Source organism: Triticum dicoccoides, chromosome 4B (genome assembly GCF_002162155.2).
Source record: "Triticum dicoccoides isolate Atlit2015 ecotype Zavitan chromosome 4B, WEW_v2.0, whole genome shotgun sequence".
NCBI classification, from domain to species: Eukaryota; Viridiplantae; Streptophyta; class Magnoliopsida; order Poales; family Poaceae; genus Triticum; species Triticum dicoccoides.
In genome coordinates, this window is record NC_041387.1 from 116,651,771 (window position 1) to 116,795,949 (window position 144,179).

A 144,179-nucleotide genomic window follows, 5' to 3' on the forward strand; every position below is an offset into this window, starting at 1 on the left:
GGCTAGTTGTGAACCCAAAGTGGCACTAACTTATAGAGACAGGCATATGTGACCCAGCAACGAACGTGTCGGTCACCAGCGAGTGAATCCGGGCTATAGCAACTGGGCTAGCAGGAATCCGGTAAACCGGGCTGTAGCAGGCTAACAGGACTCTGGTAGTCATCGCGTGGCATTTCCCCGTAGGGACAGACACATGATCGAATAAGGACACATGCCGGTCAGCCTAAGTGTTCCGAAGCAGTAGCAAGCTACCAAGGCTCAGTGGATGCACTAGGAGACATTTTCCGGTAAGAGAGGCTACCAAGGATAAGCAACTAGATAGTCAGATCCCACACATACCAAGCATTTCAATCATGCACACAATATGCTCGATATGTGCAAATACAACATGGCATCACAACATGACTCTACAACTCAAGTACTTTATTTAAAGGCTCAGAGAGCCATACATATCATACACACAGGTATGGGTCACACGACCCATCATTCAAGTCATACAAACATACAAGCCAACAACGGAAGTAACATGTCTGAGTACAGACATCTAGAAAATAAAAGAGGCTTGAGGAAGCCTGGCTATCCTACACGGTCTATCGTGTGCTCAAGATCACCACCTGTGCTTCAGCCTACTCGTCTACATCAACGTCTATGAAGAACCCATCAGAAGGGGTTGCAACATCTTCTGTAAAACGTAAATTAAGCAAACATGAGTACAAAGGTACTCACCAAGACTTACATCAGATCGTACATACATTCACATTATCAAGAAGGGATGGTGGGGTTATGGCAGCAAGCCAGCTTTGACTCTTGGCTAAGCTATCTTACGAGACACCAACTTGTAATTGTTTTGCGCACTCGAGTCCACTACACACCACTTCAATACACTACCGAGGATCCACCTCCATCATCCTACGGAAGATCCATCCTCGGCACTCATGCTTATATTGAGGCTTTTAGTAGTATCCTTTTACTTGTGTATGAACTGTATAGGCAACCAAGTAGTCCTTTACCGCGTACGCGGCTATTCGAATAGATGAGGTTAACCGTGCAGGGGTGTACTTCTTCATACACGCTTCCACCACTTATCACCATTTACACGACATGCACTCGACAACCTTCAAGCGGAAGCCCAACGTGGGTGTCGGCCACAACCTACCTAAACACTCAAGTCTCTAGTCCAAGTTTATCGCCTATTCAGGTTCCATCCGCAGGGAGTCTGGCCGAGGTTTCCACATACGGCCTCAAACAATGTGTACAGGGTTCCGAGACACCTAACGGGTGCCCGGCATGCCCGGCCACGTACCTACCGCATCACAGCCCACCCTGAGGGTCAGCGCTGCCCACGGCCTCCAGTATGCTACAAACACCTGAAACTACTTGCAACTCCTGGACAGAGGACTAGGGTGGTTAAGAAGCCGAGAGGGTCCATTGGTTTCGGGCCCAATGCATGTTAGTCCCTGATTCTTAAATCACACATACAGATCTCACTACTTAAGGACTGTTCTAATGAAACAACCCACCATGCAGAAAAGGTCTCCAATATTTTCTCCTTTTCCAGCCCAGAATCCCAACTGGCGGCATTCTCCCTCTTCATGTAAACCTTGTAAAATAAGAGAGAATAGCCATAAGTATTGTGACATAACCTGTAATAACAACCCATAATGCTATAAATATTGATATAAAAGCATGATGCAAAATGGACGTATCAACTCCCCCAAGCTTAGACCTCGCTTGTCCTCAAGAGGAAGCCGATATCGAAGAATATTGTCGGATTTAGGGTTCCGGCAGACCCTTGAGGTTCGAACACTGGGGTGCGCGCGGAGGTTTCACCTTCTACCTACCCGTTCTTCACCGAATCGCTAGGATCTAAACTACGAGAAGAACAACACAAGAGACACAGGATTTATACTGGTTCAGGCCACCATTGTGGTGTAATACCCTACTCTAGTGTGTGGTGTAGTGGATTGCCTCTTGGGCTGATGATGAACAATACAAGGAAGAACAGCCTCGCGAGGGTGTGTTCTTGTGGTCTCTCTCTTTTTGCCGGCCGGGTGGATCGATCCCTCCACCCTGTGGGTGGCTAGTCCTATTTATAGGCGAAGGCCCTGGACCTCTTCCCAAATATTGAGCGGGAAGGGCGCCAACAATTGGCCAATCTGAAGGGGAACATCTAGTACACTTATCCTGACTAAAGTTGGTCCTCGCCTGTCAAAGGCTCTGGTGGTGACGCCGACTTGGGCTCCACGGTGACCTCCATCCTGCCGTTGGACTGGTCTTGGTCTTGTTGCACCGAAATGGACGCCTTTGCTTGATGCTCTCGCCTGCGCTTGCTCCCCTTGCACCAAAGAGGAAAGAAGGACACTGCGCGGGCTGGCGCCCGGCTGGCGCCCTTGGTCGTCATGGCTTGCGTCATGGGCACCTCGCGAGGTACCCCGCCTTGAACTCTCCGCCTCCTCGTGAGCCAGCCTAACGAGGCCGTGCCTGAGGAAGCTTCTTGTCGTCCGCCCCGCGAGGCTTGGCCCCTCGTGAGGGTCTTGAGCTTGTGCTGATGAACATGGGCCGTGCTGGGGCCCCTTTGAGCCACGCCGCAGGCCGCAGGCAGGCAAGTCTGGGGACCCCCGTTCCCAGAACGCCGACAGTAGCCCCTGGGCCCAAGGCGCGCCCGGACTTGGCCAAGTAGAGAGGCGAAAGGGCAAGTGCAAAGCGTGACGGGCCCTAACAGCCTGCGGCCTTGGGCGCCGCATGGCGGTTGATTGGACGTGGGCGGCACTGTTCCCCCACGCCTCCTCATTTGGTGCCAGGCTAGGCGGACTTGCAGTTATACATAACGACTCCCCTTTCCGTTGCTCGTGCGCCCTCTGTCCTTCCTCCTTTCGAACTCCAGCTTCCGCTTCGAAGCCAATCTCGAACCTTTCCTCCCCCCCTTCCGCCGACATGGCTCCGACGAAGAAGGGGAGAGGGAAGGGACCCATGCCTTCGCCTTGCTCGCCGCCGTCGGCGGCCCCCGCCGTGGACCGGTTGATCATAGTCATTCGGGAGGGCTTGAACAAGGTCAGTTTGGCCCTGGCCACCATCTTCAATGAATGCGGGAGGACGACGGCCTGGCCCGCGTCTCGGTTCTCCATTGATAGGATAATCACCGAGGTCCCTTATTTCGTCGATGCCCTGTGGGTGGGGCTAATTCCCCACTTTTTGGATTTCTTCAACGCCATGCTCTCCCATTATCAGATCCACATGATGCATCTGGGTCCTGACTCCATTACTCTTCTGGCGGTCTTCGCCTTCGTTTGCGAGGCTATGGTTGGCATCATCCCATAGGTCGCCCTGTTGCGCCACTTCTTCGCTCTGCACCTCGTCGACCCTGCCCAGTGCTCGGGATGCGCAAGCTTCATCGCTGCACCCGAGACGGCGGCCTTAGGGATTGACTTTGGTCATCCTCCGCCAGCGCCTGGGTTCCGCGAGCGGTGGATGTATGTGGATGTGGGGGTGCCCAGCCCCCTGCTGTCGAAGCCGACCTCGCCTGTTGTCCTCAATTCGGGCTGGGGCCAGGAGACGCTCTCAAGCCCCCAACTCTTCTTCGTCTGGCGTCGCTTCGAGTGCTTGAGATCGCTTGAGGTGATGGCGCCCAAGGTGGTGAAGGAGTTCCTGTTACACCGGGTCGCCCCTCTCCAGCGCCACTCTCGCTGAATGTGGGCCTTCAATGGGCGCGGGGATCGCATGAGGCTCCAGGAAGAGGACCTGACGCCTGAAGCGTTGAGGAAGGTACTCTTGGTTCTGACTGGGGACCCCAACCCTGGCAGCATCCAGCAAGGGGGGGCCTTGCTGTACCTCTGTTCGGGCAGGAGAGACTTCATGAATCAGATGCCCGTTTTCGACGAATGGGGACCGTGCCCCGTCAGCCTCTAGGGGCCTCGCGAGAATCCAGTGACAGTGGCCGCCCTTTCAATTGGTCGAGGCGGTTCTTCCTCAAGTGGCGGAGCAGGGAGGCATGGACCTCCGGGGGCCGAGGGTGCCCCCGCCGAGGCGACAGCACTAGGCAGCGCTCAGGAGGGAGCGGCCCCTGAGGCCCACACTGCTGGGGCTGAGGGCGGCGAGCAGCCGCTTGCCGTGCGTGGGGCCGAGGCCTCCGAGGCCCCAGCTGCTTTCCTTGATGGGGCGACCGGCGACGCGCATCACGCAGACACCCCTGACGCGGGCCACCCTGATGCTTCCTCTTCATCGCAGGCTGACCCCTGCGCCGAACTCTTGGGCCGCTTCTGCATGGACTTTGAGGCCTCCGGAAGAGAAGGGAGGCCCTGGGCGACGATTACCCTTGTCGCCTGCTGAAGCGCGGAAAGTACTTCGCCATCGATGAGTAAGCCTTCTCCCTCCCCAGCTCCAGATTCTTCTGCTTCCCTTCCTGAACCTTGCTCCACAGGGCCCTTCCTCCCGAGCTCACGGAGATGACTGAGGAGCCATCCTCCCAGCTTCCGCCTTCGCCATCGCCTCTTGTCGCTCCGAGCAGTGGAGCCCTTGTGGTGAGGTCGATCGAAGAGACGAATCACCCCGAGGTGCAACGCGGCCCCGCACGCCTCGTGGCCTTCCTTTGCGAGCCTTCCCGGGGCCTAGCCAGCCTGCCGTGGGCTTCTCGTCTGGTCGTGGATCGTGATTGGCTGGGGTACTCCCAGCGCTCTTCACTTAGGGATGGACTGGCCCCAGGCCGGGCTTCTGGCGAGGCGCGCCCGGACGCTTCAAGGGTGCCAGCCCCCAGCCCCCTGCCCGGAGGGGGAGCACTGATCAGTGCCCCCCGGCGCTTGCTTGGGGCGGATGACAGCGTGGAAGACGTACTTGAGCGCGCTCGAGAGCGTCGCGCTCTTCGCCAAGGGTTCCTTCGAAGGGCGGCTGACGCGGTGAGCCTGCTTGGTGAAGAGCTTGCTGATGAAGACGCGCGCCTTGAGGCCGAGGGCCTGCGTTTGGTTACGGAAAGGCGCCTGCTGGAGGCGGCAGTCGCCCTCGTGCGCCGCCAACGCGATCTTGAGGATGACGAGGCCAAGGCGTCGCTGGCGGCCTCTCGGGTGGCCTGTTCCCAGGCTGTCGAGGAGGCCCGGGAAGCTAACCAGCGGCGAGAGGCGACGGAAGAGCGGGCACGGGAACTCCTGGCCCGGTGCCGCTCACTGGAGGAGCAGGTGGAGCTGCACGAGGCGACCCTCGCATCGATGAAGGTGACTTCCGGTGACCCAGCGGAGCTCCAGAAGTGTGAGGAAGCGCTGACGTTGGAGGCTGCCGAACGCGCTCGTGAGTACGAGCGCCTGGAGACAAGGGAGCGCTTGGTGACACGAGAGGAGAACGATGGCACTGCGCGGGAAACGCGTGTCTTGGAGGAGGTCAGACGTCGGGTGGCAATGGCGCGCTCGAACCTCGAGCGCGAGTTCGAGGAGAGGCTGGCGTTGATCCGGACCGAGGCTGAAGGTAGGACCACCGCCTTGAGGACCAAGCTGGAGGAAGCGACGCGGCGGGGTGATGCCTTGCGGGCCGCACTTGAAGTGGCGCAGGAGGAGTCGACTACCTCTTGCGCCGAGGTGCTTCTTCTTCGCCAATGGCTGGACGAGGCTGAGGCCGTTGCGCGCTGGAATGCGGACGAGATACGCCAGCGACGGCTCCTGGAACATGAGCACGCCCCCATGCTCGCCACGCTTCGGGAGAGAGCCAACGCGGCCTTGGGCAACATCTGCGAGGCGGCCGTTGGCGCACCGCATGCAACCAACTACGCCGGCAACCTTCAGTTCTTCACCGACATCGTGATGCAGCTGGAGGCGCGGTCGGTCAGGGCCAACAGGTTGGTGGAGGAAAGGAGCCGCGCCCTGCTCGGGCGCGCCTTCTCCCGTGTCTTCAGCCATCTCCAGAACATGGACCCTCACTTCGACTTTGACGCCGCCATCGCCCCAGTTCCCCAGGCTGTCCGGGGTGACCTGGCGGACTGGGTGGAAGACAATGTGGATGCTCTTGTCAGGGCCTTCGCCTCAGACGATGATGACGCGGTTGTGGCCACCGACGAGGGCGGCGTGGTGAACGGTCCTGACGCCGCCGGCGACAACACAGAAGGCGATGGCGAGGCCAGCGACGCCAGCGACGGTTCGGGTGGTGCTCCTGAGGATGCATTGGGGGATTTATCCGACTGACCGCGCATTGCTCCTGTTTTCCTACCCTGCATGAATAGAACTCAGGCTCTTTGGCCTGCCGATTGTAAGAGCATTTTGGGAGGGGGTGCCCCTCACGTAAAGCTTATGTTCGTCGTACGGCCCACGTGCCCGCGCCAAGTGGTTGGCTAGGTGAAGAACCGGATGGCTAGTTTTACCTTTGTCCCATGTGGGTCCTTAGATAATACGCAGGAGGCTGTGGCATCTCGAATGCCTCTTGATCGAATCCGTAGGATCTGCAGTGAAAAAGCCTCCTGAGAGGATATGGCGGCGGCAGTCTGGGCTGCACGCAAGCTAGGCCAGACCCGGCTCGCGAGGGGCTCACAAGGGGAGGCAGCTGAGGCGAGGTCATAACCGAAACGCGAGAGATTGCTCAAACGAGACTAAGCACCCCTTCCCCGAACACACGCAAATCTCAAATCCGAATCCAATTTAAATCCAGCGGGGGAAAGCAACAACCAAGGGAAAAGCAACGAAGGCAGAACAAGGCCGCGTCCGGCACCTAGTCTAGTCTTGGATGTCTTCTCACCAGCGTGGAGCTAAGTGTTGCCACTGGGTGTGGGAGGGAGCCCCAGGGCTTGAGGCCGGCACCCCTGAGACTTTGGGGCGTGTACAGCCCCACTCATTATTACGTGAGAGTGTCACGGGGCTGCGAGCTTCACAGGCACTGGGCCTTCTTCACAGGTACCGGCCTTGCTTCATATCGCCAGACGAGGGCCCCGCCTTGCGCCACACTCTAGTGCCATCGACGACGACCGGAAACCAGGACGCCGCCGATGGGGTAGAGCGGTCGCCAGCGGTTCCCCTGACGACCATGGGTCCTCCGCCAGGGGCAGGCCCTGAGGCGCCTCCCCAGCGGAGGGCCTACCTCCTGGGAACGCCTTGCTCCGAACGCCGCGGTGGTGATGTCGGATCTTAGCCCCTCCCCTGCAGCCCCCAATGCCCTCCTCCTGAAGGGTAGGAGGCTGCGGGAGCAGGGCAGCTGCTCGTTGCGGCGACCTGCATCTCCTGCGACCCATGATTAGCGTATGCCTGCTCCCGAGGAATTAGCGGTACCCGATAATCGTCGCTTCCAGTGTGGCCGGTGGGGCCGCCCCGGGACTCCTGGAAGAGCTCAGCTTCTAGTGCCTCGTCCCCCCATCTTGGGCTGTGGAGCGAGCCTTGTTCGCCTTCGTGCGGGTGCCCTTGGTCCAACATGCGGGGCACGTACTCTTCGGGGGCCGCCACCCCGAAGGCCATGTCATAGTGCTCCGCGTGCCATGGAGCTCTGCTTGATGTGCCAACCTGGGGGTGGTAATGCAGCGGCCCACTGGTGCCCTGGGTTGTGACGAGTCCTTCTTCGCCAGCGGGGAGCAGAGTCAGCGCAACCGCTGGCCCGGTGCCGACGGCTTCATTGGCACCGGGGTAGCCTTGGAGCCCGCGGGCGCGTGTGGGGCCCCCGCGCGGGCTGCTCTGGGCCTGAGACGGGAGTTGAGTGCAGAAGGGGTGAGCCCCCGAGGCAGCGAAGCCCAGGAGCTCTGCCACCCGCTCTAGCAGCACGTCGCGGCCGCCTTCCATCAGCCTGCACTACAGCAGCTCTCGGGCCACCGTGAGCGCGGCCCTTGAGTTCGCCTGCTCCCGGCGAGTGTACGGTGCCGTGGCCGCGGCGTGGTTGGAGGCTCTTGTTGCCGACCGCGTCTGTCGCGGTGTGAGAGCTGTCGGGGTCTGTCCGCGTCGCCCACGGCCCGCAGCACCCTGCGGACCGCGAGCTGCCTGGGGCGTTGGGTTGCCCTGGGCGAGCGGTTCTGCGCCGGCGGGCTAAGCTGTCCAGGGGGTAGGGTTACCCGCTTGGTCGCTGGACATGGTGATGACGATGTGGCGGGACACAAAGTGGCGGAAGGTGGATCCCGGTGCACCCCTACCTGGCGCGCCAAATGTCAGATTTAGGGTTCCGGCAGACCCTTGAGGTTCGAACACTGGGGTGCACATGGAGGTTTCGCCTTCTACCTACCCGTTCTTCACCGAATCGCTAGGATCTAAACTACAAGAAGAACAACACAAGAGACACAAGATTTATACTGGTTCAGGCCACCATTATGGTGTAATACCCTACTCCAGTGTGTGGTGTAGTGGATTGCCTCTTGGGCTGATGATGAACAATACAAGGAAGAACAGCCTCACGAGGGACTGTTCTTGTGGTCTCTCTCTTTTTGCCGGCCGGGTGGATCGATCCCTCCACCCTGTGGGTGGCTAGTCCTATTTATAGGCGAAGGCCCTAGACCTCTTCCCAAATATTGAGCGGGAAGGGCGCCAACAATTGGCCAATTTGAAGGGGAACATCTAGTACACTTATCCTGACTAAAGTTGGTCCTCGCCTGTCAAAGGCTCTGGTGGTGACGCCGACTTGGGCTCCACGGTGACCTCCATCCTGCCGTTGGACTGGTCTTGGTCTTGTTGCACCGAAATGGATGCCTTTGCTTGATGCTCTCGCCTGCGCTTGCTCCCCTTGCACCAAAGAGGAAAGAAGGACACTACGCGGGCTGGCGCCCGGCTGGCGCCCTTGGTCATCATGGCTTGCGTCATGGGCACCTCGTGAGGTACCCCGCCTTGAACTCTCCGCCTCCTCGTGAGCCAGCCTGACGAGGCCGTGCCTAAGGAAGCTCCTTGTCGTCCATCCCGCGAGGCTTGGCCCCTCGCGTGGGTCTTGAGCTTGTGCTGATGAAGATGGGCCGTGCTGGGCCCCCTTTGAGCCACGCCGCAGGCCGCAGGCAGGCAAGTCTGGGGACCCCCGTTCCCAGAATGCCGACAAATATGTCCACATGTTGAGAGATAGAGGTGTCGATAAAATAAAATACGGACATGAGGGCATCATGATCATTCTTATAACAACAACATATATATATATATATATATATATATATATATTGTCATATGATTTCTTATGCTCAAGTAACAATCTATTCACAATGTCAAGTATGAATCAGAAACTTCATTGAGAACTAACAAACTATAATCTCAGTCATTGAAGCAATTGCAATTTATCATAACATAGGAAAGAGTCAATATAAGAGCTTTTAGCAAGTCCACATACTCAACTATTATTTAGTCTTTCACAATTGCTGACACTCACGCAATACTTATGGTTATGGAGTTTTAGTCGGACACAGAGAAAGATAGGGGCTTATAGTGTTGCCTCCCAACGTTTTACCTCAAGGGTAATGTCAACAATAATAGTTCATGCTAACTTACATCCAATTGGATATATGTACGGATCTTTCCAACACGAGGTGCTTGCCAAAGGATAAAATAAAAAGGGAAAGGTGAAGATCACCTTGACTCTTGCATAATGTAAAAGATAGGCCCTTCGCAGAGGGAAGCAGAGGTTGTCATGTGCTTTTAGGGTTGGATGCACGAAATCTTAATGCAAAAGAACGTCACTTTATATTGCCACTTGTGATATGAACCTTTATTATGCAGTCCATCGCTTTTATTACTTCCATATCACAAGATCATATAAAGCTTATTTTCTCCACACTAATAAGTCATACATATTTAGAGAGCAATTTTTATTGCTTACAACATGACAACTTACTTGAAGGATCTTACTCAATCCATAGGTAGGTATGGTGGACTCTCATGGCAAAACTGAGTTTCAGGATATTTGGAAGCACAAGTAGTATCTCTACTTGGTGCAAGGAATTTGTCTAGCATGAGGGGGAAAAGGCAAGCTCAACATGCTTGAATGATCCATGACAATACACTTTAACTGAAATGTGAGAAAACGTAACCCATTATGTTGTCTTCTTTGTCCAACATCAACTCTTTAGCATGTCATACTTTAATGAGTGCTCACAATCATAAAAGATGTCCAAGATAGTATATTCATATGTGAGAACCTCTCTTTCTTATTACTTCCTATTAATTGCAACGATGACCAAAACTAAGTTTGCCAACTCTCAACAACTTTTATGCCTCATACTCTTTATGTGTGAAGTCATTACTATCCATAAGATCAATACGGTCTCTTATTTCTTTTTACTCTTTTATTCACTCAAGATCATAGCAAGATAGCAAAGCCTTGACTCAACACTAATCTTTATTATATATATAGCTCACGGACTCGATTACATAGAGGGATCATAAAGAAAAACTCAAAACTAATTCATACCAAAACTTTATTCTACTAGATCAAGATATTACCAAAAGGATCGAACTAAGAAAAACGGTAAAGATAGGAGTGTGATGGTGATACGATACCGGGGCACCTCCCCCAAGCTTGGCAGTTGCCAAGGGGAGTGCCCATACCCATGCGATTATGTCCTCAGAGGTGATGAAGGTATTGATGATGATGGTGGATAATCGCACATCGAGCGTAAAATCTCCTCCAATTTGCGGATAATGCCCTTGAGTGCGACGATATGATCCTTCAACAAAATATTTTCCTGTGTGAGATACTTGTTTTGTATGCGAGCTAACTCAATCATCTTGAAAGCTTCAATCTCAGTTGGGGTAAAGAGGTTAGGAAGAGGTTGAAGGATGTTTTCTTCTTCTGCCGCCAGAGCTTGATCCTCCATGGCCTTCTTGTTCCCATCATCCTTGTTGATCTCCCCAGGTTCTTCTCTTTTCAGCTCTATCTTCAATAGCCAAGCATCATTGTCTTCATTGTTGGAGGAGGGTGACGTCATGATGCCTGGCCTTGACAGATCTGACAGAAAACAGCTTGAAACAAAGACAGAGAATATTTGCGTGATACGGTGGTCAAAACCTTCGGGAGATTATATAATGAATTTTTACTGACCAAAAGAAGTATCGTGCAAGAAAACGGAGTCCGGAGAGCACACGAGGTGCCCACGAGGCAGGGGGCGCGCCCAGGATGGTAGGGCGCGCCCTCCACCCTCGTGGATGCCTCGTGTCCTTCCCGGACTACTTCTTATTTTTTATATTTTCTTAAATATTCCAAAATGGAGAAAAATTGCTATTAGAACTGTTTTGGAGTCGGTTTACTTACCGTACCACATACCTATTCCTTTTCGGAGTCTGAAACGTTCTGGAAAGTGTCCCTTATGTATTCCTCCGGGGTTACAGTTTCAATAGCATTGGTTTCAACATTTATATGATTACCTGAGATATCATGTTTGATTCTTTGACCGTTCACCACCTTCGGATTTGTGCCTTCGAAGTTGTTGATTTTTATGACACCGGAACGATAGACCTCCTCGATAACGTAAGGGCCTTCCCGTTTAGAGAGAAGTTTTCCTGCAAAAAATCTTAAATGAGAGTTGAAAAGCAAAACATAATCACCTACGTTAAACTCAAGCTTTTGTATCCTCTTGTCATGCCATCTTTTAAATTTTTCTTTAAATAGTTTGGCATTCTAGTAGGCCTAGGTTCTCCATTCATCAAGTGAGCTATGTCAAATAACCTCTTCTCACCGGCAAGTTTGAAATCATAATTGAGATCTTTAATATCCCAATATGCCTTATGTTCAAGTTTGAGAGGTAAGTGACATGCTTTTCCATAAACCATTTTATACGGAGACATACCCATAGGATTTTTATATGCAGTTCTATAAGCCCATAATGCACCATCAAGTTTCTGGGACCAATTCTTTGTAGATCTATTAACAGTCTTTTGCAAAATTAATTTGAGCTCTCTATTACTCAATTCTACTTGACTACTAGACTGTGGGTGATAAGGAGATGCAGTTCTATGATTAACATCATACTTAGCAAGCATTTTACGAAAGGCACCATGAATAAAATGTGAACCACCATTTGTCATTAAGTATCTAGGGACTCCAAACATTGAAAAAATAACTTCTTTAAGCATCTTAATAGAGGTGTTATGATCAGCACTACTAGTTGGAATAGCTTCTACCCACTTAGTAACGTAATCAACAACAACTAAAATATGTGTATATCCATTAGAGGCAGGAAAAGGTCCCATATAATCAAAGCCCCAAACATCAAATGGTTCAATAACAAGAGAATAGTTCATAGGCATTTCTTGATGTCTACTAATATTACCAATTCTTTGACATTCATCACAAGACAAGACAAACTTATGGGCATCTTTGAAGAGAGTAGGCCAATAAAAACCGGATTGCAATACCTTGTGTGCAGTTCTATCTCCAGCGTGGTGTCCTCCATACGCCTCGGAGTGACACTTGCGTAGGATCTGTTCCTGTTCATGCTCAGGTACACAATGTCTAATAACACCATCTACTCCTTCTTTATAAAGGTGTGGGTCATCCCAGAAGTAATGTCTTAAATCATAGAAAAACTTTTTCTTTTGCTGGTATGTGAAACTAGGTGGTATAAATTTAGCAACAATGTAATTAGCATAATCAGCATACCATCGAGCAGTACAAGAAGCATTTATGAAAGCTAATTGTTCATCAGGGAAGCTATCATCAATAGTTAGTGGGTCATCAAGAACATTCTCTAACCTAGACAAGTTGTCTGCAACGGGGTTCTCAGCTCCCTTTCTATCAATAATATGCAAATCAAATTCTTGTAGCAAGAGAACCCATCTAATAAGTCTAGGTTTAGCATCTTTCTTTTCCATTAGATATTTAATAGCAGCATGATCAGTGTGAATGGTTACTTTAGAATCAACAGTATAAGGTCTGAACTTATCACAAGCAAATACAACTGCTAAGAATTCCTTTTCAGTAGTAGCATAATTTCTTTGGGCAGCGTCTAGAGTTTTACTAGCATATTGAATAACATTTAGTTTCTTATCAACAATTTGTCCTAGAACAGCACCTACAACATAATTACTAGCATCACACATAATTTCAAAGGGTAAATTCCAATCAGGTGGCTGAACAATAGGTGCAGAAATCAAAGCTTTCTTAAGTATTTGAAATGCTTCTACACAGTCATCATCGAAGACAAAAGTAATATCTTTTTGTAATAAATTAGTCAGAGGCCTAGATATTTTAGAAAAGTCCTTAATGAACCTCCTATGAAAACTGGAATGACCAAGGAAACTTCGTATACCTTTAACGTCCTTGGGACACGACATCTTTTCAATTGCATCAACTTTAGCTTTATCAACTTTAATACCTCTTTCAGAAATCTTATGCCCCAAGACAATGCCTTCATTAACCATAAAGTGGCACTTCTCCCAATTCAAAACAAGACTAGTATCTTCGCATCTCTGCAAAACTCGTTCAAGGTTGCTCAAACAATCATCAAAGGAGGATCCATAAACAGAGAAATCATCCATGAATACCTCACAAATCTTTTCACAAAAGTCAGAGAATATAGCCATCATGCATCTCTGAAAGGTAGCAGGTGCATTACATAAACCAAAAGGCATACATCTATAAGCAAAAGTATCGAAAGGGCAAGTAAAAGTAGTCTTTGCTTGATCATCCGCTGACACAGGTATCTGAGGGAAACCAGAGTAACCATCTAGAAAGCAAAAATGTGTATGTTTGGATAGTCTTTCTAGCATTTGGTCAATAAAAGGTAAAGGGTAATGATCTTTTTTAGTAGCTTTATTTAATTTACGGAAATCAATTACCATCCTATAGCCTGTAATAATTCTTTGCGGGATCAATTCATCTTTATCATTAGGAACGACAGTAATACCTCCCTTCTTAGGGACACAATGGACAGGACTTACCCACTGACTATCAACGACGGGATAAATTATACCTACCTCAAGGAGCTTTAGTATTTCCTTTCTTACCACTTCTTTCATCTTAGGATTTAACCATCATTGGTGATCAATAACTAGTTTGGCGTCTTCTTCCAAATTTATTTTGTGTTGGCATAAAGTGGGACTAATTCCCTTAAGATCATCAAGAGCATATCCAATAGCAGCATGGTGCTTCTTCAGAGTTTTCAATAATCTTTCCTCTTCTTGCTCTGAAAGGTTAGCACTAATAATAACAAGATATATCTTCTTTTCATCAAGATAAGCATATTTAAGAGTATCATGTAATGGTTTAATCTCAAACACGGGATCACCCATGGGTGGAGGGGGTTCCCCTAGGATTTTAACAGGCAAGTTGTGTTTCAAAATAGGTCCTTGTTTAAATAATACTTCATCTATCTCCCTTCTTTCATTCATAAACATATCATTTTCATGGTGTAGCAAATATAGTTCTAAAGGATCATTAGGAGGCACAACAATAGAAGCAAGACCAATTATTTCATCCTTACTAGGCAATTATTTATCATGGGGTTGTCTATGGAAGTTAGCAAAATTAAACTCATGAGACATATCCCCTAAGCCAATTGTAACAACATCCTTTTCGCAATCTATCTTAGCATTAACAGTATTCAAGAAGGGTCTACCAAATATAATGGGACAAAAATCATCTTGTGGGGAACCAAGAACAAGAAAATTAGCAGGATATTTAACTTTCCCACACAAGACTTCAACATCTCTAACAATCCTAACTGGTGAAATAGTATCTCTATTGGCAAGCTTAATGTTAACATCAATTTCTTCTATCTCAGCAGGTGCAATATCATGCATAATTTCTTTGTATAAGGAATGAGGTATTGCACTGGCGCTAGCACCCATATCACATAAGCCATGATAACAATGATCTCCTATTTTAACAGAAATAATAGGCATGCCTACAATGGGTCTATGTTTATTGTTAGTATCTAGTCTAGCGATTCTAGCAGCTTCATCACAGAAGTAAATAACATGCCCATCAATATTATCAGCCAAGAGATCTTTAACCATAGCGATACTAGGTTCAACTTTAATTTGCTCAGGAGGTGTATATGTTCTAGTATTACTCTTATGAACCATAGTTGAAGCTTTAGCATGATCCTTTATCCTAACAGGGAAAGGTGGTTTCTCAACATAAGTAGTAGGAACAATAGGATCATTATAAGTGATAATCATTTCTTCAACTGTAACAGGTGCAACTACTTTTACTTCAGTGGGAGGATTATATTTAAACCACTTCTCCTTAGGAAGATCAACATGAGTAGCAAATGATTCACAGAAAGAAGCTACTATCTCAGAGTCAAGTCCATATTTAGTGCTAAATCCACGAAAAGCATCGGTATCCATAAAAGATTTAACACAATCAAACTTAGGTGTCATACCTGACTCCTTACTATTGTCGGAATCCCAATCTTCAGAGTTGCGTTTAATTCTTTCCAATAAATCCCACTTGAACTAAATAGTCTTCATCATATAAGAACCAACACAATAAGTATCGAGCATGGAGCGATTGTTGAGAAAATGCCGAGCATAAATTTTTTGAATAATCATTTCTCTTGAGAGCTCATGATTGGGGCATGAATATAACATTGACTTAAGCCTCCCCCAAGCTTGAGCGATGCTTTCTCCTTCGCGAGGCCAAAAATTATATATATAATTACGATCACGATGAACAAGATGCATAGGTTAAAACTTCTGGTGAAATTCCAATTTCAATCGTTTATAGTCCCAAGATCCCATATCATCACATAGCCTATACCATGTCAATGCATCTCCCTTCAAAGATAGAGGGAAGACCTTCTTATTAACAACATCATCGGGCATACCTGCAAGCTTAAATAATCCACAAACTTCATCCACATAGATAAGGTGTAAATCGGGATGCAAAGTTCCATCTCCTGCAAAGGGATTAGCTAGCGGTTTCTCTACCACACCTGAAGGAATTTCAAAGTAAACATTTTCAGTAGGTTTAGTAGGTTGAGGAGCAACTCTTTGCTCTACTGGTCGGGGTGAAGATACCCCAAACAAGCCCCTCAAAGGATTAGTTTCCATAGTAACAAGTGACAGTAAATTTCAGCACACTATATAAATGTTTCCTTACCAAGTTCCACTTACCAAAGGCGCTTCACTCCCCGGCAACGGCGCCAGAAAAGAGTCTTGATGACCCACAAGTGTAGGGGATCTATCGTAGTCCTTTCGATAAGTAAGAGTGTCGAACCCAACAAGGAGCAGAAGGAAATGACAAGTGGTTTTCAGTAAGGTATTCTCTGCAAGCACTGAAATTGTAGGTAACAGATAGTTTTGTGATAAGATAATTTGTAACGGGTAAAAAGCAATGAAAGTAAATAAGGTGTAGAAAGGTGGCCCAATCCTTTTTGTAGCAAAGGACAAGCCTGGACAAATTCCTATAATAAGAAAAGCGCTCCCGAGGACACATGGGAATTATCGTCAAGCTAGTTTTCATCATGCTCATATGATTCACGTTCGTTACTTTGATAATTTGATATGTGGGTGGACCGGTGCTTCCGTACTGTCCTTTCTTGGACAAGCATCCCACTTATGATTAACCCCTATTACAAGCGTCCGCAACTACAAAAGAAGTATCATGGTAAACCTAACCATAGCATGAAACAAGTGGATTCAAATCAGCCCCTTACGAAGCAACACATGAACTAGGGTTTAAGCTTCTGTCACTCTAGCAACCCATCATCTACTTATTACTTCCCAATGCCTTCCTCTAGGCCCAAATAATGGTGAAGTGTCATGTAGTCGACATTCACATAACACCACTAGAGGAGAGACAACATACATCTCATCAAAATATCGAACAAATACCAAATTCACATGACTACTAATAGCAAGACTTCTCCCATGTCCTCAGGAACAAACGTAACTACTCACAAAGCATATTCATGTTCATAATCTGAGGGGTATTAATATGCATTAAGGATCTGAACATATGATCTTCCACCAAATAAACCAACTAGCATCAACTACAAGGAGTAATCAACACTACTAGCAACCCACAGGTACCAATCTGAGGTTTGGGTACAAAGATTGGATACAAGAGATGAACTAGGGTTTGAGAGGAGATGTTGCTGGTGAATATGTTGATGGAGATTGACCCCCTCCCGATGAGAGGATGGTTGGTGATGATTTCCCCCTCCTGGAGGGAAGTTTCCCCGGCAGAATAGCTCCGCCAAAGCCCTAGATTGGTTCCGCCAAGGTTCCGCCTTGTGGCGGCGGAGTTTTGTCCCATAAGCTTGTTATGATTTTTTCCAGGGTAAAAGACCTCATATAGCAGAAGATGGGCATCGGAGGGCTGCCAGGTGGCCCATGAGGCAGGGGCGCGCCCAGGGGGGTAGGGCGCGCCCCCACCCTCGTGGGTGGTGGGTGGCCCCCCTTAGGTCTTTCTCTCCTTGGATATTTTTTATTAATTCCCAAAATGACTTTCGTGGAGTTTCAAGACTTTTGGAGCTGTGCAGAATAGGTCTCCAATATTTGCTCCTTTTCCAGCCTAGAATCCCAGCTGCCGGCATTCTCCCTCTTCATGTAAACCTTGTAAAATAAGAGAGAATAGCCATAAGTATTGTGACATAACATGTAATAACAACCCATAATGCAATAAATATTGATCTAAAAGCATGATGCAAAATGGACGTATCAACCTCTCATCGATACCTTTACCAAATCGTGTTCAACACATCACTCTCATTACCGACATGATCATTTCACTCTAGTCCATCACCCAGATGAACCAGACCTGACACGACTCTAAGCATAGCAGGCATAGCAAGGTAGGAAACACATACACATGGCTCAATCAACTCCTACACAAGCTAGTGGGTTTCATCTAGTTACTGTGGCAACGACAGGTCATGCAAAGGAAATGGGTTCAACTACCGTAGCACACAGCAGTTTGAAACGGGTTGTCTTAAATGTAGTAAAAGAGAGCAGAAGCGAGAACATGGGTTTGTATCGATATGATCAAATGGTTGGTTGCTTGCCTTGTGGGTCCGTAGGTTGGTATTGCTCCTCGTTTGGATACTCGCGATACTCTTCCGGGGCAGAACCTGCTGCAGAGAGCACCGATATACAATCAACACCAAATAATGTGCAACAATATGATGCATGCATGAGACATGGCAAAATGAGTGTATTGTGCTAATGCAACTATCACCAGATGAGTTTGAGCCATTTTGAACCAAAGGTTCAAATTACAAACCCATATATGATCTTAAATAGTGCTTTGTCATGTTTTGCACTAAACAGCAAGTTAACTTGTTTAATCATGCATGAAACTAGTATAGATGGATACATTGGATTTTTCTGATCACTTTTCATATATAACACTTTGCATTCGGAGTTACAGATTAATTTCTATGAATTTTTGAAGTTTGCACTATTTTCTGAAATTTCCTGAATAAGAATAAATCCAGAAAAAGGAGTTACTGCGTCAGCATTACATCAACAGGTCAATAGGGGCGCCCAGGTCAAACCTGACTAGTAGGACCCACTGGTCAGTGTCTTAGTTAGTTAATTTGTTAATTAGGATTAGATTAAAACTAATCCAAGTTTGACCAGACGGCAGGGCCCACACGTCAGTGACTCAGGGGAGTCAAACACGTGGTCAAACCACACCGACTCGCCGGTGTTTAGCCGCCGGCAACGTCCAGACGCGGCGGAGGCTGTGAGATTAGCCCTCTGGCGACCAAAAGGACGACGGAGACCATCTACGGGTAGCTGGGAGTGAGCCGCGTCGAGTGGTGGTGGTGGTGGATCTCCAGGTTGCCGGAAATAACACCGACGATGAGCTGTGCGACTGCCGGAGTTCGGGTGAGGTCAAACTCGTCAATGTGGGGCTCTTGGAGGCTCAAGGCCAGCTCCTACATGGTCTACGTGACGAGGTGAACTCGTTGGACATGGTGGCGTGGTTGTTAGTTGGCCGGAGCATCATCGGCGACGAGCTCAGGTGGCGGCGCGTGTGGTGCTACTCATTGCAGTCAAAGCAGGGGACGACAGTGAGAACGAGAGGGAGGGAAAGGCACAGAAGCTCACGGCGAAGATGATGAGCTAGGCGGCACGGTTGGGGACGAGATATAGCTGCGTGACGGCGAAGGGGATCTCTGGCTGTGGCGGAGTCGGGCGAGGTTGATGCGGTGGCTTCAGGGTACGCGAGCGCTTGGGGTTCGGCCTGCTCGATGGAGAAGACGACGGCGAAGCTGTTGGACACAGCTGCGCAATGCAAAGACGGCGGTGGCCACATCTACGACAGCGAGGTGGCAACGGCTGTGTCGGCCATGGAGGAGGGGAGCGAGGGAGAGGCGATGTGGGCGAATGGATGTGTCCATGGGGTCGAGGGCGCGACGTGGAGGTCGTCCAGCTTGTCCAGGGCGAAGCGGCAAGCAGGTGGCGCCATGGCGAGCTCGCTCTCGTCGGCGTCACCTCCCTGCCTGCCTGGCGAGGACGAAGCAGCTGGCTGGCATGGGCCAGCATAGTGCTGGGCCGCCAGGTGGGCTGGGTGGTGGGTTGCAGCTAGGTAAGTCCCTTTCCCATTTATTTATGTTTTATTTTATTTTTGTAAGTTTGTGGCATTTCTAAAAATACTTAGACATCTTCAAAAATCACCAAACTGCACATGGCCACTGTTTGGAATATATCCAACATGGAACATTTTAGTTTGGGATTATTTGAGCATTTGAAATATTTTATAGTATTTAAATGCCCAAATTCAAATAACTAATGATTTAATCGAGTGACCTTAGGATGACCTAGAAATTTGTGCACCATTTTTGTCAGAGGTTTAGAACCAAGGCAAAGATGATGAACATTTTAGAAGGGCATTTCAGGTTCATTGAAAATATTTTTAGTAAACCCTAGTTGGTTTCAGGGGTGCTGGGGGTTCTGTCATCCCCATTTCAAGTTTCTGATGAAAGATAAGCATGATGCAAACACTCTAATGCATGAACTAGCTAGGGTGTGACAATGGCGGGAAACGGTGGCGTGTTCATAAAATGCCTCAATTAATGGAAACTTAGCATAGAAGGAACATCGAGATAGCACAAGAAGTAGATGATGATCACATGATCGTTTATCCTAGTTAATTATGCATGTAAGAGTTTACTTTAGTGTGTGGAATGTCATGTGTGTACTAACCACCTATGTAATTGGATGTTTGCCGCGCATTAGACACATCTTGTTTATGTGAAACATTTCTATTCTCTTGGTTCAACACAACTAGTTTATCGGAATGAACTCTGTGCCCTCCATGGCACACATCTTGATCTGGTCGAACCATTTCTGTTGCGTTGCCTAATCAAAAATAGTTCATCCAAGTGAACCGTATGCCGTATATCGCACACACTTTGATCTGGCTGATCGTTTCTTTTTTATTCCCTAATCACAAATAGTTCATCCGAGTGAACCGTATGCTGTATATCGCACACACACCTTCATTTGGCTACCCGTTTATTTTGTTCCTCCTCATCGCAAATAGTTCATTGAACTGAACCGTATGCCCTGCATCGCACACGCAACTAAATCTGAACCGTGTTTGATGCATCCGTCATCGCAAACATTTTCCACCTTTTTGACGGTTTTTTACACCATCGTATGCGATTATTGCATCGCACACAATTTCGTCAAGGGGTCTCTGATCGCAGTGTTGCGTTAGCAGCATCCCGCAGTAGTTTATGGTTCAAAGCAATAGTCTAGTTTTAACATGAGGACTTTAATACTCAATCATATTAACAAGCAACCATGTCTTTCAAAATGTCAACGCTAAAGCAAGTTATCCCTAGCCCATTATGCTCAATCATGGATCCATTCATGAAACACACTCACATATTAGCTACACCCAATGCTCAAGTACGATCATAGTGCCCCTTAGTTGGTGCTTTATAAGAGAAGATGGAGACTCAAATAAAAATAAAAATTGCATAAAGTAATAGAAAGGCCCTTCACAGAGGGAAGTAGGGATTTGTAGAGGTGCCAGAGCTGAAAGCGAAAAGATAGAGATAAAAACATTTTGGGAGGCATGCTTTTCCTGTCAACGAAAACGAATGAGTAGTTCCCAATACTTTTCATGCTAGATATATCATAGGCGGTTCCCAAACAAAAAATAAAGTTTATTCCTTTTTCAACCATACTTTCACTTTCCATGGCTAGCCGTATCCACGGGTGCCTTCCATACCAACACTTTCTAAGGAATTTTTAATTGACAACATAAAGTAAATTCATTTTTCATTTCGGGACTGGGCATCCCTAATACCTTTGCCGTACTCTCGTGCAATCACAAGTGAATAAACACTCATCTTGAGAATAACATATCTAGCGTGGAAATATATTAGCCACCTCCTACCATTTCATGAGCGGTACGAGCACACAAAATAGAAGTTTATTTTGAAAATTAGAGATGACACATACAAATTTGCTTAGAACGGCAATACTGCATATAGGTAGCTATAGTGGACTCGTGTGGCAAAACTGGTTTAAAGGATTTTGGATGCGCAAGTAGTGATCATACTTAGTGCAAAATGAAGGCTAGCAAAAGATTGAGAAGCATCTGACCAAGAAACCAAAAATCTCATAAGTGAGCATTAAGCATAATTAACACCGGATAATGCACAACAAGTAGGATGTAATTTAATTGCATAACTATTGACTTTCGTGCTTGCATAGGGAATCACAAACCTTAACACCAATATTCTTACTAAAGCATAATTACTCATCAACATGACTCACATATCACATCATCATATCTCAAAACTATTAGAAAGAATCAAGTTTATTTTGTCCAATGATCTTCATGAAAGTTTTATTATATCCACCTTGGATATCTATCACTTTGGAACTAGTTTCATATGTTGATTTTGATAAGCTCAAACAAATATAAGTGAAGAACATGAGCATCATATTTCTTTCTCTCAAAATAATTTAAGTGAAGCAAGAGAGAATTTCTTAAAAATTTACTAACTCCCAAATAAATCTAAGTGAAGCATGAGAGATTTCTTAAAAAATACTAAAGCACACCGTGCTAAAAAAAGATATAAGTGAAGCACTAGAGCAATTCCATAGCTCATAAAGATTTAAGTGAAGTATAGAGAGAAATTCTAACAAGTCATAGCATAATTTTGGCTCTCTGAAATAGGTGTGTCCAGCAAGGATTCATGACTTAAAATAAAAAGCAAAACAAGCAAAGACTCATATAATACAAGATGCTCCAAGCAAAACTCATAATATGTGACGAATAAAAATATAGCTCCGAGTAAAATACCAATGGTCGTTAGAAGAAAGAGGGGATGCCACTCGGGCATCCCCAAGGTTAGGCTCTTATTACTCCTCATTCCTTCATCCATCGTAATATCACCCAAAACCTGAAAACTTTAATCACACAAAACTCAACAAAACCTCCGTGAGATCTGTTAGTATAAGAAAACAAGTCATTACTACAAGTATTGTTGCAAATCTTTTCATATTTTATTTTTGCATTATATCTATTGTATTCCAACTTTTCTATGGAAAAAACTCTTCAAAGAAAACCATAGAATCATCAAAACAAGCACACAACGCAAAGAAAACAGAATCTGTCAAAAACAGAATAGTCTATAGCAATCTGGATATTTCGAATACTTATGTAACTCCCAAAATTCTGAAACATTAGGACCACATGAGCAATTTGTATATTAATCTTCTGCAAAAATAATTGGTATTTTATCACACTTCTGTTAAAAACAAAAATTATTTTCATGGGCGCAAAAGTTTCTGTTTTTCAGCAAGATCAAATCAACTATCACCCAACATGATCCCAAAGGCTTTACTTGGCACTAACACTAACTAAAACACAAAAAACACAATCATAACAGTAGCATAATTGTGAAAACACTCAAGAATAGAAAGCAAAAGACAAAAATAAATTTTATTCATTGGGCTGCCTCCAAACATGCGCTATTGTTTTACGCCCCTAACTAGGCATTATCAAATATCTAAGTGTTGTCGTCTTTCTCCTTAATTTCCTTTGGGGTGTTTTTGTCACGAGATTTTGCAAAAACGACGTAAAACACATTATCCATGGAAACCTTAGCACTATCAAGTTGCTTATCATCATAACCCCTTTGATTTCCGGCAACAATCCAAGAATAATGTTGATTAATATCATTGAAAACTTGTTGGATTATATCTAAAACGGGGACTTCCTTTTTAGGATTGTCATCAAAGATTTGATTATCCCCAAGCAAATGCATTAACGCATAATCACTATTATAAAAAAATTCGTCTATCACGGGGTTTTCATGATTCATACCATAAAAATCAAAGATTTCCTTAGCTTCCCATATTATGTAGTCAAATTCATTCATAAGAACAAGAGTAGCCAAATTTTTAGCCTTGGGGTTCGTTATAATGGGTAACTCAAAAAACAATCTTTGTAAGGTAGGATGAGTATGGATAAGTTTATTTTCAAGTTTCAGAACTAGTGCTGAAATAGCTTCTGCATAAGATTTAGTCCTCTTGAGTATAGGAACATCATCAAGACTTCAATTTCCAACGCAATTGAAAAACTCTTGGATACGTTCTTTTCCTATAACATTCCCTTGCCCCAAAACAAAAGTTTTAGCATCCATGAAAGTGCTAGTTATCGACTAGAGGGGGGTGAATAGGCGATTTTTATCTAAGTCTTCAAAACGTGGAAGTTTCGAAGACAAACAATAGAAATGACCCAATTGATATGCAGCGGAAGATAAACTACAACAAGCAAGCCATAGTCAAGTATGCAATAGCGTTAACGTACGAAGACTAATAGCAGCTAGGTAGTAGGATCAGGATGGAAGATAGTATGAAGCCAATCAACAATAGTAGTCAAGCAATGAAGTCAAATAGATAAGACAGATAGGCAATGACTTCACGAAGACAAACTCAAAGTAAAGGAGGGAAGAGATAGAACCAGTCACTTGTTGAAGACACAGGATTTGTTGGACCAGTTCCAATTGCTGTGACAACTGTACGTCTGGTTAGGGAGGCTGAGATTCAACTCAGAAGACCGTGTCTTCACCTTATTCCCCTTGAGCTAAGGACACTTAGTCCTCGCCCAATCACTCTGGTAAGTCTTCAAGGTAGACTTCCAAACCTTCACAGACTTCGTTCACCCGACAATCCACAATGACTCTCGGATGCTCAGAACGTGATGCCTAACCGGCTGGAGGATACACAGTCCTCAAGTGTAATAAGTCTTCAGGTCACACAGACAGAAAGACTTCAGTGATGCCTAACACTCTTTGGCTCTTGGTGTTTGGGCTTTGTCCTCGCAAGGATTTCTCTCTCTCAAATGCTTCGAGGTGGGTTGCTCTCAAACGACAAAAGCCGTATACTAACTCTGAGCAGCCACCAATTTATGGTATAGGGGGTGGGCTATTTATAGCCACAAGGCAACCCGACCTGATTTGTCCGAAATGACCCTGGGTCACTAAGGAACTGACACGTGTTCCAACGGTCAAATTTCAAACACACGCGGCAACTTTACTTGGGCTACAAGCAAAGATGACTCATCCAGCTCTGGATAAGTTTTGCTCTCATTGTCTTTGCTCTAAGACATAGGATTTGGGTTGAGCATCACTTCAGTCACTCTGACTTAGTTCACTTGGACCCCACTTAACAGTACGGTGGTTCCTATGACTCAATAAAGAAGAAAAAGGAAACAACGAAACCACACAGTCTTCGCGTTCCATAGTCTTCACACAATGTCTTCTCATGTCATAATCTTCAATATGAATATCTTCTCATACCACCATTGTCTTCAATGTCTTCATACATTTTTAGGGGCCATCTCCGGTAGGTAAACCGAATCAATGAGGGACACTACCTGCGTTATCCTGCAATTCTCACAAACGCATTAGTCCCTCAACCAACTTTGTCGTCAATACTCCAAAACCAACTAGGGGTGGCACTAGATGCACTTACAATCTCCCCCTTTTTGGTGATTGATGACAAACTGGTCGAAGTTTTCAACGGGGATAAAGTATATGAAATTGTAAAAGATAGGAATTGTCTTCATAAGTAGCAAGGGCTCCCCCTGAAGATGTGCATATAAGTAATTTTGCTTTTGGAATGCAAATGCACATGGCAGGTTGTACTTGTGGAGATCCACTTCAACTTATGAAGATAATTCATCATGCATGAAATGATATAGCATATAGGATGACATGCATAATGAAAAATGGACGTCTGCAGGATGATCTAAGTGCGGAAGTTATCATCGCACATGCGGAATTTATCATCGCATCATAGTAAAGCAAATAAGTAGCAGATGACGATCAAGTTTAGGTGTTACAACTCAAAGAACCAAATGTTTTAAAAAGCAAGAGTTGTAAGCACGAGGCAAAAATATAATGCAACCGCCCATATGAACCCGCTTGAAGACTATCAAACTCATACGCTTCTCCCCCTTTTGTCAGTAATGACCAAAAAGGTTTGAAGACATAGAGCATCTACTCGTCCTCATGAGGAGTAGTTGAAGCAGCAGGGTTGTCATTGTCATTTGGCGGTGCAGACGAACTTGGTGCAGTGTCGATGCGTGCAGAAGTAGGAGGTGGTGAAGTAGCATCATATTCATCATCGATCACTCTGGCATTGACAGTTGCCGCGGAGGAACAATATTCAGAGTCTTCAAGAGATGGAGTTCTTCGTAGGACAGCATTCCGTGGAGGAGTGGAGTCAAACTTGAATCTTTAAGTGAAGCCATCGTCTTGAAGATCTGCTTCAGCACTAAGCAGGGTCAAGCTCTTCCATGATCGCCGGCAAGTTTCCTGAGCAACAAATGCATTCTTGGTGGCAAGGTTATGAATGCGATTGACATCCACCAAGAGGCTTTGCATTTGACGCTTCAGCCAAAAATGATGCTTATCTTGCTTCTGATGTAGGGCCACAAGAAGTTCTCGGTCATTGAGAATGCGAGAATGCTTCCGAGGCCTTTGGGCAATGGTGCTTTCAGTGGCTTCAGTAGGTGCTCGATGAGGCAGACGAGTATTTCCAGCCAATGGATAGATTCGTGTTGCTGCTTGAACACCTTCAATGGGTTGAGTGAAGCTTTGATGCTCAGCATTCTGAAGACAAAGAGGCTTCTTAGCAGGGTCAGAATATATGGCTTCAACTGACATATCAACCTCTAGTAGGAAGATCACATGATTGCGAGCAGATGGTTGATAGTTGATAGATGAGTGTCGCTTGATGAGGCGCATGACCCATGGAGCATAAAACTTCAGACCAAACAGATCAGATCCAGAAGCAGCAAGTTGCCTGATGAAGAAATCATGTGCATTGAAGCTGATGCCATTGAGGATGTAAAAGACCAATGTCTTCATGGCTCCTTCGAGTTTTGCAACTGATGAATGTCCTTTGATATGCCATAGAGTCCGCCTGATGATATGATATATGGTGCGCGGCAGATACTCAAGGTCATCAACAAAGAACTCCTTTGGATATTCGGCATCACGTGGCAAAGGCTTCATCATGCTCAGCATCTGGCTCATATTGGGTTCAGGCTTATGAAAGATGCTCTCCAGTGCATTGCGGTGGTTTTGACAGCCAGGTTCATAGAGCTCTCCAGGAGTGGATAGGCCTGTAAGCTCAATGATGTCAAGAGCTTTGGCTTCATGATGAACATTTCCGGTCATCCACTCGAGAACCCATGTCTTCGTATCTCTGTTGTAGCCGCGAATGTGTAGAATAGCATAGAATTGAAGCAATAGCTCTTCATTCCAGTGTTCTTTATCTGTGACAAAACTGAGCAGCCCAACATCACGAAAGCAATCAAGTGCTTCTTCTAAGCAGGACAGTCCAGTAATGGCTTCAGTGTCGAGGCGCATATGAGGGAAAATGCGCCCTTGATCATACAGAACACAGGAGTAATAGCTTCGTTGTTGATGACTCCAGAACCGATCTGATGATATTCTTGGCTTCATGTAGGGTTTCTTTGAGCTGTCAAAGAATGTGTTGTGGCTCTTGAAGCCATTTGCATTGAAAGACTCGACAGAGGTGGCAGTACCAGGAAACCTTGGCAGTCTTGGCTTGGGCTTCTGGACCTGAGGCCTATGCTCAATGTGATAGTCAAATTGAGGACCAGAGACAATAGGCGGAGGGACCAAAACGGGCCATCTTACTGTGATTAGCTCGCCATGGTTGTATGCTTGCTCGATTGTATAGGGCCTTGGGGGCGGAACAGGAGCAGTGACAGCAGCTGAGGCTTCAGGCTGCACAACAGATGCTTCAGGAGCAGGTGCCTCATTAGCTTTAGGTGCAGTGGCCTCAGTAGCTTCAGGCACACTGGTTGGTTCAAGCTCCACATTAGCTTCAGCCATGACAACGTCATCGGCTTCACTTGCGTTGGTTGTGTCAGCTTTAGGATTTTCAACCTCCACTTGAGGAGCTGGAGGGTCAGGCACAGACACGTTCACTTCATGAACTGTTTCTTCAGGCATGGGGGGAGTTTGGACACGTTCTTCTTGATGTTCCTCATCGGCTGATGCAGCCGGATTGTATTCAGCAGCTTGTGCTTCAGACACAGAGACATTCACAGTTGGAGTGGCTTCAGAGAACACTTGACGTGCAACAGGTTGACGGTGCACTTCTCCTTCTGGAACGCTCGGAAGAGGGACTTGAGGCCTTGGTCCTTTGCGAAGCCTTTGTAGTACAGGCGACGCCTTTGGAGATGGAGTGGGCAGGTCCTCATCCTCTTCAACTTGGACGGATGGTGTGGTTTGTTGTTGTTGGGGAGTACTGGGGGAGTCTTGTTGCTGTGGGTGATCAGCCCACGATGCATCCTGAGCAATTGGCATCAGAGGACGACCAATGCTGATGTTTTCGCTGTTTGTACGAATAGGCGATGATACCACATTATATTCGATCTGAGGAAGAACTTCATCATCTTCAACATTGTCATGATGACCAATGTCTTCAGCAGCGGTGGGTTCAGCTGCTGGTATATCTTCAGCTTCAGGAGCCTCTATGGAAGCAGGCTCATGAACAGTCATGCGAAGTTCTTGGGATGCAGATGCAGGATGAACCACTGAGATGGGTTCAACAACAAGGGGATCTGTGGGAGCAGCCCGACTCTTCTTGGTCTTGCGCTTCTTCTTGGAGGGAGCGGCATCAGAGGCTTCAGTGTTCTTCCTCTTTCTGGCTTCAGCCTCGGCAGCCCTCGTCTTCTTCTGTTCTGAAGTGATTGTGGTGACCTTTGGCTTCGAGCCAGTCATGCTGCTCGGGAAGATAATGCGAGGGGCTTCTTGGCTTGAAGATGCAGGCTGGTCAGCAGGAAGCTTCTTCTTTTTCTTTGCAGCCATCCTGGGGTCACAAACTTGTACTTGTACCACTGTTCAGCCCAATAGCGTCGAATCCATTGGATTCGAGTCTTGTGCTGATTGTAATCTTCTTCAGGATCTATTTTATATATTTCTGCAAGATCATCAGGCAGATCCTTTGACGTTCCCCCATGACGCTGTCTGCCACCCTTCCTTGCTGATTTTTCTGCAGCCATGAACTTCAAACTGAATGGCTTCAATATGTTCAAAGTCTTCAGAGACTTTCGCTTGCTGGTCAAGCAGGAACTGACTTCAGGAGAATTGATATGATGCTGTAAGTATTCTGCAAACGAATGCAGACTATGAGAACCAAGGGATTCTCCCACGGACATGTACCTATGACAGCATTAGAGATGCGAGGGAAGGGGAAGAGGTCATATGCATTCTCAGAAGATTTTGAAGATAAATCAGTTTGAAGACATTGACCTCATGAAGCGAAGACATTCACTTATATGAGGTGAGTTGGTTCCAGATTTGTACCAATCCGTGAATAAGTACAAGTGAGGAATCAAACTAGATAGGAAATCTAAGTGAATAGACTAGGCATTATGAGATGCAGACAGAATAGATCTATCATTGAGTAGGTAGAAACCACTTTCAGTAGATAGGATGAATCTATGAAGATCAAAAAGGTGGTAAAAAATAGAGTTATAATTACCGCACGAAGAACTGCTAGATTGGATGAATAGGAGACCGAGCAGTTCAGCCCACCGTGCCCTAACTTGGCGACGGAGGACACCTACGGCGACGGCAGAGAGGAGATGTCCGCGGCCAGCGTGAGGACGGTGTCGGAGAAGTCGCGGCAGCTAAGCGCTTCGTCGCCGGCGTCGTCGAGAGCTAGCGGTGGCGCTAGGGTTTCGACGAGGTGGAGAGGTGGAAGAAGATTTTCTTGACCGCAGGGGACATGTATTTATAAGTAGGTGTGCAGCACAGCGCAATTACGCAGGTGCCCCTGTCTGTTCACATCCGTGGGACACGTGGCAAGCATGCAACATACTCAGAGTTGTCCCACATTCCCACGCCCGCCAGGCATGTCGGAGAGTTGTTCCGGCTTCTCCGGATATCGACAATAAAGATGAATCATTTAAATAGGACTTGATGTTTGTCTCTGTGTCTTCTGCTGACTAGGACGCAGAGAAGACATTCGACAGTTTCAATAGAATGCATATGATTTGGACAGATAGAGTTTGAGATAGAAAGCATAGAGAGATTAGGGTCCGATCACATTCACTTAGATCAAAAGATTCAACTTGAAGACATAGCAATAAGTGAATGCTGTAGAGGACAGAACACTAGTATATATATATATATATATGCAATCAAATCATCATAGCGCAGAAAATCATGAAGATAAGTTGAAACTGAAGACAAACCAAATGCGAAGTCTTTGCAAAAGTAATGCCATGAGTGAAACACTTCAAACAGAGAAATTTGGTGGTGGCGTTACCCACCGTATAGGAAGTATTAGACCCAGACACGGCGCACAATTATCGTGGCGCTCTGAAGTCAAATTCCATGTTAATGTATTCACACTCAGAGTGTAAGTCTTCATTGATTGAAGATATACCTTACTTCGTGTGTTGCACATCTAAGTCATCAACATGCATAAGTGTTAGGATGTGTGCCTGATCACAGGACATTAGATGATTCCAAGATATTTAGCTCACACCGTAACTTGCAAAACCTTTTCTCATCCAAGGGCTTTGTGAAGATATCTGCAAGTTGCTCTTCAGTGTTGACGTGAATGATATCGATATCTTTCTTCATGACATGATCTCTGAGAAAGTGATGACGAATTTCAATGTGCTTTGTCTTCGAGTGCTGAACTGGATTGTTGGCTATCTTGATGGCACTTTCGTTGTCGCAGAAGAGAGGTACTTGTTTCAGGTTGATGCCATAGTCCTTGAGAGTTTGCTTCATCCATAGAAGCTGAGCACAACAGGACCCAGCAGCAATGTATTCAGATTCAGCAGTTGAGAGTGATACACAGTTCTGCTTCTTTGAAAACCAACAGACAAGTGATCGTCCCAGAAAATGACATGTGCCTGATGTAGACTTGCGATCCACCTTGTCACCAGCATAATCAGCATCCGAGAATCCAACTAGGTCAAATTTTGAGCCCTTGGGATACCACAATCTGAGTGTTGGGGTGTAAGCCAAATATCGAAGAATTTGCTTCACAGCTAAGTGATGCGATTCCTTTGGTGCCGCTTGGAATCGAGCACACATGCAAACACTAAGCATAATATCTGGCCTAGATGCACATAGATAAAGTAAAGAACCAATCATGGAGCGGTATACCTTTTGATCGAACTCTTTACCATTGTCGTCGGGACCAAGGTGGTGTTTGGCTAGCATTGGCGTCGTATAACCTTTGCAGTCTTCCATTCCAAACTTCTTTAGACAATCTTTGAGGTACTTTTCTTGAGATATGAAGATGCCATTGCTTTGCTGAGGAATTTGAAGACCAAGGAAGAACTTCAGTTCTCCCATCATGGACATCTGATATTGCTCTTGCATCATGTATCCAAACTCATCACTATACTTCTGGTTGGTGCAGCCGAAGATTATGTCATCCACATATATTTGGCACACAAACAGTTCACCACCATATGTCTTCGTGAAGAGTGTGGGATCTAGGGATCCTGGTTTGAAGCCTTTGCTCTTCAGGAAGTCTTTGATTGTATCATACCAAGCGCGAAGAGCTTGTTTGAGGCCATACAGTGCTTTGTTGAGTTTGTACACCATATCAGGATGTTTTGGATCTTCAAAGCCAGGTGGTTGAGCAACATACACTTCTTCTTCAATCTTGCCATTGAGGAAAGCACTTTTCACATCCATTTGATATAGCAGGATGTTGTGGTGATTCGCATAGGCTAGCAGTATGTGAATAGCTTCAAGCCTAGCAACATGAGCAAATGTTTCATCGAAGTCAATTCCTTCAACTTGAGTATATCCTTGAGCCACAAGACATGCTTTGTTTCTGACGACTTGACCATGCTCATCTTGCTTGTTTCGATATATCCATTTCGTTCCAATAATGTAATGCTTGCGAGGGTCAGGTCGCTTGACAAGTTCCCAAACATTATTCAGCTCGAACTGTTGAAGTTCTTCTTGCATGGCTTGAATCCATTCAGGTTCCATAAAAGCTTCAGCAACTTTCTTGGGTTCTGATATTGACACAAATGAAAAGTGCCCACAGAAGTTTGCTAACTGTGTTGCTCTTGAGCGAGTAAGCGGACCCGACGCATTGATGCTGTCAATTATCTTCTCGATTTGCACTTCATTTGCAACTCGAGGATGAACAGGACGAAGACTTTGCTCTTGCTGATCATTGTCATCATTGGGAGGATTGTCTTCGGTCTGAGCATTGTCTTCAGGTTGATTTGGTGCAGAGATGATAAGTTCCTCTTCAGGCTGTGCTTCAGAAGGCATGATTTCACCAGTTCCCATCAGCTTGATAGATTCACTGGAAGGAGCTTCATCTAGTGTGCTTGGCAGGAGCTCTCGTTGTGAACCATTGGTTTCATCAAATCGCACATCCACTGTTTCAACGATTTTGTAGTGGAAGAGGTTGAATACTCTGTAGGAGTGTGAATCCTTTCCATAGCCAAGCATGAAGCCTTCATGAGCTTTGGGTTCAAATTTTGACTTGTGATGGGGATCCTTGATCCAGCACCTAGCACCAAAGACTCTGAAGTAACCGACATTTGGCTTCTCGCCAGTAAGGAGCTCATAGGATGTTTTGCCCAGAAGCTTCTGGATGTAAACACGGTTGATGATGTGACATGCATTATCAATAGCTTCAGGCCAGAACTTTCTTGGTGTCTTGTACTCGTCGAGCATTGTTCGAGCCATCTCAATGAGGGTTCTGTTCTTGCGCTCAACAATGCCATTTTGCTGAGGTGTGTAAGGAGCAGAAAATTCATGAGTGATTCTCATTGTATCCAGATAAAGATCAAGGCCGGTGTTCTTGAATTCAGTGCCGTTATCACTTCTGATGTGCTTGATCTTGACGCCATAATTGTTCATTGCTCAATTGGCGAATCGTTTGAAGACACCTTGTACTTCAGTCTTGTAGAGAATTATGTGCACCCATGTATATCTTGAGTAGTCATCAACAATGACGAAGCCATAGAGACACGCCGTTGTTGTGAGGGTGGAGTAGTGAGTAGGTCCAAATAAATCCATGTGTAGCAGCTCGAAGGGTTGAGATGTTGTCATGATTGTCTTCGAGGGGTGCTTGGCCCTTGTCATCTTCCCAGCTTCGCAAGCACCACACAAATGATCTTTCTTAAACTTGACACCTTCAATGCCTATGACATGCTTCTTCTTTACGAGAGTGTGCAAGTTCCTCATGCCAGCATGCCCCAGCCTTCGATGCCAGAGCCAGCATTCTGAAGCTTTTGCAAGAAGACATACGGCAAGCTGTGGACCTGCTGAGAAATCTACCATGTATAGATCACCTTTCCTATGCCCTTCAAAGACTAGAGACTTGTCAGATTCCATAGTACAAGGCAACGATATTTTCCAAATATCACAATCATGTTTAAGTCACAAAGCATTGAGACAGACATTAAGTTGAGTCCAAGGGATTCAACAAGCATCACTTTATCCATGTGTTGATCCTTTGAGATTGCAACTCTACCTAGACCCAATACCTTGCCTTTACCAGTGTCAGCAAATGTGATTTGACTCTTGTCGTATGGACGTAAGGTTGAGTCCATGAGAATACTTCAATCACCAGTCATATGATTAGTGCATCCGCTATCAATAATACATTCTGAAGCTTTTGGTGACATGCCCTATAGTGCAGTTAGGAGGATAGGCTTCACAAGGTATGTTGTGAAGCATAAGCATTTGATGCACATTTGGATTATCACAACATAGATGAAACTTAGCACACAGTATGACAGGTAAGCGATTCATATGTGGAATACATAGTAAGTCATTTTATCATGCGTCCCTTTGTGTTTTAGGTCCCCAGCAATTATATCGGACGCCTTTGATTACTGGCTGGAGACCACATTCTGCAAAAGAGAGTTAATTCTTCTTCACCACCCAGGTGGCTTAGAAGTAATGAGTCTAAGTGCAGCATCTGAGAATTTCGGCTTTGAAGCCCTAGCAAATAGCCTTGCAGGAGATGAATGATACTCATGTGAATAAGCAGAAAAGTTCTTAGTTCTATGAACATAGCGGTTTGAAGACACATGCTCATATTCATGAGTCTGAGTATGATTTCCCTGCAAAACATTGGCGTTAGGGTGACTCAAGTGAGTCTTGTGTTCGTATGAAGCCGTTGGACCATATGATGCCTTTGGTCTGGGGTTTGTCTTCTTCCCTGGTGGTGTCATGATGTCATTCACTGGAAGATTCTCAAGGCAGCTTTTGGGAACCCAGATCTTCTTCATAGGAGGTCCATTCCTGCAGTTAGTACCAATATACCTGGCAAACACTTCACCATTCTGATTTTTGAACAGTTTATAGTTTGCATCAAAGGATTCATCAATGATAATAGGATTAGCACAGGTAAATCCAGATAAAGTGGATGGATCCACTGAAGGTTCCTTTGCAGCAACCCATGTGGTTTTGGGATACTGCTCAGGCTTCCAGTAGGAACCATCAGCATTCATTTTCCTCTCGAACCCAACACCCTCTTTCCTAGGGGTTCGGTTCATAATCTGCTTTTTGAGGACATCACAAAGTGTCTGATGCCCTTTCAGACTTTTATACATCCCTGTTTCAAGCAATGTCTTCAACCTAGCATTTTCATCAGCAATAGTAGTGGTATCCTCAGATGAGGGGTTAGTTACCACAATAGAAGTTGAAGACAGAGCAACAGTAGCAGCAGTGGAACATTCAGCAACAGAAGTAGCATTATCACACTCAATGCATTTTAGACATCGTGGTTCAAATTCGTCCTGAGCGGGACTGATCTGTTGAGCACGAAATGACTCATTCTCTTTTTGAAGATCTTCATGAGTCGCTTTCAGTTTCTCAAGCTCTTGCTTCCTTTGAAGATAATCATAGGAGAGCTTTTCATAAGTGGTTGAGAGCGTCTCATGAAGACTTTCAAGTTCTTGATACTTAGCATGAAGATTTTTTATGTCTTCAACTAAGGACTGTGAATGTGTCATTTCCGCGTCCAATAGGTCATTGCTTTTGTCTAACAGTTTTTGAGTATGTTCCATAGCCCTTTGTTGTTCAGTAGCAATTTTAGCAAGTGTTTTTTAGCTGGGTTTAGATTCACAATCAGAGTCATCTTCACTTGATGTTTGAAAGTAAGCAGCGCGCGATTTTACCTTGGCACCGCATGCCATGAAGCGGTAGGTGGGAGCAGGATCGTCCTTGTCATCATCAGCGTTGGTGTGGGAGTCATTGTCTTCAGTGTTGAAGATGGAGTTCGCGATGTAGGCTGTGGCCAGAGCCAGACTTGCAATGCCAGAGTCGGACTCAGCTTCAGATTCCACCTCTGCCTCCTCAGAAGCAGACTCCTCCTCTGAATCCATTTCCTTGCCAACAAAAGCATGAGCCTTGCCAGATGAGCTCTTCTTATGAGATGAGGATTTTGATGTGGACTTGGAAGAAGACTTTGATGATTTCTTCTTCTTCTTGTCATCAGAGTCATATTCCTTGCTCTTCTTCTTCTTCTTCTCGTTGTCCCACTGAGGACACTCAGAGATGTCGTGCCCAGGCTTCTTACACTTGTGACATGTTCTCTTCTTGTTTTCTTGAGTGGAAGCTTCATCATTTCTTGAACTGGATCGTGAAGACTTTTTGAAGCCCTTCTTCTTGGTGAATTTCTGGAACTTCTTCACAAGCATAGCAACCTCCTTCCAATGTCTTAAGGATCGTCAGAACCGCAGTCAGATTCTTCTTCTTCAGATGAGGAAACAACTTTTGCCTTCAAAGCACGAGTTCGGCCATAGTTGGGGCCATAGATATCTCTTTTCTCAGAAAGCTGGAACTCATGTGTGTTAAGCCTCTCAAGTATATCAGATGGATCGAGTGTCTTGAAGTCAGGACGTTCTTGTATCACGAGGGCAAGGGTGTCAAAGGAGGTGTCAAGAGATCTCAACAGTGTCTTGACAATTTCATGCTTGGTGATCTCAGTGGCGCCGAGAGCCTGAAGCTCATTTGTGATGTCGGTGAGGCGATCAAACGTGAGCTGGACATTTTCATTGTCGTTTCTCTTGAAGCGATTGAAGAGATTGCGAAGAACACTGATCCTCTGGTCTCTCTGTGTAGAGACGCCTTCATTGACCTGGGACAACCAGTCCTAGACTAGCTTTGACGTTTCCAGAGCACTCACACGACCATACTGTCCTTTGGTCATATGACCACAGATGATGTTCTTTGCAATCGAGTCCAGTTGAATGAACTTCTTGACATCAGTAGGGGTGACACCTTCACCAGTTTTGGGAACGCCATTGTTGACGACATACCAGAGGTCGACATCAATGGCTTCAAGATGCATGCGCATCTTATTCTTCCAGTAGGGATATTCTGTTCCATCGAACACGGGGCAAGCAGCGGAGACTTTGATTATCCCTGCAGTCGACATAGCTAAACTCCAGGTGGTTAAACCGAATCACACAGAACAAGGGAGTACCTTGCTTTGATACCAATTGAAAGTGCTAGTTATCGACTAGAGGGGGGGTGAATAGGCGATTTTTATCTAAGTCTTCAAAACATGGAAGTTTCGAAGACAAACAATAGAAATGACCCAATTGATATGCATCAGAAGATACACTACAACAAGCAAGCCATAGTCAAGTATGCAATAGTGTCAACGTACGAAGACTAATAGCAGCTAGGTAGTAGGATCAGGATGGAAGATAGTATGAAGCCAATCAACAATAGTAGTCAAGCAATGAAGTCAAACAGATAAGACAGATAGGCAATGACTTCACGAAGACAAACTCAAAGTAAAGGAGGGAAGAGATAGAACCAGTCACTTGTTGAAGACACAGGATTTGTTGGACCAGTTCCAATTGCTGTGACAACTGTACGTCTGGTTAGGGAGTCAAGCAATGTAGTTCAATGTCTTCATACATTTTTAGGGGTCATCTCCGGTAGGTAAACCGAATCAATGAGGGACACTACCTGTGTTATCCTGCAATTCTCACAAACGCATTAGTCCCTCAACCAACTTTGTCGTCAATACTCCAAAACCAACTAGGGGTGGCACTAGATGCACTTACAATCCAGATTGCCAGATCGTCCAATTTTAGGAGTTAGGCCTTAATCTGTTTCTGCCATACCGAAATCACTCATGATTGCAAGCAAAAAGATAGATTTGACGAGAAAACGTCGAACGAAAAAGAGGGCAAATAAAACAACAATTTTTTGTGAAGTGGGGGAGAGGAAAACGAGAGGCAAATGGCAAATAATTTAAATTGCAGGGAGATGAGATTTGTGATTAGGAACCTATTAGATGTTGCTGATCTCTCCCTAGAAACGGCGCCAGAAATTCATTTTGATGCGGCTTGAACTACGTCGGTATTTCCCAAAAGAGGAAGGGAAGATGCAGCACAGCTACGATAGGTATTTCCCTTAGTGATGAGACCAAAGTTATCGAACCACTAGGAGAACCACGCAACCTGATGTATTAAATGGGTTGTCAATCCCTTTCGGGTAACGGCGCCAGAAATTGGCAAGTAGACGGGATAAAAATAGGGACATTTACATCTGTGCCCCTAACTCGAACACAGTACTCAGATTTGCCCTTAATTTTGAAGCATGCTCAAATTTACCCCTCCGCCGTTAAGTCACTACTCAGAAATGCCCTTCCGTACAATACTATAGCACTTTCCGTCCAATACTGTAGCACTTCCCGTCTGCGACAGTACACATGGGCCTCTGACGGTCATAGGCCTTTGACTGGACAAAAGGGCATTTCTGAGTAGTGACTTAACGGCAGAGGGGTAAATTTGAGCATGCTTTAAAATTAGGGGCAAATCTGAGTAGGTGGTTCGAGTTAGGGGCAGAAATGCAAATAAAAGCACATAAAATTCAGCAAGGTATTTTTGTATTTTTGGTTTAATAGATCTAAAAATAAAAGCAAATAAAAATAGATTGCGCAGGCAAATATAATAAGAAGAGACCCGGGGGTCGTAGATTTCACTAGTGGCTTCTCTCGAGAAAAAATAGTAAACGGTGGGTAAACGAATTATTGTTCAGAAGTTGATAGAACTTCAAATAATCATGACGATATCCAGGCAATGATCATTATATAGGCATCACGTCCATGATTAGTAGACCGACTCCTGCCTGCATCTACTACTATTACTCCACACATCAACCGCTATCCAGCATGCATCTAGTGTATTAAGTTCATGGAGAAATGGAGTAATGCAATAAGAATGATGACATGATGTAGACAAGATATATTTATGTAGAAATAGACCCCATCTTGTTATCCTTAATAGCACCAATACGTACGTGTCAGTTCCCCTTCTATCACTGGGATCAAGCACCGTAAGATCGAACCCATCACAAAGCACCTCTTCCCATTGCAAGATAAATAGATCAAGTTGGCCAAACAAAACCCAAATATCGGAGAAGAAATACGAGGCTATAAGCAATCATGCATATAAGAGATCAAAGAAGACTCAAATAACTTTTGTGGATAAAAACATAGATCTGATCATAAACTCAAAGTTCATCGGATCCCAACAAACACACCGCAAAAGAGTTACATCATATGGATCTCTAAGAGACCATTGTATTGAGAATCAAAAGAGAGAGAGGAAGCCATCTAGCTACTAACTACAGACTCGTAGGTCTACAATGAACTACTCATGCATCATCGGAGAGGCACCAATGAGGATGATGAACCCCTCCGTGATGGTGTCTAGATTGGATCTGGTGGTTCTGGAACTTGCGGCGGCTGGAATAGAATTTATTCGACTCCCCTAGGGTTCCTGGAATATTGGGGTATTTATAGAGCAAAGAGGCGGTGCGGGAGGCCACCGAGGTGGGCATAACCCACCTGGGCACGCCTGGGGGCCCAGGCGCACCCTGGTAGGTTGTGCCCCCCTCGGGGCACCCCCAAGGTGCTTCTCCAGCCCATTGGGTGTTTTGTGGTCCATAAAAATTCCACAAAAAGTTTCGCTGCGTTTGGACTACGTTTGGTATTGATTTCCTGTGGTGTAAAAAACAGGCAGAAAACAGCCACTGGCACTAGGCACTATGTCAATAGGTTAGTACCAAAAAATGATATAAAATGACTATAAAATGATTGTAAAACATCCAAGAATGATAATATAATAGCATGGATCAATAAAAAATTATAGATTTGTTGGAGACGTATCATGGGCCAAGGGGAGAGACACACCACCCCACAAAGGGGCTGGCGCACCCCTCTCCCTGGCCGCCGGCCCTAGGGAAGCAAAGGTGGAGGGCTAGTCCCTCCTGCCTTCCCCTCCAGAAGGGATAAAGGAAAGGGGGCACCCTCCCCTGCCTTTCCCCGCTCTCCTAGAAAGGAAGGGGGCGCGGCTTGGGGCAGGAGCCCAAGTGGGATTCGGCCCCACTTGGGGCTCCTCCTGGCTGCTCGTCCCCCCCTACCTATATATATGAGGGAGGGGGCGCCACACATAACCACAACAATCTCTTAGCCATCACTACAAAAAAATACACTTCCGTGATGATACGTGTTTGTCACAGTAGGTCACTTTTTTTGTCATGCATGTACATCCATGACGATTTTATGAAAGAATCAAGATAGTCATACATGTGCTGTCGTAGAAGTGTTCCATGACATTACCAAAATTATCATCACAGAAGTGTTCACTTCCATGACGATAAATCACGCGTCATAGAAGTGCTTTCGTCAAGGGTGACCGACATGTGGCATCCACCGTAACGGGTCGTCGTTAAGCTAACGGGTCCGGTTTTTTTATCTCATAACCCGTTAAGAGCCTGGATCAATGGTGATTTTCCATGTGTAAAATTCTCATTGGCCGAAGGAAACACGTGTCAGCTCGTCATTAGGTCAGATAGGCGCCTATGATATGTCGACATGTGCGAAGGCCAACACTGGCCCATTTAGCTTACAAAGGCCGACCTGTTTGACTTGGTAAAAATTTAGCGGGCCGACCCATGAAAAGCCTGTTAACGGTATGTTCGCATATAACCCATTTTACGACCCGATAACTCACAGCCCGTTAGGGCCTTCCCGAAATCGGCCCAACAGCGTCATGTGGGCCATCGAATATAAGACCAACCCGTTTCACTTTCGGCCCATGTATGACCCACGACGTCTTTCGACCCATATGAGGCCTTCCGTATCTTTAGGCCCTTCAGTGGCCCACGGTAACTCTGGCCCATAATGAACAGTAAATTTCTTTGTACCCATTAACGGTGCATGATTTTTGTGGGACATTTCTAGCCCATGTTAGCTTTCGGCCTACTGACGGCCCATACGTTCTTGGGATCCTTTTTGGCCCTCGCTTACTTCTGTCCCGTTACTGGCCTGTTCCCCTATGATACATCTCCAACGTATCTATAATTTTTGATTGTTCCATGCTATTATATTACAAGTTTTGGATGTTTATGGGCTTTACTTTACACTTTTATATCATTTTTGGGACTAACCTACTAACCGGAGGCCCAGCCCGAATTCCTGTGTTTTTTTGCCTATTTCAGTGTTTCGAAGAAAAGGAATATCAAACGGAGTCCAAAAGGAATGAAACCTTCGGGAGCGATCTTTTTGGAACAAACGCAATCCAGGAGACTTGGAGTGGATGTCAAGTGGCGAACGAGGCGGCCATGAGGGTGCCGGGCGCGCCCTAAGGGGGTGGGCGCACCCCCCACCCTCATGGCTCAACCGACATACTTCTTCCTCCTATATATATCCACGTACTCTAAAACATCCAGGAGCACCACGAAAAACTATTTCCACCGCCGCAACCTTCTGTATCCGTGAGATCCCATCTTGGAGCCTTCGCCGACGCTCCGTCGGAGGGGTAATAGACCATGGAGGGCCTCTACATCATCTCCAAGGCCTCTCCGATGAGTTGTGAGTAGTTTACCACAGACCTTCGGGTCCATAGTTATTAGCTAGATGGCTTCTTCTCTCTCTTTGAATCTCAATACAAAGTTCTCCTCGATCTTCTTGGAGATCTATTCGATGTAACTCTTTTTGCAGTGTGTTTGTTGAGATCCGATGAATTGTGGGTTTATGATCAAGTTTATCTATGAGAAATATTTGAATCTCCTCTGAATTCTTTTATGTATTATTGGTTATCTTTGCAAGTCTATTCAAATTATCAGTTTGGTTTGGCCTACTAGATTGATCTTTCTTGCAATAGGAGAAGTGCTTAGCTTTGGGTTCAATCTTGAGGTGTCCTTTCCCAATGACAGCAGGGGCAGCAAGGCATGTATTGTATTGTTGCCATCGAGGATAAAAAGATGGGGTTTATATCATATTGCTTGAGTTTATCCCTCTACATCATGTCATCTTTCTTAATGCGTTACTCTGTTCTTCATGAACTTAATACTCTAGATGCAGGCAGGAGTCAGTCTATGTGTGGAGTAATAGTAGTAGATACAGGCAGGAGTCGGTCTACTTGTCACAAACGTGATGCCTATATACATGATCATGCCTAGATATTCTCATAACTATGCACTTTTCTGTCAATTGCTCGACAATAATTTGTTCACCCACCGTAATACTTATGCTATCTTGAGAGAAGCCACTAGTGAAACCTATGGCCCCCGGGTCTATCTTTTATCATATAAGTTTTCCATCTACTTTTATTTTCCAATCTATATCATAAAAATACCAAAAATATTTATCTTATATTATTATCTCTATCGGATCTCACTTTTGTAAGTTACCGTGAAGGGATTGACAACCCCTTTATCGCGTTGGTTGCGAGGTTCTTGTTTGTTTGTGTAGGTGCGTGGGACTTTTGAGGAGCCTCCTACTGGATTGATACCTTGGTTCTCAAAACTGAGGGAAATACTTACGCGACTTTGTTGCATCACCCTTTCCTCTTTAAGGGAAAACCAACACAGTGCTCAAGAGGTAGCACCCTAATGGGCCAAATTCGGCCCATGGTTAGAATCGTCCTATTTGTGGCCTATTAACCCGTTGCGCCATTTGTAGTCCGTCCTATATTCTGGCCCATTAACGAGCCGTTATGCCTATGACAGAATTAAGCCTTTGCTGTCTTCCGGCCTATTAACGACCCATTACCGTGCTAGCCCGATACCAATTACGCCCATTTACAGCCCATGTGGACCAATTTATCCGACGGCTCGAGGCCCACCGATTCTACGGCCCGTTGGAGGCCCATTTATCCTACGACCTGTAGTAGGCTCAAGGTTACCACGGTCCGTATATGGCCCATGGTTGTTGCGGCCACTAGCAAACCAGGGAAAAAGAAGACTAGGAAATAAATAAGCCCAAAACTAAAGCTGGGCTATTAAGGCGATTGCACAGATTACATCCACTGGGCATCAAAGTTCGCCACCAGTGCAAATATAGGGAATACCCTACACTATACAAAATGGCTTGTTGTTTTCTTCAGCCGGTGGCTGCATGTTAAGAACAAATTTTGTATCACAACAAAACAAATTACAACCATAAAACAAAAGGAAGGTTGGCATAAAAGTTAACAGTGTGGCAGATGAATGCACCACGAGAAGTTCAGAAGCTCAGTTCATTTGACCTGACTGATACATTTTCATGATGTATTGTCCGATGGAGCACCATAAACTTTGCCTTCATTTCTCCTAGGCTCCTGAACAACATAGCAAATGTCTGATAGTCTGGTTTCAAAACCATGCATATCTTGACGACATCGAGCAATGGTTGTCCTTGTTTCACAAAGGGTCTCTGTTAGGGAATGGACTTGTGTCTGGAGCACAAATATAACATTGTTTGAGCTTTCATATCTTGATCATGAGGCAGTTTGGACAAGATTGCCTTAACAACCAACCCAATATTACGCATGAACGTACTTTTGGCACTTTTAGTGGACAGATACTGACCCATTGCAGCAAGAGGTGACATTGCAGTTATAGTTGCTTCGTCACCTTCAGAAGGTGGCGGTTCCACCATTTTTCCATAGCTTGCTGAAAAGTTGAGTTTTTACATTAGTACTACGAGAACAAAAGATATTAAGGAGGCAACAAAACCAAACAAAATAGCTTTGTTCTATATACAAAACTTATTCTGGTGAATCCGTGTAAAATATTAGTTGTATTTTACTGCAAAGTACATAATAAAACCAGGTTCCAAACATATGGCTATGTACCATGGCTAATGTATTGTGTATTTCTTCACGTTGGATTGATAGCTACATATAAAGAAAGAAAGTTTATAATACTGTAAGCATAGTATGGCATCATTCATATCACAAAACAACTGAGAACAGACAAGCAGGCAATTGTAACATTGTGTGGGCAAGTCCAGCACGAAAATAGATTACAGATCAAGATCAAAGGAACATCACTCCTCTCTTTTAAACCTTGTAAGGTGCAATGATACGCTAATACAATTGTGTATAAAATTGAAAGAGTAATAGACATTGACTGTAAACCATGCAGTTCAATGCACGAGTCAGATTAAGTAGTAGTTAAAAGGCATGAGGATTAAGGACTTACAACAATGGCTTTGACTGGTGTAGTCATGCCCTTCGTCTTGCTGGTGTGACAGTCCTTGAAGATATCCACAACATTTGGTTCAGGTACTTTTTCGTCCTTGCGGGTTTTCCTCTGCATTTGGAACAAGTCAATATAGATCAGATAATATGGCACAACGAAAAGAGTGAAACAACAGCTAATTACAAGAGCCTCGCAGTGTGCAATATAGCTACAAGATCCTGTTTGTTGGAATTTCACTTTCGTACGGTTGGCCTTGTTCTTCGAACAGTTGACCTACAAGAAGATAGATTTGTGAGTCACATGCGTAAATAGGAGTTCAACATGTGATCTGATCACATACATATGACATACTTGATACTTTGGATTAGACCCGTGTTCAACGAGGCCTCTCCAGTTTTCATCCGATATATTTTCCACTAGAGATGTTTGGGCAAGTTCACTGTTAGCCTTGCCTTCAAAGTGAGTTTTCCTCAAGTTATACCGATACCATCGCAGAGTAGACTTGAAAACATGTGTGCAAGCTTGTCTGGTTGCATCATCTTGGTTATTCAACTTGAACCTCATCTGTTGAAAATTATGGAAGTCTCATTATCAGCAACCTAGAAAGTATGGGACAGAGCAAGATGATATTACTAGTTTCCATACATAACCATACTTACAGATAAATGGTCGAGGAAGGTGTTGAACTGGGTTTCGTCTTTCTCATTCCTGTACTGAATCCATGTTGGGAGGATACGTGCATGACACCTAACGGCAACCGCTGCCTCTGATACTAACTTGGCTGACTCTATAGCATCACGTGGCCTTTTTAAGCCTACCTCAAAACAGATCTCCATTCTTCCTCCTCTAGATTTAGTTAACCTATTGAGCATTATCCCTGATTTTTGTTTCCTCTTGCGCCTAGGTGCTAGTCCAAGAACGAACATAGGAAGTGTTAGTGTACATCAAACTGTGAGACTACATATAAAGAAGCATGCAACTATAACTTGACTCCAGCAACTACCTTCTAGCTATTGAAGCTCACAAGGTTCATCTGATCTTGCCAACTCATCTTGTGTCAAGAGTGTTGGGAAGTAGTGTCAGGTGGCTAGGGAGCTTGGGAAGGTGCTGCTAGCTCAGTTGACGAACGAGTAACTCGTGCAACTGGTGGTACTGCGGAAGGTGTTGCAACAACTAGGGCTGTCTCTGCTTGTTTGGTGGCAGCTATTTGTTTCTGTTTGGCTTGTTTTGCAGCTCATGTAGAAGGGGATACCGCGTTTGTACAATTTTCCGCTGGAGTTTGACCTTCTATTGCACCATCAGTACCAGCAGAATCTGCATTATTCGGCCGCTTTCGTTTCTGTGTGTCCTTAGTACTAACACCATCCCCTGTCATTCTGTGTTCCTTCCTCTTTCTCTGTGCCATGTTAAGTCAAGCCGACAAGAAAAAGGAATAAAAATTTAGTTCTTCAGAACAAATTGATGCGTGATACAGACGAACTGAACTTTATTGTTAGACAACCACATGATAGGAGGATGTAATATGTACGAAAAACAAGATGTAATGAGATAATCATAACTATGATGAGTAAACTAAGCAAAAAGCATTTCAATAAATTAGAAGCAATGCAATGGAAGGTAGACACCATATGAAAGATTCTACAAATATCGCTCTGCCAAGTTAACAGTGTCTCGTCATAACTGGCGTTTAAACAAATGTGAAGCAGTACAAGAAATAAATCATATGCAAGATGCAAACAACATCACACTACCAAGTTAAAGGTCTCTCGTCATTAGTGCCATTGCATATTCACAGCATTGCATATTCATAGCTTATGATGTGTAAACTAAGCAGAAGGCATTTCAATAAATTAGAAGCAATGAAAGCTATACACCATATGTAAGACGCAATGAATATCACTCTACCAAGTTAAGACTGTCTCGTCATTAGTGCCATTTTAGCAAATTAGTAGCACAAGCTAGAAAATAATGCGAGATGTAAACTATATCAGACTCCCAACTTAAAGATGTCTTGTGAAAAGTGATTGTTGCAGGTTACACAACAATAGTACTTTGATGTAAGAACATGGTGGGATAGACATATATTGTATGTTCTAGAAACAGGAACATGTATGATATGAAGATGGAATATGTACGAAAAATAGGACAACATGGCATATTCACAACTATTTGTGTAAACTAAGAAGAAATAATTTAATAAAATTACAAGCAATACAAGTGAGACACTGTATGCAACATGTAAGACAATATCACACTGCCAAGCTAGAGAAAGCACCTGGGATGCCGGTTTTGCCAAAAGACCGCCATCCGTCCCTGCCTTATTTTTTCCTTCCTTTTTCTTAATTGTGTTGCCTTGTCAAGTCAAACCCACAACAAAAATGAATAAAAATTCGCTTTTCAGAACTCATTGATGCAGGATGCTGACGAGCACTATAATGTAAGGCAACCGCATGATAGGACAATTGAATGTGTAAGAAAAAAGGACAATATTGCATATTCACAGCTATGATGTGTAAACTAAGCAGAAGGCACCAAATTAGAAGCAATGAAAGCTAGACACCATATGAAAGATGCAATGAATATCACTCTACCAAATTAAAACTGTCTCGTCATAAGTGCCATTTTGATGTCTACTAGAACTACGTCGGTATTTCCCCAAAGAGGAAGGGATGATGTAGTATAGCAACGGTAGGTATTTTCCTCGGTGATGAGACCAAGGTTATCGAACCAGTAGGAGAACCTCCTCACACCACATAAACAACACCTGCACACAACTAACAAATACTCGCAACCCGACGTGTTAAAGGGTTTGTCAATCCCTTCCGGGTATAGCGCCTCAAGATATGCAAAAACGTGAGGTAAAAAGTGGTAGATATGATAAATAGATCGCGGAACAAATAAATTGCAGCAAGGTATTTTTGTAATTTTGGTTTAATAGATATGAAAATAAATGCAAGAGAAAATAGATCGCAAAGGAAAATATGATGAAAAGAGACTCCGGGGCCGTAGGTTTCGCTAGTGGCTTCTCTCGAGAAAAATAGCAAACGGTGGGAAAACAATTACTGTTGGGCAATTGATAGAACTTCAAATAATCACGACGATATCTAGGCAATGATCATTATATAGGCATCATGTCCAAGATTAGTAGACCGACTCCTGCCTGCATCTACTACTATTACTCCACACATTGACCGCTATCCAACATGCATCTAGTGTATTAAGTTCATGAGAAAACGGAGTAATGCAACAAGAATGATGACATGATGTAGACGGGATCCGTTTATCTATTGCGGAGATATAGATCCCATCTTGTTATCCTTACAGCGGAGGCCCCTCATGTTTGCGCGAGACGGAGGCACCGTAGGATAGCACCATAAATAAAATATACAATCATACCAACCAAGATCACGATTAACCCATAGGACAAAATGGATCTACTCAAACATCATAGGATAACCATAGATCATTGGGAAATAATATATGGAGTTGAGCACCATGTTTAAGTAGAGATTACAACAGGGGGAAGAGGTGTTACACTGCTGCATAGAGGGGGAGAAAGTTGGTGTTGACGGTAGCAAGGTTGTTGATGTAGATCGCCGTCACGACCCGGCGGAGTTCTGGCACCACCGGGAGAGAGGAGGAGAGAGCCTCCTCCTTCTTCTTCTTCCTTGGACTTCCCCCTAGATGGGAGGAGGGTTCTCCCTCTGGTCCATGGCCTCCATGGATGTGCAGGGGCGAGATCCCCTCCGAGATTGGATCTGTCTCTCTGTCCTCTTCTGTTTCGTGTTCCCCAGATCTGGCCGAAAACCGTTTCTTATATTTCCAGAGATCCGTAACTCCGATTGCGCTGATCTTTTTACATGATTTTTTTCCTGATATAAGCTTCCTTGCACCCAAAGTAGAGATCCAACTGACGTACGAGGTGGGCACAACCCACCACCACGTGCCAGGCTCAGGGGTTGGATCCAGGTGGGTTATGCCCACTACGGGACTTCGTTTGTGGTGATTCCAACTCCCAAAAATCAAAAATATTCCAAAATAATTCTCTGTGGAGGTGCATTGCGTTTGGACTTCGTTTGATATGGATTTTCTGCGATACAAAAACAGGCAACAAACATGAACTGGCACTAGGCACTAGATAAGTAAGTTAGTCCAAATAAATCATATAAAAAGTTGCCAAAAGTATGTAAAAGTTGAATAATATTGGCATGAAACAATCAAAATTTATAGATACGACGGAGACGTATCATAGTCAATCCCTTGAACTTGTCGAAAACCTTTTACAACAAGTCGAGCTTTGTAGACAGTGATATTACCATAAGCGTCCGTCTTCCTCTTAAATATCCATTTATTCTTAATGGCTGGCTGATCATCAGGTAAATCCATCAAAGTACACACTTTGTTATCATACATGGATCCTATCTCAGATTTCATGGCCTCAAGCCATTTTTCGGACTCTGGGTTCATCATAGATTCTTCATAGTGCGTAGGTTCGCCGTTGTTTGACAACATGACTTCCAAGACAGGGTTACCGTACCACTCTGGTGTGGTACACATTCTAGTTGACCTACGAGGTTTAGTAGTAACTTGATCCGAAGTTTCATGATCATCATCATTAGCTTCCTCTCTAGTTGGTGTAAGCATCACAGGAATGGTTTTCTGTGATGTGCTACTTTCAAATTCGAGAGAAGGTACAATTACCTCATCAAGTTCTTCTTTCGTCCCACTCACTTCTTTCGAGAGAAACTCCTTCTCTAGAAATGACCCATTCTTAGCAACAAAGATCTTGCCTTCGGATCTGTGGTAGAAGGTGTACCCTATAGTTTCTTTAGGGTATCCCATGAAGATGCACTTCTCCGCTTTGGTTTCGATCTTATCAGGCTGAAGCCTTTTGACATAAGCATCACATCCCCAAACTTCTAGGAAACGATAGCTTAGGTTTCTTGCCAAACCATAGTTCATATGGTGTCATCTCAACGGATTTTGATGGTGCCCTATTTAACGTGAATGCGGCTGTCTATAATGCATAACCCCAAAACGATAGTGGAAAATCGGTAGGAGACATCATAAAACGCACCATATCTAAGAAAGTACGGTTACGACATTCGGACACACCATTATGTTCTGGTGTTCCAGGTGTTGTGAGTTGTGAAACTATTCCACTTTGTTTTAAATGAAGGCCAAACTTGTAACTCAAATATTCACCTTCGCGATCAGATCATAGAAACTTTATTTTCTTGTTACAATGATTCTCCACTTCACTCTGAAATTCTTTGAACTTTTCAAACATTTCAGACTTGTGTTTCATCAAGTAGATATACCCATGCCTGCCTATATCATCTGTGAAGGTGAGAAAATAATGATACCCGCCGCATGCTTCAACACTCGTCAGACCGCATACATCGGTATGTATTATTTCCAATAAGTCATTAGCTCGCTCCATTGTTCCAGAGAACAGAGTTTTAGTCATCTTGCCCATGAGGCATGGTTCACAAGTATCAAATGATTCATAATCAAGTGATTCCAAAAGTCCAGCCGCATGGAGTTTGTTCATGCGCTTTACACCAATATAACTTAAATGGTAGTGCCACAAGTGTGTTGCACTGTCATTATAAACTTTGCATCTTTTGGCATCAATATTATGAATATGTGTATCACTACGATCGAGATTCAGTAAACCATTTACATTGGGTGTATGACCATAGAAGGTTTTATTCATGTAAACAGAATAACAATTATTCTCTAACTTAAATGAATAACCTATTGCAATAAACATGATCTAATCATGTTCATGCTCAATGCAAACACCAAATAACATTTATTTAGGCTCAATACTAAGCCTGAAGGTAGAGGGATTGTGCGATGGTGGTCATATCAATCTTGGAAACACTTCCAACACACATCATCACCTCTCCCTCGACTAGTCTCTGTTTATTCTACAACTTCCTTGCCGTTGTTTTTGAAGTTCCCTTTCTTTCCCTTGCCCTTTCTTAAAGCTGGTGGTCTTGTTAACCATCAACACTTGATGCTCTTTCTTGATTTCTACCTCCGTCGATTTCAACATCGCGAAGAGCTTGGGAATCATTTTCGTCATCCCTTGCATATTATAATTCATCACGAAGCTCTAGTAGCTTGGTGATAGTGACCGGAGAACTCTGTCAATTACTATCTTATCTAGAAGATTAACTCCCACTTGAATCAAGCGATTGTAGTACCCAGACATTCTAAGCACATGCTCACTGGCTGAGCTATTCTCCTCCATCTTGTAGGAAAAGTACTTGTGAGAGGTCTCATACCTCTCAACACGGGCATGAGCCTTAAATACCAATTTCAGCTCTTAGAACATCTCATATGTTCCATGGTGTTCAAAATGTCTTTGGAGCCCCGATTATAAGACGTAAAGCATGGCACACTAAACTATCAAGTAGTCATGGGATCGAGCTTGCCAAACGTTCATAACGTCTGCATCAGCTTCTACAGCAGGTCTGTCACCTAGCGGTGCATCAAGGACATAATTCTTCTATGTAGCAACAAGGATAATCCTCAGATCACGGAGCCAGTCCGCATTATTGCTACCATAATCTTTCAACTTAGTTTTCTCTAGGAATGTATCTAAAAATAGGGGAGCTACATTGTGAGCTATTGAACTACAACATAATTTGCAAAGACATTTGACTATGTTCATGATAAATCTTAGTTCAATTAATCAAATTACTAATGAAGTCCCACTTAAATCAACATCCCTCAAGTTGTCTAAGTGATACGTGATCCAAATCAACTAACCCATGTCCGATCATCACGTGAGATGGGGTAGTCTTTAGTGGTGAACATCTCTATGTTGATCATATCTACTATATGACTCACGTTCGACCTTTCGATCTCCAGTGTTCCGAGACCATGTCTGTACATGCTAGTCTCATCAAGTTTAACCCAAGTATCCTGCGTGTGCAAAACTGGCTTATACCCGTTGTATGTGAACGTAGAGTCAATCACACCCGATCATCACGAGGTGCTTCGAAACGACGAACTTTGGCAACGGTTTATACTCAGGGAGAACACTTTTATCTTGAAATTATGTGAAGGGATCATCTTATAATGCTACCATCATTCTAAGCAAAATAAGATGCATAAATGATAAACATCACATGCAATCAAAATATGTGACATGATATGGCCATCTTCATCTTGTGCTTTTGATCTCCATCTCCAAAGCATCAGCATGATCTCCATCGCCACCGGATTGACACCTTGATCTCCACCGTTGCATCAGGGTCATCTTGCCAACTAATGATTCTACAACTATTGCTAGCGCATAGCGATAAAGTAAAGCAATTACATGGCGCTTGCATGTCATACAATAATTAAAAGACAACCCTAAGGCTCCTATCAGTTATCGATATTACAAAACATGATCATCTCATACAACAATGTATATCACATCATGTCTTGACCAGATCACATCACAACATACCCTGCAAAAACAAGTTAGACGTCCTCTACTTTGTTGTTGTAAGTTTTATGTGGCTGCTACAAGCAACTAGCAAGAACCGTTCTTACCTATGCAAATACCACAACGATGATTATCAAGTTTGCTGTTTTAACGTTCTTCGAGGACCGACCGTAGTCAAATTCGATTCAACTAAAGTAGGAGGAACAAACACCCACCAACCACCTTTATGCAAACAAGTTGTATGTCAGTCGGTGGAACTAGTCTCATGTGCGTGGACATGTAAGGTTGGTCCGGGCTGTTCATCCCACAATGCCGCCGAATCAAAATAAGACGTTGGTGGTAAGCAGTATGAATATCACCACCCATAACTCCTTTGTGTTCTACTCGTGCATATCATCTACGCATAGACCTGATTCATGATGCCACTGTTGGGGAACGTTGCATGGAAAACAAAAATATTTCTACGCACACACAAGATCTATCCATGGAGATGCATAGCAACGAGAGGGGAGAGTGTGTCTACGTACCCTCGTAGACCATAAGTAGAAGCATTTAACAACGCGGTTGATGTAGTCGAACTTCTTCGCGATCAAACCGATCGAGTACCGAACGTACGACACCTCCGCGTTCAGCACACGTTCAGCTCGGTGATGTCCTCGCCTTCTTGATCCAGCAAGACGGGCGAAATAGTGGATCAGTTCCAGCAGCACAACAGTGTGGTGACGGTGATGGTGAAACTATCTCTGTGGGGCTTCGCCTAAGCACTACGAAAATATGACCAAGGGACAAAACTGTGCAGGGGGCACCGCACATGGCTAAGAGTTTGTCGTGGTTATGTGTGGCACCCCTCCCTCATATATATAGGTGGGGGAGGGAGGAGCAGCCAGGAGCCGCCCCAAGTGGGGCAGAATACCACTTAGGCTCCTGGCCCAATCCGCCCCCTTCTTTCTAGGAGAGCGGGAAAGGCAGGGGAGGGTGGCGCCCCCCTCTCCTTTCTCTCTTGTGGAGGAGAAGGCGGGAGGGTCTAGCCCTCCCCCCTTTCCTTCCCTAGGGTCAGCGGCCAGGGAGAGGGGTGTGCCAGCCCCTTTGTGGGCTATTGTGTATCTCCCCTTGGCCCATTAGGCCCATAGACCTCCCCGGGGTGTCCTGAACCCCTTCCGGTGACCTAATGACTACCCAGTACACCCCAAAATACTTCCGGTGTGCAAATACTATCGTTCTATATATCGATCTTTACCTCCAAACCATTCCAGAGTTTCTTGTCATGTTTGTGATCTCATCCGGGACTCCGAACAACATTCGGTCACAAAATCGTATAACACTATACCGTCAACAAACGTTAGGCGTGCAGACCCTACGGGTTCGAGAACTATGTACACATGATCGAGACACCTCTCTTGTCAATAACCAATAGCGGAACTTGGATGCCCATATTGGCTCCTACATATTCTACGAAGATCTTTATCGGTCGAACCGTTATGACAACATACGTAATTCTCTTTGTCTGTCGGTATGTTACTTGCCCGAGATTCGGTCGTCGGTATCTTCATACCTAGTTCAATCTCGTTACTGGCAAGTCTCTTTGCTCGTTTCGTAATACATCATCTCATAACTAAATCTTTAGTCATTTGCTTGCAGGCTTATTATGATGTGTATTACCGAGAGGGCCCAGAGATATCACTGTGATACTCGGAGTGAAAAATCCCAATCTCGATCCATGCCAACTCAACAAACACATTCGGAGATACCTGTAGAGCATCTTTATGATCACCAAGTTACGTTGTGATGTTTGATAGCGCACAAGGTATTCCTCCAGTATCCGGGAGTTGCATGATCTCATGGTCGAAGGAACATGTATTTGACATTCAAGAAAGCAGTAGCAATAAACTGAACGATCATATGCTAAGCTAATGGATGGGTCTTGTCCATCACATCATTCTCCTAATGATGTGGTCCCATTATCAAATGACAACTCATGTATATGGTTAGGAAACCTTAACCATCTTTGATCAATGAGATAGTCTAGCTTACCAGGGACACGGTATTTGTTTATGTATCCACACATGTATTTAATTTTCCGGCCAATACAATTCTAGCATCAATAATAAACCTTTTTCATGATTAAGGAAGTATAATAATAACCATTTTATTATTGCGTCTAGGGCATATTTCCATTAGACTCGGCGTGGCTTCGCGAGGCCCCGCTGTATGTGGAGGCACTGCCCGTCCGCGGCGCGACGCATTTCTATGCCTCCTCGTTTGGAAACCTTCTTAGGCAGCCCTCAGTTCCGTATAGAGTGGTTGCTCACCCTCCTACCGCGCGCCACCGCAAGCGCTTCAGACGCTCGTGACTGCAACGCTGGATCAAGCATGTTGTGGCCCTTTATGCCGCAACAGAGCACGTGGAGGCTCTCGAGTCCGACGAGCCTGCCCTCGACCTCTCCAATGAGTTAGTCAAAAATTCCTCTGAGGAGTCCGAGTGCGAGAGCGTCGAATCAATCGCTGAAGTTCTCATGGTGGACAACTCTGAGCATCATGTGCCCCCGGGGTACACGGGTTCCCAGGATGGACGTGCGGGCACTTCAGGCGAGAATGGCGGCGGCGAGAATGATCACTCCCCCGCTCACAAGCCGCATGTCTCTCAAGCTCTCACTCGGGAGCAGCACGAGGAGCTTCGCCATAGCAACGAGCAGTTCTTGAACACCCCCATCACTGGGACGACTCTTGAGCCCCTGGCCAGGGAGTCGGCGTGCCTGGCCACTCTGGCCGAACATGACTGCCTCGAGCAGCTTCAGAAGGAGCTGGATGATTGCATGCGCCATCAACCTAGCTCCACTCATCACAAGCGCTGGATTTGCTCGAGTGACCAACCTCGGAAGTATCAAGTCCCCAGTACTCTGCTACAAAATTTGGTGGTTGCTAGTTGGATCGCGAATTCCATACATCCCTCCGTCTCCACTGCCGGAGAAGGGATTTGGCAGATCCAGGTGCTCCTGAAGACGGTGTTGTCACGGAATGTGGTGGTGTCCCAGTCCAGGGACCGCATCCACAGCGTGTCGGTACGAGCGGAGACCGTTTAATTAGCTCACAGCCCACTCGTCTCTGAAAGGCGCCTGCTACCTCTTGAGCATGTGTTGGTTTTCCCTTGAAGAGGAAAGGGTGATGCAGCAAAGTAGCGTAAGTATTTCCCTTAGTTTTTGAGAACCAAGGTATCAATCCAGTAGGAGGTTACATGCAAGTCGCCTTGTACCTGCACAAGCAAATAAGAACCTTGCAACCAATGAGATAAAGGGGTTGTCAATCCCTTCATGTCCACTTGCAAAAGTGAGATCTGATAGAGATAATAAGATAAATATTTTTGGTATTTTTGTTGTATAGATTGAAAGTAAAGATTGCAAAATAGTAAACAAGATGCAATGTAAATAAAAGATATATAATATGACGGAAAAGAGACCCGGGGGGCATAGGTTTCACTAGTGGCTTCTCTCAAGATAGCATATCTTACGGCGGGTGAATAAATTACTGTCAAGCAATTCATAGAAAAGCGCATAGTTATGAGAATATCTAGGCATGATCATGTATATAGGCATCATGTCCGTTACAAGTAGATCGAAACGATTCTGCATCTACTACTATTACTGCACACATCGACCGCTATCCAGCATGCTTCTAGAGTATAAATTCATAAGAACAGAGTAACGCATTAAGCAAGATGACATGATGTAGAGGGATAAACTCAAGCAATATGATATAAACCCCATCTTTTTATCCTCGATGGCAACAATACAATACGTGCCTTGTTGCCCCTGCTGTCACTGGGAAAGGACACCAAAAGATTGAACCCAAAGCTAAGCACTTCTCCTATTGCAAGAAAGATTAATCTAGTAGGCCAAACCAAACTTATAATTCGAAAAGACTTGCAAATATATCAAATCATACATATAAGAATTCAGAGAAGAATCAAATATTGTTCATAGATAATCTTGATCATAATCCCACAATTCATCGAATCTGGACAAACACACCACAAAAAGTATTACAACGAATAGATGTCCAAGAAGATCGAGGAGAACTTTGTATTGAGAATCAAAGAGAGAGAAGAAGCCATCTAGCTAATAACTATGGACCTGACGGTCTGTGGTAAACTACTCACACATCATCAGAGAGGCTATGGTGTTGATGTAGAAGCCCTCCATGATCGATTCCCCCTCCAGCGGAGCGCCGGAAAAGGACCCAAGATGGGATCTCACGGGCACAGAAGTTGCGGCGGTGGAAATAGGGTTTCGTGGTGCTACTGGATGTTTTCGGGGTATGTGAGTATATATAGGCGAAAGAAGTAGGTCGGTGGAGCCACGAGGGGCCCACGAGGGTGGGGGGGGGGGGGCGCCTACCCCCCTGGGCGCGCCTTCCTACCTTGTGGCCGCCTCGTTGCTTCCTTGACGTCCACTCCAAGTCTCCTGGATTGCATTTGTTCAAAAAACGATTCTCCCAAAGGTTTCATTCCGTTTGGACTCCGTTTGATATTCCTTTTCTGTGAAACACTAAAATAGGCAAAAAAACAACAATTTGCACTGGGCCTCCGGTTAATAGGCTAGTCCCAAAAATTATATAAAAGTACATAGTAAAGCCCATTAAACATCCAAAATAGATAATATAATAGCATGGAACAATAAAAATTATAGATACGTTGGAGACATATCAAGCATACCCAAGCTTAATTCCTGCTCGTCCTCGAGTAGGTTAATGATAAAAACAGAATTTTGATGTGGAATGCTACCTAACATAATTTTCAATGTAATTCTCTTTATTGTGGCATGAATGTTCAGATCCAAAAGATTCAAGATAAAAGTTTAATATTGACATAAAAATAGTAATACTTCAAGCATGCTAACCAAGCAGTTTATGTCTTATCAAAATAACATAGCCAAAGAAAGCTTATCCCTACAAAATCATATAGTTTGGCCATGCTTCATTTTCATCACACAAAATGCTGCCATCATGCACAACCCCGGTTTCAGCCAAGCAATTGGTTCATACTTTTTAACGTGCTTCAGCCTTTTCAACCCTCACGCAATACATGAGCGTAAGCCATGGACATAGCACTATGGGTGGGGTAGAGAATGATGATAGGGATTATGTGAGAAAACAAAAAAGGAGAAAGTCTCACATTGACGCGGCTAATCAACGGGCTATGGAGATGCCCATCAATTGATGTCAATACGAGGAGTAGGGATTTCCATGCAACGGATGCACTAGAGCTATAAATATATTAAAGCTCATCAAAATGAAACTAAGTGGGTGTGCATCCAACTTGCCTGCTCACGAAGACCTATGGCATTTTGAGGAAGCCCATCACTGGAATATACAAGCCAAGTTCTATAATGAAAATTTTCCACTAGTATATGAAAGTGACAAAATAAGAAACTCTCTATCATGAAGATCATGGTGCTATTTTGAAGCACAAGTGTGAAAAAAGGATATTAACATTGTCTCTTCTCTGTTTTTCTCTCATTTTTTTATTTGGGCTTCTTTGGCCTCTTTTTTTATTTTTTCTCTTTTTTATTTCATCTGGAGTCTCATCCCGACTTGTGGGGGAATCATAGTCTCCATCATCCTTTCCTCACATGGGACAATGCTCTAATAATGGAAATCATCACACTTCTATTTATTTACAACTCAAAAATTACAACTCAATACTTAGGACAAAATATGACTCTATGTGAATGTCTCCGGCAGTGTATCGGGATATGTAATGAATCAAGAGCGACATGTATGAAAGAATTATAAAGGTGGTTTTGCCACAAATACGATGTCAACTACATGATCATGCAAATCAATATGACAATGATGGAGCGTGTAATAATAAACGGAACGGTGGAAAGTTGCATGGCAATATATCTCGAAATGGCTATGGAAATGCCATAATAGTAGGTATGGTGGCTGTTTTGAGGAAGATATAAGGAGGATTATGTGTGATAGAGCATTATCGTATCACGGGGTTTGGATGCACCAGCGAAGTTTGCACCAACTCTCAAGGTGAGAAAGGGCAATGCACGGTACCGTAGAGGCTAGCAAATTGCGGAAGGGTAAGAGTGCGTATAATGCACGGACTCACATTAGTCATAAAGAACTCATATACTTGTTGCAAAAGTTTATTATCCCTCGAAGCAAAGTACTACTACGCATGCTCCTAGGGGAAGGGTTGGTAGGAGTTAACCATCGCGCGATCCCGACCTCCACTCATAAGGAAGGCTATCGAAGAAGAACCCATGCTTCAAATTTGTCACACATCGTTCACCATACATGCATGCTACATGACTTGCCAACTTTAACACAAGTATTTCTCAATCTCATAATTACCCAACTAGCATGACTCTAATATTACCACCTTTATATCTCAAAACAATTATCAAGTATCAAATTTATCATAGTATTTAATGCACTCTATATGAAAGTTTTTATTATACCCAACTTGGATGCCCATTGTTGGTGTCAAAACCGGCAGATCTCGGGTAGGGGGTCCCGATCTGTGCGTCAAGGCTGATGGTAACAGGAAGCAAGGGACACAGATGTTTACCCAGGTTCGGGCCCTCTCGATGGAGGTAAAACCCTACTTCCTGCTTGATTAATATTGATGATATGGGTAGTACAAGAGTAGATCTACCACAAGATCGTAGAGGCTAAACCCTAAGAGCTAGCCTATGATGGTATGATTGTAATTGTGATCGGCCTTCTAAGGACCAACCTCTCCGGTTTATATAGACACCAGAGAGGGCTATGGTTTACATGGAGTCGGTTACAAGAAAGGAAATATAATATCTGGATCGCCAAGCTTGCCTTCCACGCCAAGGAGAGTCCCATCCGGACACGGGCCGAAGTCTTGAGTCTTGTATCTTCATGCTTCAATAGTCCGGGCGCTGTACACAGTCCGGCTGTTCGGATACCCCCTAATCCAGGACTCCTTCAGTAGCCCCTGAACCAGGCTTCAATGACGATGAGTCCGGCATGCAGTATTGTCTTCGGCATTGCAAGCCGGGTTCCTCCTCCGAATACTCCAAAGTAATTATCGAACACTTGAAGCGTGTCCGGATCCATGAAATGATCTTCATGTGCCACCGTAGAGAAAATGATATTTCACAAATGCAATCTGCTAACAACTTTTTCTGATGACGTGACATGTTATTACGGTCAGATCATCATTCGAACCGTTTTCCCACAACCAGCTACAGCGCATATTACGAGGCGGTTTCTTTGACATGTCTTGTCAAAGCAGAGATCGTGTCCCCTTATCATGGGATTCTCATCAATACGGGTATGGGTAATCCCACCACGCCATCAATTGTGGCGCTTGGGAAGCATGCGATTCCCAATGGGCAAGTGGGGAGGCGCACCGCTTTCGTCGCCTCTATAAAGGGATAAGATTTCCTCATTTTTACCCACGCCTCCTTCCTCCCTTGCCCACTCTTGCCCCCTCGATCTCCAGCGCCCAAGCCCAAGTCTTCTCTACACAGCTAAACATGTCCAGAGCAGGAGGCAAGTGGGTGGCTTCCACCGTCAAGGAGAAGCACGTCACCAATCTTCGGGCGGCCGGATACTATGCCGAAGACATAGCACACTGGCTACTGGACGCCGGGCAGGTCATCCCGACCCCAGGACCCCATGAGAGGGTCGTGTTTGTTGCCCACTTTGTCTGTGGACTGGGATTCCCACTTCATCCCTTCGTCCGCGGGCTTATGTTCTACTACGGGCTAGATTTCCATGATCTAGCCCCAAATTTCGTCCTCAACATCTCGGCGTTCATCGTCGTATGCGAGGCCTTCCTCCGCATCCGACCTCATTTCGGCCTATGGCTACAAACCTTCTGCGTGAAGCCGAAGATTGTAAGCGGCCAGCAAGCAGAGTGCGGAGGAGCCATGGTGGGCAAGATGCCTAATGTCACCTGGCTGGATGGCTCCTTTGCGGAGATCGTAAAAGGATGGCAATCGGGGTGGTTCTACATCACCGAGCTGCGCGACGCCAACTAGGCGGCGGCCCCCGAATTCAGATCTGGAGCCCCCATGCGGCTCACCTCCCGGGAAAGGAAGGGCCTGTCCTGGGGCGAATCTACGGAGCTGAGCAGACTCCAGACCTGCATCAAGAGCATGAGGTACAAGAACATAAAGCTTGTTAATGTGATCCAGGTCATGCTCGTTCGCCGGATTCTGCCGTGCCAAAGGCGGGCATTCAATCTGTGGGAGTTTGTCCCGGCCGAACACCAGACGCTCCGGAAGCTCTACGACATGACGCACAAAGGCGCATGGAAGGTGTTGTTCAAGGCCTCCAAAGTACTTCCTCCCACATCCGAGGACCACGGGCTTCATGCCGCGCGGGCTCCTAGTGAGGTGAGTTCTCAGACTACCACCGGATTCGGTTCTTCCCCATATATTCATGTGAGTGCCTTAAGTAGTCATGCACATTTGTTCAGGATTATGTGGAGACAGCAGAGCAGGTTTACTGTCCGGCTCCATTGCCAGAAGGCCCAGCTGATGCTCTCCTAATGGAGATGCTGGTCCCGGCACCGTACAAGGTGCCGGAGAAAAAGGCCGAAAAGAAGGCCCCGGGGACCCGAAAGGGTCTCCGGCGTAAAGATTATGCCAGAAGCCCTGTCCGAGGATGACGTGGCACACTCCTCCCACGAAGGGGAGGAGGAGGAAGAAGAAGAAGACGCCCCATCTAGAAAGGATGAAGGGCCCGGGGAGGCGGACCAGGGGGCCGAAAAAGGCCCTCGTCGTAAGGCCGTCATACCCCTGTCGTCTAATGACGACGAGACAGATTCCTCCCGCGGTGGCGGGGGGAATCAGGAAGAAATTCTACCTCCCCGCACTGGGGGAGAAGAAGAGGAAATCCGCCCCGAAAGGGGAGGCTGGGGCGTCCAAGAAGGGGAAGGCGTCCCTTCCAGACTACTGGCCGCTCTCAGCAAGGAGGGGTGGCTGCCCAGGGGGAAGCCCCCAATGCGATCATAAGTGTCCGCACTCCATTATAACTTCACTCTATAGCTTTTGTTTAACGTCGAACATATGTGCAGTCCGGCCAGGGATCACCCCGAGGTATCTTCCTCCGGGTCCCTGAGCGATTCGGAGATGAATTCGCTTCCGACAGCCACTACTCCTCAACCCGCGGACGACACAGAGGTGTTTTCCCGGAGGCTCCCAGAGCGGGGTGAGGTGACTCTGGAGATGCCTCGAGGCGGGGTCCCAGATGTCGGACACGCGGGGTTCAATATCCCCGCGGATCGTGTCGATGAGAGCCACGGTAGGCCGGGCTCTCAGCCGAACACTGTCCCGGAACCTTCAGTGGTTCCAAACTCAGGCGGACATCCCCTCGTTAGGGAGGGAGAGCCGTCTGCATCAAGGACTTCTGTTGCGCCCGAGGTGCCGGATTGTCTGCTGGAAGCGCTTCGCGGCGCTTCCATGGATGAAGAACACCGTACTCTTATGAGTACGGTGATTCGGAAGGTTTCGTCCGCCAAAAGCGGACTAACCGAAGCTTGCATGTCAGGACCCCGACTCGATGTCACATCGATCTAGCTGGTAACACCTCATATCACTTTGCGGCCTCACGCACGGTATCCCCACGAGTGTCGTCTTACCTTTTCCCGGGACCGTTTGCGCCTTTTGGCTCACGTATATGATAGTGTCGCTAGCATCCATATGATAAGGAGCCTGGGCTGACATGACTAGTCATAAACCCAAAGTGGCACAGACTTACAGGGACAGGCATCCATGACCCAGCTTCGAACGTGTCGGTCATCAGCAAGTGGGTCCGGGCTGTAGCACTGGGCTAGCAGGACTCCGGTAAACCGGGCTGTAGCGGGCTAACAGGACTCCGGTACTCAAAGCGTGACATTTCCCCGAAGGGACAGACACAGGAACGAAGAAGGACACATGCCGGCCAGCCTAAGTGTTCCAGAGCAGTAGCAAGCTACCATGGCTCAGCGGTAACACTAGGAGACATTTCCCGGTAAGAGAGGCTACTAAAGATAAACAACTAGATAGTCAGATCCCACACATACCAAGCATTTCAATCATACACACAATATGCTCGATATGTGCAAATACAACGAAGCATCACAACATGACTCTATGACACAAGTACTTTATTTAAGGCTCAGTGAGCCATACATATCATACACAAAGGTACGGGTCTCACGACCCCACATACAAGTCATACAGTCATACAAACCAGCAGCGGAAGTAACTTGTCTGAGTACAGACAACTAGTAAAATAAAAGAGGCTTGGAAAGCCTAGCTATACTACGTGGTCCTTCACAAGCTCAGGGTCACCACCTGGGTCTTTAGCCTACTCGTTGATGTCAACGTCTACATAGAACCCATCAGAAGGGGTTGCAGCGTCTTCTGTAAAAATGTAGATTATAGCAACATGAGTACAAAGGTACTCAGCAAGACTTACAGTAGATCCTACATACATGCATAGTATCAAGAAGGGTTGGTGGAGTTATTGCAGCAAGCCAGCTTTGACTCTTGGCTAGGCTATCCTACGATACTCCAACTGAAATGGTTTTGCGCACATGAGTCCACTACTCACCACTTCAATACAGTACCGAGGATCCGCCTCCGTCTTCCTACGGAAGAGCCATCCTCGGCACTCACACTTATCTTGAGGCTTTTAGTAGTTTCCATTTACTTGTCTATGAACTGTATAGGCAACCAAGTAGTCCTTTACCGCGGACACGGCTATTCGAATAGATCATGTTAACCCTGCAGGGGGTACTTCTTCATACACGCTCTCACCACTTACCGTCGTTTACACGACATGTACTCGGCAACCTTCAAGCGGAAGCCCAACGTGGGTGTCGGCCACGACCTACCTAATCACCTAAGCCTCCAGTCCAGGTTTATCGCCTATTCAGGTTCCATCCGCAGGGAGTCCGGCCGAGGTTTCCCATACGGCCCCGAACGATGTGAACAGGGTTCCCGAGATACCTAACGGGTATTCGGTACACCCGGCCACGTACCTACCGCATCACAGCCCACCCCTACGGTCAGCGCTGTCCACGGCCTCCAGTAGGCTACAAACACCAGAAACTACTTGCAACTCCTGGACGGAGAACTAGGGTGAATAAGAAGTCGAGAGGGTCCATTGGTTTCGGGCCCAATGCATGGTAGTAGCTGATTCTTAAAGCACACATACAGATCTCAGTGCTTAAGGTCGGCTTCAATGAAACAACCCACCATGTACTCCTACATGGCCTCTCATCGATACCTTTACCAAAACGTGTTCACCACACCACTCTCATTACCGACATAAGCATTTCACTCTAGCCCATCACCCAGATGAACCAGACCTGACACGACTCTAAGCATAGCAGGCATAGCAAGGTAGGAACAACACATACATATGGCTCAATCAACTCCTACACATGCTAGTGGGTTTCATCTAGTTACTGTGGCAATGACAGGTCATGCAGAGGAAATGGGTTCAACTACCGTAGCACACAGCAGTTTGAATCGCGTTGTCTTAATGCAGTAAAAGAGAGCAGGAGCGAGAACATGGGATTGTATCGATATGATCAAATGGTTGGTTGCTTGCCTGATGGTTCGATGCACGGATACGGTTCTTCGTTAGGGTAGTCACGGTACTCCTCGGGGACAGATCCTGTCGTAAAGGATAACGATACACAGGCATCACCAAACAATGTGCAACAATATGATGCATGCATGAAACATGGCAATATGAGTGTGTTGGGCTAATGCAACTAAAGCTACCAACGCTGTCAGGACCCCGACTCGATGTCACATCGATCTAGCTGGTAACACCTCATATCACTTTGCGGCCTCACGCACGGTATCCCCACGGGTGTCGTCTTACCTTTTCCCGGGACCGTTTGCGCTTTTTGGCTCGCGTATATGAAAGTGTCGCTAGCATCCATATGATAAAGAGCCCGGGCTGACATGACTAGTCGTAAACCCAAAGTGGCACAGACTTACAGGGACAGGCATCCATGACCCAGCTTCGAACGTGTCGGTCATCAGCAAGTGGGTCCGGGCTGTAGCACTGGGCTAGCAGGACTCCAGTAAACCGGGCTGTAGCGGGCTAACAGGACTCCGGTACTCAAAGCGTGACATTTCCCCGAAGGGACAGACACAGGAACGAAGAAGGACACATGCCGGCCAGCCTAAGTGTTCCAGAGCAGTAGCAAGCTACCATGGCTCAGCGGTAACACTAGGAGACATTTCCCGGTAAGAGAGGCTACTAAAGATAAACAACTAGATAGTCAGATCCCACACATACCAAGCATTTCAATCATACACACAATATGCTCGATATGTGTAAATACAACGAAGCATCACAACATGACTCTATGACACAAGTACTTTATTTAAGGCTCAGGGAGCCATACATAGCATACACAAAGGTGCGGGTCTCACGACCCCACATACAAGTCATACAGTCATACAAACCAGCAGCGGAAATAACTTGTCTGGGTACAGACAACTAGTAAAATAAAAGTGGCTTGGAAAGCCTAGCTATACTACGTGGTCCTTCACAAGCTCAGGGTCACCACCTGGGTCTTTAGCCTACTCGTTGATGTCAACGTCTACATAGAACCCATCAGAAGGGGTTGCAGCGTCTTCTGTAAAAATGTAGATTATAGCAACATGAGTACAAAGGTACTCAGCAAGACTTACATCAGATCCTACATACATGCATAGTATCAAGAAGGGTTGGTGGAGTTATTGCAGCAAGCCAGCTTTGACTCTTGGCTAGGCTATCCTACGATACTCCAACTGAAATGGTTTTGCGCACACGAGTCCACTACTCACCACTTCAATACACTACCGAGGATCCGCCTCCGTCTTCCTACGGAAGAGCCATCCTCGGCACTCACACTTATCTTGAGGCTTTTAGTAGTTTCCATTTACTTATCTATGAACTGTATAGGCAACCAAGTAGTCCTTTACCGCGGACACGGCTATTCGAATAGATCATGTTAACCCTGCAGGGGGTACTTCTTCATACAAGCTCTCACCACTTACCGTCGTTTACACGACATGTACTCGGCAACCTTCAAGCGGAAGCCCAACGTGGGTGTCGGCCACGACCTACCTAATCACCTAAGCCTCCAGTCCAGGTTTATCGCCTATTCAGGTTCCATCCGCAGGGAGTCCGGCCGAGGTTTCCCATACGGCCCCGAACGATGTGAACAGGGTTCCCGAGATACCTAACGGGTATTCGGTACACCCGGCCACGTACCTACCGCATCACAGCCCACCCCTACGGTCAGCGCTGTCCACGGCCTCCAGTAGGCTACAAACACCAGAAACTACTTGCAACTCCTGGACGGAGAACTAGGGTGAATAAGAAGCCGAGAGGGTCCATTGGTTTCGGGCCCAATGCATGGTAGTAGCTGATTCTTAAATCACACATACAGATCTCAGTGCTTAAGGACGGCTTCAATGAAACAACCCACCATGTACTCCTACATGGCCTCTCATCGATACCTTTACCAAATCGTGTTCACCACACCACTCTCATTACCGACATAATCATTTCACTCCAGCCCATCACCCCGATGAACCAGACCTGACACGACTCTAAGCATAGCAGGCATAGCAAGGTAGGAACAACACATACATATGGCTCAAGCAACTCCTACACATGCTAGTGGGTTTCATCTAGTTACTGTGGCAATGACAGGTCATGCAGAGGAAATGGGTTCAACTACCGTAGCACACAGCAGTTTGAATCGCGTTGTCTTAATGCAGTAAAAGAGAGCAGGAGCGAGAACATGGGATTGTATCGATATGATCAAATGATTGGTTGCTTGCCTGATGGTTCGATGCACTGATACGGTTCTTCGTTAGGGTAATCACGGTACTCCTCGGGGACAGAACCTGTCGCAAAGGGCATCGATACACAAGCATCACCAAACAATGTGCAACAATATGATGCATGCATGAAACATGGCAATATGAGTGTATTGGCTAATGCAACTAAAGCCAGAAGGGTTTGAACAAATTTGAATCAAAGATTCAAATTCCAAATTCAAATATGGCCTTTTAAAGTGCCTTTTCTTGTTCTGCTTAAAACATCAATTTAACTTGTTTGATCATGCATGAAAATAGTACAGATGGATAGATTGGATTTTTCTGATCATTTTTCATATATAATTTGTCCAATTTGGAGTTACAGAATAAAAGTTATGAATTTTTGAAGTTTAAATAATATTCTGGAATTTCCTGATTTAAATTAAATCCAGAAAATCAATTACTGCGTCAGCCTGACGTCAGTGTGACGTCAGCAGGTCAACGGAACTGGTCCAGGTCAAACCTGACAGTGGGTCCCGCATGTCAGGGTGATTATTTTAATTAAAACTTAATTAAAACTAATCCTGTTTAATTAACAGGGCTGGGCCCCACCTGTCATTGACTCAGGGGAGTCAACCAGGGCCCACCCGTGGTCAAAGTGGATGTTGGCTGCCGGCGTTTAGTCGCCGACGAGCCCGACGCGGCGGCGGAAGTGGTTTTGGTCATTTCGGCCACCAGAGGGGCCGCGGAGACCACCGGAGTGGAGCTGAGGCCAACCCGCAGCTCTTGGCGGGGCCCGTTGGGGTCGGGGTGGCCGGAGTCGACGGCGGCGAGCTCGGCTGCGGCCGCCGGGGTTCGGTCGTGCACGGGAACGGTGCTGGAGCTCGAAGTCGAGCAAAGCGAGGCGCTAGGGATGCTCTACGGGGTCTTGCGAACTCGTTGGACTCGCCGGGGTGACCAAATGGTCACCGGAGCTGCGTCGACGGCGAGCTCGGCGACGGCGGAGGTTCGGCCGTGGTGGGGAGGTGGCTACGGTGAGGGAACGAGGGGAAGGAGAGGGGGAAACGGTGGCGTAGCTCACCGCGGTTGCAGTGGGCGTCGAAATGGGCTCGGGGACGCGCTGGAGACGGCGAATCGACGGCGACGGTGGTCGGAGCCCGAAGAGAGGAACGGCGATGTGGCGGCGATGCAGGGCTTCCGGGGAGCTGTGGAGCGGTGGGGAGGAAGAGGGAGTCGAGGCGGAGCTCCTGAGCTAGTCGGGGGAGCGAGGGGTGGTCGGAGACGGTGGCTATGGCGAACGGCGGCGAGTGTGGTGTTCGGCCGGGCGAGAGAGAGAGAGCGAGGGAGAGGAGAGGAGAGCCGGGGGAGAGTGAGAGAGAGCAGGGGGGAAGGGCGTGGCGTCGTCCAGGGCGTCGAGCGAGGAGGGGAGGCCAGGCAAGCAGGCGAGCAGGTGGCGTGGCGCGGTGGCCGTGCGCGCGCGCCGGCCACACTCCCCTCCCTCTGTCGGGACGAAGACGACAGAGGAGGGAGGTGGGCTGGGCCGGCTGCTGGCTGGGCCAGCCAGCTGGCTGGGCCGCACAGTGGAGGAGCCCAGGTAAGCTCCTCCTGTTATATATTTTCCTTTTTTTAATTTCTGACATTTGTTTTGATTTAAATAATATATTAAATCATTTATTTAACTTATGCCAATTTTTGCAGGAGCTATTTATATTATTTCAGAGCTCTTTTATAATTGGCATAATATTTGGGCATATATTAATATATATAATTAATATATTTCCAATGCAAATATTTATGCATTAATTCCAAATGCCCAAAATAAATGTCCATGAGCCACTAAAAATATTGGTTTGATTTTTATCTCTGTCCAATATTTTCAGAGAGCAACATGAGCATTTTCTTGGACCCTTTTGGAGAAATTTTTATTTGGGTCATTTTCAAAATGGTTCTGAGGGTTTCACAGATCCCCATTTCAAGTTTCTGATGAAAGAGTAAACATGATGCAACACTCTAATGCATGACTAGCTAGGGTGTGACAACTCACCCCCACTCAAAAGAATCTCGTCCCGAGATTTGGGTTTCCCCGGGAAGAAGGCGGGATACTCGAGTCGAAGACGATCCTCCCTTTCCCAAGTTGCTTCATCCTCGGAATGGTGCGACCATTGAACCTTGAGAAACTTGATATTATGACGTCGCGTGGTACGTTCGGCTTGATCGAGGATACGAATGGGGTACTCTCGATATGTAAGATCATCTTGGAGATCAAGCGTTTCGTGGTCCACTTCACGGATAGGATCCGAGAAGCAACGCCTGAGTTGAGAAACGTGGAAGACATCATGAACTCTGGAGAGGTGCGGAGGTAGTTCCAACTGGTAGGCAACTTCTCCTCGTTTGGCAAGAATGCGAAAAGGTCCAATGTAACGAGGAGCCAATTTGCCTTTGATACCGAAACGATGGGTTCCCTTCAGAGGGGTGAGCCGAAGATAAGCCTTCTCGTCAACCTCGAAGGTCATAGCCTTATGTTTTCGGTCATATTGACTCTTTTGACGGGATTGGGCTGTTTTCAACTTTTCACGAACGATACGAACTTGTTCTTCTGCTTCCTGAATCATATCCGGGCCAAAGAATTGTCTTTCCCTGGTCTCTGACCAGTTAAGGGGTGTTCGACATCGTCGTCCATAGAGAACTTCAAAAGGGGCTTTACCCAAGCTAGATTGATAGCTGTTGTTGTAAGCGAATTCGGCAAATGGAAGGCACTTCTCCCAGTCCATTCCGAATGAGATAACAGAGGCTCGAAGCATGTCTTCTAGAATTTGGTTGACGCGTTCCACTTGACCACTTGACTGAGGGTGGAAAGCGGTGCTAAAGGAGAGACGGGTTCCCATAGCATTTTGGAAACTTTCCCAAAATCGAGAGGTGAAAAGACTTCCTCGATCCGAGTTAATTTCCAAAGGGACACCATGGAGAGACACTATTCGGGAGATGTACAAATCTGCCAGCTGACTAGCGGTTATACTCTCACGAACAGGTAAGAAGTGGGCTACTTTGGAAAGACGATCGACCACGACGAAAATAGCATTATTCCCTCTCTTGGTCCTGGGAAACCCGGTAATGAAATCCATACCAATTTTATCCCATTTCCATTCAGGAATAGCTAAGGGTTGAAGGGTGCCAGCAGGCCGTTGATGCTCTGCTTTTACACGACGACAGACGTCGCAATTTGCAATATACTGAGCAATTTCTCTCTTCATCCTAGTCCACCAGAACCTCTGGCGTAGGTCCTGATACATCTTAGTACTACCGGGATGAATAGTGAGAGGAGATTCATGAGCTTCCTTAAGGATTAATCGCCTTAGGTTGCGCACTTTGGGAACTACTAATCGATTCCCGAAGTATACGACTCCTTGATCATTAATGGAGAAACAATTCGCAATTCCTTTCTGAATGTTCCTCTTGATGCGAGAGATTCCCGGATCTACCTTCTGTGCTTTGATAATTTGATCCATAAGGGTAGGTTTTGCCACCAAGGTGGAAAGAAAACCTTGAGGAACGATGTGAAGGTTAAGCTTCCGAAATTCCTCATGGAGAAGCGGTTGACTTTGTTGTAACATCAGGTTGTTACAATAAGATTTACGACTTAGCGCATCAGCCATGACGTTGGCTTTCCCTGGGGTGTAGGTTATTCCTAAGTCGAAGTCTGTGATCAATTCAACCCAACGTCTCTGCCTGAGATTCAAATCCGGTTGGGTGAAAATATACTTTAGACTTTGGTGATCAGTGAATATTTCGCAACGATTACCGAGGAGGTAATGTCGCCAGGTCTTAAGTGCATAGACTACGGCTGCAAGCTCTAGATCATGGGTAGGATAATTCTCCTCATGTGGGTGCAATTGTCGTGAAGCGTAGGCAATTACGTGTCGATCTTGCATGAGAATGCAACCTAGTCCTTGTCGCGAGGCGTCGCAGTAGATAACAAAGTCCTTGGAGAAGTCTGGCGGTACCAGCACGGGAGCAGAAGTTAGGCGTCTTTTCAGTTCCTGAAAGCTGTGCTCACATTGTGGAGTCCACTCGAACTTCTTATCTTTCTTGAGGAGTTCGGTTAGAGGTTTAGCAACCTTGGAGAAGTTCTCGACAAAGCGACGACAATAGCTCGCTAAGCCTAGAAAACTCCGAACTTGCTTGACTGATTCAGGTGGAGTCCAGTTAAGGACGGCTTGAACTCGCTCAGGGTTAACAGCAATACCTTTACCAGATATTACATGACCCAGATAGGTCACTTCTGACAACCAAAATTCACATTTAGAGAATTTGGCATAAAGGCGATGCTCTCGAAGTTTCTGCAACACTAGCCTTAGATGTTCGGCATGTTCTTCCTCGTTCTTGGAGTAAATGAGTATGTCATCGAGATAAACCACGACGAATTTATCCAAATACTCCATGAAGATTGAGTTCATTAACCGAGAAAAGGTGGCTGGAGCGTTGGTTAATCCGAAGGACATGACGGTGTACTCGTATTGGCCGTAACGAGTAACAAAGGCCGTTTTAGGAATGTCCCCGTTTCTGATTTTGATTTGGTGGTAGCCCAACCTCAAATCCATCTTGGAGAAGACTGAGGATCCAGCGAGCTGATCATACAGGTCGTTGATCCTGGGAAGTGGATATTTGTTCTTGATTGTGACCAAATTGACAGGTCGGTAATCTACAACCATCCGGTCCGTACCATCCTTCTTCTTGACGAATAGGACGGGGCAAGCCCACGGAGATGAGCTAGGTCGGATGAAACCCTTTTTCAAGGACTCATCGAGTTGCTTCTTAAGCTCGGCTAGTTCTAGGGGTGCCATCTTATAAGGTCTTCTAGCAATCGGAACGGTTCCTGGAATGAGGTCTATTACAAACTCAACATCCCTGTCAGGTGGAACACCTGGCAATTCCTCTGGAAAGACATCCGGGAAGTCACGGACTACCGGAACGTCCTCAAGGTCTGGCAAAGGGCTGGCATTAAGAGAATATAATTGTCGCTTGGCTATTCGGGTCAAGACATTAACTATCTTTCCCGAAGGATGGGTGAGTTAAACAGTCCTAGAGAAGCAATCAATTTGGGCATGATGAGCCGACATCCAGTCCATACCCAAAATGATATTAATATCTGAAGATTTAAGGGCTATCAAAGACGCGAGGAAAACAAGTCTGTCGACTTGGATTTCATTTCCATGGCTTACTCGAGAAGTTTGCCATTTGGATCCCGGAGTTTGAATTACCATAGAGGTTGGCATATCACCGAATGCGACTATGCAAACGAGCATAATTTTCAGATATAAAAGAATGAGAGGCTCCTGTATCGAAAAGAACAGATGCCGGGTGGCAATTAACAAGAAGCGTACCGAGAACGACGTTGGGATCCTCTTGAGCTTCTTCGGCAGAAATACAATTGACATGGCCACGTGAAGCGGGGACCGGCTTGGCGTGGAATATTTTTCCTGTCGGCTTGCCACGGCCAACAGCTTTAGCAGATTGATTGGGGTTGGTCTGGGGACACTCACGCATATAGTGGCCAGATTCCCCACACTTGAAACAAGTCACGGAACTGGTACGTGGAGGAGCATTGTTAGTTGGACCCCCATAGGGCTTGGCTGGAGCAGACTGTTGAACGGGGCGAGGCGCCTGGAAGGATGGCCTCGGTGTGAACCTGGGTGGCAGGGCGGTGTTGGGTACCCACACGCGGCGCTTCTGAGGACCAGCACCGGATGAGGAACCCATGTCACGTCCATGCTTGCGTGTTGCGTCATAGTCAGTCTGACCAGTTTCAGCACTGATGGCTTTGTTGACAAGTTTCGAAAAAGATGTGCACTCATGCAGACGGAGGTCACGGCGAAGCTCAGGACTAAGGCCCTTACGGAACCTTGCTTGCTTCTTGGCGTCAGTAGACACTTCCTCAGTTGCATATCGGGCGAGATTACCAAACTCCCTGCTATAGGCATCCACAGAAAGTCGGCCTTGGGTGAAACTGCAAAATTCTTCACGTTTACGGTCCATGAGACCCTCCGGAATGTGATGTTCACGGAAAGCCTCACTGAACTCAGCCCAAGTAGTGACATGGCCCGCTGGGCGCATAGCTCCATAATTCTCCCACCATAGACTGGCGGGGCCTTCAAGATGATATGCAGCAAAGGTGACCTTGTCAGCCTCCGCTACCAGCGCGGAACGCAGTTTGTGAGAGATACTGCGAAGCCAGTCATCAGCGTCGAGAGGCTCGACAGAGTGGTGGAACGTGGGTGGATGCAATTTGATAAAATCACTGAGTGACACCACGTTAGCCCTCTGATGGTGTGCTGTATTCTGTTCAATACGCTCCAACAAACGGTTTGTCTCCCGCTTGTTTCTCTCAGCTTCCATCATCACCTCGGCTAGTGAAGGAGGATGAGGCAGATTTACATCCCTGGCTTCACTGCCTTCGGCCTGCTCTTGAGAAGCAGGGTTAGCGCGCGTGTTGACCATCCTAGGAAGACAAGACAATGATTTAGTCAGGATGGTAAAATTCCGACATAGGATTCATAGTGTAAGAAATAACTCGGAATGCAAGATGATCATCCGTATGACATGGTAGATACAGAAACTGCTTCTTTTATTCCATCGTCATACACACCATACAGGGTTTAGTACAAGACCAAACATAGTACTTTTACGGTGAAAAGAGGATTACATCTCATCGGAGGCATTCCAAGCTCCTATACATTATTTTTCTACATCTCCGGAAAGAGTACAGACTAGGTCATATCCCACGAGTTACGCGGGGCGATAGACGACACAGCTAGTGCAAACTAGTGATACCACCACTAACTCAGACCGATCCGTAGTAGTCCTCGTAGAAGTCACCTCCATAGCCTGGAAGCTCAACATGTTCATCCGGAAACAGACGGTCTCGCGGAGCTTGTGGACCATAGGGGCTAGGATGAGGCCTTGGACCAACAAACGGTGGCCTGCGGGGACCGCGAGGTGGGGTGATGCCTCCTACATCACGCCAAACCATCACGTCTGGCAGAGCAGATCTCACAGGATAGAGATCGCGCATATCTGAATATCCAGCTTGCACCGCCGGTGCGAACCGAGTCAAAGTGGCCCAGTGGTCAGCACGGGTGTTGAAGAGCTCTAGCCTTAAGGCCCGATTTTCACGGTCCTTATCCTCGAGCATCTCAGCAGTGGTGCGAGTCCGTGAATCCTCCTGAGTGGGGTCAGCATAGATAGCCTGGAGATACCCTTGTGCTCCCGGAAGTGATCCTGGCATATACCGGAAATCAGAGTCCTGAAATAACCCAGATCTGACTCGCATAATGGTCATCATAGAGTAGGCGGCGTCCTGCACAGCCATCTCAATAGTAACCCCGAGTCCATAGGAGCAGTGAAGAGGCTCGGTGGATCCAGGATAAGATGGAAATATCCTGACAGTGCAGAGATACTGGCTTTGATTAAAATCTCGGAATTGCTCTTCGACCGTGTACTCGGGATACCAGCGATATCCAGCCTCAGTCATTACCCTGACCAACTTAGCAGTATGGCCGGGTACATCTAGGCATCGAGTCAGGCGAACCACTTGATTGAGGTCGCGAGTGGCCATCTGAAAGCACAATCATAATGCAAAGGCATTAGAATTTCTAGCAAAATTTCGGCAGCATGACAGCTGTAAATGCTCAAGAAGGATTTGAGACATTTGACAAGGGATTTCGTACACACTCATCATCATCATATCAAAGTTCTGAAACCATTCTGGCAACATAATGTGGTAGTAGAACTGAACTAGGCTTGTATCCATCAAACTTATAAGGTACTACTGATTAGTAACTCGTGATCCTGATAGAGAGAACAGATCCTAATTCCTTAACCCCCGGTAGAAGAATGGACTGACTCAGATCAGAAAGTCATAAGGTATAAGGAGTAAAAAGAGCCTTACGTTCCAACCCACAAACAATTCCCCTACATATAACTAAAGAATTTCTAGACTCAACATCGACCAGTTTGGCTTGGAGAACCTACAGGCAGTCCGGCTCTGATGCCAACGCTGTCAGGACCCCGACTCGATGTCACATCGATCTAGCTGGTAACACCTCATATCACTTTGCGGCCTCACGCACGGTATCCCCACGGGTGTCGTCTTACCTTTTCCCAGGACCGTTTGCGCCTTTTGGCTCACGTATATGATAGTGTCGCTAGCATCCATATGATAAGGAGCCTGGGCTGACATGACTAGTCGTAAACCCAAAGTGGCACAGACTTACAGGGACAGGCATCCATGACCCAGCTTCGAACGTGTCGGTCATCAGCAAGTGGGTCCGGGCTGTAGCACTGGGCTAGCAGGACTCCGGTAAACCGGGCTGTAGCGGGCTAACAGGACTCCGGTACTCAAAGCGTGACATTTCCCCGAAGGGACAGACACAGGAACGAAGAAGGACACATGCCGGCCAGCCTAAGTGTTCCAGAGCAGTAGCAAGCTACCATGGCTCAGCGGTAACACTAGGAGACATTTCCCGGTAAGAGAGGCTACTAAAGATAAACAACTAGATAGTTAGATCCCACACATACCAAGCATTTCAATCATACACACAATATGCTCGATATGTGCAAATACAACGAAGCATCACAACATGACTCTATGACACAAGTACTTTATTTAAGGCTCAGTGAGCCATACATATCATACACAAAGGTACGGGTCTCACGACCCCACATACAAGTCATACAGTCATACAAACCAGCAGCGGAAGTAACTTGTCTGAGTACAGACAACTAGTAAAATAAAAGAGGCTTGGAAAGCCTAGCTATACTACGTGGTCCTTCACAAGCTCAGGGTCACCACCTGGGTCTTTAGCCTACTCGTTGATGTCAACGTCTACATAGAACCCATCAGAAGGGGTTGCAGCGTCTTCTGTAAAAATGTAGATTATAGCAACATGAGTGCAAAGGTACTCAGCAAGACTTACAGCAGATCCTACATACATGCATAGTATCAAGAAGGGTTGGTGGAGTTATTGCAGCAAGCCAGCTTTGACTCTTGGCTAGGCTATCCTACGATACTCCAACTGAAATGGTTTTGCGCACACGAGTCCACTACTCACCACTTCAATACACTACGGAGGATCCGCCTCCGTCTTCCTACGGAAGAGCCATCCTCGGCACTCACACTTATCTTGAGGCTTTTAGTAGTTTCCATTTACTTGTCTATGAACTGTATAGGCAACCAAGTAGTCCTTTACCGCGGACACGGCTATTCGAATAGATCATGTTAACCCTGCAGGGGGTACTTCTTCATACACGCTCTCACCACTTACCGTCGTTTACACGACATGTACTCGGCAACCTTCAAGCGGAAGCCCAACGTGGGTGTCGGCCACGACCTACCTAATCACCTAAGCCTCCAGTCCAGGTTTATCGCCTATTCAGGTTCCATCCGCAGGGAGTCCGGCCGAGGTTTCCCATACGGCCCCGAACGATGTGAACAGGGTTCCCGAGATACCTAACGGGTATTCGGTACACCCGGCCACGTACCTACCGCATCACAGCCCACCCCTACGGTCAGCGCTGTCCACGGCCTCCAGTAGGCTACAAACACCAGAAACTACTTGCAACTCCTGGACGGAGAACTAGGGTGAATAAGAAGTCGAGAGGGTCCATTGGTTTCGGGCCCAATGCATGGTAGTAGCTGATTCTTAAATCACACATATAGATCTCAGTGCTTAAGGTCGGCTTCAATGAAACAACCCACCATGTACTCCTACATGGCCTCTCATCGATACCTTTACCAAATCGTGTTCACCACACCACTCTCATTACCGACATAATCATTTCACTCTAGCCCATCACCCAGATGAACCAGACCTGACACGACTCTAAGCATAGCAGGCATAGCAAGGTAGGAACAACACATACATATGGCTCAATCAACTCCTACACATGCTAGTGGGTTTCATCTAGTTACTGTGGCAATGACAGGTCATGCAGAGGAAGTGGGTTCAACTACCGTAGCACACAGCAGTTTGAATCGCGTTGTCTTAATGCAGTAAAAGAGAGCAGGAGCGAGAACATGGGATTGTATCGATATGATCAAATGGTTGGTTGCTTGCCTGATGGTTCGATGCACGGATACGGTTCTTCGTTAGGGTAGTCACGGTACTCCTCGGGGACAGATCCTGTCGTAAAGGATAACGATACACAGGCATCACCAAACAATGTGCAACAATATGATGCATGCATGAAACATGGCAATATGAGTGTGTTGGGCTAATGCAACTAAAGCTACCAACGCTGTCAGGACCCCGACTCGATGTCACATCGATCTAGCTGGTAACACCTCATATCACTTTGCGGCCTCACGCACGGTATCCCCACGGGTGTCGTCTTACCTTTTCCCGGGACCGTTTGCGCCTTTTGGCTCGCGTATATGAAAGTGTCGCTAGCATCCATATGATAAAGAGCCCGGGCTGACATGACTAGTCGTAAACCCAAAGTGGCACAGACTTACAGGGACAGGCATCCATGACCCAGCTTCGAACATGTCGGTCATCAGCAAGTGGGTCCGGGCTGTAGCACTGGGCTAGCAGGACTCCGGTAAACCGGGCTGTAGCGGGCTAACAGGACTCCGGTACTCAAAGCGTGACATTTCCCCGAAGGGACAGACACAGGAACGAAGAAGGACACATGCCGGCCAGCCTAAGTGTTCCGGAGCAGTAGCAAGCTACCATGGCTCAGTGAAAACACTAGGAGACATTTCCCGGTAAGAGAGGCTACTAAGGATAAACAACTAGATAGTCAGATCCCACACATACCAAGCATTTCAACAACATACACACAATATGCTCGATATGTGCAGATACAACATGGCATCACAACATGACTCTACAACTCAAGTAATTTAATCAATAGGCTCCGAGGAGCGAGATATTACAAACATGGGTCTCATGACCCAACAATCAGAGCATACAAGTCAAAGCACAAGCGGAAGCTATCATGTCTGAGTACAGACATCTATAAATGAAAAAGGCTGAGAAGCCTGACTATCTATCAGATCCTGCCGAGGGCACAAGATCGTAGCTGAGGTATCAAGCTAAACGTCGAAGTCCAAGCGGAACTACTAGTGAGACTGAAGTCTCTCTGCAAAAACATAGAATAGGCAAACGTGAGTACAAATGTACCCAGCAAGACTTACATCAGATCTATCTACACATGCATCATTATCAACAAAGGGGGTGGTGGAGTTTGACTGCAGCAAGCCAGCTTTGACTCGGTGGCTATCCTAAACTACGACTGCAAGCGACTCTTTTGAGGTGGCGCACACGAGTCCACATATTCACCAACCAATACACCACTATGGATCCGCTCCCGTCTCCCTACGAGAACGCCATCCATAGCACTCACGCTTATCTTGCGTATTTTAGAGTATCCACTTTCACTTGTCTATGAACTGATATAAGCAACCCAGAAGTCCTTTTCCGCGGACACGGCTATTCGAATAGATGATGTTAACCCTGCAGGGGTGTACTTCTTCACACACGCTCTCACCACTTACCGTCGTTTACACGACATGTACTCGGCAACCTTCAAGCGGAAGCCCAACGTGGGTGTCGGCCACGACCTACCTAATCACCTAAGCCTCCAGTCCAGGTTTATCGCCTATCCAGGTTCCATCCGCAGGGAGTCCGGCCGAGGTTTCCCATACGGCCCCGAACGATGTGAACAGGGTTCCCGAGATACCTAACGGGTATTCGGTACACCCGGCCACGTACCTACCGCATCACAGCCCACCCCTACGGTCAGCGCTGTCCACGGCCTCCAGTAGGCTACAAACACCAGAAACTACTTGCAACTCCTGGACGGAGAACTAGGGTGAATAAGAAGCCGAGAGGGTCCATTGGTTTCGGGCCCAATGCATGGTAGTAGCTGATTCTTAAGTCACACATACAGATCTCAGTGCTTAAGGTCGGCTTCAATGAAACAACCCACCATGTACTCCTACATGGCCTCTCATCGATACCTTTACCAAATCGTGTTCACCACACCACTCTCATTACCGACATAATCATTTCACTCCAGCCCATCACCCCGATGAACCAGACCTGACACGACTCTAAGCATAGCAGGCATAGCAAGGTAGGAACAACACATACATATGGCTCAAGCAACTCCTACACATGCTAGTGGGTTTCATCTAGTTACTGTGGCAATGACAGGTCATGCAGAGGAAATGGGTTCAACTACCGTAGCACACAGCAGTTTGAATCGCATTGTCTTAATGCAGTAAAAGAGAGCAGGAGCGAGAACATGGGATTGTATCGATATGATCAAATGGTTGGTTGCTTGCCTGATGGTTCGATGCACGGATACGGTTCTTCGTTAGGGTAATCACGGTACTCCTCAGGGACAGAACCTGTCGCAAAGGGCATCGATACACAAGCATCACCAAACAATGTGCAACAATATGATGCATGCATGAAACATGGCAATATGAGTGTATTGGGCTAATGCAACTAAAGTCAGAAGGGTTTGAACAAATTTGAATCAAAGATTCAAATTCTAAATTCAAATATGCCCTTTTAAAGTGCCTTTTCTTGTTCTGCTTAAAACATCAATTTAACTTGTTTGATCATGCATGAAAATAGTACAGATGGATAGATTGGATTTTTCTGATCATTTTTCATATATGATTTGTCCAATTTGGAGTTACAGAATAAAAGTTATGAATTTTTGAAGTTTAAATAATATTCTGGAATTTCCTGATTTAATTTAAATCCAGAAAATCAATTACTGCGTCAGCCTGACGTCAGTGTGACGTCAGCAGGTCAACGGAACTGGTCCAGGTCAAACCTGACAGTGGGTCCCGCATGTCAGGGTGATTATTTTAATTAAAACTTAATTAAAACTAATCCTGTTTAATTAACAGGGCTGGGCCCCACCTGTCATTGACTCAGGGGAGTCAACCAGGGCCCACCCGTGGTCAAAGTGGATGTCGGCTGCCGGCGTTTAGTCGCCGGCGAGCCCGACGCGGCGGCGGAAGTGGTTTTGGTCATTTCGGCCACCAGAAGGGCCGCGGAGACCACTGGAGTGGAGCTGAGGCCAACCCGCAGCTCTTGGCGGAGCCCGTTGGGGTCGGGGTGGCCGGAGTCGACGGCGGCGAGCTCGGCTGCGGCCGCCGGGGTTCGGTCGTGCACGGGAACGGTGCTGGAGCTCGAAGTCGAGCAAAGCGAGGCGCTAGGGATGCTCTACGGGGTCTTGCGAACTCGTTGGACTCGCCGGGGTGACCAAATGGTCACCGGAGCTGCGTCGACGGCGAGCTCGGCGACGGCGGAGGTTCGGCCGTGGTGGGGAGGTGGCTACGGTGAGGGAACGAGGGGAAGGAGAGGGGGAAATGGTGGCGTAGCTCACCGCGGTTGCAGTGGGCGTCGAAGTGGGCTCGGGGACGCGCTGGAGACGGCGAATCGACGGCGACGGTGGTCGGAGCCCGAAGAGGGGAACGGCGACGTGGCGGCGATGCAGGGCTTCCGGGGAGCTGTGGAGCGGTGGGGAGGAAGAGGGAGTCGAGGCGGAGCTCCTGAGCTAGTCGGGGGAGCGAGGGGTGGTCGGAGACGGTGGCTATGGCGAACGGCGGCGAGTGTGGTGTTCGGCCGGGCGAGAGAGAGAGCGAGGGAGAGGAGAGGAGAGCCGGGGGAGAGTGAGAGAGAGCAGGGGGGAGGGCGTGGCGTCGTCCAGGGCGTCGAGCGAGGAGGGGAGGCCAGGCAAGCAGGCGAGCAGGTGGCGTGGCGCGGTGGCGCGCGCGCGCGCCGGCCACACTCCCCTCCCTCTGTCGGGACGAAGACGACAGAGGAGGGAGGTGGGCTGGGCCGGCTGCCGGCTGGGCCAGCCAGCTGGCTGGGCCGCACAGTGGAGGAGCCCAGGTAAGCTCCTCCTGTTATATATTTTTCTGTTTTTTTAATTTCTGACATTTGTTTTGATTTAAATAATATATTAAATCATTTATTTAACTTATGCCAATTTTTGCAGGAGCTATTTATATTATTTCAGAGCTCTTTTATAATTGGCATAATATTTGGGCATATATTAATATATATAATTAATATATTTCCAATGCAAATATTTATGCATTAATTCCAAATGCCCAAAATAAATGTCCATGAGCCACTAAAAATATTGGTTTGATTTTTATCTCTGTCCAATATTTTCAGAGAGCAACATGAGCATTTTCTTGGACCCTTTTGGAGAAATTTTTATTTGGGTCATTTTCAAAATGGTTCTGAGGGTTTCACAGATCCCCATTTCAAGTTTCTGATGAAAGAGTAAACATGATGCAACACTCTAATGCATGACTAGCTAGGGTGTGACATTGCACCAGCCTCCTAACAGGCTTTAGGTAAGGAATAAATATGTGCAAAATTACCACCCGATAGGTAGTAGCCCCTGATACTCTGATTGGTGTTCGGAAAGAAAAGCCAAAAGGAGGGTCAATTATAATCCGCAGGAGTCTAATAATAAGTATTTTTGTGAATGAGCAGGCTGTGCCGCTTGCCGCTGCTGCCCGCACCGCTGAGGTTGCCAAACTGAAGCGGGACCTAGAGCAGGCGCAGGGGGAGATCGGCCTCACGAAGAGGCAGCTCGAAGATAACAAGGGTAAGTGGTTCCCCTCTCTTATGTATTTGAGGATAGACAAAATTGGCTAGTCTAACGCCAAAGCGTCGTGACTGTGTAACAGGGGCGACCGCCAAAGTGGCGTCCCTGAAGAAAGCGCTGTACGAGGCCGAAGACAAAGCGGCCTTGGATTGCAAGGAGCGCGAAAAGCAAAGTGCTAGAGTGGGCGAGGTACAACAAGAGCTCCGGGACCTCGGCAAGAAGTGTGAGTCCATGGAGCATGATCTGAAGGTGAAAGAGGCCGAGCTTGCGAAGGCCCTTGTGAATTTGAAAGACGCCAAGGCCGAAGCCGAGAAAGCACAACAGGAGATCCAAGAGGCCAAAAAGATAGCAGCGGGTAAGAAGTTCTTTATGCAAAGCAAACATGTGGAGGAGGCGTTTCTTTTACTTACTCGAATTTGGAGCTCTCCAGGGGCATTTGCAGATCTGCCACGCAGCATAGCAGACGCTGCGGAGTTCTACCGTGCCCAGGAGGGGAGCTCAACGGAGAAGTTGTTCTGGTCCCAGTATGGTGGGGCCGAACATCCAATGCCTCTGAGCGACCAGCTAAAGCAGTTGGTCGAACTCCACGGGGTGGCCGAACTGGCTATGAAAGGCTTCATTGTCCGGATGTGGCCTGGTGAGCTTCTGCCCAATAGCTACTTTGGCTTGATCAAGCGGATGGTGGATGCCTGCCTGCGGCTTGAAGTGATCAAGCGATCCATTTGCATCGAGGGTGCCCGCCGGGCCTTTTCCTGTGTCAAGGTGCATTGGGGCAAGCTGGATGAAGAGAAGCTGGTCAAGGACGGGCCGTCGGAGGGCAAGGCGCATCACCATCCCGAGATGTACTATGATGGCGTGATGAAGGGTGCTTGTCTCGTCGCCGATGAGTGTACCAAGGATGCCATTTTAGAATGAATTCACTTCTGTCATGTTTGTAAATTAAAGACGAAGTTGCTTGCGCTATGTAGCACTTTTGTTATTTAAAATATTACCTTCTGTGCGGCTGTTTATAAAATTCTGAAAGTAGGCCAGTCGTCGGCTTCCTCCCCCACGTAACTAGTACTGGGGTGTTCGTGGAAACCTGGACACTCTTTATCCAAATGTTTGGTCCCTGAAGGAGGTGTCCGGCACAACGAACAAGGCAATCGGACTATGAGGCTTTATAACTTTCACTTAGCCATAGAAGTCTACAATTTTAAATTTTGGCGAAGCCCCTAGAATCCGGAAGGCCGAACTGGGGCGCTATACACGCCTAGATCGGACGAAGCCGATTTATCGCCTAAAGCAGAAAATCTTTAAGGATTTTAAGACCTCTCGAACAGCGTCCAGCTCTCGCCACATCATGCTGGTCAGTTTTCGGCTTTCTCTACTGAGGTGCTCGTCCGGAAGAACCGGGACACAATCGCAGTAGTTCTCCCTCCGCTACCTTAGCCGATATAACGGAACGTAAGGCACCAAAACAAGGGAGCCGGGCTATCCCAACTGTAGACCCAAGACATGATTTAAAGCTGATGCATATAGTGCTATAAGTTTGGGGTGCCGCACTGTTGAAAGTGTTCGGACTTTACTTGCCATATTACGGGGCGCCATGAGAAGCCCCTGGCAAACTGATCGTACCAAGGTGTACGGATGCAATAAACATTTATAAGAGAAAAAAAATGCTCAAATAAGAATAATAAGCTGACGCTATATATGATCTCCCATTGACAAATAATACGTTTAAGCGTATGTTTACAATGGATGCATTAAGCAAAGATAAATAGGACTATTTGACATGTCCTATCCAAGGGCAGGCTGTGCAGAGATAGATAAAGCAGGTATAATGATCGTAAATAGATTCCACCTGGGTATTTTCTTCTGCGCACATCATCTGTTGGATCCTTGGATGTCTCTCCCATGTGAGTCCGGCAATTCGGCTCTTCTGAGGATGCTGCACTAACGCGGTGTCCTGAAAGGTAAGAGGGAAAGATTATGAAGATATTTGGCGGTTACCCGCACTATTGACTGAGTCGTTGATGCGCCTCCGCCTATGCCCATGGTATCTTGAGTGCGTAATTGTGTACGCGTGGCACGAATGCTGCTTTGAAGGGGCTTGAGCGGAGGCCGGACTGCTAATCACGCTCTTGGCATTCCTGATGATCCTGTGGCAGGGTACTCCGGACTCGCTTGATAGTGCTCGAGGTTGTCGCCGGATTGGTTTGTCGGAGTAGGCCGCATTGTACTTCTTTTGCGAGGGCTGCTATATGCTCTTCTGTTCGAAGGGAACGGTCCATATTTCCATTGACAGTGATGACCCCGCGCGGTCCTGGCATCTTGAGCTTGAGGTATGCATAATGTGGTACCGCATTGAATCTAGCGAATGCGGTTCGTCCGAGCAGTGCATGGTAACCACTACGGAAAGGGATGATATCGAAGATTAACTCTTCGCTCCAGAAGTTGTCTTGGGATCCGAAGACCACTTCCAGTGTTATAGAGACCGTACAGCGGGCCTCTATTCCAGGAATTACACCTTTAAAGGTGGTTTTGGTGGGCTTGATCCTTGAAGGGTCAATGCCCATTTTGTGCACTGTGTCCTGATAAAGCAGGTTTAGGCTGCTGCCGCCGTCCATAAGGACTCGCGTGAGGTGGAATCCGTCGATGATTGGGTCTAAGACCAATTCGGCTGAGCCGCCGTGACGGATGCTAGTAGGATGATCCCTACGATCAAAGGAGATCGGACAAGCTGACCATGGGTTGAATTTGGGGGCGACTGGCTCCATCGCATAGATGTCCCGTAGCGCCCGCTTCCGTTCCCGCTTGGGGATGTGAGTGGCGTAGATCATGTTGACCGTTTTCACCTGGGGGGGGGATTTCTTTTGTCCCCACGTGTTCGGACGCCGGGGCTCTTCGCCATCGTCGCTGTGCAGCCCCTTGTCCTTGTTTTCTGCGTTTATTTTGCCGGCCTGTTTGAACACCCAGCAGTCCCTATTGGTGTGGTTGGCTGGTTTGTCTGGTGCGCCATGAATTTGGCACGACCGCTCCAGTATGCGGTCCAGACTGGACGGTCCCTGATTATTTCTTTTGAACGGCTTTTTCCGCTGACTGGACTTAGATCCGCTGAATCCGGCGTTGACTGCCGTGTCTTCAGTGCTGTCACCGTTGTTCCGTCTCTTATGTCTGTTGTGCCGTGGCTTGCCGTTAGTATCGCGGCCGTCCGAAGTGCCGGAATGTGGCGTAGTGCCGCTGCGAGCTAGCCAACTGTCCTCGCCCGCACAAAAGCGGGTCATTAGTGTTGTGAGAGCTGCCATGGACTTGGGTTTTTCCTGGCCGAGGTGTCGAGCAAGCCACTCGTCACGGATATTATGTTTAAAAGCCGCCAGGGCTTCAGCGTCCGGACAATAGACTATTTGGTTCTTTTTAGTTAGGAACCGAGTCCAGAATTTCCTGGCTGACTCTCCGGGCTGTTGAGTAATATCGCTCAGGTCATCAGTGTCCGGTGGTCGCACATATGTGCCTGATACGTCTCCAACGTATCTATAATTTTTGATTGCTCCATGCTACTTTATCTACTGTTTTAGGCAATATTGGGCTTTATTATCCACTTTTATATTATTTTTGGGACTAACCTATTAACCGGAGGCCCAGCCCAGATTTGTTGTTTTATGCCTATTTCAGTGTTTCGAGGAAAAGGAATATCAGACGGAGTCAAAACGGAACGAAATCAACTAGAGAAGTTAATTTTGGAAGGAAACCAACCTGATGGGCTTGGAGTGCATGCCAGGGGAGTCCCGGGCGGCCCACGAGGGTGGGGGCGCGCCCCCCTGGGCGTGCCCCCTACCTCGTGAGCAGCCCGGAGGTCCACCGACGTACCCCGTGCACCCATATATACCTACGTACCCTAAAACTTCCAGAACAGAAGATAGATCGGGAGTTCCACCGCCGCAAGCCTCTATAGCCACCAAAAACCAATAGGGACCCCGTTACGGCACCCTGCCGGAGGGGGATCCCATCACCAGAGGCCATCTTCATCATCCCGGCGCTATCCATGACGAGGAGGGAGTAGTTCACCCTCGGGGCTGAGGGTATGTACCAGTAGCTATGTGTTTGATCTCTCTGTCTCATGTTCTCTCTCGTGTTCCTCTATGGCACGATCTTGATGTATCCCGAGCTTTGCTATTGTAGTTGGATCTTATGATGTTTCTCCCCCTCTACTCTCTTGTGATGAATTGAGTTTCCCCTTTGAAGTTATTTTATCGGATTGAGTCTTTATGAGAACACTTGATGTATGTCTTGCCGTGATTATCTGTGGTGACAATGGGATATCATGTGCCACTTGATGTATGTTTTGGTGATCAACTTGCGGGTTTCGTGACACTTGGGAACCTATGCATAGGGGTTGGCACATGTTCTTGACTCTCCGGTAGTAGCTTTGGGGCACTCTTTGAAGTACTTTTATGTTGGTTGGATGAATCTGAGATTGTGTGATGCATATCGTATAATCATGTCCACGGATACTTGAGGTGACAATGGAGTATCTAGGTGACATTAGGGTTTTGGTTGATTTGTATCTTAAGGTGTTATTCTAGTACGAACTCTTTTATAGATCGATCCGAAAGAATAGCTTTGTGGTGGTTTCGTACCCGACCATAATCTCTACGTTTGTTCTCCGCTATTAGTGGCTTTGGAGTGACTCTTTGTCGCATGTTGAGGGCTTGTCATATGTTCTATCTATATTATTATTGTTGAGAGAACTTGCACTAGTGAAAGTATGAACCCTAGGCCTTGTTTCCTATCATTGCAATACCGTTTACGCTCACTTTTACCGCTCGCTACCTTGCTGTTTTTATTATTTCAGATTACAAAAACCAATATCTACTATCTATTTTGCACTTGTATCTTCATCTCTTCGCCGAACTAGTGCACCTATACAATTTACCATTGTATTGGGTGTGTTGGGGACACAAGAGACTTTTTGTTATTTGGTTGCAGGGTTGTTTGAGAGAGACCATCTTCATCCTACGCCTCCTACGGATTGATAAACCTTAGGTCATCCACTTGAGGGAAATTTTCTACTGTCCTACAAACCTATGCACTTGCAGGCCCAACAACGTCTACAAGAAGAAGGTTGTGTAGTAGACATCAAGCTCTTTTCAGGCACCGTTGCCGGGGAGGTTAGCGCTTGAAGGTATATCTTTAGATCTTGCAATCGAATCTTTTTGTTTCTTGTTTTAGCACTAGTCTAGTTTATAAAAGAAAACTACAAAAAATGGAGTTGAGTTTATCTCATACGCTTCACCTTTTTAATATCTTTCGTGAGTATGACGGAAAGGAAAATTGTGCTCAAGTGCTAGAAGAAGATATCTATAGAATGTTTGGTACTAAATCTTTGAATGATGAGCATGATTGCAATGTTGTTAGTATATATTCATTGAATATCCATGATGCTAATGATATTCAAAGCCACAAGCTTGGGGAAGCTATGTTTGATGAAGGTGATATTTTTTGTCCCCCAAGCTTTGATGAGCAAATTTACTATGATGAAAGCATGCCTCCTATCTATGATGATTATTGTGATGATACGTATGCTATAAAGAAAAAGTTTGCTTATGTGGAGAGTAGAAAATTTTCTATGCTTGTAGATCATGAAAAGAATGCTTTAGGTGCTGGTTATATTGCTGAATTCATTCATGATGCTACTGAAAATTATTATGAGAGAGGAACATATGCTTGTAAGAATTGCAATAATGTCAAGTTTCCTCACTATGTGCTTAAATTCTTGAAGCTATGCTTGTGTTACCATCCTATGCTAGTTGATTATTGTTCCCATAAGTTGTTTGCTCACAAAATACCTATGCATAGGAAGTAGGTTAGACTTAAATGTGCTAGTCATATGCTTCATGATGCTCTCTTTATGTTTCAATTCTTATCTTTTATGTGAGCATCATTGTCATCATCATGCCTAACTAAAAGGCATTAAAGAAAAGCGCTTGTTGGGAGACAACCCAATATTTATCCTTACTGTTTTTGTGTGTCTACATGATTATGCTACTGTAGTAATCATGTTTTATAGCTTTTGTTTCAATAAAGTGCCAAGTAGAACCTTTGGGAAGACTTGGGTGAAGTTTATATGATCTTGCTGTGAAAAACAGAAACTTTAGCGCTCACGAGATTAGCTGCCATTTTTTACTGGAGAGTGCTTTTAGGTTTATTCTTTTTGAAGATGATTAATAGACAAATTTCTCAGGTCCAGCAATTTATTTCATAATTTTTGGGGTTCCAGAAGTATACGTTTGATACAGATTACTACAGACTGTTCTGTTTTTGACAGATTCTCTTTTCTATGTGTTGTTTGCTTATTTTGATGAATCTATGGCTAGTATTAAGTGGTATGAACCATAGAGAAGTTAGAATACAGTAGGTATTACACCAATATGAATTTAGAATGAGTTCATTACAGTACCTAAGTGGTGGTTTTATTTTCTTATACTAACGGAGCTTACGAGTTTTGTGTTAAGTTTTGTGTGGTTGAAGTTTTCAAGTTTTGGGTAAAGATTCGATGGACTATGGAATAAGGAGTGGCAAGAGCCTAAGCTTGGGGATGCCCAAGGCACCCCAAGGTAGTATTTAAGGACAACCAAGCAACTAAGCTTGGGGATTCCCCGGAAGGCATCCCCTCTTTCGTCTTCGTTCATCGGTAACTTTACTTGGAGCTATATTTTTATTCACCACATGATATGTGTTTTGCTTGGAGCGTCAATTTGTTTTGTTAGTTTTTGCTTGCTGTTAGTTAGATTAATGTTTTGCCTCTTTAGTTTCAATAAAAAAGTCAAGGATAGCCTTTGCCATGCTTATTTTGCTAGTTTGCATGTTGCTGTTTGAAAACAGAAAGTTTACCGCTGTTGCAAAAATTCCCTAGAAATGTCAGAGCATGGTCTAACGTTGAATCTTTTTTCATATTGAGCTCTGATAAATTTATTACAGTGGGAATTTTAGTTCATAATTTTTGGGGTCAGGGAAGTATTGATACTCTTGCATTCTTTAGAGACTGTACTGTTTTGGCAGATTGCTGTTATGATTGCATTGTTTGCATATTTTTGCTTGTTTAATGATTCTATTTGGTGATAGGAGTATTAGATATGCAGAGGCATTTAGTATGCAATTTTGAATAATAATTTAAGCGATTTGTTACAGTAGAATATGATAAGGTTTTGCATTGGTTTATACTAACCTATCTCACGAGTTCTTGTTGAGTTTGTTGTGAATGAAGCTTTTGATAAAAAGAGAAACCATGATATGAGAGGAATTAAGGAGACACAAAATTTCAAGATTGGGGATGCCCAAGGCACCCCAAGATAATATTTCTATAAGTCTCAAGCATCTAAGCTTGGGGATGCCCCGGTAGGCATCCCACCTTTCTTCTTCAACAACTATCGGTTAGTATTGGTTGAGCCTAAGTTTTTGCTTCTTCACATGAGTTGTGCTATCCCTGCATTGTAGTTTCCTTTAGCTTTGCTTGCTGTTTGAATAAGTATCAAGATTTGAAATTCTAATGAGAGAGAGCCTTACACAAATTGGAATTTGCTAGAATACTCTATGTGCTTCACTTATATCTTTTGAGCTTGATAGTTTTGCTCATAGTGCTTCGCTTATATCTTTTGAGCGTGATAATTTTTGCTCTAGTGCTTCACTTAGATCTTTTAGAGCACGGCGGTGGATTTGTTTTAAAGAAACTTGATCTCTCATGATTCACTTAGATTATTTTGAGAGTTGTTAATAGCATGGTAATTTGCTTAATGTTAATATACTTGGTGTTCAAGATATGTGAAACTTTCTTATGAGTGTGTTGAATACTAAGAAAAGTTTGATGCTTGATAATTGTTTTGAGATATGGAGATGGTAATATTAGAGTCATGCTAGTTGAGTAGTTGTGAATTTAAAGAATACTTGTGTTGAAGGTTGTGATTCCCGTAGCATGCACGTATGGTGAATCGTTATGTGATGAACTCGGAGCATGATTTATTTATTGATTGTCTTCCTTATGAGTGGCTGTCGGGGACGAGCGATGGTATTTTCCTACCAATCTATCCCCCTAGGAGCATGCGCGTAATACTTTTCTTTGATAACTTCTAGATTTTTGCAATAAGTATATGAGTTCTTTATGACTAATGTTGAGTCCATGGATTATACACACTTTTTCCCATCCTTCCACCATTGCTAGCCTCTCTAATACCGCGCACTTTTCGCCGGTATCATACACCCACCATATACCTTCCTCAAAACAGCCACCATATCTACCTATCATGGCATTTCCATAGCCATTCCGAGATATATTGCCATGCAAATTTCCACCGTTCCGTTTATTATGACACACTCCATCATTGTCATATTGCTAGCATGATCATGTAGTTGACATCGTATTTGTGGCAAAAGCCACCTTTCATAATTCTTTCATACATGTCACTCATGTTTCATTGCATATCCCGGTACACTGCCGGAGGCATTCATATAGAGTCATATTTTGTTCTAAGTATCAAGTTGTAATTGTTGAGTTGTAAGAAAAATAAAAGTGTGATGATCATCATTATTAGAGCATTGTCCCAAGTGAGGAAAGGATGATGGACTCTATGATTCCCCCACAAGTCGGGATGAGACTCCGGACGAAAAAAAGAGGCCATAAAAAGGAGAAAAGGCCCGAATAATAAAAAAAATGAGAGAAAAAGAGAGAAGGGACAATGCTACTATCCTTTTACCACACTTGTGCTTCAAAGTAGCACCATGATCTTCATGATAGAGAGTCTCTCATTTCATCACTTTCATATACTAGTGGGAATTTTTCATTATAGAACTTGGCTTGTATATTCCAATGATGGGCTTCCTCAAAATGCCCTAGGTATTCGTGAGCAAGCGAGTTGGATGCACACCCACTTAGTTTCTTTTGTTGAGCCTTCATATACTTATAGCTCTAGTGCATCCGTTGCATGGCAATCCCTACTCACTCACATTGATATCTATTGATGGGCATCTCCATAGCCCGTTGATACGCCTAGTTGATGTGAGACTATCTTCCCTCTTTTTTTCTTCTCCACAACCACCGTTCTATTCCACATATAGTGCTATATCCATGGCTCACGCTCATGTATTGCGTGAAGATTGAAAAAGTTTTGAAAATGTTAAAGTATGAAACAATTGCTTGGCTTGTCATCGGGGTTGTGCATGATTTAAATACTTTGTGTGGGGAAGATGGAGCATAGCCAGACTATATAATTTTGTAGGGATAACTTTCTTTGGCCATGGTATTTTGAGAAGACATAATTGCTTTGTTAGTATGCTTGAAGTATTATTATTTTTATGTCAATATGAACTTTTGTCTTGAATCTTTCGGATCTGAATATTCATACCACAAGTAAGAAGAATTACATTGAAATTATGCCAAAGTATCACTCCGCATAAAAAATTCTTTTTTATCATTTACCTACTCGAGGACGAGCAGGAATTAAGATTGGGGATGCTTGATACGTCTCCAACGTATCTATAATTTTTTTATTGCTCCATGCTACTTTATCTACTATTTTAGGCAATATTGGGCTTTATTATCCACTTTTATATTATTTTTGGGACTAACCTATTAACTGGAGGCCCAACCCAGATTTGCTGTTTTATGCCTATTTTAGTGTTTCGAGGAAAAGGAATATCAAACGGAGTCAAAACGGAACGAAATCAACTGGAGAAGTTAATTTTGGAAGGAAACCAACCTGATGGGCTTGGAGTGCATGCCAGGGGAGTCTCGGGCTGCCCACGAGGGTGAGGGGCGCGCCCCCCTACCTCGTGAGCAGCCCGGAGGTCCGCCGATGTAGCCCCTGCACCCATATATACCTACGTACCCTAAAACTTCCAGAACAGAAGATAGATCGGGAGTTCCGCCGCCGTAAGCCTCTGTAGCCACCAAAAACCAATCGGGGCCCTGTTCCGGCACCCTGCCGGAGGGGGATCCCATCATCGGAGGCCATCTTCATCATCCCGGTGCTATCCATGACGAGGAGGGAGTAGTTCACCCTCGGGGCTGAGGGTATGTACCAGTAGCTATGTGTTTGATCTCTCCCTCTCGTGTTCTTTTTCGTGTTCCTCTATGGCACGATCTTGATGTATCCCGAGCTTTGCTATTGTAGTTGGATCTTATGATGTTTCTCCCCCTCTACTCTCTTGTGATGAATTGAGTTTCCCCTTCGATGTTATTTTATCGGATTGAGTCTTTATGAGAACACTTGATGTATGTCTTGCCGTGATTATCTGTGGTGACAATGGGATATCATGTGCCACGTGATGTATGTTTTGGTGATCAACTTGCGGGTTTCATGACACTTGGGAACCTATGCATAGGGGTTGGCACACGTTCTTGACTCTCCGGTAGTAGCTTTGGGGCACTCTTTGAAGTACTTTTATGTTGGTTGGATGAATCTGAGATTGTGTGATGCATATCGTATAATCATGTCCACGGATACTTGAGGTGACAATGGAGTATCTAGGTGACATTAGGGTTTTGGTTGATTTGTATCTTAAGGTGTTATTCTAGTACGAACTCTTTTATAGATCGATCCGAAAGAATAGCTTTGTGGTGGTTTCGTACCCGACCATAATCTCTACGTTTGTTCTCCGCTATTAGTGGCTTTGGAGTGACTCTTTGTCGCATGTTGAGGGCTTGTCATATGTTCTATCTATATTATTATTGTCGAGAGAACTTGCACTAGTGAAAGTATGAACTCTAGGCCTTGTTTCCTATCATTGCAATACCGTTTACGCTCACTTTTACCGCTTGCTACCTTGCTGTTTTTATTATTTCAGATTACAAAAACCTATATCTACTATCTATTTTGCACTTGTATCTTTATCTCTTCGCCGAACTAGTGCACCTATACAATTTACCATTGTATTGGGTGTGTTGGGGACACAAGAGACTTTTTGTTATTTGGTTGCAGGGTTGTTTGAGAGAGACCATCTTCATCCTACGCCTCCTACGGATTGATAAACCTTAGGTCATCCACCTGAGGGAAATTTGCTACTGTCCTACAAACCTGTGCACTTGCAGGCCCAACTACGTCTACAAGAAGAAGGTTGTGTAGTAGACATCAGTGCCCTGGAAGTTGTCGAGAAATGCGTCTTCCAGGTTTTCCCAACTACCAATGGAATTTGCTGGCAGGCTGTTTAGCCAATGCCAGGCTAGTCCTTTGAGCGTAAGGGGGAGATACTTGATGGCGTGTAAATCATCTCCGCGGGCCATGTGAATGTGGAGAAGGAAATCTTCGATCCATACTGCGGGGTTTGTTGTGCCATCGTATGATTCGATGTTTACGGGTTTGAACCCTTCTGGGAATTCATGATCCATCACTTCGTCAGTGAAGCAGAGGGGGTGTGCGGCGCCTTTGTGCCGGGCTATGTGGCTACGCAGCTCGAATTGGTCTGGGTTGCTGCATTCGGCCCGGCCGGACTTGTTGGTGATGTATCCGGCGCGACGATCGCCGTCGTGCATTGGGGCGTGCCCCCGCGATCCGTAGATCGATCTTGGTTGTCCTGTTTTGTTTTCCAGAATATCTTGGAGGTCCTGCCTGTTGCCCTGGGCTGTAGTGTATCAGCGTGGGGGTACAGGCTGGAATTCGGGCTGCTATCCCATTTTATCCCGGCCACGGGGTGATCGGTCAGCCGTTTGGCGCTCGAGTCCATATTCCTTGAATGCCAGGGCTTCGGTCCATCTATCTGTGAGCAGGTCTTGATCAGCTTGGACTTGCTGCTGCTTCTTCTTCCGGCTCCTCGCAATGGCTATAAGCCTACGCTTGAAGCGCTCCTGCTCCACGGGATCCTCAGGTACGTCGACCTCGTCGTCGCTGAGGCTAATCACGTCTTCGGAGGGGGGAATGTAATTGTCCTCCTCCGGGTATCCGTCCGTCGCTTGTTCTTCTGGGCTGACTTGCTCATCTTCCTGTTCGGCCTGCTTGAAGGTGGGCTGGTCGGGGTTATATTCCTCTTCGGCGTCATCCGGATTGCTTTCGTCTCTGGGGCCGGTATTGCTATGGCGGGGCTTGGAGCGGCGCCGACGTCGCCCATTTTTTGCTTTTCTTCCCGAGGGATTATCCTCCATTGCCTCGTCGCCATTGGTTTCCTTTGGAGTGTCCATCATATATATATATCATATGAGGAGGTGGCCGTCCACCGCCCGGTGAGTGGTGGCTCCTGTGATTCTACTGCATCGTCGTCCATACCGTCGATGTCTTCGGAGTCAAAGTCAAGCACGTCGGTTAAATCATCGACCGTGGCAATGAAGTGGGTGGTGGGTGGGCAGCGAATTCCTTTGTCGCCTGCCTCCCACTCGAGCTGGACATAGTTCGGCCGGGAGCCTCCTGACAAAGAGAGAGACTTCAATGAGTTCAGCATGTCGCCAAAGGGCGAGTGTTGAAAGATGTCCGCAGCGGTAAACTCCATTACCGGAGCCCAGTCTGGCTTGGCTAGCTTAAGGGTCTGCGGACCAGAACCAACAACCGGATGAGAGTCCGGGGGTCTAGAGTCACAGGCTTCCCGAGAAGTGAGGCCTGTGTTTGGCTCCATCGCCGATGAGGGTACGGCCTACGAGGCGGGGTCCATCCCTCCGTCCTTGGGCAACGCAAGCTGCCCCGGATTTAGATCCGAGGCTTCTGCCGAGGTGATATCCCAAGCATCGTCTAACAGCAGGTCTAAGCCATGCTCGTCGTGACTGTTCGGCGCTCCTGGCGCAGGCTCGAATCCATCGAAGATCAAGTCTCTGTGAATATCCGCCGTGTAGTTCAAGTTTCCGAACCTGACCTCGTGGCCGGGGGCATAGCTGTCGATCTGCTCCAGATGGCCAAGCGAATTGGCCCACAGAGCGAAGCCGCCGAACACAAAGATCTATCCGGGGAGAAAAGTCTCGCCCTGGACCAAGTTGTTGACGATTGGAGGCGCCATCAAGCTCTGTAGCAACGACACAGAGGAACTCTCAATGAAAGCACCAATGTCGGTGTCAAAACCGGCGGATCTCGGGTAGGGGGTCCCGATCTGTGCGTCAAGGCTGATGGTAATAGGAAGCAAGGGACACAGATGTTTACCCAGGTTCAGGCCCTCTCGATGGAGGTAAAACCCTACTTCCTGCTTAATTAATATTTATGATATGGGTAGTACAAGAGTAGATCTACCATGAGATCATAGAGGCTAAACCCTAAGAGCTAGCCTATGATGGTATGATTGTAATTGTGATCGGCCTTCTAAGGACCAACCTCTCCGTTTTGTATAGACACCGAAGAGGGCTAGGGTTTACATGGAGTCGGTTACAAGAAAGGAAATATAATATCCGGATCGCCAAGCTTGCCTTCCACGCCAAGGAGAGTCCCATCCAGACACGGGCCGAAGTCTTGAGTCTTGTATCTTCATGCTTCAATAGTCCGGACACTGTACACAGTCCGGCTGTCTGGATACCCCCTAATCCAGGACTCCCTCACCCATTGTCGGATTTAGGGTTCCGGCAGACCCTTGAGGTTCGAACACTAGGGTGCGCACGGAGGTTTCGCCTTCTACCTACCCGTTCTTCACCGAATCGCTAGGATCTAAACTACGAGAAGAACAACACAAGAGACACAGGATTTATACTGGTTCAGGCCACCATTGTGGTGTAATACCCTACTCCAGTGTGTGGTGTAGTGGATTGCCTCTTGGGCTGATGATGAACAATACAAGGAAGAACAGCCTCACGAGGGTCTGTTCTTGTGGTCTCTCTCTTTTTGCCGGCCGGGTGGATCGATCCCTCCACCCTGTGGGTGGCTAGTCCTATTTATAGGTGAAGGCCCTGGACCTCTTCCCAAATATTGAGCGGGAAGGGCGCCAACAATTGGCCAATTTGAAGAGGAACATCTAGTACACTTATCCTGACTAAAGTTGGTCCTCGCCTGTCAAATTCTCTGGTGGTGACGCCGACTTGGGCTCCACGGTGACCTCCATCCTGCCGTTGGACTGGTCTTGGTCTTGTTGCACCGAAATGGACGCCTTTGCTTGATGCTCTCGCCTGCGCTTGCTCCCCTTGCACCAAAGAGGAAAGGAGGACACTGCGCGGCCTGGCGCCCGACTGGCGCCCTTGGTCGTCATGGCTTGCGTCATGGGCACCTCGCGAGGTACCCCGCCTTGAACTGTCCACCTCCTCGTGAGCCAGCCTGACGAGGCCGTGCCTGAGGAAGCTCCTTGTCGTCCGCCCCGCGAGGCTTGGCCCCTCGTGAGGGTCTTGAGCTTGTGCTAATGAAGATGGGCCGTGCTGGGCCCCCTTTGAGCCACGCCGCAGGCCACATGCAGGCAAGTCTGGGGACCCCTGTTCCCAGAACGCCGACAGTAGCCCCCGGGCCCAAGGCGCGCCCGGACTTGGCCGAGCAGAGAGGTGAAAGGGCAAGTGCGAAGCGTCGCGGGCCCTAACAGCCTGCGGCCTTGGGCGCCGCGTGGCGGTTGATTGGACATGGGCGGCACTGTTCCCCCACGCCTCCTCATTTGGTGCCAGGCTAGGCGGACTTGTAGTTATACACAACCACTCCCCTTTCCGTTGCTCGTGCGCCCTCTGTCCTTCCTCCTTTCGAACTCCAGCTTCCGTTTCGAAGCCAATCTCGAACCTTTCCTCTTCCCCCTTTCGCCGCCATGGCTCCGACGAAGAAGGGGAGAGGGAAGGGACCCATGCCTTCGCCTTGCTCGCCGCCGTCGGCGGCCCCCGCCGTGGACCGGTCGATCATAGTCAATCGGGAGGGCTTGGACAAGGTCAGTTCGGCCCTGGCCACCATCTTCAATGAATGCCGGAGGACGACGGCCTGGCCCGCGTCTCGGTTCTCCATTGATAGGATAATCACCGAGGTCCCTTATTTCATCGATGCCCTGTGGGCGGGGCTAATTCCCCCCTTTTCGGATTTCTTCAACGTCGTGCTCTCCCATTATCAGATCCACATGATGCATCTAGGTCCTGACTCCATTACTCTTCTGGCGGTCTTCGCCTTTGTTTGTGAGGCCATGGTTGGCATCATCCCATGGGTCGCCCTGTTGCGCCACTTCTTCGCTCTGCACCTCGTCGACCCTGCCCAGTGCTCGGGATGCGCGAGCTTCATCGCTGCACCCGAGACGGCGGCCTCAGGGATTGACTTTGGTCTTCCTCCGCTCGCGCCTGGGTTCCGCGAGTGGTGGCTGCCTGTGGACGTGGGGGTGCCCAGCCCCCTGATGTCAAAGCCGACCTCGCCTGCTATCCCCAATTCGGGCTGGGGCCAGGAGACGCTCTCAAGCCCCCAGCTCTTCTTCATCTGGCGTCGCTTCGAGTGCTTGAGATCGCTTGAGGTGACGGTGCCCAAGGTGGTGAAGGAGTTCCTGTTACGCCGGGTCGCCCCTCTCCAGCGCCACTCTCGCCGAATGTGGGCCTTCAACGGGCGCGGGGATCATATGAGGCTCCAGGAAGAGGAGCTGACGCCTGAAGCGTTGAGGAAGGTACTCTTGGTTCTGACTGGGGACCCCAACCCTGGGAGCATCCAGCAAGGGGGAGCCTTGCTGTACCTCTGTTTGGGCAGGAGAGACTTCGTGAATCAGATGCCCGTTTTCGACGAATGGGGATCGCGCCCCGTCGGCCTCCAGGGGCCTCGCGAGAAATCCAGTGACAGTGGCCCCCTTTCAATTGGTCGAGGCAGTTCTTCCTCAAGTAGCGGAGCAGGGAGGCATGGACCTCCGGAGGCCGAGGGTGCCCCCGCCGAGGCGACAGCACTAGGAAGCACTCAGGAGGGAGCAGCCCCTGAGGCCCACGCTGCCGGGGCTGAGGGCGGCGAGCTGCCGCCTGCCGCGCGTGGGGCCGAGGCCTCCGTGGCCCCGGCTGCTTTCCTTGATGGGGCGACCGGCGACGCGCATCAGGTAGACACCCCTGACGCGGGCCGCCCTGATGCTTCCTCTTCATCACAGGGTGACCCCTGCGCTGAACTCTTGGGTCGCTTCTGCGTGGACTTTGAGGCCCTCCGGAAGAGAAGGGAGGCCCTGGGCGACGATTACCCTTGTCGCCTGCTGAAGCGCAGAAAGTACTTCGCCATCGATGAGTAAGCCTTCTCCCTCCCCAGCTCCAGATTCTTCTCCTTCCCTTCCTGAACCTTGCTCTGCAGGGCCCTTCCTCCCGAGCTCATGGAGATGACTGAGGAGCCATCCTCCCTGCTTCCGCCTTCGCCACCGCCTCTTGTCGCTCCGAGCAGTGGAGCCCTTGTGGTGAGGTCGATCGAAGAGACGAATCACCCCGAAGCGCAACGCGGCCCCGCGCGCCTCGTGGCCTTCCTTCGCGAGCCTTCCCGAGGCCTAGCCAGCCTGCCGTGGGCTTCTCGTCTGGTCGTGGATCGTGATTGGCTGGGGTACTCCCAGCGCTCTTCACTTGGGGATGGACTGGCCCCAGGCCGGGCTTCTGGCGAGGCGCGCCCGGACGCTTCAAGGGTGCCAGCCACCAGCCCCCTGCCCGGAGGGGGAGCACTGATAAGTGCCCCCCGGCGCTTGTTTGGGGCGGATGACGGCGTGGAAGATGTACTTGAGCGTGCTCTGGAGCGTCGCGCTCTTCGCCAAGGGTTCCTTCGAAGGGCGGCTGACGCAGTGAGCCTGCTTTGTGAAGAGCTTGCTGATGAAGACGTGCGCCTTGAGGCCAAGGGCCTACGTTTGGTTGCGAAAAGGCGCGAGCTGGAGGCGGCAGTCGCCCTCGCACGCCGCCAACGCGATCTTGAGGATGAGGAGGCCAAGGCGCCGCTGGCGGCCTCTCGGGTGGCCCGTTCCCAGGCCGTCGAGGAGGCCCGGGAAGCTGACCAGCGGCGAGAGGCGACGGAAGAGCGGGCACGGGAACTCCTGGCCCGGTGCCGCTCACTGGAGGAGCAGGTGGAGCTGCACGAGGCGGCCCTCGCGTCGATGAAGGTGACTTCCGGTGACCCAGCGGAGCTCCAGAAGCATGAGGAAGCGCTGACATTGGAGGCTGCCGAACGCGCTCGTGAGTATGAGCGCCTGGAGACAAGGGAGCGCTTGGTGACATGAGAGGAGAAAGATGTCGCTGCGCGGGAAACCCGTGTCTTGGAGGAGGTCAGACGTCGGGTGGCAACGGCGCGCTCGAACCTCGAGCGCGAGTTCGAGGAGAGGCTGGCGTTGATCCGGACCAAGGCTGAAGGTAGGACCACCGCCTTGAGGACCAAGCTGGAGAAAGCGACGCGGCGGGGTGATGCCTTGCGGGCCGCACTTGAAGTGGCGCAGGAGGAGTCGACTACTTCTCGCGCCGAGGTGCTTCTTCTTCGCCAACGGCTGGACGAGGCTGAGGCCGTTGTGCGCCGGAATGCGGATGAGATACGCCAGCGACGGCTCCTGGAATATGAGCACACCCCCATGCTCGCCACGCTTCGGGAGAGAGCCAACGCGGCCTTGGGCAACATCTGCGAGGCGGCCGTTGGTGCGCCGCATGCAACCAACTACGCCGGCAACCTTCAGTTCTTCACCGACATCGTGACGCAGCTGGAGTCGCGGTCGGTCAGGGCCAACAGGTTGGTGGAGGAAAGGAGCCGCGCCCTGCTCGGGCGCGCCTTCTCCCGTGTCTTCAGCCATCTCCAGAACATGGACCCTTACTTCGACTTTGACGCCGCCATCGCCCTAGTTCCCCAGGCTGTCCGGGGTGACCTGGCGGATTGGGTGGAAGACAATGTGGACGCTCTTGTCAGGGCCTTCACCTCAGACGATGATGACGCGATCGTGGCCACCGACGAGGGCGGCATGGTGAACGGTCCTGACGCCGCCGGCGACAACGCAGAAGGCGATGGCGAGGCCAGCGACGCCAGCGACGGTTCGGGTGGTGCTCTGGGGATGCATTGGGGGATTTATCCGACTGACCGCGCATTGCTCCTGTTTTCCTACCCTGCATGAATAGAACTCAGGCTCTTTGGCCTGCCGATTGTAAGAGCATTTTGGGAGGGGGTGCCCCTCATGTAAAGCTTATGTTCGTCGTACTAGTGGACGCTGTACGGCCCACGTGCCCGCGCCAAGTGGTTGGCTAGGTGAAGAACTGGATGGCTAGTTTTACCTTTGTACCGTGTGGGTCCTGAGATAATACGCGGGAGGTTGTGGCATCTCGAATGCCTCTTGATCGAATCCGTAGGATCTGCAGTGAAAAAGCCTCCCGAGAGGATATGGCGGTGGCAGTCTGGGCTGCACGCAAGCTAGGCCAGACCCGGCTCGCGAGGGGCTCACGAGGGGAGGCAGCTGAGGCGAGGTCATAACCGAAACGCGAGATATTGCTCGAACAAGACTAAGCACCCCTTCCCCGAACACACGCAAATCTCAAATCTGAATCCAATTTAAATCCAACGGGGGAAAGCAACAACCAAGGGAAAAGCAACGAAGGCAGAAAAAGGCCGCGTCCGGCACCTAGTCTAGTCTTGGACGTCTTCTCACCAGCGCGGAGCTAAGTGCTGCCACTGGGCGTGGGAGGGAGCCCCAGGGCCTGAGGCCGACACCCCTGAGACTCCGGGGCGTGTACAGCCCCACTCATTATTACGTGAGAGTGTCATGGGGCGGCGAGCTTCACAGGCACTGGGCCTTCTTCACAGGTACCAGCCTTGCTTCATATCGCCAGACGAGGGCCCCGCCTTGCGCCACACTCTAGTGCCATCGACGACGACTGGAAACCAGGACGCCGCCGATGGGGTAGAGCGGTCGCCAGCGGTTCCCCCGACGACCACGGGTCCTCCGCCAGGGGCAGGCCCTGAGGCGCCTCCCCAGCGGAGGGCCTACCTCCTGGGAACGCCTTGCTCCGAACGCTGCGGTGGTGATGTCGGATCTCGGCCCCTCCCCTGCAGCCCCCGATGCCCTCCTCCTGAGAGGGTAGGAGCCTGCGGGAGCGGGGCAGCTGCTCGTTGCGGCGACCTGCATCTCCTGCGACCCATGATTAGCGTATGCGTGCTCCTGAGGAATTAGCGGTACCCGATAATCGTCGCTTCCAGTGTGGCCGGTGGGGCCGCCCCGGGACTCCTGGAAGAGCTCAGCTTCTGGTGCCTCGTCCCCCCAGCTTGGGCTGAGGAGCGAGCCTTGTTCGCCTTCGCGCGGGTGCCCTTGGTCCAACATGCAGGGCACGTACTCTTCGGGGGCCGCCACCCCGAAGGCCACGTCATAGTGCTCCAGGTGCCATGCAGCTCTTCTTGATGTGCCAACCTGGGGGTGGTAATGCGGTGGCCCACTGGGGCCGTGGGTTGTGACGAGTCCTTCTTCGCCAGCGGGGAGCGGAGTCAGCGCAACCGCTGGCCTGGTGCCGACGGCTTCATTGGCGCCGGGGTAGCCTTGGAGCCCGCGGGCGCGCGTGGGCCCCCCGCACGGGCTTCTCTAGGCCTGAGACGGGAGTTGAGTGCAGAAGGGGTGAGCCCCCGAAGCAGCGAAGCCCAGGAGCTCTTCCACCCGCTCTAGAAGCACGTCACGGCCGCCTTCCATCAGCCTGCATTGCAGCAGCTCTCGGGCCACCATGAGCGCGGCCCTTGAGTTCGCCTGCTCCCGGCGAGTGTACGGCGCCGTGGCCGCGGCGTGGTTGGAGGCTCTTGCTACCGACCACGTCTGTCGCGGTGTGAGAGCTGTCGGGGTCTGTCCGCGTCGCCCACGGCCCGCAGCACCCTACGGACCGCGAGCTGCCAGGGGCGTTGGGTTGCCCTGGGCGAGCGGCTCTGCGCCGGCGGGCCAAGCTGTCCAGGGGGCAGGGTTTCCCGCTTGGTCGCCGGACATGGTGATGATGATGCGGCGGGACACAAAGTGGCGGAAGGTGGATCCCGGCGCACCCCTACCTGGCGCGCCAAATGTCGGATTTAGGGTTCCGGCAGACCCTTGAGGTTCGAACACTGGGGTGCGCGTGGAGGTTTCGCCTTCTACCTACCCGTGCTTCACTGAGTCGCTAGGATCTAAACTACGAGAAGAACAACACAAGAGACACAGGATTTATACTGGTTCAGGCCACCATTGTGGTGTAATACCCTACTCCAGTGTGTGGTGTAGTGGATTGTATCTTGGGTTGATGATGAACAATACAAGGAAGAACAGCCTCGCGAGGGTCTGTTCTTGTGGTCTCTCTCTTTTTGCCGGCCGGGTGGATCGATCCCTCCACCCTGTGGGTGGCTAGTCCTATTTATAGGCGAAGGCCCTGGACCTCTTCCCAAATATTAAGTGGGAAGGGCGCCAACAATTGGCCAATTTGAAGGGGAACATCAAGTACACTTATCCTGACTAAAGTTGGTCCTCGCCTGTCAAAGGCTCTGGTGGTGACGCCGACTTGGGCTCCACGGTGACCTCCATCCTGCTGTTGGACTGGTCTTGGTCTTGTTGCACCGAAATGGACGCCTTTGCTTGATGCTCTCGCCTGCGCTTGCTCCCCTTGCACCAAAGAGGAAAGAAGGACACTGCGCGGGCTGGCGCCCGGCTGGCGCCCTTGGTCATCATGGCTTGCGTCATGGGCACCTCGCGAGGTACCCCGCCTTGAACTCTCCGCCTCCTCGTGAGCCAACCTGACGAGGCCGTGCCTGAGGAAGCTCCTTGCCGTCCGCCCTGTGAGGCTTGGCCCCTCGCGAGGGTCTTGAGCTTGTGCTGATGAAGATGGGCCGTGCTGGGCCCCCTTTGAGCCACGCCGCAGGCCGCAGGCAGGCAAGTCTGGGGACCCCCGTTCCCAGAACGCCGACACCCATCATATTAGGACTAATTTTATAACAAAAGCAAATTACCATGCTGTTCTAAAAGACTCTCTAAATAATATAAGTGAAGCATGAGAGACCAATAATTTCTACAAAATAAAACCACCACCGTGCTCTAAAAAGGTATAAGTGAAGCACTAGAGCAAAATTATCTAGCTCAAAAGATATAAGTGAAGCACATAGAGTATTCTAATAAATTCCGATTCATGTGTGTCTCTCCCAAAAGGTGTGTACAGCAAGGATGACTGTGATAATCTAAAAAGCAAAGACTCAAATCATACAAGATGCTCCAAGCAAAAAAGACATATCATGCGGTGAATAAAAATATAGCCTCAAGTAAAGTTACCGATAGACGAAGACGAAAGAGGGGATGCCTTTCGGGGCATCCCCAAGCTTAGGCTTTTGGTTGTCCTTGAATTTTACCTTGTGGTGCCTTGGTCATCCCCAAGCTTAGGCTCTTGCCACTCCTTATTCCAAGATCCATCAAATCTTTACCCAAAACTTGAAAACTTCACAACACAAAACTCAACAGAAAATCTCATGAGCTCCGTTAGTGCAAGAAAACAAACCACCACTTTAAGGTACTATAATGAGCTCATTCTTTATTTATATTGGTGTTAAACCTACTGTGTTCCAACTTCTCTATGGTTCATACCCCCCGATACTAGCCATAGATTCATCAAAATAAGAAAACAACACACGAAAAACAGAATCTGTCAAAAATAGAACAATCTGTAGCAATCTGTAACTCTAGAATACTTATGGAACCCCAAAAATTCTACCAAATTAGGAAGTCCTAGGTAATTTGTTTATTAATCTTCTGAAAAAATAATCAACTGAAAAGCATGTTCTGTGTTTTATAAAAACTAATCTCGTGCGTGCAAAAGTTTCTGTTTTTCAGCAAGATCAAATTAACTATCACCGTAGGTTATCCTAAAGGTTTTACTTGGCTCAAACACTAATTAAAACACAAAACCACATCTAACCAGAGGCTAGATGAATTATTTATTACTAAACAGGAACAAAAAGTAAAGAATAAAAATAAAAATGGGTTACCTCCCAACAAGCTCTATAGTTTAACGCCCCTAGCTAGGCATAAAAACAAGAATATATCTAGGTATTACCATCTTTGGTATTCAATTCATAAGTGTCTCTCATAATAGATTTATAAGGTAATTTAATTTTATTCCTAGGAAAGTGCTCCATGCCTTTCCTTAATGGAAATTGGAATCTAATATTTCCTTCTTTCATATCAATAATTGCACCAATCGTTCTAAGGAAAGGTCTACCAAGAATAAAAGGACACGAAGGATTACAATCTATATCAAGGACAATGAAATCTACGGGCACATAATTCCTATTTGCAACAATAAGAACATCATTAATCCTTCCCATAGGTTTCTTAATGGTGGAATCCGCAAGATGCAAATTTAAAGAACAATCATCAAATTCATGGAAACCTAGCATATCACACAAAGTTTTAGGAATCGTGGAAACACTAGCACCCAAATCACATAAAGCATAGCATTCATGATTTTTAATCTTAATTTTAATAGTAGGTTCCCACTTGTCATAAAGTTTTCTAGAGATAGAAACTTCTAATTCAAGTTTTTCTTCATAAGATTGCATTAAAGCATCAACGATATGTTTGGTAAAAGCTTTATTTTGATTGTAAGCATGAGGAGAATTTAGTACGGATTGCAACAAGGAAATACAATCTATCAAAGAGCAATTCTCATAATTAAATTCCTTGAAATCCAAAATAGTGGGTCCATTGCTATGTAAAGTTTTGACCTCTTCAATCCCACTTTTACCAATTTTTGCATCAAGATCTAAAAACTCCGAATCATTGGGACGCCTTTTATCTAAAGTTGACTCATCTCCAGTCCCATCTTTATCAAGATTCATATTGGAAAACAAGGATTTAATAGGAGACACATCAATCACTTTCAGATCTTCATCCTTATTATCATGAAAACTAGAAGAACACGCTTTCACAAAGCAATCCTTTTTAGCATGCATCCTAACGGTTCTGTCTTTGCACTCATCAATGGAAATTCTCATGGCTTTGAGAGACTCATTGATATCATGCTTAGGTGGAATAGATCTAAGTTTGAAATAATCAACTACAAGAGAAATTCTATCCACTTTCCTAGCAAACTCATCAATCTTAGGCAGTTTTTCTTCAAGCAAAGAATTGAAATTCTTTTGCGAAATCATAAATTCTTTAGCACTAGTCTCAAAATAAGAGGGCATCTTATTAAAATTTCCATAAGAGTTGTTGTAGGAATTACCATAATTATTAGAGGAATTACTAGGGAACGGCCTAGAATTAAAGTTTCCACTATACGCATTGTTACCAAAATTGTTCCTACCAATAAAATTCACATCCATAGATTCATTATTGTTCTCAATCAAAGTGGATAAGGGCATATCATTAGGATCAGAAGAAACAATCTTATTAGCAAACAATTTCATAAGTTCATCCATCTTTCCACTCAAAACACTCATCTCTTCAATTGCATGAACCTTTTTACTAGTAGATCTTTCGGTGTGCCATTGGGAATAATTAACCATAATTTTATCTAGGAGTTTAGTAGCTTCTCCTAAAGTGATTTCCATAAAAGTGCCTCCCGTGGCCGAATCTAAAAGATTTATAGAAGCAAAATTGAATCTGGCATAATTTTTTTGTATAATCATCCATAAATTCAAACCATGTGTAGGGCATTTACATATCATTAGTTTCATCCTCTCCCAAGATTGTGCAACATGCTCATGATCAAGTTGCTTAAAATTCATAATATCGTTTCTAAGAGAGATGATCTTAGCGGGAGGAAAATACTTAGAGATAAAAGCATCTTTGCACTTATTCCATGAATCAATACTATTTTTAGGCAAAGAAGAGAACCAAGTTTTAGCACGATCTCTAAGCGAAAACGGAAATAACTTCAATTTAACAATATCATTATCCACATCTCTCTTCTTTTGCATATCGCACAAGTCAACAAAGTTGTTTAGATGTGTATCAACATCTTCACTAAGAAGGCCAGGTAATTGATATTTCATGACAAGATTCAATAAAGCAGCATTAATTTCGCAAGATTCAGCATTGGTAATAGGAGCAAACAGAGTGGTAAGAAAATCATTGTTGTTGGTATTGGAAAACTCACACAATTTAGTATTGTCTTGAGCCATAACGACAAACAATCCAACACACAAGCACACAAGAAGCAAGAAAAAAGAGACGAACGGAAAAAGGGTGAATAAAATGGAAAGGGTGAAGTGGGGGAGAGGAAAACGAGAAGCAAATGGCAAATAATGTAATGCGAGGGATGCGAGTTTGTGATGGGTACTTGGTATGTCTTGACTTGTTCGTAGATCTTTCTGGCAACGATGCCAGAAATCGGCGAGTTGTCGAGAGATCAAATCTTGACTTGACTTGGCGTAAGCCTCCCCGGCAATGGCGCCAGAAATCCTTCTTGCTACCTCTTGAGCATGTGTTGGTTTTCCCTTAAAGAGGAAAGGGTGATGCAGAAAAGTAGCGTAAGTATTTCCCTCAGTTTTTGAGAACCAAGGTATCAATCCAGTAGGAGGTTACACGCCAGTCGCCTTGTACCTGCACAAACAAATAAGAACCTTGCAACCAACGCGATAAACGGGTTGTCAATCCATTCACGGCCACTTGCAAAAGTGAGATCTGGTACAGATAATAAGATAAATATTTTTGGTATTTTTGTTGTATAGATTGAAAAGTAAATATTGCAAAATAGTAAACGAGATGCAATGTAAATAAAAGAGATATAGTATGATGGAAAAGAGACCCAAGGGCCATAGGTTTCAGTAGTGGCTTCTCTCAAGATAGCATATCTTACGATGGGTGAACAAATTACTGTCGAGCAATTGATAGAAAAGTGCATAGTTATGAGAATATCTAGGCATGATCATGTATATAGGCATCATGTCTGTGACAAGTAGATCGAAACGATTCTGCATCTACTAGTATTACTCCACACATCGGCCGCTATCCAGCATGCATCTAGAGTATTAAGTTCATAAGAACAGAGTAACGCATTAAGCAAGATGACATGATGTAGAGGGCTAAACTCAAGAAATATGATATAAAGCCCATCTTTTTATCCTTGATGGCAACAATACAATACGTGCCTTGCTGGCCCTGCTGTCACTGGGAAAGGACACCGCAAGATTGAACCCAAAGCTAAGCACTTCTCCTATTGCAAGAAAGATCAATCTAGTAGGCCAAACCAAATTGATAATTCGAAGAGACTTGCAAAGATATCAAATCATACATATAAGAATTCAGAGAAGAATCAAATATTGTTCATAGATAATCTTGATCATAAACCCACAATTCATCGGATCTCGACAAACACACTGCAAAAAGTATTACATCGAATAGATCTCCAAGAAGATCGAGGAGAACTTTGTATTGAGAATCAAATAGAGAGAAGAAGCCATCTAGCTAATAACTATGGCCCCGAAGGTCTATGGTAAACTACTCACACATCATCGGAGAGGCTATGGTGTTGATATAGAAACCCTCCATGATCGATTCCCCCTCCAACGGAGCGCTGGAAAAGGCCCCAAGATGTGATCTCACGAGTACAGAAGGTTGCGGCGGTGGAAATAGGGTTTCATGGTGCTCATGGATGTTTTTGGGGTATATGAGTATATATAGGCGAAAGAAGTAGGTCGGTGAAGCCACGAGGGGCCCACGAGGGTGGGGGGCACGCCTACCCCCTGGGTGCGGCCTCCTACCTCGTGGATGCCTCGTTGCTTCCTTGACGTCCACTCCAAGTCTCCTAGATTGCGTTTGTTCCAAAAACAATTCTCCCGAAGGTTTCATTCTGTTTGGACTCCGTTTGATATTCCTTTTCTGCGAAACACTGAAATTGGCAAAAAAACAGCAATTTGCACTGGGCCTCCGGTTAATAGGTTAGTGCCAAAAATAATATAAAAGTGCATAGTAAAGCCCATTAAACATCCAAAACAGATAATATAATAGCATGGAATAATCAAAAATTATAGATACGTTGGAGACGTATCAGCACCGAGCCACATCCTCCGCGAGAGGTCACTATGAAGATCGGATGCGCGATCAGGTTGTATTGCCCTGACGGCACGACGATTACGATCCCATCCTGATGCCCCCACCGTTATACGATGCGTACAGGCGCCAGCCCTACGATGACAGGCAGACATGTGGCGGCGATTCAAGGCTGAGTTCTCCTCATCACATGAGGGACACTCAGGACCCGCAGTTCAATGTGATATCCATTCTCACTCAGAACCTCGTCAATATGGGTCGGGCTTTGCGCGAATGCCTGGACACCGACGCGTCGAGTGGTGCCTCGCCCCCGGGACCCAAGTGCTTCAGCCGGTACATTCGGGCAACAGAGATTCCCAATAACTTCAGGTTGGCCATGGGGATCGGCAAGTTCACGGGTGAGGGAGTCCTGGATTAGGGGGTGTCCGGATAGCCGGACTACCATCATCAGCCAAACTATCATCGGCCGGACTATCATCATCGACCGGACTCCAAAACTATGAAGATACAAGATTGAAGACTTCGTCCCGTGTCCGGATGGGACTTTCCTTGGCGTGGAAGGCAAGCTTGGCGATACGGATACGTAGATCTCCTACCATTGTAACCGACTCTGTGTAACCCTAGCCCTCTCCGGTGTCTATATAAACCGGATGGCTCTAGTCCGTAAGACAACAACAACCATTACAATCATACCATAGGCTAGCTTCGAGGGTTTAGCCTCCTTGATCTCGTGGTAGATCCACTCTTGTAAACATCCACAATATCAATATCAATCAAGCAGGACGTAGGGTTTTACCTCCATCAAGAGGGCCCGAACCTGGGTAAAACATCGTGTCCCTTGTCTCCTGTTACCATCCGCCTAGACGCACAGTTCGGGACCCCCTACCCGAGATCCGCCGGTTTTGACACCGACATTGGTGCTTTCATTGAGAGTTCCTCTGTGTCGTCACCGATAGGCTTGATGGCCTCTGCAATCGACAACGACGCAGTCCTGGGTGAGACTTTTCTCCCCGGACGGGTCTTTGTATTCAGCGGCTTCACACTGCGGGCCAACTCACTTGGCCATTTGGAGCAGATCGAAAGCTACGCCCCTGGCCGTCAGGTCAGGTTTGGAAGCCTAAACTTCACGGCCGATATCCGCGGGGACTTGATCTTCGATTGATCTGAGCCACAGCCGAGCGTGCCGCGCTGTCACGATGGGCACGGCCTAACTCTGCCGCCGGACAACACCTGGGAGGCCGCACACGAATCCGCTCTGACCCATAGTCCGGAGCTGATCACTCAGATCGAGGACGGATGGCTGGACACCACCTCGGGAGCTGCAACTTCTACGGCAATGGAGCCGAACACTTACCTTGTCCCGCATAAAGCTCATGACTCTGAGGTGCCGGACTCTCTGCCGGACTCCGAACCTCCTACGCCCCTACCAGTCGAATCCGACTGGGCGCCGATCATGGAATTCACCGCTGCGGACATCTTTCAGCACTCACCCTTTGGCGATATCTTAAATTCGCTGAAGCATCTCTCGCTATCCGGAGAGCCAGGATGGTTGGGACGCGGACGACGAAGAAATTCAGAGCCCGCCCACCACCCACTTCACAGCCACCGTCGACAATCTAACCGACGTACTCGACTACGACTCCGAAGACATCGACGGTATGGACGACGATGCTGGAGACTATCAAGAACCAGTGCCTACAGGACACTGGAAGACCACCTCGTCATACGACATACATATGGTGGAAACCCCAAAAGATGGGGACGGCGAAGAAGCAACGGAAGCCGATTCCTTAAAGAAACAGCCCAAGCACCGACATCAGCGGCGCCGCTCTAAATCCCGCCACAGCAAGAATAGAGATTCCGGCACAGGAGATAATAACACCCCAGAAAGTGCCGAAGACAACCCCCTCCAGCACGATCCAGCGCAGGAGGAGGCAGAAGCAAGCCCTCACGAGAGGAAGGCAGACGAAGAGGTCGAGGATGATAATTACTTACCTCCCTCCGGAGACAAGGCAAGCCTCGACGACGACGAATTCGTCGTGCCTGAGGATCCCGTCGAACAAGAGCGTTTCAGACGCAGGCTAATGGCCACGACAAACAGCCTAAAGAAAAAGCAGCAACAGCTTCAAGCTGATCAAGACCTACTAGCCGACAGATGGACCGAGGTCCTCACGGCTGAAGAGTATGAACTCGAACGCCCCTCCAAAAGTTACCCAAAACGCAAGTTGCTCCCCCGACTAGAGGAGGAAGCGTACAAACCTGCATCACCAGCGCACAATACGGCAGATCGACCACCTCGTGGCCGCGACAGAGAGGCGTGCATGCCCTCCACCAAAACCGTACCCCGGCATCGCTCAAAAAGCATGAAGCCATGGGGGAATGCGCCGGACTTGCGGGATATATTGGAGGACAAGGCAAGACAATCCAGATCTATCTATGGATCATGTGGGCGCCCCAAGACCCACGACGAATACCGTCACGCCGGATACAACTACTCCGGCCGGGCCGAACACAGCAGACAACGCTCTCTCGAGCTACGTCGCGATATTGCTCAATACAGAGGCGCCGCGCACCCACTATGCTTCACTGACGAAGTAATGGATCATCAAATCCCTGAAGGGTTTAAACCCGTTTAATATCGAATCCTACGATGGCACAACAGACCCCGCTGTTTGGATTGAGGATTATCTCCTCCATATACATATGGCCCGAGGCGACGATCTTCACGCCATCAAATATCTCCCGCTCAAGCTTAAAGGACCAGCTCGGCATTGGCTTAACAGCCTGCCCGCAGAGTCAATTGGATGCTGGGAAGACCTGGAAGCCGCATTCCTCGACAACTTCCAGGGCACGTATGTGCGACCACCGGACGCAGATGACCTAAGCCATATAATCTAGCAGCCAGACGAATCGGCCAGGCAATTCTGGACACGGTTCTTAACAAAGAAAAATCAAATCGTCGACTGTCCGGATGTAGAGGCCCTCGCTGCCTTCAAACATAACATCCGCGACGAGTGGCTGGCCCGGCACCTAGGACAGGAAAAGCCAAAATCCATGGCAGCCCTCACATCACTCATGACCCGCTTCTGTGCAGGAGAGGATAGCTGGCTAGCTCGCAGCAACAACCTCAGCAAAAAGGCTGGCAGTCCGGATACCAAGGACCACAATGGCAGGTCGCGTCGAAACAAAAACAAACGCCGCATTAACGGCGACAGCAATGAGGATACGGCAGTCAACGCCGGATTCCGAGGCTCCAAGCCCGGTCAATGGAAGAAGCCATTCAAAAGAACCACTCCGGGCCCATCCAATTTGTACCGAATACTCGACCGCTCCTGTCAAATACACGGAACCCCCGAAAAGCCAGCTAACCACACCAACAGAGATTGTTGGGTATTCAAGCAGGCAGGCAAATTAATCGCCGAAAACAATGACAAGGGGCTACACAGCGATGACGAGGAAGAGACCCAGCCGCCGAACAACAGAGGACAAAAGGGATTCCCCCCTCAAGTTCGGATGGTAAACATGATATACGCAACGCATATACCCAAGAGGGAGCGGAAGCATGCACTAAGGGACGTATACGCGATGGAGCCAGTCGCCCCAAAATTCAACCCATGGTCCTCTTGCCCGATCACTTTCGATCGAAGAGACCATCCGACCAGTATCCGCCATGGCGGATTCGCCGCATTGGTTTTAGACCCAATCGTCGATGGATTTCACCTCACGAGAGTCCTGATGGACGGCGGCAGTAGCCTGAACCTGCTTTATCAGGATACAGTGCGCAAGATGGGCATAGACTCTTCAAGGATTAAACCTACAAAGACAACCTTCAAAGGCGTCATACCAGGTGTCGAGGCCAGTTGTACAGGCTCAGTTACACTGGAAGTGGTCTTCGGATCCCCGGATAATTTCTGAAGTGAGGAGTTAATCTTCGACATAGTCCCATTCCGCAGTGGCTATCACGCTCTGCTCGGACGAACCGCGTTTGCAAAATTCAACGCAGTGCCGCATTATGCATACCTTAAGCTCAAGATGCCAGGCCCTCGTGGAGTCATCACGGTCAATGGAAACACGGAACGCTCCCTCCGAACGGAGGAACATACAGCGACTCTCATGGCAGAAGTACAGAGAAGCCTTTTAAGGCAATTTTCGAGTCCGACCGTTAAACGACCGGACACGGCCAAATGCGCCCGGAGCAACATCGATCAAGACCACCTGGCACGTTCCGAGCACGCGTAGCAATGCGGCCTCAACCCCAGCCCTCGCACAATTGTAAGACAAACTCTCCGCGTACATAATTACGCCCTGGAGATACCATGGGCATAGGGGGAGAGGCACAACCACAACAGACCCAGAGTGCGGTTCGACCACACCAGGGGCTCCCAAGTGTGTCGCTCTTTTTATCTTTTATTTCTCTCTTTTTTATACAGAACTCTGTCCGGCGGCGAACCTGCCGAACTCATGATGCAACAGCCAGGGAGGGACAAAGGCTGCGACGAACACTCAGGTGGTCTCCATTACGAGCATTAAATTTGTTAAATACACCGTTCTGCGGCCTACCCCTGGAGGGAGACGCCTTTAATTCGTCCAATCCCTTGCTTTCCGCACTATTTGTATCATTCCGCACTCATAGCAGATCTTCTCGAATAAAATGCAGCACTTTTTTCCCATAATTGCATTACCTTATATATATATGTTCATTGACGACATGTTCCATCCGTACATTTTGGTACGGCCAAATACACCAGGGGCTTAAGTTCCCCGCATTATGGTGTGATAAAGTCCGAACACTTTCACAAGTGCGGCACCCCGAACTTATAGCATTATATGAATCGGCTCAGAATCATGTCTTGGGTCAATAGTTGGGTTTGCCCGGCTCCCATGTTTGGCACCTTACGTTCCGTTCTATCGGCTAAGGTAGCACTGGGAGAACCACTGCGATTGCGCCCCGATTGAGCCGGGTTAACGCCTCAGTGGAGAAAGCTAAAACTGACTGTCATGATAAGGCGAGAGACTGGTCGCTGTTCGAGAGGTCTTTTCGGGTCCTTAAAGACCTACGCCGCTTCGAGCGAAGTACCGGATAATTTCCGACGAAGGCGTGGATAGCGCCCCGAATTCGGTCTTCCGAATACTAGGGGCTTTGCCGAAATTTAAAATTATAGAATTCTATGGCTAAGTGAGAGTGTTCAAGCACAATAAGTCCGGTTGCCTTGTTCGTTGTGTTGAGCGCCTCCCTAGATGGACCCAAAAATGGGAACAAGAGTGCTCAAGTTTATCCTAAACACCCTAGCACTCGTGGCATGGGGGCTAAAGCCGACGACTTGCCATCTCTCAGATTTAATAAACGGCCGCACAGAAGGTAATATTTTAAATTAAAGCGTTGCTTAGCGCATATGAACAAAGTTTTCAGTGCACAGGATAACACATTGCGAATTTACTCAATAATTACATCCCTGGGGCACTCATCCGCAATCTTGCGGGCACCCTTCAGGACAGTCTTATAGTACATCTTGGGCGTACGATATTCCTTGCCTGCTGGTGGCGCGTCAGTGATTAGCTTCTCCGCATCCAGCTTGCCCCAATGCACCTTTGCGCGGGCAAGGGCCCGACGAGCACCTTCAATACAGGCGGAGCGCTTGATAACCTCCACCCAGGGGCACGCATCCACCAACTGTTGCACGAGGCCGAAATAGCTCCCAGGCATTGCCTCTCTAGGCCACAGCCGGACTCTGAGGCCCTTCATGGCCTGCTCGGCCACCTTGTGGAGCTCGACCAGCTGCTTCAGCTGGTCGCTAGGGGGCACCGGATGGCCGGCCTCAGCATACTGAGACCAGAAGACCTTCTCCCTTGAGCTCCCCTCCTCGGCTTGGTAGAATGCAGCGGCATCAGACACGCTGCGAGGCAGATCTGCGAACGCCCCTGGAGAGCTCCGAATTCGGGTAAGTAACACGTAATTTACATTCACATGCTTGCTTTGCATGAAAAATGCCTTACCCGCCGCTATCTTCCTCACCAACTCAATCTCCTGAAGGGACTTATGGGCATCGGCCTTGGCAGTTTTGGCACTTTCGAGAGCCGAGGCAGGCTCGGACTCTTGAGTCTTTGAGTCACGCTCCAAACTCTCATGCTTTTCCATGAGAGCTTGGAGCTCTTGCCGAACCACCGCCACCCGCGCCTCCTGCTTTTCTCGCTCTGCCCGTTCCGCGGCCGCATTGCGTTCGGCCGCGGACACGGCCTCCTTCAGGGTCGCCACCTCGTTCGTGGCCCCTGTAGTACCCATGTTATCCTTGTTATTTTTTGTTGCAACCTAAATCCTTTTCTGTAAGGTACAAGTTCAAAGTGGTGTTACTCACCTTCTTTGTCCTGGAGCTACTTCTTGGCGCGGCCGAGCTCTTGCTCGGACCGCTCGAGCTCCTGCTTCAAAGCACCGACCTCCGCAATCAGTGCGGCAGAGGTCAGCAGCAAAGCCTGCAACCCATATTGACATAATTTTTTAGCAACCCTGCGTATATCTTTTTTTTTTCATATCCTCAGTCTGGCTTTTCTTTCCGAACACCGAACCGAGCATCAGGGGCTATTGTCTATGTGGTATTACATTGCATATTTTTAACTTCTTACCTCAAAGCCTGATAGAAGGCTACTGCAGGCTTCGGTCAGCCCGCTCTTGGCAAGCTGTACCTTCTGAATCACCGCACTCATAATAGTGCGGTGTTCTTCCTCGATGGAAGCGCTCTGCAGCGCCTCCAACAAATTGTCCGGCGCCTCTGGTTGGACGGAAGCTGCCGGCGTCACGGTCTTGCCCTTCATGCGAAGGGGCCGCCGGCCGGACTCCGGAACTACTGCGGGTTCTGATGTGGAGTCCTGCGCAAAGTCCGGGAGGCCGCCTTGTGGCGCCTCCGGAGCCTCCCCCTGATGGGTCCCTTCTTGGGATCCCACCTCGGCATCCTCGGTGTCGCGAGGGGTGGAGGCGGTCGGGATGGAGTCTACATCCGACGGAGCCAACGACCCGCTCGATGAAGTGGGGAGATCATCATTGGCCGGACTACAGGCAGCATGCGGCATCAGTATGACACTATGTGACGCAGAAAAAGAAATTATAAATCATTTAGGAATCCAGATACTTACGATCTCGCTGGAGGCCTGGCCCTTGAAGGCCATTCTTCCTCGCCAACGTTGATGTTGGCGTAGCTGTCCGGGGGAATAGTCCTTCCCCTCTTGGACCCTTCGGCCTCCCCTGTTGGGGAAGCCTTCCTCTTCCTCTCTCCCTCCTCTAGGAGAGAGTCCTCTTCCTCCTCCCCGTTTTCGGGGGAGGAGTCCGCCCCGGAGTCGTCGGACACCTGAAAACGGGAACTCTTTCGAGCACCCGTGGCCTCCTTCTTGGCCTTCTTCTCCGGCACCACGTGCGGTGCCGGAACCAGCAGCCTCGCTAGATGGGCGTCTACTGGGTTTTCTGGCATAGGAGCCGAGCAGATAATCTGCTCCGCCTTCCTCATCCAGTCCTGTCAAAGGAAAAGGGGAAATTAAAACCCGCATAGAGTCAAACTATGAAAAGCAAGTGTCTCGTAAAGGGGTAGAATCACTTACCTCGTCGGCTTGGCGCTGCGAGCGAAATCCGCGATCTTCAGTCGCGGATGCGGGGGCTTCGGCGCCCTTGAACAGCACCCTCCAGGCGGCTTCGTACGTCATGTCGAAGAGCCCGCTCAGCGCCTGGTGCTGTTCTGGATTGAACTCCCACAGATTGAATGCCCCTCTTGGCATGGGAGAATCCGGCGGACGAGCATGACTTGGACCACGTTAACCAGCCTGAGCTTCTTCAACAGCTTCTGGATACAGGCTTCGAGTCCCGTCAGCTCCTCCGAACTACCCCACAGCAAGCCCTTCTCTTTCCAGGAGGTGAGCTACATGGGGATACCAGATCTGAACTCGGGGGCCGCCGCCCATGTAGGGTCGCGCGGCTCAGTGATATAGAACCACCCCGATTGCCACCCCTTGACGGAGTCCACGAAGGCCCCTTCGAACCAAAGGACGTTGGGCATCTTGCCCAACATGGCGCCTCCGCACTCCGCTTGAGTGCCCTTCACTACCTTCGGCTTGACATTGAAGGTCTTGAGCCACAAGCCGAAGTGGGGCTGGATGCAGAAGAAGGCCTCGCACACGACGATAAATGCCGAGATGTTGAGGATGAAGTTTGGCGCCAGATCATGGAAATCCAGGCCGTAGTAGAACATGAGCCCCCGGACAAAGGGGTGAAGTGGAAAGCCTAGTCCGCGGAGGAAGTGGGGAAGAAAAACGACCCTCTCATGGGGCCTGGGGGTGGGGATGAGCTGCCCCTCGTCGGGCAGCCGGTGCGCGATGTCGCCGGACAGGTAGCCGACGCTGCGCAGTCTTTCGATGTGCTCCTCCGTAACGGAGGAGGTCATCCACTTGCCTCCCGCTCCAGACATGACTGGGGAAGGTTGAGACGAGATGTGCGGGCTTGGGCGCTGGAGCTCGAGTGCGCGGAGATGGATAAGCAAAGGAGGAAGAAGGCGTAGGTGAAAAGGTGAATCCTTATCCCTTATATGGGCGGGCGAAGTCTACGCATCCCCCACCGGCCTGGTAAAACTCGCTTATCCCCCAAGCGTCACCATCAATGGTGCGGTTGGGTTACCCATGTTCGTATTGATGAGAATCCCGGATTAAGGGGGAACACGATCTCTGCTTCGGCAAGACGTGCCAAGGAAACCGCTTCGCTAAATGCGCTGAGGTGGTAGAGTAAAAAACGATTCAAGTAATGGCTTGGTAGTGGCGTGACGTCATGCCGCAAAAAACGTCAGCAGATTGAACTTGTGTATATATTATTCTCTCTACGGTGGAATGTGGAATTTATTTTGCAGAGCCGGACACTATCCTGGTGTTCACAATCTTCTATCATTCGGAGGAGGAACCCTCCTTGCAATGCCAAGCAATATACGCGCCGGACTTATCGTCATTGAAGCCTGGTTCAGGGGCTACTGAGGGAGCCCTGGATTAAGGGGTGTCCGGATAGCCGGACTACCATCATCAGCTGAACTATCATCGGCCGGACTATCATCATCGACCGGACTCCAAGACTATGAAGATACAAGATTGAAGACTTCGTCCCGTGTCCGGATGGGACTTTCCTTGGCGTGGAAGGCAAGCTTGGCGATACGGATACATAGATCTCCTACCATTGTAACCAACTCTATGTAACCCTAGCCCTCTCCGGTGTCTATATAAACCGGATGGCTCTAGTCCGTAGGACAACAACAACCATTACAATCATACCATAGGCTAGCTTCTAGGGTTTAGCCTCCTTGATCTCGTGGTAGATCCACTCTTGTAAACATCCACAATATCAATATCAATCAAGCAGGACGTAGGGTTTTACCTCCATCAAGAGGGCCCGAACCTGGGTAAAACATCGTGTCCCTTGTCTCCTGTTACCATCCGCCTAGACGCACAGTTTGGGACCCCCTACCCGAGATCCGCCGGTTTTGACACCGATAACGGGCGAGTCCAAGCCGGAAATCTGGTTAGAGGATTATCGAGTGGTCGTCTAGATCAGCAGCGACAACGACAATGTGGCCATGAAACATCTACCGCCGATGCTCGAAGGCTCCGCCCGGGCCTTGCTTACTCAACTCCTGCGAGGAGCATATTCTGCTAGGACAACTTGGCGCGGGTGTTCGTCATGACCTTTGAGAGCGCGTACAAGTGACCAGACAGTTTGGCCGATGATGTCTACTACACAACCTTCTTCTTGTAGACGTCGTTGGGCCTCCAAGTGCAGAGGTTTGTAGGACAGTAGCAAATTTCCCTCAAGTGGATGACCTAAGGTTTATCAATCCGTAGGAGGCGTAGGATGAAGATGGTCTCTCTCAAAAAACCCTGCAACCAAATAACAAAGAGTCTCTTGTGTCCCCAAAACATCCAATACAATGGTAAATTGTATAGGTGCACTAGTTCGGCAAAGAGATGGTGATACAAGCGCAATATGGATGGTAGATATGGGTATTTGTAATCTGAAAATATAAAAACAGCAAGGTAACTAATGATAAAAGTGAGCGTAAACGGTATTGCAATGCTAGGAAAATAGGCCTAGGGTTCATACTTTCACTAGTGCAAGTTCTCTCAACAATAATAACATAACTGGATCATATAACTATCCCTCAACATGCAACAAAGAGTCACTCCAAAGTCACTAATAGCGGAGAACAAACGAAGAGATTATGGTAGGGTACGAAACCACCTCAAAGTTATTATTTCTGCTCGATCTATTCAAGAGTCCGTAGTAAAATAACACAAAGCTATTCTTTCCATTCAATCTATCATAGAGTTCGTACTAGAATAACACCTTAAGACCCAAATCAACCAAAACCCTAATGTCACCTAGATACTCCAATGTCACCTCAAGTATTCGTGGGTATGATTATATGATATGCATCACACAATCTCAGATTCATCTATTCAACTAACACAAAGTACTTCAAAGAGTGCCCCAAAGTTTCTACCGAAGAGTTAAGACGAAAACGTGTGCCAACCCCTATGCATAAGTTCACAAGGTGAACCCGCAAGTTGATCACCAAAACATATATCAAGTAGATCATGTGAATATCCCATTGTCACCACATATAAGCATGATAAGACATACATCAAGTGTTCTCAAATCCTTAAAGACTCAATCTGACAAGATAACTTCAAAGGGAAAACTCAATCCATTACAAGAGAGTAGATGGGGAGAAACATCATAAGATCCAACTATAATAGCAAAGCTCGTGATACATCAAGATCGTGCGAAGTCAAACACAAGAGAGAGAGAGATCAAACACATAGCTATTGGTACATACCCTCAGCCCCAAGGGTGAACTACTCCCTCCTCGTCATGGAGAGCGCCGGGATGATGAAGATGGCCACCGGTGAGGGATCCCCCCTCCGGCAGGTTGCCGAAACGGGCTCCCGAGAGGTTTTTGGTGGCTGCAGAGGCTTGCGGCAGCGGAACTCCTGATCTATTCTTGTCCCCGATGTTTTTAGGGTATATGGAGATATATAGGCGAAAGAAGCCGGTCAGGAGAGCCACAAGGGGCCCACAAGGGTGGGGGCGCCCCCAGGGGAGGTGGGCGCGCCTCCCTGCCTCGTGGCCACCTCGAAGCTTCCTACGTGCACTCCAAGTCCCCTGGATTGCTTCCGTTGCAAAAATAACTTTCCTGAAGGTTTCATTCCGTTTGGACTCCGTTTGATATTCCTTTTCTTTGAAACACTAAAATAGGCAAGAAAACAACAATTTGGGCTGGGCCTCCAGTTAATAGGTTAGTCCCAAAAATAATATAGAAGTGCTTAGTAAAGCCCATAAACATCAAAAACAGATAATATTATAGCATGAATGCTTCATAAATTATAGATACATGGGAGACGTATCAACATCCCCAAGCTTAATTCCTGCTCATCCTCGAGTAGGTAAATGATAAAAGAAAGAATTTATGAAGTGTGAATGCTTGCAGGTGCACAAGTTTGATCAATGATAATTTCAATCACCTTTTCTAGCATGATTATATGTCATAACAGTAGTTCATCTCATAAAACTTCTCAAGATCAAGGAACAAGCTATTCACATGTTAAAGCATAGACCATAAATTTTCTTGAAAACTAGCAAACTTCATTCTCAGTCATCAAACAATTACAATTCATCTTATTTTCAGGAAGGGTCTATGTCAGAGCTTTGATTTAGCAAACTCCACATACTCAACTATCATATAGTCTTCCATGATTGCTACCACTCAAAGCATATTCTTAGAACAAATAGCATCCATTGAACACAGAGAAAGATAGGGGCTTAGTGTTTCACCTCCCAACTCACTTATCATATAGATAATTGTCAACAATAATAATTCATGATCAAATATATTTGAATGGCCATATATGCTTAGATCTTTCCCCAACACAGGATGCTTGCCAACTAAAGAGTAGGAATGAGAAGGAATACTACTGACTCTTGCATAAAAGTAAAAGATAGGCCCTTCGCAAAGGGAAGCAGGGATTTGCAGAGGTGCCAGAGCTCGATTTTGAAATAGATATGAAAATAAATTTTGAGAGGTATGCTTTCATTGTCAAACATAACAACCAAAAGTTCCCAATATCTTCCATACTACATATATTATAGGTGGTTCCCAAACAGAATGGTAAAGTATTTACTCCCCCTCCACCAACAATCATCAATCCATGGCTTGCCCGAAACAATGGGTGCCACCAACTAACATCAAACCTGGGGGAGTTTTGTTTGCAATCATTTTTGATTTGATTTTGATCTTTTAATCATGGGACTGTGCATCCCAGTTACCGCCATTTTTCTTGTGAATGATGAGCAGAGTCCACTCATCGTGAGAATAACCCACCTAGCATGGAAGATACTGACAGCCCCTAGTCGCTACATGAGCGATTCAGGCATACAAAACAGATTATTATTTGAAGGTTTAGAGTTTGGCACATGCAAATTACTTGGAACGGCAGGTAAATACCACATATAGGTAGGTATGGTGGACACTCATGGAAGAAACTTGGTTCAATGAATCTGGATGCACAAGCAGTATTCCCTCTTAGTACAGATATTTTTGGCTAGCAAAGGATTCTAAAAAGCAAGCACCACATGTTGGAGGATCTATAACAATATAACTTCTATACAAATATTACCCAAGCATAACTCATTATGTTGTCTTCCTTGTCCAATTTCAACTAATTTGCTCAGGTTTGAAAATAATTAATGGGGCTCACAATCATAGAAGATGTCTAAGATAGTATATTTATATGTGAAATCTCTCTTCCTTCAATATTCTTTCATGAATTGTTCAAGTGACCAATACAATGCTTGCTAACCTTCAATAAATCTACCACCTCTACTTCTTAGATGTGAAGTCATTACTCCCCGTGGAATAAGCATATGAAACATGTATAATTTCAGATTCATGACATTCAACTTATTCAACCATTTACTCATAGGATATAAGTGAAGCAGACGAGTAAATGACAAACTACTCCAAAAAGATATAAGTGAAGATCAATGAGTAGTTAAACAATTATGTAGCTATGTGAAGACTCACTCTCATTTAAGAATTTCAGATCTTGGTATTTTATTCAAACAGCAAGCAAAGCAAAATAAAATGACATTGCAAGGATAGCACAACTCATGTGAAGAAGCAAAAACTTAGGCTCAACCGATACTAACCGATAGTTGTTAAAGAAGAATGGTGGGATGCCTAACGGGGTACCCCCAAGCTTAGATGCTTGAGACTTCTTGAAATATTATCTTGGGGTGCATTGGGCATCCCCAAGCTTGAACTTTTGTGTCTCCTTAATTCCTCCCATATCATGGTTTCTCTACTTCTCAAAAACTTTATCCACATAAAAGTCAACAAGAACTCGTGAGATAAGTTAGTATAAACCAATGCAAAACCTTATCATTCTTTACTGTAGCAAATCATTAAAATTATTATTCAACATCGCATACTAAATGTCTCTGCATATTTAGTACTCCTATCCTCAAATGGAATCATTAAACAAGCAAACATATGCAAACATAACAACAATCTGCCAAAACAGTACAGTCTGTAAAGAATGCAAGAGTGTCAATACTTCCCTAACTCCAAAATTATGCCAATTTACCACACTGTAGAAGATTTATCAGATCTCAATATGCAAAACATTTCATCATTTTATCGTTTTCTGACTTTTCTAGGGAATTTTTGCAACAGAGGTAAACTTTCTGTTTTGAAACAGCAACATGTATACTTGAAAAATAAGCGTGGTAAAGGCTATCCTTGACCTCTTTATTGAAAATAAAGATGTAAAACATTATTCTAGATAACAGCAAGCAAATACAAACAAAATAAAATGACACTCCAAGCAAAACACATATCATCTGGTGTATAAAAATATAGCTCCAAGTAAAGTTACTGATGAACGAAGACGAAAGAGGGGGCATCCCCAAGCTTAGGCTTTTGATTGTCCTTGAATATTACCTTGGGGGTGCCTTGGGCATCCCCAATCTTAGGCTCTGGCCACTCCTTATTCCATAGTCCATTGAATCTTTACCCAAAACTTGAAAACTTCACAACGCAAAACTCAACAGAAAACTCGTAAGCTCCGTTAGTACAAGAAAATAAAACCACCACTTAGGTACTGTTGTGAACTCATTCTAAATTCATATTGGTGTAATATATAGTGTATTCAAACTTATCTATGGTTCATACCCTCCGATACTACTCATAGATTCATCAAAATAAGCAAACAATACATAGAAAATAGAATCTGTCAAAAACAGAACAGTCTGTAGTAATCTGTATCAAACGTATACTTCTGGAACTCCAAAAATCCCACCAAATTATTAACTCCTAAGAAATTTGTTTATAAATGCAGAGCAAAAATAATCAGAACAAAAGCACGTTTCTGTGAATTATCAAAACTAATTTACTAGGTGCAAAAGTTTCTGATTTTTAGTAGGATCAACACAACTATCACCATAAGCTATCCTAAAGGTCTTACTTGGAACTTTATTGAAACAAAAGCTATAAAACATGATTACTACAGTAGAATAATCATGTGAACACACAAAAACATTAAGGATAAGTATTGGGTTGTCTCCCAACAAGTGCTTTTCTTTAATGCCTTTCTAGCTAGGCATGATGATGACAATGATGCTCACATAAAAGATAAGAATTGAAACATAATGGGAGCATCATGTAGCATATGACTAGAACATTTAAGCCTAACCCACTTTCTATGCATAGGGATTTTGTGAGCAAACAACTTATGGGAACAAGAATCAATTAGCATAGGAAGGTAAAACAAGCATAGCTTCAAGATTTTCAACACGTAAAGAGGAAACTTTATATTATTGCAATTCCTACAAGCATATGTTCCTCCCTCATAATAATTTTCAGTAGCATCATGAATGAATTCAACAATATAACCAGCACGTAAAGCATTCTTTTCATGATCTACTTGCATAGAAATTTTACTACTCTCCACATAAGCAAAATTCTTCTTATTCGGAATAGTGGGAGTATCATAAGAGACTCGAATACTATAAATTTTTTTCATATTAAAAGAGTAATGTTCAGAAAAAGGGTAATCATAATCATGACAAGTTTTATAAATATAATCATCACTACTTTTTATAGCATAAGTTTCATCACAATAATCATCATAAGTAGCAACTTTGTTCTCATCATAATCGATTGAAACCTCTTCCAAGATAGTGGAATCATCACTAAATAAAGTCATGACCTCTCCCAATCCACTTTCATATTCGTCACAATAAGATTCAACATCCTCCAAAATAGTGGGATTATTACTTCCTAAAGTTGACACTCTTCCAAACTCACTTTCATCAATATAATCATCATAGCTAAGAGGCATGCTATCATCATAACAACTTTGCATATCAAAACTTGGGAGGCTAAAAATATCATCTTGATTAAATGTAGCATCCCCAAGCTTGGGACAAACATTAATTTCAGCAAATATATTCTCCAATATGTCATCCTCATCAAACATAGCATCCCTAAGCTTGGGCCTTTTCATATCATAAGCATAATCACTCTCATCATTAATAGTATGGATAGCACCAATAGTATAGCAATTATCATCATCACAATGAGTAGTAGGAGCAACATCATTTGGGAGGGATACATTTTTACCTTTGCTTCTCTGTTTTTTCTTTTTCTTCTTCACATTATGTGTGGGTTCAACCTTCTTCTCTGAGCTCCTTATTGATGAGATTGGTTGAATAGAAAGCTCCTCCTCGTTACCTGATTCATCATAAGAAATAATAGGAGGATAATGGGCAGTCTCTTCCCTTTCATTAGTATTCTCTTCATCTTCTATTTCCTTTCTTTTCTTAGCTAATTGGCAATATAAGGATTTTCAATGCAATTCACCGCACAATACAAATAAATCTTCTCTAGATCAATATCAAGGAATTTCTTAAGGACAAATTCTAGAAGATTCTTAGTTAAACATTTTCTTTCTTCATAACCCAAAAGCAAACTAAGTTCATTATGATGTGCAAGGGAAATCATATCATCACAATTTTTGGACATGATTTGATCATGAAACAATTTGCAACGGAGATGTAAATGACCACGTTCATTGCAAAGTTCACAAGTACGACAAAGGCATGTTAAATTTTTAGCACTCACATTTAGCCTTTCTTGCAACAATTTAGTTTCTAAATGCTTATGCCTCTTGCAATATCTATCTTATCTATTTGGTGTGTACTTGCAAACCCGCACTCCACAAAAACCGACATGCTTATAGGAAACATTTTCATCATAACTAGAGCAATCATCATTAGTACTATGGATATTCAAAGAGTTCATACTAACAACATTGCAATCATGTTCATCATTCAAAGATTTAGTACCAAACATTTTATAGACTTCTTCTTCTAGCACCTGAGCACAATTTTCCTTTTCATCATACTTACGAAAGATATTAAAAAGATGAAGCGTATGAGACAAACACAATTCCATTTTTTTGTAATTTTCTTTTATAAACTAAACTAGTGATAAAACAAGAAACTAAAAGATTCGATTGCAAGATCTAAAGATATACCTTCAAGCACTCACCTCCCCGGCAACGACGCCAGAAAAGAGCTTGATGTCTACTACACAACCTTCTTCTTGTAGACGTTGTTGGGCCTCCAAGTGCGGAGGTTTGTAGGACAGTAGAAAATTTCCCTCAAGTGGACGACCTAAGGTTTATCAATCTGTAGGAGGCGTAGGATGAAGATGGTCTCTCTCAAACAACCCTGCAACCAAATAACAAAGAGTATCTTGTGTTCCCAACACACCCAATACAATGGTAAATTGTATAGGTGCACTAGTTCGGCAAAGAGATGGTGATACAAGCGCAATATGGATGGTAGATATGGGTATTTGTAATCTGAAAATATGAAAACAACAAGGTAACTAATGATAAAAGTGAGCGTAAACGATATTGCAATGCTAGGAAACAAGGCCTAGGGTTCATACTTTCACTAGTGCAAGTTCTCTCAACAATAATAACATAACTGGATCATATAACTATCCCTGAACATGCAACAAAGAGTCACTCCAAAGTCACTAATAGCGGAGAACAAACGAAGAGATTATGGTAGGATACGAAACCACCTCAAAGTTATTCTTTCTGCTCGATCTATTCAAGAGTCCGTAGTAAAATAACACAGAGCTATTCTTTCCGTTCAATCTATCATAGAGTTCGTACTAGATTAACACCTTAAGTCACAAATCAACCAAAATCCTAATGTCACCTAGATACTCCAATGTCACCTCAAGTATCCGTGGGTATGATTATACGATATGCATCACACAATCTCAGATTCATCTATTCAACCAACACAAAGTACTTCAAAGAGTGCCCCAAAGTTTCTACCAGAGAGTCAAGACGAATACGTGTGCCAACCCCTATGCATAAGTTCACAAGGTGAACCCGCAAGTTGATCACCAAAACATACATCAAGTAGATCACGTGAATATCCCATTATCACCACAGATAAGCACGGCAAGACATACATCAAGTGTTCTCAAATCCTTAAAGACTCAATCCGACAAGATAAATTCAAAGGGAAAACTCAATCCATTAAAAGAGAGTAAAGGGGGAGAAACATCATAAGATCCAACTATAATAGCAAAGCTCGCGATACATCAAGATTGTGCGAAGTCAAGAACACGAGAGAGAGAGATCAAACACATAGCTACTGGTACATACCCTCAGACCCGAGGTTGAACTACTCCCTCCTCGTCATGGAGAGCGCCGCGATGATGAAGATGGCCATCGGTGAGGGATCCCCCCTTCGACAGGGTGCCGGAACGGGCTCCCGAGAGGTTTTTGGTGGCTACAGAGGCTTGCGGCGGTAGAACTCCCGATCTATTCTTATCCCCGATGTTTTTAGGGTATATGGAGATATATAGGCGAAAGAAGTCGGTCAGGGGAGCCACGAGGGGCCCACGAGGGTGGGGGCGCGCCCAGGGGAGGTGGGCGCGCCTCCCTGCCTCGTGGCCACCTCGAAGCTTCCCTTACGTGCACTCCATGTCCCCTGGATTGCTTCCGTTCCAAAAATAACTTTCCTGAAGGTTTCATTCCGTTTGGACTCCGTTTGATATTCCTTTTCTTCGAAACACTGAAATAGGCAAGAAAACAACAATTTGGGCTGGGCCTCCGGTTAATAGGTTAGTCCCAAAAATAATATAAAAGTGCTTAGTAAAGCCCATTAACATCCAAAACAGATAATATTATAGCATGAATGCTTCATAAATTATAGATACGTTGGAGACGTATCAGCCGAGTTGCAACATTCTGGGCAGAGGCAAAACGATACTCTCCGAGAGTACATTCAGCGGCGGACCACTCTGCACAACACAGTGGAGAACGTCACTGAACACCAGGCGATCTGCGCTTTCAAAGCCGAGGTAAGATACCGAGAGGTGAATTTGAAGTTTGGCCGTACTGAGATTCTGACTCTCAGTTGGGCTATGGACATAGCCAATCGCTACGCCAACAATGAAGAGGAAGACCGACTGAGAAGCGGCGAGAGCCGAGCAGGCGACATGCATCAGTCGGATAACAACAGGGGCAAGAAGCACAAGCAGAAAGCTGAAGCCACAGGGAATGCTGAGGCTGTAGCTCTGGCCGGCCAAGGCAAAAACAATGGCTCGCAGAAGAAGAAGAAGGATTGGAAAGGGAAAAGGCAAGTCACTCAAAAGAGTGACATCCTCGATCAACCCTGCCAAATCCAATTTGATTCTGCCCAAGCATACCAATCGAGAGTGCCGGCTCCTGAAGAAAGAGATGCGGCAAGATCCCTTTGGGGACAAGGATGAAGACGATGACGACGACGGAGGCAAGGGTACTTCTGGGTATCCCAACATCGAGAAAGTCTTGATGGTCTTTTCCGATGTCGAGAGCAAGAGCCTGATAACCCACATGTATAAGGGATCATTTGTAGCCTTCTTCGATAAATAAGAGTGTCGAACCCAATGAGGAAATAAAGGTAGAACAAATATTCCCTCAAGTTCTATCGACCAGTGATACAACTCTACGCACACTTTAACATTTGCTTTACCTAGAACAAGTATGAAACTATTTTGCAATAATAAAACTATGAGTACTTTGCGAGCATAAAACTAGGAATAAATCTCAAGGTAATAAAAGTGGATAGCTTTTGCCAACAAGAAAGTCATTTGTCCCTAGGCAATTGTAGGATCGAAAGTATGCCTAGAGGGGGGTGATTAGACTACTTGACCAAATAAAAACTTATCCTTTTCCCAATTTTAGTCTTTGGCAGATTTTAGCTATCTTAACACAAGTCAAGCAATCTTAACACAATTCAAGCAAGCATGCAAAGAGTATATGAGCAGCGGAAAGTAAAGCATGCAACTTGCAAGAATGTAAAGGGAAGGGTTTAGAGAATTCAAACACAATTGGAGACACGGATGTTTTTGTCGTGGTTCCAATAGGTGGTGCTATCGTACATCCACGTTGATGGAGACTTCAACCCACGAAGGGTAATGGTTGCGCGAGTCCACGGAGGGCTCCACCCACGAAGGGTCCACGAAGAAGCAACCTTGTCTATCCCACCATGGCCGTCACCCATGAAGGACTTGCCTCACTAGCGGTAGATCTTCACGAAGTAGGCGATCTCCTTGCCCTTACAAACTCCTTGGTTCAACTCCACAATCTTGTCGGAGGCTCCCAAGTGACACCTAGCCAATCTAGGAGACACCACTCTCCAAGAAGTAACAAATGGTGTGTTGATGATGAACTCCTTGCTCTTGTGCTTCAAATGATAGTCTCCCCAACACTCAACTCTGTCTCACAGGATTTTGATTTGGTGGAAAGAAGATTTGAGTGGAAAGCAACTTGGGGAAGGCTAGAGATCAAGATTCATATGGTAGGAATGGAATATCTTGGCCTCAACACATGAGTAGGTGGTTCTCTCTCAGAAATAGCAAGTTGGAAGTGTAGGTTTGTTCTGATGGCTCTCTCCACGAATGAAGAGGAGGTGGAGGGGTATATATAGCCTCCACACAAAATCTAACCATTACACACAACTTACCAAACTCGGTGGGACCGAATTGAGAAACTCGGTCGGACCGATTCAACAAATCTAGTGACCGTTAGGATTTTCGTTGGGACCGACATGCAACTCGGTAGGACCGATATGGTTAGGGTTAGGGCATAACGTAATCTCGCTGAGACCGATTACACAAACTCGGTGGGACCGATTTTGGTAATAAGCTAACCAGAGAGTTAGTCAGGTAAACTCAGTGGGACCGGTTCGCTCATTTCGGCGGGACCAAAATGTTACGAAAAGGAAACAGGGAGTTTACATTGCAATCTTGGTGGGACCGATCGCTCATCTCGGTGGTACCGAAACGTTACGAAGGGAAATAGAGAGATTACAATCCCATCTCGGTGAGATCGAGATCCCTATCGGTGATACCGATTTGTCTATGGTTTGTGGCAGTGGCTATGACATCTGAACTCGGTGGTGCCGGATAGAAAGAATCGGTAGGGCCGAGTTTGACTTTTGGTTTAGGTCATATGTGGATGTGGGAAAGTAGTTGAGGGTTTTGGAGCATATCACTAAGCACTATGGAGCAAGAGCCTCATTAAGCAACACCTCATCCCTCCTTGATAGTATTGGCTTTTCCTATAGACTCAATGTGATCTTGGATCACTAAAATATAAAATGTAGAGTCTTGAGCTTTGAGCTTGAGCCAATCCTTTTATCCTTAGTATTTTGAGGGGTCCACTTTTCTCATCAGTGCCATGCCATTCATTGAGCTTTTCCTGAAATATTTATCTTAAATAGCATTAGCTCAATGAGCTATATGTTGTTAGGAATTACCAAAACCACCTAGGGATAGTTGCACTTTCAATCTCCCCCTTTTTGGTAATTGATGACAACATATAGGTCAAAGGTTCGACAAGTGATAATAAGAGTGAAAAACATTGTCGCTTTGAGAAGTATGTGATAAGCAAGAGCTCCCCCTAAATTTGTGCATAGTTTAAGATTTGCTTTGGACTGCAAATGCACAAAGAGTTAGGCTCATGGGTTACTCTTCCATGTCACATACATCTTGGTGGATCGCTCAAAATGATAATAATTGAATACATGCACTCATCACCAAGCAAAGTGAATGATCATATAGAGATAAAAGGATAATGTCATCAAACAAGCATTAATGTAGCATATGATCAAACACATGATTATCCAAGTATCACACAGACATAAGGTATCTCAAAGAAGCAAATAAAGTTCAACCACCAAAGCAAGAGAGAATAAAAAGCAACGCTCTCTCTCAAAGCCTATGATCTATACATTTTTCTCCCCCTTTGGCAACAAGGTACCAAAAAGTTCATAGAAAATGCATAGCACTAAATCGTCTCTGAGGCTTGATCTTCAGGTGGTGGTGTAGAGATGGATCCTTGGACGAAGACTTCAGTAGATGTGGATGGAGCTGGAGGAGTAGGTGTTGGAGCTGGTTGCACTGGGGCTGTAGCTGGTGCAGATGAAGTGGCTCTGGTGTCTGTCACTGGCACCACAGCTGATCTCTGAGCTCTAGGCACTCTGGCAAATGCCTTAGTGGTTGTATTGCCCTTCCTCTCCTGCATATCATCCTGAAGTTGCTCAATAACAGACTGGATCTCAGTTACCTTCACATCCAAGTCATAGAACTTCTGCTCTATGATCCTCTCCAGGATCTCCTGGTTTTGAGTCAAGGTGGCCAGCCCCTTCTCAATCCTCAGAGTGGATGCAATCAAGTAGCCAAGTTGATCCTGTTTGCTCTTCAAAAAGTACTGAGATGCCTCTTCCATTGTTGGCATCTTGGTAGCCTTCTCTGTCCTTGCCTTCCCCTTCTTTGCTTGAGCATGCACAGAAGATGGTTCATCCTCATCCATAACCACTTGGTTGTCCTCAAAATCTGGATAGATAGGCATGTGATCCTTGTCCAACAAGTATGTGCCAGTGCCCATATTGGAGTTAATCAGCTCCTGGATCTGTGGGGCATACCCACAACTTCTCTTTTGGTCAGCAGCTGTCCTCTTGATAGTTTCAACTATAAGGCTCATGACCTTGAACTTTTGTGGCACATCAAATAAGTGTAGCAGATTTATTGCATGGCCTTTGATCATGTTGTGATCACCTGACTTGGGCAATAGAGTGTGCCTGAGGATCCTGTTGATGGTTGGCAGTCCTGACAGAAGGTAATGTACTGATCCAAACTTGTATGTCTCAACAGCAGCATCTGGGATCTCCTTGTACATATGTGTCATAGTGTTGTGATCCATCTTCTTCTTGGCGTAGACATCCAAGTCATCCTCTTTCTCCTTAGGTGCATTGATTAGATTAGCCCATTCTTCAATTGATGATTGGTACCTAGTACCTTCAGACATCCATACTATCCTGCCATCTGGATAGAAGTGTGCTGTGGAGTAGAGTTGCATTATGAGCTCATCATTCCACTTTGTGAGCTTATGCCCAACAAAGTCTGCCACTCCACAAGCACTGAAGCTGTCATATACACCAGGATAATGTTCTTCATTCTCCTATATGTAGGTCCAGTCAACCCACCTCATGTCACACACTATTGGCTTCTTGTCCAGAAGTACTGTCTCATAGAAATCCTACTATTCCTTTGTATGGAACCTGTAGTCAACAATAGTTCTCCTCCTGACTGCATAAGGATCAGTCAACCTCCACTGTCTGAGTCCTGCATCCTTTCTCAGCTTCATGTTCTCAGCCACAGGATGGGCATCATTATGATCTGGAATTTTTGGCTTCAATTTTCTCAAGACATGCTCCTCCTCATCTTCTTATTCAGCAACAATTTCAGGCACTGGGGCCTTGTTGTTCTCAGCAGCAGATAAGTTCCTGGTATTCCTCTTAGGTCCAGTCTTGGGCTTGGAGGTAGCCTTGCGTGCTTCTTTGGGCTTTGTTGAAGCAGCCCCTGACCTGATAGCATCACCCATAAGCTTCTGAGCTCTGGGTGCTGGTGCAGCAACCTCTTCCTCTTCTTCCTCTTCAGAGTCTCTCCTTGTAGAGGGATTTCCAAGAACCTTGGCAGTAGTGGTTCAGACTCTCTTTTTCTTCTTGTCTTGGCCAACAACTTCATCATCCGACTCAATGGTAAACTTCATGGTTTCCCCAGTGGCAACCTCCCTAGGTTTGGAAGTGGGGATCCTTCTTGCAGGTGCCTTCTTCTGCATTTCCTGGCTTAGTGGCTGCAGCTGAGCCATATTATTTCTTGAGTACCTTCTTCTTGGAAGTGGCCTCATCCTCAACAGCCACATCATCTTCATCCTCCGATTCTGAGGTTCTCTTCTTTCTTGCCCTAGTGGCAGCTTTGGGTAAGTTGCTTGGGGTGCCCCTGCTGCCATCATCAGAGCTGCTAGAGGGACTAGTGCCCTCACTCACATGAACCTGCTCCTATGACTTGTTCTGGCTGTCACTCTGATCAGACATATTGCAAACACTGGCAGCAGACCCTGTGAATAGATATAGACGAGATAGAGTGGATGAGCATCACAAAATATAAAGGTTTTTGCAAAAAAATGAGTCAAAAACTTAGTTTTAGTTTTCCACAGAAAGCACTTCGGATCAACCGATTTGTAAACTCGGTGATATCGAAGCAGCTTTTGGAACCTAAACCAGTGAACTCAGTCAGACCGAGTCACAGTTCGGTGGCACCGAGACTACTAGGGTTTCACAAAGTCCTAAACTCGGTCACACCGATTTGCAATTCTCGGTCAGACCAAGAATCACATGTGCAATGGCCTTAGCCGAATCGGTGGAACCGAGTTCTACAACTCGGTGGGTTCGAGATGGTTTCAGCGGAAACCTAACCCTAAATTTTCAATTCATCTCTAATCTACAGAGTGATTTGACTAGATAGGATAGTTTCAATCGTGGCAAGATTCATGGCAAACACAATGTGCTAGGAATTAGATAGGGATAGCATAGTGATCGAGTCCATACCCTAGTTCGGCGATGAACTCGCTACGGCGGCAATGGCGGGGATGATTTCCGTTGACGGCGGCGGAGACCAGCGACTGGAGGCAGCTGGCGACGAGGAGGATGATCCGGAGACCCTGGAGGCAGAGCGGGCTAAGCGCGTGCGAAAGAGTTCGAAGAAAATTTCCAAAGTTTTGCCCGTGGGTATATATAGCCCGACCCTGTCGGTGTGACCGAGTGGAACAACTCGGTGGTACCGAGATGCATAACTGCTGACAATTACAACAACTCGGTGTGACCAAAAAGTTCAAATCGGTTGCACCGAGATTGAAAACCTAGATCGACTTAGTGATCTCGGTATGACCGAAATGGAAGAATCGGTCAGACCAAAACGCACAAAGAAGTTTTGGAAGTTTAAGTCTATGACGAATCAGGGACTCCGAGTGCTCCTCACACAGAGTGGTTCGAATATGACTTGATCAAATTTTGTGATGTAGCATGAATAGAGTTTGAGACAAGAAAAGCATAGATAGCTAGAGAAGGTTCTTAGGCATTCTTGTCCATCCACTTGGCAAATTAAAAAAGAAACCAATCAATCAAAACAACAAGTGGTTGTCCTTGAATGAGTAAAATATGCAACCAACATGCTCACACAATAAAATGGCAAATGAAATATGTGGCAAAGCATGCACAACCAATTCTAGCATCTATCAAGTAATTGGCGATGACTAGGTCATCTATATATGAGTATATTGACTTAGGAGTCAAATGAGAACATTTGATCATAGGTCATACTCATCGTTTAAGCTCAAGTGGGGTTACCAGTTTTACATAATGCATTGATGTGTTCACACCATTAGAGTTGCTTTGACTCAATTCTAAAGCTCCCCTAGATGTGAGATCCCCCCTAAGAGGGATGAACTGACCTTGGTTTTTGTTGATGATGACTTCATGTAGGTGTTGAATATGTGGATGCTCAACGTTGATGTAGATCATTTGGAGCAATCCTTTGGAGTGATTTGCACTTTCAATATAAAAGGGCTAGTCCCACAAGGAACAAACAAGGATATCCATAGACATAGAGTGATGCACACAAAAGATGATGTCTATGAGAGCATTAGGTTACCTGTCGCTTGTCTTACCAACAAGAGGGTTTGTGACTCTTTGAACTAGTGCAAGGTGTGGAAGTTGATTGCACTTGTTGTTGCCAAAATGATATGAGTGAAATATGTTGGCGGAGTCACCCTCAAGAACTCTCTAGTTCTTCTTATTCGGGATCCACATCATCTTGATGGGAATCCTTGGAGTTGTAGTCGTACTTGATGAAGTAGAACTTGACGTAGTCTTGGGAATCCACTTGACCAAGGCCTTAGGAGCTTCTTCAAATGCATCAATCTCCTCTTGAAGCTTATCCTTGCCTTTTTTGCTTGTGGTCTTGTGGTGGAAGATCATCTTGTGCTTGTGTCCCTTTGAAGGAAGTAGGATCATACTTCTCTTGTTGAGGAACAAACTTCGTCTTGGGGTATTGATCTTCTTCCCACTCAACTCCATTGGCATTGAACTTTTGTTCAAAACCAACACCTTGGTTCTTCCGGTGCCTTCCTTTCTTGCATACAATTTCCTCAAATTGCTTACTCCCGGCAAGGCTCTTGTAAACACCTTTCTCTATGATTCCCTTCAATAAGCTATTTTCTTGCTCAAGTGTAACTTGGCTAAGAGAATCATTAGTGGAATCAAGAGAACTACTAGAAGCAACATCATTTGATTTAGCATGATATTGTTACTACTAGAGGAAGAATCCTTCTTGTTATTGTTACTAGTCTTGACTTGAGGCATGTAAGTAGATAAGAGTAAACGCTTGGCAATGTAAGAAGAACTTTTCTTACGAAGATCATCATTAATTGCCTTTAAGAACTCATGCTCTTGCTCTAGGTTGAGATTTTCAAAGCGTAACTTCTCATGAGTCCTTAAAAGTTCTCGATGATCTTCTAAGATAGTTTCATGAGCCAACTTAATAGTGTTTAGTTCTTTAGTTAGAATCTCAATCTTCTCCTTATCATTGTCATTCATTTTATCTTGATTAGCATGATTAATTGACGTTTCATCATAGTATTCATCACTAGAGTTGTCAACAAGTAAATCATCATCACCTAACAAGTCATCTTCATCCACTACAAAAAAAAGACACATCCGTGACATTTTGGGCCGAACGATTTTTTTTTCTGTCATACATATGACACTTCTATGACGATAATTGTGACAAAACCCGGTATCATCATAGACAAAAAATGGGCTCCTACTTCTATGACAAAAAATCATGATAGAAAATGGGCTTTTCGTCCTGGGCGGGCCGGAGACGCAGCTGCATGACATTCTTTGGGCCGTCCATGACGGAAAAAACCATGGTAGAAGCAAGGGGGAGGAAAATTTCGGGGAGTTGCCGGTTACGGTGGGAGGTCGGGGGCTGAGCGATGCGCGTTTCTCTCGTACACGTACGCGCGTGTGTGCGAGGCGTTGGCTCTAATTGAACCCGAGCGAGGCGTTGGGCTCTAACTGAACCCGAGCGATTGCACTGCAGGCTACGCGTTATTGAACCCGAGCGATCGATCGATGGCTGTTAACTGAGCCCGATGGAGCGATTTCTTCGCTACTGCTGCTAACTGAAGCCGATCGATTGGATGAACAGTGAGCGTTGCGGGGTGGGGGGTGGGGGGGTGGTTGAACAGTGAGCGGTGGTGTTGCCTCTAGATGAACAGGACACCATGGTGTGGAGGGCTGGATGAACAATAGACGGTGGAGGGGTGGCCATTGAGGGGTGGTTGAACAGGACCCCGTGGTGTGGAGGGCTGGATGAACAATAGGCGGTGGAGGGGTGCCCGTGGAGGGGTGGTTGAACAGTAGCCGGTGGAGTAGCGCGCGGTGGAGGCTAGATGAACAGGAGCCCATGGAGGCTGGAGGAGGTCTATGGTAGCCCGTGGAGGCTGGACGAGGTCGACGGTGGAGATGAACAGTATCCCGTGGAGTCCCATTTTGCAGTACGCCACACCCCTCCCGATGAACAGGACCCCCGTTTCGACCGTAGCGCTCCAACACAAGTCTGTTTTGTCCGTTTTGCGGTACGCCACACCCCTCCTGATCAACAGGACCCCTGTTTCGACCGTAGGAGGTCCGTTTCCTCCGTTTTGCGGTATGCCACACCCCTACCGATCAACAGGACCCCCGTTTCGACCGTAGGAGGTCCGTTTCCTCCATTTTGCGGTATGCTACACCCCTCCCGATCAACAGGACCCCGTTCCGAACGTGGCCGGTCGAACACAAATCTGTTTCCTCTGTTCTGCGGTACGCCAGGCCTAGTTTCCATCGCGTGTTCTGTCCAAGCAGGTTGGCTCCCACGCGTTCCGTTGCCTCTCGATGAACACGACGCATTCCGTTGCCTCCCCATGAACACGACGCATTTTGTTGCCTCCCCATGAACACGACGACAACGCTGTTTCTCCGTTCCGACCCAGCCATGTATGTATGCACGAGTAGGCGTTCAAGACCCTGCCCGTATGTACGTACGTGGCCGTATTTTCTTTCTTGCACCCTTGCCATTGTACGTACGTGTACATGCTACGTGCGCGCCTCTACATCGACATGTGCGCACCTCTACTACGACACGTGCGCGCCTCTACATCGACCAGTATGTACGTACACGTTCGCGACCAGAATGACAACGTTACGTACGCTTCGACCAGGTGGGTCCCGACTGTCAGGCACTTCCTTGCCTGCGAAGATGTAAATGGAGGGTCCCAGCAGTCAGGGGGCGAATTTTTTTGTTTTTTTGCCCGGACGCACTTCCTTGCGTGCGAAGGTGTCGCTGGTGGGTCCCAGCGGTCAGGGGGGCGCATCATTTTGTTTTTTTGCACGGACGCACTTCCTTGCGTGCGAAGATGTAGCTGGTGGGTCCTAGCAGTCAGGGGGAAATGCTTTTTTCGTGAAATACAATGGCCCATCCTGTGGGTCCCAGCTGTCAGGTGGAGGAATCATTATTTTCCGCGTAATAAGGAGGCACTTCCTTGCTGCGGTCATGGACCCAGCTGTCAGCCTCTCCACGTACAGTCCACGTCCGATGGAAGCCGTTCCTTGACGACGTTGACCACGCCGCGCTGAGAGCACCAGGGCGGTGGACGACGGTGAGGCCTAGGAAGGGGACGACGGGGAGCCGGGGAAGACGCGGCAGTGGAAGCCCACGCGGAGAGGAGTATGAGGGTTCACTGGTTTGGCTGCGGTGTGAGGCTGCCGTCGCTCCAGGGCCTGGCCAGCGGTGGGAATAGTAGGGGGCGGTGAGGCCTGCGCGGCAGCACATCCGGCCACGGGAGGCAGGAGCATGCGGCACGACCGGCGCTGCTTTGGGCGGCTGGAGCAAGAAGACCAGAGGTTGAAGAAGCACTACGGCCGTTGGATGGACATTGTACGGTCACTGGAGCTAGAATCGTTCATATTGACTAAAGTTGACAAAGGCCCCCCGTCCCAGTCAACTTAGTAGGCCCACAAGTCAGCCTCCCACCAAGGTGGGTCCCGGCTAGCAGGGGGAGTATTCATTTTTTTGTGCGTCCGAGCTGACATCGCGGGGAACGTTTTTTTTCGTGAAATATGCTGGCCCATCCGGTTGGTCCCAGCAGTCAGGGGGGAAACGTTTTTTTCACGAAATAAGGTGGCCCGTCCGGTGGGTCCCTGCTGTCAGGTGGAGGAATAATTATTTTGCGTGTAATAAGGAGGCACTTCCTTGCGGCCGCCTGGACCCCGCTGTCAGCCTCTCCACGTACAGTACTCTTCCGATGGAAGTCGGTCGTTGAACACGTTGACCACGCCGCGCCGAGGGCACCAGGGCGGTGGTCTGGACGACGGCAAGGCCTAGGAAGGGGACGATGCGGAGCCAGGGAAGACGCAGTAGTGGTAGCCCGTGCGGAGAGGAGTACGAGGGTTCACTGTTTCGGCTATAGTGTGAGGCTGCCGTTGTCACAGAATAATAGGGGGTGTGGGTGAGTAGAGGGATGGCCTGGCCAGTGGTGGGAGTAGTATGGGGCGGTGAGGCCTCCGCGGCATCACAGCCGGCCACGGGAGGCAGGAGCACGCGACACGACCGGCGCTGGTTTGGGCGGCTGGAGCAAGAAGACCAGAGGTTGAAGAAGTACTACGGCCGTTGGATGGACATCGTACAATCACTGTAGCTAGAATCGTTTATATTGACTAAGTTGACAAAGCCCTTGGTACGCGTCAACTTAGTAGGCCCACAGCTCGGAGTTGGCAGAGAACATATAGCCCATTTGCGATTTGTAAGAATGTACAACCCATTTTTCAGTTCTAATGGAATTTACTACAGCCCATTTACAGTTTGTTAAAAGTACAACCCAACTTCTAGCTAGGACAACGATTAATAATTTCAAACAACCGCTCAAAACAGAATAAAAAAATTCCCACATTTTGATGGGATTCGAAATATTTTTATCCGAAATTTCTAGTCAGGTTAAATATAATTTCAAAATAAAGTTGTATCACGTTAAAATCCAACGAAATATTGCGCGTGCAACAAGTAATGAAAATAAAATTTCCAAATTCCAAAAATAATATATTTTTCAAACTAATTTCGTGTTTGGTGCATAGTAATTGCCTAGTTATTATAATTACATCCCATTTATTATTTCTTAAAGTCTATTTTCTTGTTAAGCCTAATGCATACCTCCTAGGAAACTTTGCAGCCCAGCGGGGCGGATAACAAGTTGACCCGGATATTGCGTACAACTGTCGGCCCAGTTGCATTGCTGATGTTGAAAAAAAGGCCTATGTAGTACAGTACAACCTAACATGGTTACTCAGCCCACATTCAGCGACGCCGGAAAGGCCCAAACAAGGCTTATGTACAACTTTTTGAAGTCACTGAGCTCAACTAATAACTTAAGAAAAAAATTAGATTACAGTGGAACCTAATTAAAAGCTGTCACGAGCAAATAAATAATTCAACAGGTCCCACTTGTGCGTGCGCGCGTGTGTGTGTGTGTGTGTGTGAGAGAGAGAGAGAGACCCATCGGTCGATGCTCGTAAATACATCTTTCATCCATATGCATTGCTGATGCTCAGTAAAAACTTATATAGTTGACACAATCATATAGAACATCATAGCACACTGAACTTGCATACAAAAATTTCACGCAGGCGGCACAATCAGGATGGAAGCAGTGGATCGCTATGGGAAGGGCTACATTGTAAACCACGAAGTCGTACATAATGGTTTGTCATCTTTATAAATGACGGGGAAATATCTTGAATGTTATGCAAAGAAAACAGACAGACAACACAATAAGTTCTGCTAGCACATTAAGTTGACGTAGAACCCTTTCTAAAAAAAGTTCAGGTACAAAATTAGAACAGGTCACAATAAAATGTACTGGCATATCAGTGCTTCAGACACATAGCTCGGATTTAACTAGTACTATCTGACAAGATTCAGTTGTTACCTCAAATTAGAGCACATCCAGGCAGCCAGCCCTGCCTCTTCTCCCAAAGAAGCAGTGGCCTCCGCCGCGCGATGGAGTAGGCCCTGTGCCATCCATCGTTCCGAGCAACACGGGGAAATACCGACGTTGACTCCTGTAATGGACGTCGTCAACGGACCCTGGCACCAGCGGCGGCGGCAGGACTTCGATTGATGGATTGACCACTTCTTTGACATGCACGAACACTCGATACAGGTACATCCCTAACATGGTCCGTGGCGGCCTTGGTGGCGACGAATAGTACAACCCCGGTTCCTGCACCAGTATCTCAACACCAATCACCTTCGGTATGGTGGACGACTTCTTCATCCATGCCATAACAGTCAGAGCCCAGCTGTCTGGAGGAACAAACATACTTACGAGCTCACCTCCAAGGTCGTTGATAAGCTCGTTCATGGACTCACTGTTCCAAGCATGTCGAGGCATGCCGTGGAAGGTAAGCTTTGTTAAAAATTCAAGCTCAGAGGGCACCGAGCCCCATCCTGGGTGCCACCGATCAAAGCTCACCAGCACGCAATCGCAGAACAAACCTGGGAAGATTCGAACACACGATTGCAGTCAAAAGTTGTCCGGAACCTGACGAAGAAATCAGCCGGTGGCGGACAGACTTCGACGAGCAAGTCACTTATTTGGATGCCGTGCGCAATGCCAAGAGCTTTGACAAGGTCGTCCGGTGAGATGGGAGGCCGGTCGCCGTTGATGGTTACCATCAGCACTTTGTCAGCAAACTGGTCGTCAAGCGCTGCCATGCCACTGTTGAGCGACAGCACGCAGCGACCGAAGGCAGGACGGACCTCAGGATCTCCGGCTCAGAGATCCGCGTTAACCGGCGACATGATAGTGTGCTTGAATATAGGGAGTGCAGGAGGGGGATTTGGTGGAACTGGAGTAGGAATCAAGATTCCAGAGGTGGGGGAGGGGCGGGAGATTGGGGATGAAAAGGTAGCATGAATTTCGAGCACGCGTCAATATACTCTTGGCGCGCAAGCGCACGAAAACACCGGTGGCGCCCACATGTCAGCCTAAGAGTCCTTATTCTTTCTTTTTTGGAGAGCCCGGCCTTTTTTTCAGGATCTTTTGAGAGCCCGGCCCGAGAGTCACAATTGACCTGTTTGGCATTGCGTTACTACTCGGCCCATATTCAACGACACCTCACTGGCACAAACAAGTGTACATCATCGAAAAGACAGTGAGCTCAAATTATCTAACTTGAAAAAAGGAGATATACTCTGAACACTGGAGAATGGTGATGCCCTCATTTAGCCGACCAGTAGTTCGAGACAATAAACAGTTCGAAACAATGATATATACAACATTCAAACACTGACTAGTGACTACTACTGACATAAACAGCAAGACATGATAGTTCATAAGAAGTCTTGCTACACCACCAAAACGTACCCATCTGCAGCGCTCAGACTCTCGTGATCCAGACGAGAATGACATTTTAAACAGAAGCAACTATTACATAGAAAGAGTGACATAGATGAGGATGACCAAATGGCAGGGAATATGCATAACAAAATAAAGAACTACCCATCCAGAACCAGCAAAGAAAAAAAAGTCATTCGAAGAGATGATCCAACACCATCATAATTTGCAGCCCCGCTTTAGCGACCAGTGATCCGGAGACACCAGTACTCCACCCTTTTGATGCAACAGCCCAATTACCTATCAACCTGAAGGCTTGAACCACATCACTGCCTGTCGTAATTGAGACATCCAAGGATCAAAGTTAATCTGGATGCCTTTGTCATTCTCACCTTCTTTTGGCTACAGGCTGTATCATTGACAATCAGGGGAGTTTGCTCCCGAACTCCTAGGGCTCACCGTGTAGACACAGTTTTCCATAGAAATCAGAACCTCTATGCAATCAAGGTCCTTGCCAAGGGTCATCTCCTGGTTAATTGGATAATTGAGTCCGAGAAACAGAGAGTGTGAACCAAGGCTGTTTACCCGCCTGCAACTAAAAAATCCTAAAGGCCCCAACAAGCTGGTATCCTGCTCATAGACGTAACAGCCACTGTCCGGATACTCACATATTACACGGTGCTTGTATACAGTGGTTTTTTGCAATATAACTTTTCTGGCTCATGTGTCCGAATGATCATCAGTCTTTTGCCGTTGTCTGATCGAGCGAGGAACCAGTTGTGCTTCCCTGTTTTTGGCAAAGGTGGTGTAATTACAAAGGGCAGTAACTGTAGGGACATTGCATCATATCAAAAAGGACATGCATTGTTAATGTAAGATCAGCATTATTTAGAGTATGAGTAGGATAATGCAAGAGACAGCATTGATATGTCCCTGTTGGAACTGGGAGGAAAATATAGGGAAATGTATACTGGGTTCGAAAATATACAAGTGCCATGCATGGTTATACTCATGTTATCTCGCAATCGATTCTTCACAGGAAACTACCATGTCATGCATGTTATGTAATCATGTTCTGTCCTCACAAACAAATTCTTCAAGGTAACTAACAGAACATGCATTGTTATATACTCGTGTTCTGTGGGCAAATTTTTTGTGAGGATATTATTCTAGCCATTGATTGCTGAAGGGCGAATATAGGTATGTACACATGGTAAGCATTGCAGGATTTCACTACTTCCAAATATAGAGTTCTCCATATGCACATTTACTTCCCTAATGTATGGTTAGATGAAACCAACAGTGTGGTGCATGTTTCTACATCATGAAAATGAGTAAACTAACATGGCCATTGATACACACTCATATTTAGTAGTAGTATATAGATTACTGTAAAATAAGGATAATATCCATATATTCCTCACCGTTTGATTATTCAGGGTACAAATTGGCTATAATGACATGGGCACAATCGCATGAATTAACTCATTCCAAATATAGCTGATTTACGGCGTCTCTAATATATTGCCATAGTTCTACTCAAATTCTGCTCAAACAAGGATATGCCAATCGTCACAAAAAGTTCAAACAGTGTCATGGCGTCATCATTAACATGAGACGGAAACAACTTACACGCGCCATCCCAGCAATACGTGGTGCCATCTGCTTTGTCGATCGCGTAGATGATGCCATTGTGTTCAATAGCATCACAGAAGTGTGTATCAGCTTTGACGATGATCCACTGCGAGCCGAGTTTTCTCCAGCTAAAAAAGGCACCAGCGTAAAGATAGGTGAGTCCGCGGTCGAACAAGGCAATTAGCTTGAAGTCTGCGTAATTCGCATGTCGTGTGGGTACTTGGGAGATTACAATCTTCTGCAAAACATGGTCCGTCCAACTGACGTAGTAATCTAGATGACTTGGACCGCGATGGTAATAATCTATATAATCCAACGGAGGAAGGATAATCTCATGGGAGGTCTGGAAGTTCACGAGCGCCAACTTTTTACCGTCTTATCTGAAGGCAGCCATCCGGTGAGAGTTCATGTCGACCCAGTACATACCTGCCAAGAAGTTTCGGGCGATGGTGATCGGATCGATGTCGAGGGAAATGATGTACGGTGACACACTACATACCTGCAAAGAAGTTTCGGCTAATGGAGATCGGATTGAAGTTGAGGGGCATCATGCACGCCTCCGTATCATGGTGAGCCAATCTCGCAAGACCAGATAGTAGCAAGCAGGGTGTCTTGAAAAGCTTAGGCCTCGCTTCGATGATGGCCATGTGCATGTCCCTCGAGCATGCAGCCAGCAGCAGGGCGGTCAACATATCCATACACGAACAAAAGAGGTCGAGGATGTCACTAGGGAGATTGCTCCAATCGCGGCTCATATGGATGCAGCGCGGTTCGCGTTTGGCCATGGTGGAGTTTGGAAGGGGGCTTGATTTACGGGGGAGAAGGATGTCGGTGCTGGAGCGGCTAGCGAGGGAATAGTGGTACTGGGGGAGGCGAGTGAGGCGACGGTACACGGGGGCACAGTGAGATGGAGACGGAGACGGAGACGGAGAAGGAGACGGAGATGGAGTGGTGCTATGGGAGCGGAGAGGGAGACGAGGCGAGGCGCCAATGTGTTGAACAGCGGCGGTGACAGACTGCACAGTGCACAGGTGAGTCTGACTTTGGTAACCCGAACACGCCGCCTCGCCTGGACTAGTGTCAGGCGCAGGGTGTTGTCACTTCACTGTGAGGACCGAACGAATAGTATTTTGACCATCAAGTGTACCATAGTTGTACTACTACTACTACTACTACTAGTAGGAACATGAGTACTCCAGTATTGTATAGCGGAAATAGGTCTCCCGTGCTAGCATGCCTGTTCACTTCATCGTTCAGGTATCATCCATATTGCGAGCAGAACCAAATTTTTCGTGCATGCCCAATCAACGCCCTGCCGCAATGCATGCAGTGGTCATTCTGGTGCATCAAGGATGGCATGCAGATCGTTCCACACTTGAGAAGAGGAAAAATGGAAAGGTAGAACGCGGCAGCAGAGGAAGAGAACGTTGGCTAACGAGGCTGGGAGGGGATCGAGCAGCAAGTTAATGCTCCACGCCTAAAGGTTTTGGGAAAACCTGATTTTCATAAGGTGACTTATACTTGCCTAAACGGAGGGAGTATTCCTTAACCAGAGAATGTTGTGTCTCCCACTCACGCGCTCAAAAAAAAGCTACGACACATTTTTTTATCTGTTTGCATAGGTCCCACCTATTAGGAAGGATGGGCACGTACACGAACATATACGACTCCTCAGTCTACCCGCATAGCCTTTTCATTTAGTCTACCTAGCCGTCTAATCAACTGCTTGCACGCCACTTCTCCCATTTACTTCTCCATCGGGAACCGATTCACCTCGGCTTCTTCACCTCCCCTTCGTCTTCATTTGCATCCAAACCCCACTGCATTCACATTGTTTTAACCTCTTTAGATAATCATCTACTACTTCAATTAGACTAGCCATCTAATCCTAATTCTCCAAACCATAGCCATCCGTTCCAGTGGTTCCAAATGGCGAAAGAGATCGAGATGCGGGTTTTTAGCGTCCAACATGTCCTCATCGAAGGCTCGATGCGCATAGTTGCCACCGTCACCGTCAACCCAAGGGTTGTTCGGCAGTGGATCAACAATGTATCCAACTCCCTCGAAAAGGTAGAGACGAGGGTCATCGATCTCAACGCAGAGTACACGGAGTGTGCCCCTGGGAAGATCCAGCACGCCGCCGTCCTTCAGCTGTGCCTCGAAGATGATGTTTTGGTTTACCACATCATACACTCGCCCTCCATACCAGGTGAGCTTCACGATTTCTTGTCTCAGGAGGACGTATACTTCTGTGGGGCAGCCATCTAAGGGGACAAACAGAAGCTGGAGCCGTACAACCTTGATTTGAAAAGCATCGCTGACCTACAAACCAGAATCAAAATTCCTGTAGAAGATTGTGCTAAACAGACACCATCCCTATTCGACGTAGCAAATTTTGTGCTCAGTACAAATCTTCAGAAGGGTGACGAGACGGTGGCATTAAGGTCGTCTGGATGGGAGAATTATCCCTTGATGTACGAGCGGATAAAATATGCTGCCTCGATGCCCGTGTGAGTTTCGAGATAGCTGCAAGGTCCAAAGAGCTTGTTGCGAAGCCGTCTCCCACGGAGTATGAGAACAAGAAGAAGAATAAGAAGATGAAGAAAACGCTGCACCAGCAGGAGGGCATTATGGATGGATGAACTATTTCCTCTCTTGTAAAAATATTATTCCCTCTCGGTGTATATTGATATAGATGGAATATTTCGATGGTGTGCATGTCTTTGGAACAGAGTAGTAGCGTGGGTCCGCTTGACTATAAGGAACTATTTATCCGCATATATAGCTTTCTCTGCTACTCCTTCCAGTGCTCGGTATGCAGTGCATGTGTCCGTAGACATGACAGCTTGTCCATGGAAGTTCAACTACGGCGACCATCATGTTTCATCTCGCGATTCCCACGACGCCTCTCCAACCCACGGCACCACGCCCCCCGACGTGCGCCTCACCCCTCTCGGCCGCACCGCCCCTCTGCCTTTGTGTGCATGACATGTGGGCCACCTAAAATGCGGCGAACATCAAGTTTCTACCACAGCCACCCGCGATTCCCACAACGCCGCTCGAACCCATGAAACCACATGTCCCCCGACCTGTGGCTCACCCCTCTTGGCCCCACTGCCCCTCTGCCTTCGGGAGCATTACATGTGGACTACTCACCTATCGGGTCCACATGTTATTGACTCAAAGGTAGGTGTAGTAAGGTGCTGAAGCTCAGTCTCGACGGCCCTGAGAGGGAATGTAACTCCTGCGCCAGGGCTTGTGATGCTCCCGCAGCACGAACTCGTGCCAAACTCGAGATTTGTTTCTTTACTACACATGCACGCAACGATTTAATGGACATTGTAATCTCAACATGTGATGGGGAGCTCTAAATTTGAATTTGAAACTTATAAAATGAAAAGATTCAAAATCAAATAAACTGGGAGAGAGGGAGTATATCATAGGATGTGTCCCATACAAAATAAGTCCCCTGGCTTGTCACCGCGAAGATGCGGTTAGAAAGGAGCACATCGTCTTCCTACTCGTACGACAACAAATCAGCCGCAGACAGCATGGTCCGCCTTTGACCGCCATGTGCAAGGTTCGTGCTATCTTTTATTCAATCTCACCGTGGTTCCATCGTACCAATTCATGTGATGGCCTGTTGCATGGCTGATCCCAATGTTGGACAAAGGTTCTACGAGAACGGTGTCACTGTTGTAAATGTTGTGCAAATTGATGTTGGTACCTCCGTACGTATGCAAGCCAATCTCCACTCGCACCGAGTCTAGCCTGTGAAACAGTGGGCAGGGGGAGAATTAGGAATTGGACACGGAAGTAGTCTTTAGAATGCATTTGCTACGTGATCAAACTCATCTTACCTGCTCATCGGAGGAAATCCGAGTACCCCTCAACGTCGGCATCTCAAGGGGCGTCAACTTGCAACTACGGCCATGCCGCGCTGGAGAGACCCCCAAGGAAACATCCTCGTGCGTTCCACGGAACATCAAGATGCATTTGTATGAGTAGTTTATCTTGTGAAAGAAAAGGATGAACGAGGGAAGGCCTCTAGAGGTAGAGATGGACACTACTACTACCAATGTGCTGGCCCGTGCATTGCAATGGATCCAAACTAGTAGAATAATACTTGTTCACGTGCTTGAAATATAATAACTCTAGTTTTGATATAAATGTGTCAGCAAACACGACAGCTTGTCCATGGAAGTTGAACCACGGCGACCATCATGTTTCTTGTTTCTACCACTGCCACACCCACACGCGATTCCCACGACGCCGCTCCAACCCACGACACGACGTCCCCCGACATGGACCTGGATCCTCTGACGTGGCTATCACTGCCTTGCCCTGCCTTTCCTTCGCTGACAGGTGGGACCCACGCTTATGGGTTCCACATGTCAGTGACAGAATGGTAGGATTGTTCGTGCCCCTCATCCCTCTCGGCCCTACCGCTCCTCTCCCTTTGTGTGCATGACATGCGGGCCAGCTGAACTGTGGCGACCATCAACTTTCTACCACAGACACACCCGATTGGACGTGGTTTGCCTGCTCCGCTGCTGTGCTCTGATCCGTACTCCCGCACCATCGAATTTTCATCCAGCGGCTGTGACACATTTCGTCCCAGGCATCAACCCTCAGCTGGAGTACTTATGTACTACAGGTAGTACCCGCTGGGTGGCCATCTACGCCTCGTAACGCCCCAACGCCCAGCTGTGGTACCCTCGCCACGACCATGCCACCACCGGCCGGTTCATCTCGAACGAGTGAGTCGCGAACCATGCCACCACCATGAGAATGACATGTGGGCCAGCCGCATTTAAGGTCCGCATGTCATTGACTCATAGGCCGGGCACTGAGCCACTGAAGTTCGGTCCCGTGGGCCCTGGGAGGGAAATGTAACTCCTGCGGCAGGCCTTGTGGTACTCCCGCAGTACGAGCTCGTGCCAAAACTGGAATTTGTTTCTTACTACTACCAACTAGTACTAGTAAGGTACACATGCATTGCACGCATGAGATTCTGGTGGTTTGTGCATTATGCTTCTACATGTGGTGTTTTCTGGATTCTAACATGTGGCAAAATCTGGTGGAATGTAAGGTTAGGCAAGTTTGATTAACTTAGGTGAGTGTTTGGTTCAAGCCACACCTTAGGCAAGCCACACTAAGGCCCCACATGACATACACACAAAAATGTGGCAAGATTCCCTTAGGCTTGCCAACTTGTGGCTCTCATTTTGAAGAACTTAATAACTTTGCCTGAGCTTAGTTGTAGCAAAGTTAGTCATGAATTAAGTTCAACCATGGAGTCTTCTAGATTATACATGTGGCAGAATCTGGTGGATGATATCCAACGGCTAGTAGTGCTCGGATTTGCCATCTTTGTACCATCGGACTGGCTTCATCCAATGACCAACTTTCAAAGTTTTTCACACACTATATAGGGGGTATAGATATAGCTGTGCCGGTCCGTTGCAATGGATCCAAAGTATATCTATTTAGTGGAGTGCACTCTAAACACATTATCTATTTATTTTTCTCTAACCTTCCGTAGCCATGCAACCAAGCCACATAAGCTTCATGGGTGCCCCCCACATCATATTATTCATACTACGTTGATTGAAGAAAAGATAAATCACCCAAAACAAGATCTTCTCGTTTTTTGTTCCTACGATGTTGTGCCGTGCACGTATCTACTAGTTGTATAGTGGTAGTACTAGTAATATAGTATTAGGAGTACAAACTTGGTAGTACTAGTAGGAGTAGTACTAGTACGTAATGCTCCTACTCTATCAACGAGCCCCGTCTGACACAAAATTTCTTGGCTTCCGTGCTACAACTAGATCTTCCCCTTGTTTCTGTTTTCCAACCCGGCGGCAGGCGGGGTGTCGGTTTGCTCAATGACGGTCCCACATGAAAGTGAAAATGCTAGGCACAGAGGTGAAGCTACGTGAGGGCCAACACGTGCCCTGGCCCGCCCAACCTAGCAGGACTTTCGTAGTTGTACATCCAGTTTTGAGGCATGGAACGTCAATGCAAGGGTAATTTCTATAGCCTGGCTAGACTGGCACGCCCAACGTTTTTCTTCAAGCTCCGCCGCTGCTAGGCAACACGCCTTCCCTAAGCTATGTGTCAT